The following is a 114,364-nucleotide window of genomic DNA, read 5'->3' as shown; positions in this document are numbered from 1 at the left end:
GTTGCTATACGAGTTCATCACTATTGACTAATTCTTACAAATTTAATTATTAAAAGTATGCAAGGTTCACGGCATAAACATACAATCGTTTTGTTGCTGTTTACTTTTGACACGTTCGTTAATGTACACTGGTCTGTTACTGCGCCGATCATTTTCGCAAATAACTGCGCAGTTACTTGGCCAAATGTTGGTCTCTCTTTATTATAGTGTGTGTGTAAACACAAAAGGCTGTGCAACAAGCTGCCTTAAAATTTTAAGTTAAGTCAACTTTAATTTTTTACAGTGTAATGGGACTCGTCTTTATAATTCCTACGTGCGATTTAGGGCAGTGAATCATAAAGAGGCACAGGTAGACAGTTATAAGAGTACAGTAGAATACACAGGATTTTATTTAGGTTATATCTTTGCTCCTCCTTGAGCACTACACAGCATGTACTGTGTAGAGTTGGGACAGTCACAAGCACCATGAAATGAATCACATCACACTTTGGTGACTTTATACTTTTCATCATGCAGCTGCTCAAGTCCTGATAAGACGCGTTTGTCCTCTGTCACTCGCCGCCAGCTGTGCCGTGATCCATTTCTTGGCCTTGGGTTTTATGTTCAGGTGTTGATCGCGTGGCCACTGTCCATGGTGCTGAATGATTTCCTTTGCTGAAGAGATAAATAGAAGCAAATGTAGTTCTTGCTTTATACGCTGCATCGCTCGGTGACGAAAATGTATTGCCATGTCTTACAAGCAACTGAGAGAAGCGTACCTATAATCTGCATGATAAAATGAGACAAAAGGATTTAGACTTCTCAATGAATGTCAAACTGAAAATTTACTTCATTAAATGTAGTAACATTTCCCAAAAATGAAAAGTCTGTCATGAATTATAAACTCTCTAGTTGTTCCAAACATTTAACAATTTCTTTGTTCTGTTGAACACAGAGATATTTTGGAATAATGTTAGCAACCAACAGTTCTGAAGCACCATTAATGCCATAGTATGAAAACATGTTTAGTATGAAAAGAAAAAGAACTGCTTCAGAACTGTTGGTTACTAACATTATTCCAAAACATCTCTCTTTGTGTTCAACCAAACAAAGAAATTGTTACATGTTGGAACAACTGGAGGGTGAGTAATTCATGTCAGAATTTTCATTTTTGGAACTACTGCTCTTACAGATGAAAATGTCCTGTTGTCCCATAACTAAGCCGTTTCTTGTGTTTAATATACAAATAACAGTGTGGATTAAAGTGAATGTAACCTATATATAAAATCATTGGCGCAAGATGAAAACAAGTCAAACATAAAATAAATGTATTATAAACTAAATATTATAATGCATGAAAATGTGTTAGATTAGAAATTAAAGTACTTACTTGTCCGTATTTTATTGGTTGACGTTGTAAATTGGTTTTGTTCACACGTGACTAGTGGCCACACCAAATGGAAACACATTAGTATTGTTTTATCAGCAGCGCAGAGATGTTTTCCATAATATTCACTAAGAATTTGTTTTGCTCTAGGCTCTAATATGGCATCATGCGCTAGTTCATGGGCTAATGTCCTCTCTTCTCTTCCATTTTGAAAAGTGCTGCGAGTCACTGACAGATCAAAACAACAGTATGAGCCAAATATGCAGGCTAATGGGAAAAGGCAGAGAAACACAAGAAATTTTTTCTTCAGCTAAACGTGAGTTATGGTTCAGTGTTTTGGTTAGATCGACTGGCATCATTATTCAAGCACAGCCCCAAATCCTTGCTCAAATCCCCAAAATATGAGAAATAAAATTAGACCATAAATAATTTTCAGCATCGGTTATTGTAGCATAAAGTGGCATTTGTAGAAATGGAAAAAGCGGCATTACAATTTTATCTTTACAATAACCTTTTCAAAACATTGCACAAATCTGGGGTGGCGAAATATAGCAGAAACGCTTTTCTGTCATGCACAGCCACGTGCTTTAGTATGCAAAATGCATTCATTTGTCTAGAATTTTCAAGATATCAAACAATAGTTTCCCTAATGATCAATCAAAGCGCGTCTCCCCACCGCATTGTTAATTGCTCCTACAATGAAACGGGGCAAAAAAGGATTTTACACCAAATCGTAATGAATTCGGAGCAGTCGGCATGTTCGAATGAGAAAATCGCTTTGATGTTTCAGTTGAATGAATCAAAAGAGAAATTTAAAAAGAACATAAGGTTGTGTTTGGCATCTTGGGGAAATGAAAATGGCATCGGATCTGTCATTGTGTGCTCTTAAACTCACAGCATTCAGTTTATCAGAGCAGATTGCACCTAGAGGTGTGCCGTTTATATTTTTCAGAGGAAATCTGATTGACAGTCTTTGTTATTTCTGGGGATCGGAAACAGCAAAAAATAGGCATATTTTATTACTCGAATGCCGCACAGCCTTACCCATGGCAACATTGATTCAGTTATTGAATATTTCAAATAATACCAGAAAAATGCATTGCTTAATACAACATCTCGTGGGAATTCGTAACTTTCAATCATGCATTTCAGTACGATTTGCTTTCGTGCCAGTGATGTTAGGTTTAGGGATGGGCTTCAGTATTGAATCGTATGATGTTCAATTCACATTCATACGAACTAGCCACCTCAAAATACGTAAGCATTCTTGTGAGATTAGGTTGACCGTACTGTTTAAATATAAAGTTTATCTTCTTCACTATAAGTTAAGTTTCCTATATTTTTGTACCACCGCCCCTGGCTTACAGATCTCGAATGCTTTTCAATCGAGTGAAATAAATCGATTCCAACTAAAATTCAACAAAATATGTCACCCAAAGTGATTTTAATGACAAACTGAGGCAATTTTGAGCCGATTTCTCACGCGTGAGGTAAGAAATATTCCTACAGGCTAAAATACTCTACAGGCTAAGCCCACTGCGGTACTCTGTCTAGCTGTTTTTAATGCAAGAACGTGTCCGGTGTGAACAGCCCCTAATATCTGACCATCATTTCTTTTTGGGTAAGCTGCTGCATTAAGGACATTCAGCTAAATTAAAGACATTAAGTATCTTGTTTTAATCTTAAACTCTTCCACAAGCAGTGAAAAACTGCATATTGAAAACGTGCCGGATGAACTGTAGTAAAACTAATAGCTTACTCTGCATGTTGTTAATGTGTTATAAATGGAAACGTTTCACACCGAGTTTATCTTTCACAAGCTCTATTACTTTTATCAGATCCTCATTCTGTATTATAATTTCTCTGTATTGTGATTTTAAAAAGATGTTTGCTGAGAGGGCCACGTTGCGATTGTAAATATGCGCCAGTGCACAAACCTAGAAAGTCTGAAAATAAAATAAGTATAGCCTCACCGTTGACTAAGGTGGAAAGTGTGCCGCTTAAACGGATTAAACGAAAATTCTTTCATCATTTACTCACCCTCACATCATTACCTGTAGGACTTCATTATTCTACTGAACACAAAAGAGGATATTTTGAAATGTTGGTAACCAAACAAAACCGGACCCTGTTGACTTCCATTGACACAAAACCACTGAGACGTTTCTCGAAATATCTTATTTTGTTCTCCACAGAAGAAACAATCCAGTTTTGAAAGACATGAATGAGAGTAAATAATGACAAAGCAAAAAATTACAGTTTTAGGGGCAGGGTTACTAGATATGTATTGCACGGTAGAAACCGACATGATGTAAATGTAATTACTTGCAAGGCACTCTCTCTGAAAGATTGTAGTAAAAACACGATACGATAGCTGTAATTATGTAGAGCCTCCGAGTACAGTACATTAACTTACCAAACAGACACCGGTGGCCCGTGGGTGTGCCAGCGCAGACCAGAAACGGTTTATAGATTTCCTGTGTAAATTGCCCGTGTGGGCAGCCTTCCTTTTGAAGATGGGAGCGGATATGGAATTAGCATTGTGATCGATATCTAATTACCTTTATCAAAAGGCTCAGGCCTGAGGTTTAATAGTAGATTCATTAGGGTGAGAGACGCTCATTAACATTTAACAGTCGAAACCTCACATGCTGGGCCTGCTTCCTTATTAGATCCGGATATAGTCCAAAACTTGCAGAGCTAAGTAGGCTACTGCCTTCTAAGAGTAACTTAAAATAGAATGCATTAAGAGATCGATTTGGAGCGTTCTACAGCAACTATGTTGCACCGTAACAACAACCGTAGTAAACAACTGTACAAAGAACGATTTGTGAAACAGAAATGTTAAAACATTGTTAAAGGTTCTTTAAGGAACCAAAATGGTTATTCTATGGCAAAGAAACATTTTTACATTTGAAGAATGTGGGTGTGCGGGATAGGTTGTTTTACAGAATGTTACAATCGTTTTTTATTTATCTATTAATTTATACATTTTTACCCCTTTTTTATAAATTTTACTTTTTAAATGATCAGAATGTTAATTTTAGTTTTATTTTGAGCAATTTTGTTAGCTTTTGTTATTTTATTATTTGTTTTCTTTTTGTTGTAATATACAGGTGCTGGTCATATAATTAGAATATTATGGAATATTTTCTTAGTGAAAATTAAAAGAAATAAACATTTTGAAGTAATGAATTCATATAATATACAAGTTTCACTTTTTTATTGGAATTAGTGAAATAAATCAACTTTTTGATAATATTCTTATTATATGACCAGCACCTATAGGTTTAACTTTACATTTTGTAAAATTATGTTTCAGTTCTAGGGGCTTTTTTTACATTTTTTTTCCAACTTAGTTATTTCTATAACAACCTATTTTGTGATGAGTTAAAAATATAATTGGCAAAAGCACCAATGTCCAATGCAGATAAATGGACAGTCTGTTTTCAGACTGTTTGCTTTGTCCCGAAGCAAGGATTAAACTGTTGAAATGTCCTCCCATAGCCTCTACTAAATGCTAAAAAATCTTCAATTTTAAATATGAATTTGGATCAAAAGGTATACCACCCCCTCCCCTTACTGTAATTGTTTATTTATTTGTTGTATTATGTATAAAACGTAAAAAAAAGCTGTATGGCAAAGAAGAATGTCTCTATTTCTCTACAATCTCTATTTTGAAATAAGTGCTGCTATTCAAGCTAATACACTACAACATAAACATTAGAATAAACTGTTGAAATGGTATCTTTTTCTTTGCTTTCACATGGCTACATTTCAAAGCGGAGCGCAATCTGTTAATATGCATCTGAGGGTAAGCACACATGTTTACTTCCGAGATTCTGCTTCAGAGATCATCCGTCAGGACTTGAAGAAAAAAGACTATGGGAGTCTTTGATATTTTTATGCATTTGGACATCTGCCCTGAAATATGCTTGTTCAACTATAGTCGCCAAAGTATAAACCACAGGTTTCTATACAATGGTTGTCTATCCTTATCCACAGCCTGGCTTGTCGGGTCATATTGCTTTCTCAATAAAAGTAGTTTGATCCGGAGTTATTTTTCAGGCAGATGAGATCCACATCATTCAGAAGATCTCTGTAGGACTTTTATCGCAGATCTGAGACCGATTGGCAAGTATACTGTATGCCAAAACAAATAGAACTATGAAAGAAAATGTTTTACGTTCCATAACGTTCTGAGCTAGGTGTGAAAACATCCAGAAAAACACGCGAGTAACAAAATAGTCACCATTTTGAGTAACCTTACACTAAAAAATTCTTATATTATTGCATCATATCTCAACATAAAACCATCCCAACAAATACACAACGTCGTTTCTTGTCAAGATTCTGTCGCATCATTTCATGTTTCTCTTGGTTTAGTGGTAGGATCATGACAGAATCTAATGTTTTGTGTGGAGAGAGGTTTTTATGGCACTTATGGCCTTCCGGCACTGTGGTTCTGACCTCCGCTCTTACAGGTGTTTTGGGAGACGGTAGATGGAGTTTCACCTCACTGCAGCGGAATCGGTTTGTTGTATCACTGCACTTGTACTTTCTTTCATATTAGTGAAATCCTGATATCTCAATGACCATCTCCTGGTTATTTACTTGAAGATCTTAAACCAAAACACTCAGCGCATTAGCATAGCACAAGCGTGCTAGTGGGCTTTCTGTTTACACTGCTAAATATCATCTCGCCTTCTAGTTTTCTTGTGTGCTAACGGTTTCTCTCTTAAGCGTATATACTAAGAATCACCGAGCAGCCTTGGTAAGTTGGAATTACTCTTCAAACCCGGTGAGTTATGGCTTCTTCTCTTGTTATTGTCACTTGCACCTCAAGTCAAATGTTTAGCTTATCCTTCTCTGTCTCTGCAGGGAAATAGCTAGGCTGACAGAGAAGATCTCAGAATTAGAGTCTCTCATCCAATCTTTATCTGAGGATAGAAAGAATGTAAGGAGCTTAGAAAACACCTTGAATGCGAGCAATATTAGCGCGCACAGTTCGGTTCCGGTTGAACAACCCCCGCAGCTGGGAAGCTTTGTGACTGTGAGACTGTGTAGTCACTGTTGCCAACTCCTCAGTAAGGAAAGTAGCTATTGGCTGTCCTAAAAGTCGCTAGAAGTCGCCAAATGATGTCATCACATGATTTGCATAATTGACCATGTGCATTGTGCATGTTATTTTGATGGACGCTGTAGGAGAGAGGAATAACGTCACTGGAGAGACAAAAGGTGAATAAAAAACACCCTACATATGTTTAGAACCATGAATTAACTTTTTTTGTCGATTATTATTTTATAAATAATTCCAACCCTCCTCCTTTATAATTCCAACCCTCCGGCTTGGGACCGGCAAAATTGACACAAAAGAGACACTCTGGCGGAGTTACTTTGTTTTTTTATTTTTGTTTCTTTTTATATATTTTTTTTCTTATTTTGGTTTGGTTTTTAACCTACAACAAGACATAGTAAAATATGAACATTTTAACCATAACATTTAAGAACTAAATGCATACACAATCTACATTAACAATCTAAATGGACCGAAAAGAGTCCTGTCAATGGCAATCTGAGAAAATGGTAGCTAGTCTAGTCCCAATTCAGGTTAATTCCCCCCCCCTCAAGGCTCTCTATAGCAGGTTCAGCAACTGAGGGAGCTGACTTGAATGAGTAAGCAGCTGATGTGCCAAAAAGCTGCAAAACATTATCAGGCAGTTGATGCTCATAGCAAGCCTCACCAGACAGCTTCAGTCCATAGCGAATGTACAGGATGGAGTTAAGGGTCTGCAAGGACATCTGATTTCTAAGCTTGCTTTTTACCACACTCATCTGGCTGAATACTCTCTCGACTTCAGCATGTGAGTGTGGTAAGGACAACACAGACACAGCAGCCATGGCAAGTTCTTGAAACGGGTTGATTTCAGCTGCATCTCTGAACTTCCAAATCTCACTCCAGAAACCCAGTGTGTTTTTTGTCTCATTCCATTTGCTAAGATGGATGGCACGCCATTGCTGGACAATCTTGTCTATCTCTGCAGGGGAGTAGCCAAGGAGCTTGACAATTTTTTCCAATTCTCCAAGACTCTTATTGTGCTTTAAAGTTTCCTCCACATTAAAAACAGACATGTACTGCAGTGCTTCAATGTTGTATGGCAGTCTCACCCTCAACTCATTAGTGAGAGAGATGGTGAATGGACATTGTTTACATCCTCAGGCACAAGGTGGAGCTCAGTTGCCTTTGACTCAAAAAGGTAACCAAGGTACGGTGTGGGACCGATGTATCCATCTATTGGCCCTTTGAGTACATCAACATTTGCCAGTGGATTTATCACCCTGCTGCTCACAGACTTGATCAGGCTAACCAAGCTGTCAAGTTGCTTAAGAGGATCTACTTGCTCTCCCTCAAAAGCCTTGATGGCCAACTGTACTTCACCCAGCACTGACTTCAAAAAAGTCAGATACAAAATGTTTTGAGGATCACTATACATGGAATATAAAACCTCAGCCATGTAGCAGTGTTCACTGGACTTGGTGACTGAGAAATGCAGCCTAAGCTCCTCCCACTGGTCCAAAATGCGTGAAACTGCAGGTTCAATGGAGAGCCAACGTTGGTTATCTGTAAAGGTTTTTCACCACAGTGGATGGTCTCATATATGGCCCTGTAAGCCTTCCTGCGCTTTGGAGACACTGAGAACCAGTTATAAGTCTCTCGTACCAAGTACTCCACACTACGGGGGATGGTGTCATTGGAAGCATGACTTACAGCAAGCTGCAGAGAGTGGCACACACAGCGAATAAGAACCAGATCTTTGAGGCCATACTCTTCCTTCAGCACTTTATGGACCCCATTGTTAATCCCCGTCATAACAGAGGCATTGTCAGTCCCTATCCCCAGGAGCTTTGCCTTTTGAGTGTGTTTTTGAGTTGTCTTGTGTTTTTTTACATCGCTAAGTTTGGCATTTGAAATCAGCCTTACAATACAGCACGTGTATTATCTCCAATAAACGGCTTTAACCAGCCTTTAAATTCAGGGTTTGATTCCCACTCCTTTCTGTATTTTTGAGTGCACAGTTTAGACTGAGACATGATGAGCTAGCAAACTAGTTTAGCTTGTCACAGAGAGGCACACACACAGTGGACAAGAGTAAAGTGACTGAGGTTGTGTGAGTCAATAAAATGCAGGGATTTATTTTTGTGCAGTGATTTAATTAGTTAAGACAAAGAACATTTTATATCTCATGCTGAATTGTAAGCCCAGGCAGGATCAGCCAGCGGCGGCTTCCTGCACATGCGCGTGATCATTTGCAGTCTGGACGCGGAGGGATGAACATCTGCTCAGACTGCAGCCGGGGGAGGGGCTGCTTCGCGAGGACTGAGCCGCCTGTGAGTGCTTTGGTGCAGGCGGGCGGCTCATGGCAGCACCCGCTGCTCGTTGTGAAGAGTAAGAACGATATGTGCTTTCACGTCAGAAAGTCTCCAAAAGTCTCTAATAACATCAGAAAAAGTCGTTAGATTTGTCGCTAGTCGCTTTTTTGAAAATGTGTCGCTAGAGGGGTCTGAATACTCGCTAAATATAGCGACAAAGGCGCTAAATTGGCAACACTGGGTGTAGTCGAAGGTCAAAACACCACTCAACCGTTCCGACTACAGTCTCGAACTGGTTTGCCCCGCTCAGCGACGCACCGACTGAGAAACCTGCTGAAAGTGCCCTAGTTTTCGGTGATTCTATTGTTCAGAACGTTAACATAGAGGTACCAGCCACCATAGTCAAATGTTTACTGGGAGCCAGAGCGCCTGACATCAAGTCAAATTTAAATGTGCTGGCTAAGGCTAATCATAAATTTAGTAAGATTGTTATTCACGTCGGCACAAATGATGTTCGACTCCGTCAATCGGAGATCACAAAAGATAATATTAAAGAGGTGTGTGAGCTCGCAAGCACGATGTCAGACACTGTAATATTCTCTGGCCCTCTCCCCGCTTATCGTGGTGATGAGATACATAGCAGATTATCATATCTAAATGGCTGGTTGTCTGAGTGGTGCCTGCAGAATGTTATAGTTTTTATAAATAACTGGAAGAATTTTGAGGGCAGACCTGACCTGTTGAAAAGTGATGGTCTCCACACCTCCTGGGCTGGAGTTTTTCTACTGTCTAGAAACATGGCACATAGTCTTAATGCTAAAACTTGACTCACTGGGGCCCAGGTCAGGGAGCAGACAGAATGGCTTAACCAACGGTCTGCTTGCCGTCTCACGTTGCAGAACACACTAAATACACAACATGCGATAATACTTTCTCCCAAACATCATAAAAGAGAGACTGTGTCTGTCTTTTGGATTAGTAAACATAAAATAATGCGTAAACCTCTCAAAGGTAATTTAATTAACGTTAAACTAACTAAACATGAACATAATACAGATAATCAACTGTTACGACTCGGATTGCTAAATATTAGATCTCACTCTAAAAAAGCACTTTTTGTTAACGATATGATAACAGATCATAAAATAGACATGCTCTGTCTAACAGAAACATGGCTAAAGCCAGATGATTATATTGCTTTAAATGAGTCTGTCCCCCAAGATTATTATTATAAACATGAGCCTCGCCTAAAAGGCAGAGGGGGAGGTGTTGCTGCACTTTACCGTAACTCTTTTAGCATTTCTCAGAAGTCTAATCGTCAGAAGTCAATTCTTTTGAAGTCATGCATACTTTTGCAATGCAAGTATTGATGCATTCTTGATGCATCAATAGCTAATACTAAGGACAAAACATCTTTAAAATCTATTCTGGCTATTGTATATAGGCCTCCAGGGCACCACACAGATTTTATTAAAGAATTTGGTGGGTTCTTATCAGAACTAGTACTGGCTGCAGACAGAGTCCTTGTTGTTGGTGACTTTAACATTCATGTAGATAATGATACAGATGCTTTAGGAATGGCTTTTGAAGACACTCTTAACTCCATGGGCGTTAGTCAACATGTGTTGGGACCTACTCACCTTCGTAATCATACTTTAGATTTAATATTGTCTTACGGTATAAACGTGGGCGACGTAAAAATCCTTCAGCAGAGCGAAGACATTTCGGATCATTATCTGGTATCATGCTTGCTTCACTACCCAATGGTGGCAAATCAAACTCCAAGTTACAAATATTGTAGAACAATAGCTTCGACTACAAAAAGTGCGTTTCTTGATAATTTGCCTGAATTGTCTCTAGCATGAGTAATAACGTTGAAGATCTTGACTTTACCATTGAAAATATCAATGCCACCTTCTCGGAAACGCTAGACATAGTTGCTCCTCTGCGCTTAAAGAAGATTAAAAATGACAGACCGACACCGTGGAAAAATGAACTCACTCAGGCTCTAAAGACAGCGGCACGAAAAATGGAGCGCAACTTTAAGAAAACTAAATTAGAGGTATTTCGTACTGCCTGGAAGGATAGTATTAAAAAATACAGGAAAGCCCTAAAAACGTCTAGATCTGCCTACCTTTCATCACTAATAGAAGAAAACCAGCATAACCCTAGGTTTTTATTTGATACAGTGGCTAAATTAACCAAAAATAAATCGTCAGCGACTTCTGATTCTGTATACCAGCATAGCAGTGATGATTTTATGAACTATTTCACAAATAAAATCCAAGATATTAGAGAAAAAATTATAACTATGCAACCAGAAGTGAATCACGCTGAACAAACGACTAACTACAGTGCCTCTAAGGAGAAATTACGTTTATTTTCTACTATAGATCACGATGAACTTTCTAAAATCATTAAATCATCTAAATCAACTTCATGCATGTTAGACCCTATACCTACAAATCTACTGAAAGAGATGCTCCCAGAAATTATAGATCCTCTACTTAGCATTATTAACTCATCTCTGACATTAGGACATGTGCCTAAAGCATATAAGGTGGCTGTTATAAGGCCCCTTGTCAAAAAAAAAACATCTGGACCCTGGAGAACTAGTTAACTACAGACCTATTTCGAATCTACCTTTCTTATCTAAAGTTCTGGAAAAAGTAGTCTCAATTCAAATATGCTCCTTCCTCCAAAAGAATGAGATTAATGAAGATTTCCAGTCTGGATTTAGAGCACATCACAGTACAGAGACTGCCCTGATTAGAGTTACAAATGATCTGCTTATGGCGTCCGACCGAGGTTGTATCTCCTTATTGGTGCTGCTAGATCTTAGTGCTGCATTCGACACCATTGACCACAGCATGCTCCTACATAGACTCGAAAATGATGTCGGTATTAAGGAAATAGCTTTGAAATGGCTTAGATCTTATATATGCGACTGTTTTCAATATGTAGCAATAAACAATAAGGTATCACGCAAATCGCAAGTCCAGTACGGTGTACCACAGGGCTCAGTCTTAGGACCTATGCTCTTCGCATTATACATGCTACCTCTAGGAGATATAATAAAGCGACACGGAGTAAGCTTTCACTGTTATGCTGATGATACGCAACTTTATATTTCCTCGAAGCCTCATGAAACACCGCAATTCCATCGAATAGTGGAATGCATATTCGATATAAAAAAGTGGATGAGTAGCAATTTTTTATTACTGAACTCGGACAAAACTGAAGTGTTACTTATCGGACCGAAAACCGCCCTACGTAACAACCAAGAATACTGCTTAACTATTGATGGATCTTCCATAAAACCCTCATCTTCAGCTAAGAATATTGGCTTTATATTCGATAGTACTCTGTCATTTGAGAACCAGGTCGCCAACACCTGTAAAATTGCGCTTTTCCATCTTAAAAATATATCTAAACTACGTCATATGCTGTCACCATCAGATGCAGAGAAGCTTATACATGCCTTTATGACATCAAGACTAGATTACTGTAATGCACTATTAGGTGGTTGCCCTGCAGGCCTATTACAAAAACTCCAACTGGTCCAAAATGCGGCAGCTCGAGTTCTTACGCGTACAAAAAAATATGAGCATATTTGCCCGGTTCTGTCAACCTTGCACTGGTTACCTATAAAGCATCGCATAAACTTTAAAATCTTGCTTATTACCTATAAAGCCTTGCATGGTTTAGCTCCTCACAACTTGAGAGAACCTTCTAACGTATTATAGTCCATCACGTGCACTACGCTCTCAGGTGTCAGGTCAGTTGGTAATACCTAGAATTTCAAAATCAAGTGCAGGCGGCAGATCCTTTTCCTATCTAGTGCCTAAACTTTGGAACAGTCTTCCCTGCACTGTCCGGGAGGCAGACACACTCTGTCAGTTTAAATCTAGACTAAAGACGCATCTTTTTAATCTTGCATACACTACACTATCATAATATATATATTTCAAAGATCTAGGCTGCACTAGTTAGATCAACCGGAACCAGGGACACTTCCAATAATAACTGATGCATTTGTTGCATCAAAGAGTGCAGAACAGTACTCTACTCTCAGCCAGTCTTGTGTCATTGTGCCAAGGTTACTAGAGCAGGCAGGGCGCAATCCATTCCCAGACCTGACAAATGCTGGACGAAGGACGTGGCGACTCTACAAAACTTCATTAGATTATTAATGATAATTTTAAATCAAACTTTTTTTATTTTGCCTTGTTGTGCAAGCACTGTCGAGCGGCAGTAATTTTTGCCAGAGGGGAACTGGAATCCCCTGGTTAGACCTGGTTTCCCTCTGAGTTTTTTTTCTCCTCCAATGGAGTTTTGGGTTCCTCGCCACCGTTTGCATATTGTTTTGCACTGTTTGCCTGGCCTGGGGGGCTGCTAGAATTTGATAGTCTTATTTAATTAACACTGCATATAGGAATTTATTGTGTGTCTGATATTTGACCTGTGTTTTGACTTCCATAACCTTTTATGTTTTACTTATAGTCAATGTTTTTTGTACAGCTGCTTTGTAACAATGAAAATTGTAAAAAGCGCTATATAAATAAAGCTGACTTGACTTGTCTTCCATTCACTCTCTCCGGTCTCGTCTCTGTTCCTGCCCTCTCATCTCCTCGTTATTGATTCATGCCCTACACCTGTTCCCCTGTTTATTTGGTCCCTTATTTAATGCCCTTGTGTCTCCTGTCTTTTGCTGGTTCATTGTGGTTGTTGGGTGAGTCTTGTTAGTTTAGTGTAGGTTGTGTTAAAAGTTCATTTTAGTTTATTATTCCATGTTGCTGTGTCCATGTCATGTTTTGTTTTGTTATCTTACCCCCACGTGGGTTTTTGTTTTGTATTTATTTATTAAAGTGTGTTAACCTCTTACCCGCTGTCTGCACCTGGGTCCTCTGTCTGTGTCCTCTGTCTGTGTCAGTTTCTAACACAGCCAACCTTCTAAGCACGTTGTAAAATCGTGATCAAAGGTTGGTGTTTTTACGTGTGTTGTGAGTCACTACGCTGTCACAATGTTTTTTAACCCACCTTAAGAGCCTTAGGTTGTGAATATGTTGTATGGACAACCAGCAGATGACATTTACACGTCACTGTACTGAAGTGTGAATATAAGTCTTTTAAAGTGGCCATAACTCAGACAGTTTCTGCATATCTCATCTTCATCTTGAGTTCATCTTAGAGAATAGTATCACACTCTTCAAATATCCCCTGAGTCTTAAATTTGATCACATTTATCACATTGATCACAAAAAGACAGATACAGCTGTACGATTATTTCCGAAAACATACAATAAGGAGCAGCATCCAGCTTTACATCCAACGTTTACATAACATCCATCACTAAAATGCCATGAACAAACAAACACACCTCTCATTATCTCAAGAGTAACGAGCTGCAGCTGCGGGACCACAGCACAGCCAATCTTGATGTAAAGTGGCACTCACTCGTCAATTAACCCGTGGGGGGGCTATATCTTTCGCCTTGCCGAGAATTGCATAATAATTGACTAAGAGCTTGGAAATACTACATCATACGTACAACTCGTTTTTTGACAAGTTGACTATGTCAAGCGTGAGAAGACTGCACGTTTAAAATTTTAAAGAAGTCAGAATGCATGAAACACCGTTGCAGGGCCGTTTTAAATGTTAACCGCAAGTTGGGCTGTCGTTCAGAGGAGGGTTCGTTTTAATTCACCAGATAAATGTGAGAGTTGCTTTTTGATTCTGTTAGAAAAATAGATGAAAAATACAGAATTCATTCAATTAACAAGTTACTGATGACAGAATAAAAAATGGGTTTTAGGAGTTCTGTATAATTTATTTTTGTGTGACTCCATTTCAGCTCAAATACGCTGCTATACCAATGTGACGGATCTCTTTTCTAATGTCCAGTCAACTCAAAACCTTGAGTTTTGAGATGCCGGTATGGTTGTTTACGGTTATTGTGAAGCTGATAGAAGAGCAACTTTGACTGAAATATCCACTCGTTACAACCAAGGTATGCAGAAAGCATTTGTGAAGCCACAACACGCACAACCTTGAGGCGGATGGGCTACAACAGCAGAAGACCCCACCGGGTACCACTCATCTCCACTACGAATTGGAAAAAGAGGCTACAATTTGCACGAGCTCACCAAAATTGGACAGTTGAAGACTGGATGAGTCTCGATTTCTGTTGAGACATTCAGATGGTAGAGTCAGTATTTGGCGTAAACAGAATGAGAACATGGATCCATCATGCCTTGTAACCACTGTGCAGGCTGGTGGTGTAATGGTGTGGGTGATGTTTTCTTGGCACACTTTAGGCCCCTTAGTGCCAATTGGGCATCGTTTAAATGCCACGGCATACCTTAGTATTGTTTCTGACCATGTCCATCCCTTTATGACCACCATGTACCCATCCTCTGATGGCTACTTCCAGCAGGATAATGTCACAAAGCTCGAATCATTTCAAATTGGTTTCTTGAACATGACAATGAGTTCACTGTACTAAAATGGCCCCCACAGTCACCAGATCTCAACCCAATAGAGCATCTTTGGGATGTGGTGGGACAGGAGCATCGTGCCCTGGATGTGCATTACACAAATTTCCATCAACTGCAAGATGCCATCCTATCAATATGGGCCAACACTTCTATGCTTTGAATGCTTTCAGCACCTTGTCAATGCCACGTAGAATTAAGGCAGTTCTGAAGGCGAAAGAGGGTAAAACACAGTATTAGTATGGTGTTCCTAATAATCCTTTAGGTGAGTGTATAAATTAGCATGTATTTGCATGTGCGTTTTTATAATAAAGTTAGGTTACATAATGCTGTATTTCATTGTCATTCTTTAGTTTACACAGGTTTGTGTTATTCATATTTTTACACATTATAGAACAGCATCAATTATTACTTATATTTATTTTGTAGCAACATAACAACAGCATGTAGAGCAAATTGTTAATACACAGAAATGATAGTGGTTTGAATGTCGTAATTATGCAGCACAATGTTGCTACAGCCCTCTATCATCTTACATTTCTAAGTTGTCAGCACGTAAGTAGCAACGTTGCCAGAGGAAAAATGGAACGTGGCGCCAATGTTGCCACAACGTAAATACCTTCACTGGGATATTCCCGGTATTTTGAGTTTTCTTTGAAAGAAATGGAAGACTTTTTAATCCACTTTTGATTTATATAGATCTTATTTTGGCTTTAGCATGGTAGCATGCATACGGAAAACTCTAATATGCTTAAGTTGATTACTACGACTCTAAAATATATTACCTTTTTAGAGTACACGTGCATTGTCGCGGTTTAATTCTCTTGAATTTGCGTGGCTCTGTATCTCAGAAGCCAGCGTAATTATGCCGCCTACCTTTTGGAGCAGTCAGCTTTTAAGTCAAAAGTGACGCCTTTAAACGCCTACAAAAGCCGCTTGCCAGGTTTTGGAACCGGGCCTAGAGTTATCTCGCAGCTATTTCAGATAGCGTAAAGTCCTCGCAAACACTTTGAGAAGCACTCGGAGACCTGACACGACAGAGAGAAAGACAGCGGGAAAAAAACGTTGAACTCGCTTAACGTTCTGGTTGATTCATTATACTTTCTTTCCCCGCCGTCTGCTTTCTTACAATTTATTCCATTTCGTTGACAATTTTTGTCTCCCCCTTTCACTGGCACATTAGGCCTATCTGTCTCAGGCTGCGTGCACCATACTTCAATGCTTCTTTTCCTCTTTCAACCGGGCTTTGTTCCAACAGATCTCTTATTTTCTCCCTCGCCGTCAGCAAAGAAGATTACTGTCAGTTGTATACGGATTACAGCGAGCTATCGACGAGGGTTATATCATGTATATCACCATCCGGCGCCTTTCTGACCTCTGATCAATACTCGCTCTGCTCTAGAGTCTCATCATCACCCTGTAGATGTATGAGAGCGATCGAAGGTCTGCCCGAGGACGTTCAGACAACGTATCTCATGCCATCCGAGAACGCCTAGCGTGGCCGGTGCCGCTGACAGCCATCCATCTCGATCGTATACATTGTTCCAGGGGGAGAGGGGAGAAACGACAATAGGTTTCTCTGGATTTTCCTCTTTAACCATGCATACGTTTAGCTCTGTTTTGCCAAACAGCAGGCAAATGTTTTCCTATGTCTCGCCGTGTAGATAAATCGTATTATCCAGATAAGACTGGTCTAACTGGCCAACATAGCCATTCATGCTGGCCTCAGAGCATGGGCAAATATATGGCCAATTGTTTTGCAATTCTGGCCAGTTGAAAAGTGCCAAAAACTTCTCTATAGCAAGCAGACCAGCTCGACTAGGCTAAGAGACCAGCTAAGACACACACACCAAGGGTTCCTCCTTTACTGACAATGCCAGATTACATTGTTTTTTAGCAATCCATATGTCAAAGCACACGTGTGGCTCGGATATATTTGCTGGTTTAAATACACAGGAAAGGTTTCAGCTTTAAAAACGTTTTTTCTGTTGTCTGTGTTCATATTCCTCATTAAGTTAAATTGGTTAAATTATATTATTGTTGATGTCCATTGTTGTGTATTCTCGCTTGAGGTTTGTGCATTTTAATTCACAGAAAGTGGGTTGTGTCTCTTGTTTGGTTATGTTTAGTATTCTGCAGTGTTACCTATAGTGAATTGATAAACCGTATCAAATACTGACGTATAGGTTCATATTTGAAAAACATTGGGATCTAACTAGTTGTACTACGGTTTAATGTGTACTACCGTATTTTTCACGTGTTACAGTAGAACACAAACAATGTTGTATGCACGTAGTTGACAAATAAACTACACGCGAACATAGTTTATCCTCTAACAATGAAAATGATGCTGTTCTGTATTGTGTATATATAAATATCAATCATATGAAATAAGTTTTGTTTCAAAATGTTTAATGTCACACCACAGGACACAGTGGTATGTTTGTCAACTACAGTTGTCATTAAAGTTTGTTTTATTTTAGACTATTTACCCCACCCCATATTTACAGTAGCTGCCATAAGCGACGTACAGTGTTTGCTTTAATGACCCCTCGAACTGATTCGTATGGTACAAACTGTAGAAAATGCTATATTTGTTTATTGAACAAAATGATTTGGCCATTTCCCAAGTTTTTTGTAAATTGCAGCATATCTGGTAAAGTGGGTTTTGTTGTAATATACAGAACAGTAGAAAATACAAAGCTCACAGGGAATATAGCGTACAGTGATGACTAGGGCTGTGTATTGGCAAGGGCCTCACGATACGATACATATCACGATAGATGGGTCCCGATACAATATATCACAATACATTCGATATATTGCAATAATTTGTTTTAAATAAATAAAAATTAAGAGTGAGCTAAAAATACATGTTGGTGTGTACAATCTATGGTATTCTGGTATGTTCATCACATTATAGTGATGACTCTGCAGACACAAAAGATTCCATTCGATTTTATTAACAAAGCTATTTATAAGAGGTATTTGTCATCTTGCTTACACAGTGTTACTGAACAGCGAACATATACGGAAATGTTTAAAGTGCATATTTAGTCAGTAAACACTTAAAAGCAAATGCCACAAAAAACATATTTTTTCAGTATGTTGTAAATAAAAAACAAAGTACATTAAAATTCATTCATAAAACTGAAATTGTCAGTATGCCTCTCTTTTATGTCCCACTCCACCAGTGCAGTTTTCAGTAACTCCGGTAATGCCAGTATGGCTCTTATGCATTGCGCGTGTCTGTGATGTAATCCTAACATACGACTCAGTAACTCGAGAGGTCCATGCATTGCAAGTCAGGGCCACTCGCTCTGGATTATTTGACCCTTGTTTTTACCTCTTCGTAAATCCGTTATGTCCCTGCGAGTCGGAATCACATAACACAGCTAGTGTTTACCATATTATGCCGGCAGCCGGGGTTTTCAACCACACTGTCGTAAATCCTTATAAATAAAATACACCACCGACTCTGTTATTTTCTTTGCACGAGTTAAGCTATACGGAAGCTTGTTGGTCATATAGGAATTAATCTACTTTACGACATTTGCTTTCTCGCACCCGCTTACTTTTGAGACATTGGCCTTATGACAGCGAATCACAGCGACATCAACAGGAACGGAAAAATGGTTATGTGATGAAACGTCATTTTGAATCCATTCAAAACATGACTTATTTAAGGTATCGATACTATAGGTTGGACTATCGATACACTATCGTGAAAAAAGTATCGCAATAGTTAGCTGTATCGCTAATTTTGCACAGCCCTTGTGATGAGGTTGGGCTAAGTTAGAAATGTTTCGTCTGTTCCCTTGCTTTTGATTATAAAACATTCAGTAACATTCTTCAACTTTCCAAAGCCTAACTTGAGTTGTACGCTCAAGTACAATTTTGCGAATGCAAAATGTTGAACAATAATGTTTGTATAGTATTTATATTGTAACAGGTGATTTTACAATGTGGGCGAGTCGATGTCAATTCTCATAAGCTGTGAATCGATTTTTTTTCTTTCATATTTCCTGCAAGCACTGAACATTCGTTAACGTGAATGTTAGTGCTACTACTATCCACTAGATGTCACTTTACTTTTTACAACAGGGAATCACATTTTTCAATTAACATGGCAGATGCGGGTGTTGTCGAATTTAACATCACCTTTATATGACTGCAGCCCCTTTTTTACAGCTAATTTTGTTTGTTATACTGTATCTTAAAGGTAAAATAACCTGTTCTGTTTCAATTTACCCAAGTGTGTTTAAAGTTGAATATACAGGTTTGTGTCTTTACATAAAATTATTCACCATTGTAATGTGATATTTACTGATCTTTTTTATAAATAGTTAAAAAAAACGTTTAAAAGTTAAATCATCTTCAACTAGTGTAAAGTACACTTGGTAGGCTACCTGATTTTCAGCAGTGGTCCACGTTTTGCCTTTTGTTTCAGTCTTGGAAAATGTTATATTAATATTTAGTATATATCGATTACCGGATATCGGTCGAAATTGACATATCGGTGCATTCCTTCTTTTATTCCGGGTGCGTTTAATCGTTTGTCAGCCCTAAATTAGTCCCTGTCAATAAAAAAACGATCGGTAGTTGGCAGACAAGTGGGCTTTCCTTCTCTTAACTGTAATGTCCGTTATCCATAGTTGCATACCAGTGAAATTTAGGTTGAATAATTCACACTAGTATAAAGCGAAGTATAAAATGCAAAGAATATGCTATTGAGTAGCCCTGTGTTAGCAGTCTTGTTTTAAAACATTTCGGGTGTTCAAACTCGGACAGATGAACAAAATAATTAGCTTTATACAGAAATATTATTATAAAAACCAGTTTGCTTGTTTTTGAAAATCAAACTGCATTGTTTATCTTCAATCTTTTATTTAAAAGCTTTCAAAAACCTTACCTTTGATTAAAGGATATGAATTTCACACATGTCATTATGAAATGTTTTGCTTGTAATAATCATGCTCTTTTATTTAATACTTCTTGCAATTTTCTTTTGTCAAGATAAGAGCTCTGAATATCCTCATAAGGGCATCGCCTATAATGCCTGATGAGTTTAGAGAACACCTGACCAAACTGTCTCTGATTTTTTTATCCTCAGATGTCGGTGCTTCTCTTCAGTTTCCCCATTCATTCTCTATAGGGTTCAGGTCTGGGACGACAATTTGATTTTGTGATATTCTTAGTCTGTGACAACGTATTTACATAGTCGATAAAACATGTAAACTAGAACTAGAGAACTAAAGATGAGTGCGTTCTGCAAATTCATTGTGCCATTATAGGTGTTTTTGCAGAAGTTCTCTACATGGCTTTCTTGGATCTATCCGGCTGCACGGAAGGTATGGAGTGACCTGAGGTTGGTTTTTTTTATTGCTAGTTTGTCAAATGACAAAGTTTACTCTGACAGAATAATTGTTTCGTGTTCCTGTCTTACATGTTATAGAACATAGATCGATCTATTGTCACACAATTATGTTGCAATGCTCTCTTCAGCACTGTCACAAAATGTGGTGTAACTCCCACACAACGTTAACACTTTTTGATAATGTGACTACGCACAACTCGAATTAAGACATGTGCAGTACTACTATTTTAGAGTTTGGCTTTTCCAGCTTTTAAATGTTATTTTCCTAACTAGAGTATTTGTGTGCTATCTTTTGATGAAGGTAAGGCAGAGCATGTTTTTATGGTTAAAATTCGGTAATCATTCACTCACACTCAAACCTGTACACATTTCTTTGTTCTGCAAAACACAGGAAGTTATTTAGAAGAATGTCTGTGATTGTATGGGGATTACAAATATCCTCTATGTGTGGCAGAACAAAGAAATGTATACAGGGCTGAAACAGTCTGAGGGTGAACTATTACTTTCAAGGTAAGTGACATAAGACACAAGTGTCTTTTATGATTGTGCAGAATGAGACTGTGATAATGACCATGTTAACATGCCCCTTTTTTGCAGGTGACCTTGCAGCAAGACTTCAATAATCGCAGTAACATGTGCACTATCCCTTCTGACCAAAGTGTGAAGGTGTCCATAAGGGGATAGTTCACCCAAAAGTGAAAACCCTGTCATTATTTCACCCCGTTCTTTTCTTCTGTAGAATGATGTTGGTAAACATTCACATCTATATCATTGTTTGGTTACCAACATTCTTCTACACAAGAAAAGTCAGGGTGAATGCCAGCAAAACAGAACTATCCCCTTATGGACACCTTCACACAGAAGGGAAGGGATAGTGTAAAACTGACATGCACATATTATTGGTATTATTGAAGTGTTTCTGCAAGGTCAACTGCTAAAAAGGGGCATGTAAGCATGGTCATTATGGTTGCAGTGATTTTGCTTACTGCAACCATAATGACCAAAATACTATACTCAAGGTGACAAACACATGCTGGTCAGAGTGGAAGAGTTGTGTCTTATGTATATAATCAAGTGTATGTTAGAAAAACAACAACACAGCTGTAATAACAGAATGTTTTATTAACCAAAGTTATACAAGGAAAGTAGGCCCTGCGAGGTGTATGGCTCATCCCAGGACTCCACGATGACGACGCCTCATCATCTAATGTTGTTCAGGTTCTCATAAGCGTGTCAAGTCCTACACATTTGTTTAGGACTGCCTTTCCAAACTGTGTTCCATGGTCTGAGACGACCTGGCACAATGTCGTGTTAATCATCTCTACTTCTACTATAGCTTTCATTTTAAAAGTATATAGTAAAGTGTCCTTTCATAAACACATATGTAATAGGAGTTTGTTTGCCTATCTTGGGCTGCTGGACTCAGACTTTTTTTTAAAATAACTTTATTATGGGGATCTAACAAAAAATGGTTCCGGGAAATTGTTGGTGCATCTATACTGGAAAAAAAATGCGGCAGATTGGTTAAGCTTTACATTGTATAGTAAACTTCTCATTCGCAGTGTCGGACAGTACTACTGTTTTTACATAGGAAAAATGTTACTTCATTATTTATAATGTATGATACTTTTTTACCATACTTAGGTAAACACATTTCATTTAAAGTAGTACTTTCTTACCAATAAAAATACTTGAGTAAATGTATGTTATAATTTACTATTTATAATGTATTTATGAAATGTGTTGTAAACATTTTCCTAAAACAAATACCATATATATATATATATATATATAGGCCGGTCGCTTTGGTATTTTACTCTTATATACTGACCATTTACCAGAATTTTGATACACTAAATTATAAACATGTTTTGACAAAGTTAACCATAAAGAATGTTCTAACAGGCAAGTTTTGTTCCTTATGTAACCTGAAGAAAGTTAAATTGCAAAAAAAAATTCTAACAACAATAATTGGATCTCACTCATATGCAGCTGGGTAAAACACCTCCCTCATGCTTAGCACCAGCTCTCCAAGGCCGTTTAGATGACAGCACAAATACAGTAACCTGAGGTTCTGCTGGTAACTGCATTATTAGATCAAATGGCATTAAATACAATGAGCTAGAAACTGGAAAAAAATCAGTAGGAAACTTCATAAGTTCTTCAACAACCGACCTGACCTCATGTGTAACCTCTTCTATACAACACCTAAAAAGTAAAGTACATGATTTCACACATTGCATCTCACAAGCAATTGCTAAGTTTTTACAGTATTATAATCTTGTCTGGCAGTTTGTATGTAATCGCAAATTGTTGTTTCAGATTTTCATTTGAATGTGAATTTAAATAATAGATTACCTTACAATTTTCCACATTCTTTATACTTTTATTAGTGACTAAATGTATATTTGCTAGAATATGATAGAAAAAAGGCAGTTGCCTGTAAAAAGTATAAATGTAACAAAATATAGATTTGAGCCCCAAATCATTAATTCTGTCGCAGGAAAGCACCTTTTATTAGCAGCCAATAACAACACTGCTGGTTTCTAAATCACAAAGGGGTAGAAATTGTAAAAGTAATGTTTTATGTTAAACCTGTGCACTGTTACGTCTGTGAACAAATAAACTTGGAGTTTTGTTTAACCGCAGGGCTGATCAGTTTGGCACTTTTATTAAAATAAGCATCATATACAGAAGTAAACCATTTGACAAAATCGAAATAAGTTTTGGTTGGTTAGTTCAATAGGAATATTTCTCTAAACTATGCGGGGAGGCTTTGCAGTTTTGTAAAGCTTGAGTTTTTTGTGCCCTTTTGATTCAAGTAAATTTCAAGGTCAATGCCAACCGAGAGTAATTTTTTCCTCTAATGATTATTTATCGCGACAAGCCCGTTTCACACATACTCTACTTGCCGTACATGTGCGCTACGACACGTTTCCTACCTTTCCAAGTCTAATCTAGTACATGCAGCACTGTAAAAACCAAACCACGTCACATGGTTTGGGGTCAAAATGAACACGAAAATCTATAAAGGGTATAATACAACTACCATTTTTTACTGTGATCTGATTACTTTAGCCTTTTTCTTTATTCCGGTATTAAACACTTACCCAGAGCTTCAAAAATGACTACAAATCAATAACTTCTTTAAATTGAATGGTACAGTATATTATGTGAAATATACAACACGGTATGTGTGGGAGGGGTCTTTTCATAGAAAGTGACGTTAAAATTTGTGGCTCTCAGGCCTGTGAAAGCGCAGCGGTAGGTAATATAATATACGTACAATGCACGCAGAGTATGTGTGAAACTGGCGTTAATGCTCACTACACATTTTCACAAATAATGAGCCGTTTCTTTGTTTAAAGAAACAATAAGCAGCCGTCCATTGGCGACCCAACGTTGACACTCCCATCTCTAAATTGTACCTGAAAACATCAACGCTGAGTCTGAAGAAAAGTCTAATGTAAAACCAGAAACGTCTATTCAAGGACATTTCCTTTGAAAGCGGATAAAGCTTAACGTGACTAAGTCGGGCACCGTTTGGTTACGCTATCGTCGAGTCCGCTCCGTTTATGGCTTAGAGAGAAAAAGGCTACGTGATTATTTTCACATGCTTTGTCCTTTTAACCAGACGATCTTTGTGCTTTGTCAAAATGTGCCTGCTAGAGAAAAAAATCCTTTGTGCTGCAGTCTGACCTTGAAAGATGAGTCATGCAAAACAAGGTAAAATGGATATAAAAATGATCCATCTCTCGTATGCAGACGTGCGAGACGCAAAGTTCCCTGTCTTCCGGCCTAATCCTCTGTGGTGCCGTCAGTCTCGTTCATGGCCCGGTCGCTTAAAAAAACGGCAAAGAAATAAAGCTCAATTTTGCAGATTCTCGTGGTCCAAGTTGTTCTTCCGACTTGGCCTTTGTGCTCCTAACGAAGCTTGTATGTCGTTCCGTTCCGCGGTGTCCCCTTAACCGTCGGGCGCTTTCCGCAACCAACGGTAGAACTGTTGCTCAAACTGGGTGTGCCATTTTACACTAGCCTGAACGATCTCGACCGCACGAGCGAATGCGGGTGCCGCGGCTCCGCCACTCGTGAGGGTGAACTCTTTCAGCTGAGGAGAAAAAACAGGAATGATGACAAAATCAACTTGCTTAGAAGTCTGGTGTTATTGCTATTGAAACATCATTTAGAAATAAAATGACATGCTGTTTGGATATTTAAATGCTTACTCTTAAATAAGGTATGTCATTTCATCAGTGTTGATAATCTGAAACTCCCATCAGGGTGTATACGCTCAGACTCACCTCATTTAACTCTTCCTCTGTGTTGAGAAACTCTGTCACACCGCTGATTAATTTTGAGTTCATGAATAAAGCTTCTCCGTACCTGCAAACCAGAGATGCAGTTATTGACAATACATTTTAAAAAAGTCACTTACAGAGATGTAAATCAAGGTGTTCTGTCTGATATACTCACCTGGAATTCAATATATCCCACTTCTGTCTGAAATATCTCCACGCTAAATGTCTTCCGAGCGGATTACGGCCCACGTGTATGATGACGTCAATAACGTCCTGATCCGGCACCAGGTCGGAAGCGAGGGAAAGGTTCAAGAGCCTGCGGACAACAAAAAATAAAAGTTATTCATTCCATACTGAAGAATCCAACAGCCCTGTTATAAACGTGAAGTAAACTGCGCACTTTGTTGTTTACTGGTATAAACCCCAACAAATGGGTTAAGATACACAAGATATTAATTACCGCTATGTAACATACAACATTCAGACTTTTTCAAGTCTGTTCCTTTTACCCTTTTTGGAAAAATCCTGCTAATAGTTATACGCTCATTTAAAGCTTGGGGTAATCTGAAATTATTAAAACCTAATTTTTCTAAGCATAGTCAGCAAAGACGGACACTGACAGGAACGATGAAACAATTATTCAAAAGACGCTTGCGATACTGCGAGTCAGCGTTTAAAAAAAACTAATTAAGGCCTTTCGCTTTAAATTGGTGCAAAATGTCAAGTAGACAAAAAAGGAAATGAAATGTTCCAAAAGGACGGCGCCACGGTGCGCAGGTTTTCAATTTGTTAATTGCACGCGGGGTAATTGCCTCGCTCTGGTTCTGGAATGATTGCGCTTGACCTTCTGTTTCTAAATTATTAAGGCATGCATTGATCGCTACAGACTGAAACACATCATTAGTTATCCGTTCATAGTACAGGTAAAGTTGAATTCTTACAGCCAGAACTAAATACGGTGAATATGTAAAATAACTATTTCATATAGTTTTTTTTTCGAAGTACAAGAAAAACAAATCTGCAGCTGAACGTACAACATTTGTCTAGCACAGAAACACAGGCTTCAAAGCTTGGGAAATGGACGCAACTTTTCAACGAGAGGAACACCAGTTAACACACCTGTTAAGCAGGTAGATGTTGTCACTGCAGGTCAAGGCCTCCAGAAGAATCTTCTTCTCCGAGACTGCAGTGGACGAGTGAAACTTCATCCAGATGAACTCCCACACGTCCTCATCCATCAGAGACACACCTGTGCAGTACACGATGTCCCGCACGTTGGGTGGAATCCTATAGGACAGAACAATGAATCAAATAGTCATTGATACAATACAGCACAATTACTTAGAGCCAAAAACCAACCAATCATTTGTTTTTGAGGTAGAATGTTTATTTCGTATAAACCAAGGTTTCTCAAGCTTTATGCAATCTGGTGTGTTGACAGCTCCAGTCTGGTTGCACAAACCACATTTTAGGTTTAGAGTAATCTAATAAAGAATATTTTGTCACTGCAAAAGGTTATTACACGACAAACCCTGTCCTCGCAAACAAACAATAACAGTCGAACTTCAACAGCAAAGCTCTAAGCCATATAAAGAGAGTTGAAGCATGTAATATTCCTACAAGAAATAACATTAAACCCCCGGAGGAGACGTATTGTTGCGGTGACTGAACTTATGATTTCCTCAAACAAAGTGCAATAATAAGATTCTGGAGGTTTTGGATAACAGATGCAGAGAATAATAAACGAGAGATTAAAATGGCTTCCTCTGTAAAGGTGACGCTGGGTTATAAACTGCAGCTGAAACAAAAAATTTGCATCGGAAACATATTACATATTCCACGACATGATGTTTGGAGAACTCAATTTTATGAGGCAATTTTCACAATTCATTAATACGCTGGGAACAAAAATAAAGACAGACAAAACAAATCTAATTCTTTTGACGACTTATTGTGTGACACCAATAGATTTATAATACGAGTCTATTACAAAATGTGATTTCATAAATTCTGTACGAGATGAATTTTCTTGAAACAGTACAAACTCTAACATTGTGTGAAGCAATTGTTTTAAATGGAGTAAAACTAAATTCATTGAAACTCCATTTATTTTTCACTCTCCGAGTCATAAATGCTGCATCTCTGTTAAGTTGCAGACATAAAGGTCAGACTCATTTCTCTGTTATGATACAATTGTCCTTGAATATCAAACGGAACGGTTCTTTCACTGAAACTACTGTGGGTTGTTTTTTAAAGTAATGACACCGGAGGACACTTCAGGTGGCCCACAACCTCTGCTGCCAGGTTCACGGCCCTGTTTTCAAGCATTTCCAGGCTTAAGGCTAAAGTGCCCAACATCGACTGGTAAACCAAACTAAAGAACAACTATGCAATATTTTATCAGGTGAATAAAATGTGTTTGTTTGGCCACAGACTTATCAAGCGTTAAAAGGCACAACAGAATGAGGAGGGGAAAGCATGCTTGGTCGTAATCGCCACCTTATAACACAGATTATTTAAATTTGAAGGAAGATATATATCCTATTGTAGATTTTCTGTATTCTGTATTATTTAACAGAATGGTGTATATTACACCACAGTGTCAGGATTTCAAACAGTGTCATCTGAAATACACCTCAGTCATAACTGTGGGCTCGGACGGTATGTCTCTTTTTGGTGAAGTAAGCGAGGGCACATGATTATTATTTTATGGCATCCAGTCATACTGTAAATTCAAGTCCACAACTGTAGTGAGAGGTCACATGAAGTGGTAAAGGAAACATTGGGCTACCCTAAAAAAAGCTAATGCATAGATGACACTATAGTCTGTCACTCTTTTTAAATGTCCTCACTTGTTCTTGTTGCTGGAAATCCAGTCTGAAATGAGAGACACGGCTTGGCGGTGACAGTGTTTGTTTCCAAAGCTACAGGCCAGCATGATCACCTCTCTCTGTAACTCTCTGAGGACAAAAGATGAAGGATACAATGACAAATGTAGAAGTGGAGGTAGAAAATGTCTGGCTTACAATCTGTAAAGTCTGTGTCCTCAGGCTACATTTTAAAGTTATAAACTGTTACATAATTCAAGATGGACACGGAAGTTAAGCTAAACTCACTGGCTGTGATAAGCAGCCTGCATGAAGGAGCCGTCGGAGAAAGTGGTCGGCCAGCCCATCTTGTGATACTTCGGTGCCACTTGTTTCAGCACATAATCCTGACGAGAGAAGACCACAATAGGAAAACAAAACAAAGAAATAAGCAGGGGGTCCCGTGAACACAGAAAAAGAGACAGCATTACAGCAAATTTACAGCATCAGTCTTTGTTCTGAAAATAAAAGAGGTTGGACTGTGTGGACAAACTGACAGCTGACAAAAACATGGGTATTGAATTGAGTTGTCAAGCTGCTTCCACTCCAATTATACCGGTCAGCGCTCACGTAAATGCTCTGCGACAGGCGAGACATCTGGTCTTATGATTGTAGGACATTTGACTAATCTGCTCCTGCGGTTTCTTCATTACACTACTAAACATCTGTTGCGTCTACAGTAAACACAATGAGGGAGAAAAAACGTTAGGACTCTATTTACATCATCAGCCATTCACTTCGGATACTAAAGGCCATCTATTACAAAGAAGGGACAGAAATGACTCATCTGCACCGAGAGGGACTGCGAGAAGGTGTGTGTACGTGCGCGTTATCCTTTGAATGAATAAGTGAGAAAATGAATCACACAAGCAAGCACAAAGGTAACGCAAGTCTCACAAAACCTTCAGAAAGGTACACGCCGTAAATTACATAAAAATATTATATGAATTATATGACTACACGCAATGAAATGCATACGATATCCGTTTTGCTCTTTACTGTGTCTACCCTTCAGAAACAATTCATCTGCAGTCCTGTGAGCTTCAAGTCCAGAGGCTTAAATTGATCTGAGATGAGGATTAAAGACTCACACTAAAGAGGCTGTGGTCTTCAGTGCGGTCCAGGAGTTTGTCCAGCTGGTAAAGAGATCGACTAGCAGCGTGCCAGGGCAGAAACTCACTCTCCTGAGACAAATATGAGATGATCTGCAGAGGGATGTTTTGAGGCAGATAGCCCGCTCTAGAGAGAAAAGAGATAAAAAGTTTATCATTAGCAAAGTATTTAAAGCACAATCAATTCAATAAATAAACTAAAAATAACCAGGCCAGATATAAACTAGGGCTGTTAAACGATTAATCACATCCAGAATAAAAGTTTGTGCTTACATTATACGTGTCTGTTAACTGTGCATATTAATTTTATATTTATAAAAACATCCATATATTTCAGAAAAATATAAAAATACTTAAACTCATGGATATCATTTCAATTATTGGTAAACATAAATAATTATTAAATATATCCCAAATAATTTCCAATATTTAGGAATATTATGTATGTACATAATATTCCTAAATACACACATCTTTAATATAGTATGTGTTCATAATTAATATGCACACAGATATTTGTTTCATATTATGTAAACACAGATTTTTTTTTCTGGATGCGATTTATCGTTTGACAGCCCTAAAATATTCTGTGCAAAAATACTGGACTGTATTAAAGGTTTAAGTCATTTTTTTAACAAATGTAACAAGTGTAATAAAACATTGTCTTAACCTCGCCAATACTGTTGTTTACTTATTTACCCAATTTGTTTATATTACACTTGTTTACTAACGAACTAAAATTAAACTTTACAAGTCTAAACAGTAGGCCCATGGTCTTAAGAAAAGCTTGTAATTTTTCGTGTAACAGCCACGACAATGCTGATCCATGAGAAAGACAACAGAGCTCAGAAGAAACTGAAGAAAAAGAAAGAATGATACTTCATAAAACGGGCCTGCTTTTGCAACAGAATGCATAATATATGCACTGATCTCTTTCGAATAGAGACAACCTACCTCCACTAGATTGCACTGTAAAGCATTCTGGGAACCAGAAATCCACATTTACATTTAGTAATGTTTTAGTAATTTGATCATTTTCAGTTTTTTTCTCATTTTTGTTCCCAGAAGGCTTTGCATGAGGCTGTTATTTTATAGTTTTTTTCTGTAAGGATAAAGACTTGTTAATGTTTAATGATCATATATCTTTGAACAAACTGCCAGTAAATTACATTCATGTAAATCTACAGTAAGTTGGCGTTCAAGTAAATTGTCCATCTCACACAAACATGAAAATGTATGATGCTTAAAATCCCATAAAACAATCAAACATTCTATATTAATATTACGCAGAAAAGTGTATGTGCAACAATAACATGCATAATAATGCTAATGTAATGTCTTAATATAATAGTGCTGTGACAATGAGGCAATGTCTATTTAAATTGCTACATAAATTCCTGCTACATGCATCTCTCGTCTAAGGGGCCCTTGCCCCGAAAAACCTTGAAGACCACTGCTTTAGTCGCTCTCCTGAAGTTCTCTTTTTACCAATGCCTCCTCTCACAAAGTCAAACAAAAGTAAAGAGGATGTATGCTGTACAAGGGGACTATAATTCACATTTACCTTTAGGGCACAAGACAGATTGAAGCGGTATTTTAATATAATGGTATCAGAGCTTCAAATGTTAAAAGTTGTACTATTCTTCTTTAGGAGGCCACTTTATGCACATTTCCCCTTTGGTAGAAATATCATTAGCATTTTGTTACAAATGGCTCATTTTGTTCGTCATTATTCTTTTAGAATAACTGCCAGACGTTCTGTTCTGTTCTGCGTGGGGAGTCATAATGTGCTGAAAAAACTAAAACAGCTTCTCTTGTACAACTGCATTTGAATTACGCTTTGCATGAATCCATAAAAACTCTGAAAATACAGACACGGGGAGCACTATCAGCACAGATCAAAGCCATTGAGAGCAGCACATTAATTCTTAGATGAAATATTTCAGGATGACCTTGGCCAATGGTCAAATGAGACCGATTCCAGACCATAATTATCATCATCCCAACAGTATTTCAAATGCACTTTGTCATCTGCTCCTCCGTACATTTTCATTCCACGCTTTACATTTTTCCCTGCAGTCTTTTTACAAACTTCTACACTACTAGTATTTATAAATAAAAAACCGCCAGGAGGCTTAAGCAAAAACACAAGACAGTCTTGAAACCAAATGGTTTCATTAAGTGGTGTGGTGCTTTCCCAAAGAAAGGATCTTCCGCCTAGATTACGGTTTCTCAACAGTAGCAAAAGTGTGACACGCTATAACCTTTCTAAGCGATCGTATCGAAGGTGTTCATCTGGCAAAAAAGCCATGACGTATACAGAAACGGACGATTGGCTCTTAGTCATAACAACCACAAAGAAGCAAATAGTGGTGGCAAGATCTGTATGAGCTTATGCAACACACAGTTCCTGGTAAATGTATAACATTTCTTAATTTGAGTAAGAGCTCTGACAAAGTGTTCTTGTGTGTTTTCAGTGGAGTCTCAACTTTGTCTCAAAAATCAGCACCTATACGTAACACTACGTTCCACAATTCTGCTGAGGCTCATAATGCACAAAATGAATCTATTTTAGGCAGTGTGCATGAACATTATGCATCACAGTTCGGGCAAATACGTAATGGAGCAGTCTTGGAAGCACACTCCGTGAAATGTGTTGATGATATCAGGCAAAGTTCAACGAATACCCTCTTACTGAAGAAAAGCTGTTAGTCTAAACAAGTTTGTGCCTTATTTTAGATCAGATCATGGACTCTCTTTTAAACAGACTAGATCCTTAGTAGAGATGCATTAATATGCATTCATATTAAAACGATCCATTCTTTTCTGGGCTTTAAAGTCTTATTCCACTTTGAAACTCAGTTACATGTGCTGTGACAACTTCTCAACAGTATTTAGAATGAATTGAGAATATTTCCATTTAAATACATTTCAGATGATACGAGCATATGCCTTTAATATGGGCAGATTACGATAACTTGAAGTCTTGGAATGAAATATTAATACAAGATTTTCCTCTATCACCAATTGACGGTACTGTATGAAAAGTCTTCAAAGAGTTAACATAGAACAGATTTGTATTTCTTTCTCTTTTATGGAGGGATAATAGTGGAATTAAAAGCTCTTATCCACAACTGAAGTCAATTTATTTAGCGACACTACTATTAACCCATTTCCACAGCAGTGACTGGGGGCCATTCGGTTTCTACTTTTTCCAAAAAGTTTCTGCTTCCCATTATTTGTGAAACATTCAGCTTTCTGACTGAAGGGAACAGTTCATTAAAAAATAAAAGAACACGTTACCATAAAATGAGGCATTGCGGTTTTCATTGCTGTTTGCACAAAGCAATGAACGAGCCGATTACTCGCACAGGAACATACGCACACAAAGACTTATGTTTACAACACATGAAGATCATTTATCATTCATACGAACACCATACAGGCTATATAAGATGAGTGTCTTGTTATAGTGAAAGTGACATGTTTGATTTTTGGATCGAGATGAACAGATAGTGTTTACTTTTCAGTAAAAGCTGCATCATGGAACTTTGGCCTTTATCTGAGTTGTTAACATTATGTGTGTTTTGGCATTGCCGTTCTGCGCAGTAGGAGGTATACAGAGATTTGAAGTTACAGGACATCCCCGTCTCACTAGCTTCAGGACACAGTCATACCTTTTAATAATAATGTACATTTAGAAATAACTTCAGATAAGCATCTTGTATCTTTATACTGTAGACTATTTCTGCAAAAAGGGCATGGTTTTCTTAATCCAACTGATCAATTGAGATCTTATAGATAGATATTTATTTACTATGAATAACAAACATTAGGCTGTTTGTAATGTAAAATATTAAATTATTATCCTTTAAAGTTTGGCTTCATCCAATTTTTTTATAATACATGATCACAGCAGGGATGCCAGATTTGTGTAACAAAACCAGCCCAACCGCCAATCAAAACTAGCCCAAAGATCCGGGACCAAATCCAAAATTTGTCTCTTCTATACCATAAAAACCTTTTACAGTCACATGTTAAGCATTATTTCCAGTTAGTAATCATAATGACGGTCTGTTCCATATGTTCGTTTCACCCTAAAAATGACTCGACCTTCTAACTTCAACCAACAGAATGAAAACTGCCCAGCACTACTTGAAATGAAAAATCTTTTTTTGGGGTTATATGACAGATTTGTTGACTGGTATTGTTCCACACACAAAACATCCTCTGTCATCATCCTATGGCAACAATCTGCTTCACAGCAGTGATGCTGAAATTCAGTTAGGAAGAGATATCTATAAAACTTCTAAACACTGTCGCGACAAGTAGTTGATGATTAAAATAATGACCACAAGCTGTGAACAGCAACTGTTAGTTGCCATTCGCTTGGTTTTTTAACAGAACATTTGCAAATATTCAACACAAGATAAGCTGCTTTTTAAAAATCAATAGCAAAAAATGAGAAAAACAGCACCTTTGCTACTCTATTGACCTAGCGATTCATATCGTTCAGGTAAAGGCTGAGCTTTGTGAGGCAGTTGCATTGAGCTGTGCGTGTAATTCCAATGCCTCATATTAAGCTAGCATCACTTAAGTCAACGACCAAACGAAACCACGGCAATTCTGTCTCCATACTGATTTAAATGCTTGTTATCCTCTCTTTAAACTGTACAGAAACGAGACGTTTTCACCTTGTGATTAATGAGGATGCTGTTTTTAATATGCAGGATGGCATTTTCGCCTCTTTAGTAAATAAGAGCCAATAACCACCGCTACAGATTTGAGCCCCGAGGTTTAATAAGACAGCCTGTTGACATCCACCTTGTTACTTTATCTTGTGGTTTGCTTGCCTAAGCAGCTCCTTAAGGAAGAGTTGTACATGGAATTAAAAATATTTATCAAGCTAAGTGTCAGATTTTTGTTCATTACATAATTAAGTGGCTCATGAGGAAGTAAGGATTTGGCTGATATAATAACCGATATTCTTTGGCTGCTGTGTAAAAAAATGAACTGCAGTGTTCACAATGCATATTATCGATCTGCAATGTAAGTGGTGTTAGCTTCAAAGGCATAGTCTTTAGGTCCTCGTGTCAAATCCCAGATATCCTTCCGAAACTTCAGATCTCCAATGGAAATGGAGACCTCTACTGTACTTTAAAACGATTAAATACTGTGCTGTAACAGAGGTACAAACCCTTTTTAACACTTTTTTTGGTTACATATTTGCAAAACCCAGTGACAAACATAAAGGGTGACTAATAAAAATTATCATTAAAAATGACAGAAAGACAGCATCGATATGACTCTCTTATCTTGTCTTTCCCCCATGCTGGTTTTGTTTGGAAGCATGATGGCTATCAAATAAAAAACAGATCAAGAGATAAGATGATTTCCCAAGTTTTTGGGAATGTTTTCCCAACTTTTTCATTTGATTGTAAGCTATTGTAATAATCAATAAATCAAACTCTTTGTAAGTCGCTTTGGATAAAAGCGTCTGCTAAATGACTAAATGTAAAACAGTTGACTCACCATCAATATTAAAACTGTATATAAAATTGTGAAAAATAATGTGACCTGCTTTTCATTTTGGCCCCACAAATAAAAACTGGTGTAAAATGCTGCGGAAATATAAATGAATGCGTACGTGGCCATCAAAACCTACGCTGAATAACGCAACTACAATAAGAGTTACAGAAGGTAGGCTACCTAGTTATGTTTATATAATTATTTTTGATTGGTTATTGGTAGGGATGCACCGATATGTAAATTTAGGCCGATAACTCATAATTAGTTAAGATTAAAGTCGAGAACCGATGTTTGGACCAATATACAGTCTCTAAATATTTCTATACAATTCCCCAAGACTGAAACAAAAGGCAAAAAAGTGGACAACTGCTTTTATTTTATGAAGAAGTTTAACTAGAGGAAATTATTTATCGGCTATAATATATCGGCCTAAATTGTACCGATATGGACGATCATTTGTTGTTCTTGCTTGGTTTTCAGGATATCCTTCTAATTCTGACCAACAAAAGGAAAGAATCAATTAAAACCAGACTAAACAAAACCTAGGAACAACAAGGTCTGTATTCCTGTTAGGTTAAAGACTTTAAGCTACGGTACACAAGGTCTGGCTAAACAATTTATGAACAACACAGAATAAACAGGTTCAAGGCTAACCCAACAGCAATAAGTGCAACTTTGACTGCGGATTTGTCATCCCTTGAATAGATCATCATTCTCAGTAAACAGTTGTGGCCATGTAGCACCCATTAAAACACAATTGTTGCACAAAAAAAGCTGTTGTCTACAAGACTAACCGACTGAACATAAGCAACACAGTGCTGAAAGATAAAGTGTAATGAACGGGGTGCTAATGCTAGCAGAGCAGAAAGACTGAGAACATCTGGCAGCTTCCTCACTCTCTCCTAGCATTAAAATCACTGTCCGCAATTAATAAATTGTGCAATCTGTACAAAGCAGAGCCAAGCAGTCAAAATGGTTCTGTTGGACAGGTGGTACCAAGATAACACATCGTCGTAAACAATTACATTTTAGCAAGATCTGTCAGTAATCCCTTAAAGTGCTAAATATTAAAATCACTATAACGTCTCGTTTATCAAGTCGTGGTTTGTTAAATGGACAGTTCACCGCAAAATTCTGTCACCATTTACTCTGCCTCAAGTTGTTTCATACATGTATACATTTCTTTGTTCTGTTGATCCAAGAGAAAGATATTCGGAAGAATGAAAGCAATTTTCAGTTCTAGAACATCATTCCCAACAATAGTAGAAAAACATATTGCATATGATTTTGTTCTGTTGAACACATAATGAGATATTTTGAAGAATTTAGGAAAGCAAACCGTGCCTACACAGGCACCTACCGTTTGAAATGTTCTACCATGGTAGTCAATGATGTCCCAGACTTGAAAATTCTTACAAATTCTTACAAATATCTTCCCTAAATATTATCAGTCAATGATGACAGAATTTTTGTATTTGGGTGAAGCATCATTTTAAGACCGATAGACTCTTTAAAGCAAAATGACTGAGAATATCTGCAGGGGTATTAAACAAACAAGACCAGGACAAAGCAAAGGTTATACAGACTTGGTCACCTTTAGGCTCAGCAAACCAAAATTCTCTTACACTATCACATTGTCACATTGTCCATCTGCTTTAACCAACTGGAAACTAAATAAAGATTTAATGCGCAAAAAGATGTCAAAAGCACATACATAATCACAATAAACACAAAACATTTACACAACCAAAAACATTTGAAACTCAACAGCTTGCAACCGTAATAAATGAAATTCAATTGTCCATATCAAAGAAAGTTCATCAAGCCCAATAAAAGTTTAAAGTCACATGTGAATGAAAGTTTATGCAATAACGTGAATGCATATAAAAAAGAAACTTTATCAGACCTTAACTGTTTCCAAGTGTCCACCTTGTAGGCCCCAAAAAGGCAAGTTTTTTCAGGTTTTTTGCCAGCACACTCCACAAACAGCGTGTTAACATTATTCCATTAATACATAATGGTTTTATGTAGGTTGTGACGTCTCTGTCCGAAGATAATTTCAACATCTAAGCCATCTTTTTTCCTTGCTTGCTCACCTCAAAACAAAATGGCTGACCACCACTTCCTTTAAATTGGCCTTCATAATAAGAGTCTTCAAGGCCTAATCCACATAAATAAAATGAACAAAAAATAAGTGACTGAAAGGAAATAGATTTTCATACAACTTTTTAACACGGCCTACGAATAATCTGGTAAACATCTTTTTTTATGGCAGGTTATAGGAAATACTTTTTAGTCTTTTCGAAAACCTGTATTTATTTACTTAGGATTTTTTTCCTTTTCTACAATAAAGCATATATCGTGCTGTCTACTCCACTACATTTAATAAACAGATATTGATTTTACATTAAATAGATGAATTTAATAGACTTTTTTTACATTTAATACTTACAATTTTACTAAAGGCAAGTAAAAAGGCAAGTAAAAATTATTTATAAAATATTTTGGAGAAAACTGTTCAAAATATACTTTATAATTTAATCTAATTTTTTTTTCAAATGATATATGGATAAATTGTTCCTGAGTAGGGTAAAATTACTCAAATACTTTCCATTTCTTATTGTGGCAGTGTCGCACAACGTAGGCCAAATGTTGAAACATAATCAAATCATTTGCCATACTGAAAATGCACAAGTGTACCCATATGCAGACTACACCCAAATCTATCTAACCCAGGAACTCTCACAGTACTGCTTTAGAAATGACTCTCTCTCGATCTGTTGAGAATGTTCTCTCAATCTCATCATTGTCAGTATTCACTATCCTTCCTTTCCTCCTCTATCATCCTCCCTGTCCCTCCTCTCACATTAGCAGTGAACCTTTGTGACATTTCAGCTAATGATAAAGCTCTGCAGGACACATTCAACGAAGGAACAGAAAGAGTTTTGGAAGTAAATGAACGGCTTTCTTAATGTCCGCCAGCAGAGAAAAGGCAGGATAGTCTTGCCACAGGTCTCAACAAATGATTTATTCCACATTATGACAGTGTATCAATGATGACAAGGTCTGAAGTTAAATACATCTGACGGTTCTGTCTTCTATTGTGATGAATCGCTTTATAAACCTAGGCTGAAAATGGGTGTCTCTTAAGGTTTGCGTTAAGGTGTTAAGATGCAAGTTCTTCCTTTAATATTCAACGTTTCATTCATCTAAATTATACAAGGGCAGATTTTTTTGATTTGTGAATCCCTAAAGTTTATACACCTGAGTAGTTCAATGTTTGAAAGAGTCAAACCTTTTACCTTATTGCATTACAAAAACACTGTACAATGCCCAAATTATCCCATTCTAACATTCTTTACCCCTTTGATGAACTATCGAACAGTTATCAAAAAGCCATTTTCTGGCTTATCCATGGATTTCGATGGCATAGTTACACGTCATCCACAACAGGGATCACTTGTGTAACATCTTAATCACTGTCACCTCTTCAGATCCAATCAAAGTGAAAAGAATGTGTGAGAAGTTGAACATATTATGTTTCATAGCCCAAGATGAATAAAAACACAAGAAACTATCATAACCACCATATCTCTTGCATGACAGGTTCCGTGCATGGGCTGCGAGAAGTCCCATTCTGAATATAAAACATTACCACATGACTCAATTTTTTTAAATAATATTTTTAACAGGTCAGGACTCATTTTAGGCTTAATTGTTTGCCCAATTTGACAGAAATCTACTTGTACAGACAATGAGTTGTAACTTCGCACGAATACAGCCACCAGTCCATTAGCTTGGAAATCCTTTTTTCCGTAACAAATTCACAAGCCTTCACACTACATGTGTCTTTCATTTTGTACTTTCAAACGGTTAAGTCGTACACCCCGAAATATTGCTTTGGGAAATAAACAATAAAACGACAATAAATAGACGGTTTCGAAGCAACAACATAAACACACTTCACTTCAATTGCGTGCTTTTGTGGCCTTTTTAATGTCCGGTATATATCCGAGTTCCTGTAGATTATTTCTGATAACAAGGAAAATAAATAACAAGTAAATTACTTCAGCTGGCATGTTAAAAGTACGTCTAAACAGTTATCTTGGGTTACCAGAAGAAGAACCATTACTTTGCTAAAATTAAATGAAACAAAGTTAGACGACCTATTCAACAAATTATTTTACAGTAAAATATGAATGTTAATAAAAATTAACATAAATTAAGTTTTGTTATTTTTTATACACTTGATCATATTATCAACATCGACTGGAAGTTGATCTCCGGGCCTGGCGTGTGCGTCTGATGATACCATCTATAAAGCTGAAAAATGAAGCCGGGGGAGGCCCTAAATGCATCAGAAGTTATCTCCTAAAAGTCTGGAAATAGTTTTTGGGCTCTGAATGGGTTACTTATCCACAAAGGGAACGTAACGATAAGAACCCACCTTGCCAGGTTAAAGACATCATCTATCAGACCCGCTCTGTTGCCCACGGAGATGATCTGCAGAGGAGATATTAAAAAATCAATATACAGAATAAAGGAAATTAACAAAAACTTATGACAATGCAGTTTCAATAAATAAACATAAAATGTACCGTTGGGTTGGTCATGAGTTGTTGAATCAGAAGTCTCCAGTTGTACAGGTCATAATTCACTCTGAAGTAGCCTGTTTGATTGATGTTACCCAGTAGCCACGTCTCTCCATTCATGTGACCGACTCTGTGCAACTCTGTAAATAAACGGTAAAAATAAATACAAATGTTTAGCGACTGTGGCTAGCAGGGTGGGACGAGAGCCGTGAGTGATAATGAGCGTCAGCTGTGCGTGTACTGCTCTCGTCCTGCCCTGCTCGGCACAGCGACACTTTCATTTAAATAAATCTAACATTTATACCATCAGTAATATTGATAATTCTTCACAAAAGCAATCCTATGCATGAAAATTTACATGAAGAATTTATACAGTTGCCATTTAGTGATGCATACTGTTCTATCTTTATGCTAATGTGTTTTCATCTTTGTGTTGTAATGTTACAGCCAGATCTTGTGGTTTTTCATGGCCAACAAATGCAACAGTAAGTGCTTTAGAGCTCTCAGCCGACACAAATGATATAAATGTATGGTGATCCATATGCTTTCTCCAAACATCTGTAGCTGGATCGCAAGAGCCTGACCTCTGAGATAATTTGTATAAATGGAGCACAACATCCTCTGCTTGCTGTAAGAGTCATTGATTCCAGTTCACTCTTGAACACACTCTGCATTGTAGCCCTGATGAGAGCTGTTTTCAGGTAAGGTGAGCAGCAAATGGAGGCTGATGAATGGTTTAACAATGATGACAGTTCATAGTTCAGATTGACGCAGAGCAAAGCGGAATTTGACTCACTGTGGCTCCATCAACAGAACATTGTCCCACAAATTCTCGAGAACCCCAAAGGTATTAAACATAGAGGTTACAATGATAAAGTGAGTAGTCCGCTCGCCGTGTGATCACACATTACTGTAGATTTCTTTAGGGATTCAACTTTTTCATTAAAAATAAAATGCACAAATCTTACCTGTTCGATTGGAGACCCAAATAGTTGTTTCTCCTGATATGTGACTGGAGTTTCCCACTGTGAGCGTCAGGGGGATTTGCCACTGGAAGCTGTAATGACACAAAGTGCGAAATAAGAAATGCAATGCTCAGCTCACACTTTCTCTCAGGGGTTTTAATGTCACTAAAACAGATACGCGTGACATAAACCGTATGATTTGATACATCCAACTACGAATATGGCTCGCAGATCTTATTGATCAAAAATTTTAGTCCAAGTTTCACTAGATCTCTCCCCATCAGGAACTTATTAAATCTGAAAATATCCTAAACTACGTTATGAGTTAATACTTTAAATCAACCACCAGGTAGATACAGGGACGAAGGAAAGAACGGTAGGCAGGAGACGAAGTGATGTTGAACAAGATGAAAGATGGTTTATTGAATGAGCTCGGTTGTGCTTCAATGCCCAGTCTAGCTCTGTCCAATTTCGCCTGACTAGAAACAGATTAAAAAGGTATCGAAACATTGTACAGTGACCTTATTATGAACCTTTAGATAGAGACCATTGGAGACTCATATCAGCATAAAGACAATACGACACCCAAAAGAAGATTAAACAATATTAAAAATAAGGACAGAATGTAAAAAAAATAATTAAAGTGAATAATAAAAGTATCACATAAAAGAATGAATGTGATAAATGTATATACGGTAAATGAAATATAACAAATACATTTATAACGGAAAAAATAAATAAAAAAGAAGTATAAAATAAAATAAGAAACAAATGTATGTTTCTACTCTCTACACAAAATACAACTTAACAAAGGGTATTTTATCCATCCGGAATCGAGCATGTCATATGACTTTCGCCAATGTCAAAGAGATATGCACCCTTCCCAGAACTGTTTTCTTTCTCAGTTTCTCTCTGTCACGCACACACCTTCTTATCACACAGTTTCTCACAGATATCTGTCATGTTCCATGCAGACACCTCAAGTTGATGTGTGCTTTCATTGTGTGTATGTGTGTGGTTATGACTGTGCCTAGGTATGAGTACACATCTGGTAAAACATGTCTGACAGCTGTCACACTGAATGTCTTCCTCTTTCAGCCAAGCCGAAAAGTAGTTGTGGCTATGAAGTGGATGAGGTCTGTGTGTACGGCAGCCTGAATTATCTCATTGTATCAACATGATAGAATAACCGACCAAAACCTGACAGTAATGCCAGTTAGCTTAACTCCAGAGTCCATTTAAACGACTAACAACTGGTTTCATCACATGGAAAGACGGATCACGCTCCACACGTTCAGACTGGTGGGTACTTGCTTGTTAAAAGAATTTCCTCAGATGGATTTTAATATTAAACAATATTTTAAAGCTTTTAAAATGTCTAACAGTAGTGTAACAGTAGACGCTAAAGAACTCCAGATTGGATGCAAGTTCAAAGAAAGTCTCCACAAACATATTGCGAAAGACATCACGGATATCATTAAAAGGAGTCATATGGCGCGAATACGCGTTTTTCTGTGTGTTTGATGTGTTATAAGTTGCCAATGCATGTATTAGACATTATTTGTCGGAACAAAATATGCATTCCATATAAAAGCGAATGCTCAACCAGACCTGCCTGAAACGCCTCATGTAACCGCATCCCCACAAATGTACGTCATTTCGTGGTATGATTTGGCTAAAACCGCCCAAATACATACGCAAGTAAGGTGGGCCGACTTGTAAATCTCATTGTATCGTCACCGCAGCCATATCCTGGAGACACTGTGTGTTTCGTTGCGAAAATAAATCATCTTTGTTTGCCCTTCCAGAAGATGAGACAATTAAAAACGAATTGTTACATTTTATTAACAATACTCTTAATGAACAGTACAATCTGAATATTCAAGTGTGTGCAGCGCATTTCACAGATGACAGCTTCACGAACCTAGGAGAGATCAAGGCCGGCTGTGCACAAAAGCTTTAGTTAAAAACCATTTCAACTTCGCAAGGACAGTCTAGACAGATTCGGAGCCTGTAAGTATATTTTCATTGTAAAACACTTTGTTATGCACTATCGCAAGTTAAGTTTGTCATGTTGTTTCTTTGTGTGATCTGCAAATGCAGACACGCGCGTAACGTGAATAAAGACAACATAAGTATTAAATAATCAGTAATTATGTTCCAACAAATGTCGTGTTTATAATTGGGTTTGTTGTCTTTGTTGAGTCGCGACGAGACGTTGCTTAGCACTGGTTGATCAAGAAGGGCATTATTTTATTACATTACCATTCTCGGCTGTAATGCAAGCTTGTTTCTCTCTCACACAAACTGTGTATGATGTATATGATTTTTTTATAGTCTGTATAAAGTCGTATATAAAAGGTAAAACAGTTAGATATGGGTTTTAACTATTTAACAAAATGTGTTTTTAATAAAACCTTACCAATCCCTTACATCCTGCTCAAGTCGCGCTGGCAAAGTAGATGTATCGGCTTGATCATCTTCATTTTCCAGATCAGATTCGTGCTCGAATTGATAAAAGGAAGTACCGATGACATTTAATCACGTGTCAGTACATTTGCTTTGGAACCTGATGTTCCGAATATGGTAACAGGTGTTACATTTCCGTCACACGCTTGAAGTATTCGACCGATCACTACGCACTGGTTAATTGGCCAATCTTAGCACACCTCGCTTATCAGAGCGATGATCTCTGTGAAAAATCTGCTTGTTTAAGAGAGTCGGGGCAAAGAGGAGATACAAACACGGACGGTATTTGGAAAATACATTGTTTTTAACCTTAATTCGTGTACACGCGTTGCATTACATCTATAACTAACCATAATATTCGTTTTAGCCGTGTCATATGACTCCTTTAAATCTTACGAATCCTACTGGAAAATTTAAAACAATGCATTTTTAAGGAGTCTATAGAGAGAGATGCTGTATATGAGCATGTGTGAATTCACAATGCTTATGAATTCTTATAATAACAGAAACATCTGTGTGTGTTGAGATAAAGTCACACACAGATTCATTTACATAAATCTGTGTTCAAGAAGAACACAAAGAAAATAAAGTTTGGTGAAAAGTTTATGTTTATGTTCATTTATAAAAGCGTCTGTTTATTTACATCCCTCAGGAACTTTGCCTAATGGATCAGAGTTTTAGAAAAACAACAGCAGTTGAATGTGCACTAAAGATGTATTTTTTATTTTTACACATTTTTATCCTGTCCCATAGTAGGAAAAATTACTTTATTCTTTTTTTTGTTCTGTTGAACACAAAAGAAGACATTTTGAAGAATGTAGCAGCAAACACTTCTAGGGCACTTTTGACAACCATTGTAAGTTTGACAGCAGTAACTGCGTGTCCAAATTACAACCAGCAATGAGAAAATCAATTTGTGTCACAAAAACCTTTTTTATATGCACTATAACATCCACTCAACACAAAATCTGTGCTGTGAAAATAAAAATGGAAGCCTGTGACAAAGTGTTAAGTTGTTAATGAAGTGAATGTTGACAGTTGAAATGAACTGTCCACGGATAACGCTTGTGCAGATAAACGCAAGATCTGCAAACTGACTGTGTTAAACTTTGATGAATTCAAATGAGGCGCAATGAAGTTGTTGAGCGTCTCCAATGCTTCAGTATAAACATCACTTCACATCATCTTGGTCACTCTCCAACGACTTCAAGGAACATGCTGTCCCATGCAAATTAAAGTTTAACATGCTAAATCAAAACAAATAAAATTGTAAACTTTGTAATGATACGCAGCATCATGGAATTCACTAAATTTTCTGTGGTATCTCCAATGTCTTCCTATTGTCTAGAAGATTTTGGACCTCTTCAGCTAGACAGCAAGTACTCTACGAACTAGACCATTCAATCATATTGCAGTGTGCATGAAACATCCAAAAGTAGATTGAAAGCCACCTTATCCATGAAATGTTTGCCGTGACCAATGTTTCTGTCAGCACATTTTTATAGGCTGTCTCAAAGCCTTATGTGAGGTGTTACACAGAATGTCCAGTGGTGCAAAATCTCCCTGTGTTCTTGCTGTTTGCCTGGTTCCAGGCTTAAAATCCGCGGGGGTGAAACAGGAGAAATCCCTGAATGGTTACATAGCATTGCTATTATTTTTTATGGCGTCACCGCTTCAAATGCCTCTGCAAAACACCACAGCTCTCAGACGAGTAGGAGGACAGGTTTAAGATGAAGGTGACATTGTCTCCGAGAAACAAATGAAACAATGGAAATAGGCATTTCATTTGTATCCATGTTTCATTTTTTTTATGTCAAATGGGCAGATCGGGGGGTTTTGAGTGTCACATACAAAAGTGATAGTTCACCCAAAAAGGACTCGCCCTCTTGTCATTTCAAACCTGCAAATACTTTATTTCTTCTGCAGAACACAAAAGAAGATATTGGTAACCGAATAGCACTGGCCCCATTAACTTCTATTGTATGGACACAAAACCAATGCAAGTGAATGGGGGCCAGCTAACAACATTCTTCAAAATATCTTCTTTTGTGTTCTGCAGAAGAAAGTCAGAGAGGTTTGAAAAGACAAGAGGGTGAGTAAATGATGACTGAATATTTATTATTCGGTTGAACTATCGCTTTAAGTGAAGGAACGTGTCTGATGATAAATCGGATGGTCCCTATGGACACAATGATTGCTTTACTCTCAACAAGCAACAAGCAAGGGGATTGCAGATACCTATGTAAAATGCATAGGATAATGCAAGTTTTGGATAAAATCGTCTGCCAAATGCCTAAATGTAAATGTATATCACTCTAAGTAAACTTATCTATCTGCCAGAAACAGATGCAGTTTTGAACGGCAATGGTCTGGAAGTGAAGGGTTAGCATTGTTCACAAAAAAAGTTGCTTTATTTTGTGTAAATGTGATGGGAGATCTTATTTCTAGTAAAGGTTTGTTATAAACTACTGCCCCTGCTGATAAAACAACCCAAGATGGTTTGGTGGTACTGACTGTTTAAAGGGACAGTTTCTCCAAAAATTAAGGTTAAAACTGTTTTGTTTAGCAAGGTTAGGAAAGGCAAAGAAATGAAAGATCTGTTAAACATTAAACAGTCATCCCTTCAATAAACCAACAAACCTTAAATCTTTTGTGGTGGTTGACTAGTTTATAACAGGTAGTATTGGTTGTCAATCTAATCTCACTTTTAACTGTTTATCCTATTTCTTCCTCCGTCTGTACTGAAACTGTACTGTCTTTGTCTTTCGAGGCGGTAACATCACTGACTGTGTGGTGATTTGTTGGGTTTTTGCTGCTGGCATCACACCTCCACCATTTAGATGGCATTATTACATGGTGGATTTCTTTCAAGATTTTCCAACATAAAATATTTGTTCTCCCTCCACATCATAACTCGTGTCAGTGGACTACCTTTTGTTGAACAGCTCAGGATCTCTGATCTTGGCATCTGTGTCATACACAAAGTGCTCCTGGGAGATGGTGACAGTGTTGACAAGACTGTCATTCTTGCTGATGGTGACGACAGGGTAACCCATCTGCAGGGTCCAACGGTCCATGACCTCTGTGATGTTGATGACCTTCCCCTCCCTCTGCATGGCCTACGACACAAAACATCAAACTCATTATAATATCAAACGAAATATCTTATTTGAATTAAATATTTAATTAAGCATTTTAACAGATTCTCACTGCCTTACAAGTCACGAGTCAATAAGCTGCTAGAAAATCTAAAAAGTAAAAAACAATAGTTTGACCTTTAATTAAAAACTCTTCTAAACAGCACATCTTCGAACAACTCAGACCGTCTACTTTTAGTTCTCTAAAATCTCTATATGTGATTTGTAAAGGAGTACAATTGGATTCATTGAGTGAGTCTGATGAAAGATGATCCTGCTATTTTAAAGAATTAAAACAGAATTGGATCTCACGGCTCATTTTGTGACTCACCCTTGTCCCGAAAGAAAACATTTCACACAATGTTGCTTCTTCTTTAAAAGTGCTGTTGTCTAGAAAGCTTATTGGGAGCTCTCCATGATGCTGGAAGTCACGTCTAAGCAGCCTATTGAGCCTTCGGAGAGCGCCTTTTGAAATCTATTGTCTCTCAAGAAAGCAATTATCCTGGCACTGGCATCAGCCAAACGTGTCAGGGATTTGCATGCTCTGTCTGTGGTGCACTGTATTATTCCATACGGATATGGTTTTTCACAGTCCAAATCCAGCTATTCTGCCTTAACGCTTCTGGACTTTCATTTGGGAGGTGTTGAAGCGGCCAATTCTTACTGCATTTGTCCTCTGTGGAGGAGCTTCTCCAGGGCCCTAAAAGACCCCCCAGAGGTAATCTATGTCCTCTGTGTTTCAAATACATACATAGGCATTACCAGAGACTTTTTATGAGAACAAGCAAACAACTCTTTTTTTTCTTGGGCTTCCCATTTCTAAAAAATACCTCTCATCGATTGATTGAAGCAATAATTTTGGCATATGACATTAATGGGTCGCAGCCTCCATCCTGCAAAATAAGCGGAAATTGTACTTTATTTGTACTTGAGTACAATTAAAAATGAATACTTTTACATAATTACATTTTTAAAGAAAAAGTACAATTTTATTTATACTCAAAATTTACTCATTATACTCAGTACTCATCTTATCTAACTACTAATGAACAACTGAATTGCGCTGATAACCAGTTTAATTTAAATGATATTAATTCAGCCAATGAGATTCGTTTTAACATTCAATGAAATTGGCCAGACATGTTCATTGGCTACGAAGTGGCGTCATGTCACATCAATTACCACAATGCACAGCGCCTTGCTTGACTCGGACCTGAAATAAATAATCAGTGGAAGATAATGGAGGAACACGTTTCGGCTGCTAACACAGTTCAAAATCCGCCACAGGATCAAGAGCACCCGTGACCTTCTTGTAGTGGAATGAATAATGATTCGTATGAGATGAAGTGTGTTCTTGTCTCCCACTCACCAAATATCTTGACTCTTGAAAATGAGCTTCTGCTGAAGTTAAACCAGAGGTTTTACAACCTTGACTGGCATGTTGCATATCAGAATCGGCATAGTTTGATAAAACTGCAAGAGCTAAATACAATTAAGTACAATCAGTTCTAAAGCAGTATAAAACAATGCATGTGGTTCTTTCACTTCATATTGTGAAAGATTAAATGCTTAAACAAGAATCTCTATAGTTTTATTGTTACTTGTTTTATTTACTTTTACTCAAGTACAATTTTAATGTGGAACCTTTTTACTTTTACTCGAGTATGTTTCTGGCCAGATATTGTACTTTTACTTGAGTAAAGATTTCACTCAGTATTTGTACTTTCACTTGAGTAACATTTTTGAGTACTTTTTACACCTCTGCGTCTGAGGAGTTTTACTGTTCTGCTTCTTCCGTCTACCTTTAAAAATCATTGTTAGCCTGATAGCACCCCGACTCGGTAGTGTACTCTGTACCGCAGGTATTGAAAGTTCACATTATTGTCATTATCACACCCTCTCCTACTTTTTCAGCCTAGGCCCTTTATTTCTCTGTTACGAGTTTAATTTGACACTTGTTTCATGGTCATTGCTCTAGGCTTATACAGTATATTATAGTTATAGGATATGTCAGGCAGGGATATGTATTAGGATACAGGGATTCGTGTTAAGTATGCCCAGTAGTACCGTATGCAGAAATAAATACAGAAAAAACATGGATTCATGGCTTTTTAGAATCTATAAAATAATTTTTTTTTGTCCAACTCTAGTTAACAGCCCATGCTTGAAGTGGATAGTAAGACCGTTTTGGACAGTTATTTTATATAATTTTAAGTATTTTTAAACACTGATTTTGGCATAAAAATGTTATAGACTGCTGGAGCTCTAAAGTATTTCTGCCTCACGGGAATCAGTAACTGTGGAGACCAGTGGGATCGGACGGATGGTGTGGGCCAGTGCAAAGTGCTCTGTCAGGCTCTCTTACATTCTGCAAACATCAGCTTGCCCGGACCAATTGAGCATGTGACACATCTCTTCTCCACTGTAACTGGGAAACTCGCTCTAAGATAGCTTGGAAAAAAATCTGCCTGGCCTTCATGAATATTTACAGTATATTTGACCAGGTTCTTACAGTATAAGATGATTGATGAGCAAATATCTATTCATTGTTGCTTCAGGAAATTATACAGAAATGTACAAGTGAATTTGATAACTTCCCACATCTTTGATCAGGATGGTACATCTACAATATTCCAACATTTCTTTAGAGAAAAACAAATTGAAGTGGGGGGAATATCACATTATGATTCTTTTTACTCTAATACACCATGGTCACAAGTATTGGCACCCTTAGAAATTCTTATGAGTAAAATATCTCCCAAGTATGTCCCATTGAGTTTTACATTTTCTTAGCACACTAATATGACTAGAAACATAATGTTGTCAAAAGCATGTTTATTTACATTTTAAAAATAGAAAATTTGTTCATAGACTGAGATTTTTTTATGTTTAGTCTCTATCAACAAGAGTTTAGTCAAATATAAACAGATGGTTCAATATATTCGTAACAAATGCCACGTCCATAACGCAAAATGTCACGTCCATAACATTGGAATTGCCCTCATGAAATCTTGTTGCACAGGAGAATAAATATTGGTAACACAAAGCCCAAACCCACTTAATCATTCATCACACTGGATAAAACCAAAGAATATAGTTCTGTTGAGCTACACAAAAAACAAAATGGAAATAGTTAAAACAATATAACATCTAATTTCCAACATCAGGGCAATGATCAAGAAGTTTTAATGGACTGGAGATGTTGAAAATCTGCTTGAAACTGGATGTGTGTCTATATTGTCTCAATGCACAGCGAGGAGAAGAATTTGAGTGGCCAAAGATTCTTCAAAGATCACAGATGGAGAATTGAAGTAATCCATTGAATTTTGGGGTCAGAAAGCATTAAATAAAAATATAAAGGACAACTCCATCACGACAAGTTGTTTGGGACACACGAGAAACAAATCATCTGCTCTCATGCAAAAACAAACTCCACCATATTAATCTGCCATATTGGAACTTCAAGCAGGACTGGGGTCTATGGCCATATGAAATGAAAAATAGTTTTTTGGCAGCAATAACACAAGATCGGTTTGGTGCACACAGGGGTAAAAGAAAAGACTTGTGCACATGGAGGTTGCAGAAGGTTTTGAATAAAAGGTGCCAATTATTGTGACCAGGGTTTATTACAGTTTTTTCATAATGTGATATTCTTCAAATAGTTGTAGTTTAATGAAATGTTGGAATATTGCAGATTTAGTTAATAAAATTTAAAATGGAGAAACAATGCAGATTAATTTTTACAGCCTTCTTTGCTCATATTTACTAAAATTATGACCGACACAGCCATTATATTTAAGAGTTTCTCCTAAATCGGCAAGTTAGGAGCTACTTTTAGCCTTAAGCCTTTTGTGAATACGGGCCTTGTTTTTTAATGCCAGGGGCTGCACAGTATTGGGACATTTTGGCCAACTGCGAGTGATGCGAGGAGACCGTTTCATGTACGGACGCATCTGTTTTCAGGGTTTTTCTGTACCCTAGTCCTGGCCTAAATAGGTTAAAAAGGTTAAAGCCGCTTCAGCGATGGGTCGTGTGCTTGACAAAGGACTTTGTGGGTGCTCAACACTGCCAGATTATTGTAGCAAATTAGATTTCATGAATAGCTAATGAACAGAGCACATATCAGTATTCATTAGATGATGGCCTGTCACAGACTGTTACTTTCCTGCACATTCAGAGTCCTTCTCATGAATTTACCTTTAAATCTTTTGGCATCCAAAAAAAGGAAACAAAGAAACAAACAAATCTGAATGACAAAACGTTTCATACCTGCTAAATGCCCTGCTGTCGTATATTACAAAGTATAATAAGTTCGAGATGGTGATTGAAAGCAGTCTCATTAAAGACATGACACTTTGTGAGATGAGCACTAAGACTTTAAAAAGAGCAACTCTGTGCTGTGAGCTGATGCTTTCATTGTTTTTCAGACGAATGTTTTCCACAGTTTTAATGTCTGAGACAGAGAAACAGACACGGCCAAATCAACAGCCAACCTCACAAATGATTATTTGTATTGGAGCAGAAGTTGAAACCACTGAAACCACTCAGCAAAACATGAAATGCGATTAACAGTTTTACATGATTACGGTAATGAGGATTTTCAAGGCCCCTTTCTTAAATTTTTTTGTTAAATTGACAGTAAATTGTATTAATTATTTTAAACATGTCATGCCTTGTTTTTAACTAATAAAAAGAAAATGTGTTGATGCGAGTGTTTTTAAGAAAATCATGTTTGACATCTTCAAATCAAGGTTTTTGTGAGAAGCCCCCATACACAACTTCATTTAACAGATCAAAGCGAAGCTCCACAGGGATAGTCTTCCTGGTGACTGCAGTATGCTGTCGAAATTGTGAAGGTTTCAGCTAGTTGCACAAAAGTAATCACTCTTAGAATTGTTCTTGAGTTATTCTTAGCTACACCAGATGTGACAGAAAAACACTGCCGGTTTTACCACAGACACTCATCAATTTTTCAGCAATTACGTTACACTTCACCAACCACTTATAAAGAAACCTCGTGTGATATTTAAAGCGCATCGAATTGCCAGAATCAGCATATTCAGCAGCTTTATAGATTAAATGTGATCATACTTCTAAACCAGTATCTTAACATCACAAGTACAGTAGGAAAACATCATCTTTCAAAAGCAAATTATACAGTGAATCTTCAGAAATCGAAATCAACCCAGATTCTTAAACTGCTTCCGGCTTTTTCTTTAAAACCTTGATGTGAGTAGGTGGTTTCACTCAGCATAAATTGATGTCTATAAGCAATGCGGTTTATGAATCTCAAATAAATGTATGAAGTCGGCTAGACACATTTTACTCGTCACTTAGAGCTCGCTGACCCCAGTTATGACGCCAGAGAGAGGTCTTCCATGCGGAAGCTAGGACGCACAACAAGACCAGAATGTGTATCTTACCTCAGAGAATTTGTTCCACAAGTCATCTCTCGCCGCGTTCCCGTACATGTGCGTCATTAAGTAATCCTGCAAACAGACAAGAGAAACACGCAGATCAACAAATGAAGCAAAAAATCATTTTATTAAACAGTGAACGCAGGTGGCCAAATACTGTACATTCCAACAATAACAATGATAATCCTCAAAAGTCTCATATATGCAGATTAGTACCAGCTGTTTGGGTGTGATTGGCTGTCAGTTCAAGGAGGACCATAAGGAGGCCAATTAGAGGCAAATTGTGTTGCTCGGCTCGATGCTGCATCAGCGTGTCACAGCGTGATAAAGACACTGTGCAAACACATATCTTTCAGAATTCAAGACGTTCGGTAATATTAACAACATGAAACAAAACTTCACTTCTACAAAAGGATAAAGTTGTATTTTACCGAACTTTGAACGCAAACACCCCCCACAAATAGCACTGTGATAGGACAGAATGTGGGAGTTCTGTAATGTTGTGAGCTGATAAATCTCTATCACCCGTGGGCACTCGGGTTAAAGACGTAACCTCGCAGACAAACGCTACATTATCAGCGTCTCTGTTCTGCCCTTCAGTAGCAGTATTACAGGGGGTAGACTGCATGAAAAAGAGTCTGATCCTTGACTGCGCATTTATCCATCATCTGATAAAAATATCTGGAGCAAACGTCGTTTCCCTGCTGTATTACACAAGTCGAGTGACTGCAAGCGATAAACCCATGAACTGTGATCCGCTCCCTGTTGCTGGAGTCAGGAGACCCTGCTGAATAAATAAATACAACTCAGACCACAGTGATCCAACGGAGACTACAGAAACAAAGATGTTTCCTCTTATTAGCTTAAGACGCAGTGAAAATTCCATGTTTAGTAAATAGTACATATTTTCAAAAGAATAAAACTTCTCAAATCAACGATTGTATGATTTGTGTCAGAGATGATTGGTCAAACCTTTGGGAATCAGGTGACCTAAAATATCTCATCTTATTTTCCATAAGGATTGTGCTGACACTGGACGTGAGCAACGCAACAACGTAGGAACCAAACCTGATGCTGTTTATACAGGATGCACAAGAGGTGAATTTCAAAGGGGGACAGAGCGGCCTCAAAACACTACGAACATTTCATAAAAATATAAGGTGCCACTTTCTGCATAGTTTAAAGAAAAAGACCATCTACAGGACAAGCCAGATTTTGATCTTTACGTCCACAGTAATAATCTTTTACATTGTATTCATTTTTGGAAAATATTTGGCATTATTGCGTGTCCCTCTGTGTGTAGTAAGCAGAATGTTCCTGATTTTTCCAAAAAAAATATTGCACAGTTGCGCAGTCTATTTTCAGTTCCTCAAATAGCATTGCGCCAACAATTTGCCTGAGCACACCCCTTTTTAGACCAACATGCCCACGGGTGCACAAATGAGCGCAAATGCATTTTCTATTTAACCAACGCGGCACAGGACAGGAAAATTAGATCTGCGTCTGGCTGAAACTAGCAAAAACACTTGCGCCGAGTTAACGATAGGTCCCAGAGAGGGACAAAATAAGAATACATACTAAAACTCAGAGACCTTTCTGAGCTGTGAACGTTTACAAAATACTTAATTTTAAATGATCGAAATTGGCAAAACCTTCACTTCCAACAGTTACAGACCCCAAAGAGTTTGACTTTTGCGCTAATCTAAGGTGCTATGCAAACACTTTATCATAACGAATACCACACAGCATAAACTATGTATAAGACTATGTAAAGTATTGGTCGAAAATAGTACATTTTATAAATAACAACTTTTTCTGGTTTTGAAACCTTAGTGTTATAGTTTTAATAAACGTTTATCTTGCTTTAATCAGTTCATTTTGAAGAAGGACAGAACCAGACACCGAGTATAAAACAACAGATATAACAACCCCATTTGTATTCAGTTCTTGATGCTGCACATCTAAACGGCTTATGAAGTGAACCGAAAGATTGATCGCTTTCGCTACGCAAGTCCCTCAGAGCTAAATCTCAAGTTTTCGGCAAACATCTTCATCACAACAGCCAAAGCAGATCATAAATAATTCATTATTCATCATCCTAAATGAGTTGCCTCAGAAGCGATGTGGAAATATGTGGACAATTTTCCTGCATATAAGAGCAATTTTGAGGCAATGGAGGTGGATTGTTTGGTGAGGTGTTGCTCTTTTTCCCCATCAATCATTGTGTAAGAAAGACAGACAGAAGAATCGCGAGACAGAAGACAGCAGCTAAACACAGTGTGGATGAGAGGAGAAAAAGAGCTGACGGAGGAGACGGCTGGGAGATCAGAAGATGGAAAGGAAAATGGAAGAAATGGATCTTGCACAAACTCTTCCTGTCTTTCAGTCGGCAATTGAATGGAGGGCAATCTGGGCATTTCATGTTTAGAATAAATTGTGGGCTCCCAATACCTGCTGGGATCTCATGGGCTGTCATGAACCCTCAGAGCACTGACAAACAGGACAATGGACCATCAAATCAATGAAAAAAGCTTCCTGCTGTTTCAAATCAAATGCCACAGTTTTAAAGCACACTTGTCCAGTACCCTATTTATAAGTCAGCCATTTCCTATTACCTGCATTCTTATTACATGAAATATCTGAAATTTTGGTTTAAAGCAATGCACTCTCTTATAGAAAGAAGATGGGCCGAGAACAGCTTCTAAACGTCAATGTTATACAAATGCCTATGTTTGTTTGCACGCACAGAGAGAGGCCTTTCACATTTCACGTCGGCGCCAAATCGAGATGAAAATATCTAAACTTTTCAGAATGCCGTACGCGCATCGCAGGTCATGTGATAAGAACCAACCAACTAAAATAGACAAGTTCTGTGAACAGTGTTTCACAGCGCATTTGTGGACTGCAGTTAACTTCCGGTAACCATTCAAACAATGGAGTGCCTGTAGATTATTTCTGATAACAAGCAAAAGAAACCGAGAAGAACTGTACACCTGCAATAAGTCTCTGCAATATTTTAAATTTAGACTGCGATACCAAGATCAACCGCTAGATGTCAAGGTACCATACGGTTTCTTTAAATGCGTCAAAACTACAGGACCCATTCAACAAAATCGTTTATTTAATAAAATGAACAAACAACAAAATTAACAAATCGTTTATAATAATTGTATTAAATTCAGTAAAATAATAATGTAAATTAATATTAAGGCACATGTCCGACGAAACAGTCTATAATCTATAAAACTTTGGTTTATACCTCCGTCTCAACGGCTACCGTGGCCCTTGTTTGCTTAGCAACGGCAGACGCCAGGAGAGCGCAATAATAGGAGAAAGGCGGCTCACGTTTTAGACACGAAATGTGAATCTACAAAACTACAAAACTAACTTTTGTGTTTTTGATACCGTCACTTGTATCATTTTAGAATAGGAAATACTGCACAAAGCTTAAAACAATATAGCTTACAGACAACATGACCTGATCGTGGCATCATCAGTCACCAATTGCAACATCAACCCCTTTCAAAAAATAGCCCAGAAAACCAACAGCATCTCAACCATAAAAAGCAGTCACTTGAAGAGATTCATCCGTCTGTTGAAGGTGAAAAAGTTGTATTCACAGCAGGCATCTTAATCCTCTAGGTTGTGTGAACTTGAAGAATGATGTGTAACTTCAACAAACAGAGAAGAAAACAATGCTCTATTTATTCATCACCACATCAGCTAGGTTAATGGAACTAGTTTTTGCAACGTTCATTCAACGTCACTACCAAATCATCCTGAATCAATGCACCAGAGCACAATGATGATGACTCACGACTATGCGGGGACTCTGTTTGTGCCGAACGATGACAGTCTCAACAGATGAGAGCACCTATAGACAAAGCTGCTTTTAGAACAGCCTGACAAAACCATCAGCATAAGAAGAAGGTTACTAGAGAAATGGTTATGATCATGATCATAGATATGAAATTTTACAAATTTTACAGCTCAATCGGGCACTTAACACGGTAACAAGATGTTACAGCTCTAAGGATAAGAAATGCACGTAAACTGAGAAGCGAGTGTAATTATCCAAATGCTCGTAGCAAAACCTCATGTGACACTCAGAAGAATCTGAGTATGCTTGTGAATTTAACACTTGTTGAGATCATTATGTTTGAAGCATTGAGGTTGTAAAGCCGGCTACATAAATTTTATGGTCATTTTTTATTGTTAATTGTCAGATTGTACGATAAAATAAGTGTATCTAACCGTCAACTATAGGTGCAAAGATATATGGAAGTATCACATATCGCAATATGAAAAATGTACGATATGTATAGTAGAGCTATGGCGCTTTTTTTTTACGATACGACGTCCGTTCAATCTATATTGGTTTAACTGCTTTTGGGTTCTCTCTGAGGGTTTTCTTCTTCTTTAATTCTTTTCATTTTAATAACAAAAAAAAAGGATTTTATTCATTTACATAGAGATGTATTTTAAGAATCTTTAACAAAATACGAAATGTTCTAAAATCGGTTATATTCTTGCAATAAATCTCCTAGTTTCATTTTTTACATTCTGTTCAGAATAGCATAATGCAATCATAAATGTGAATCCACTATTTTCGATTCGAAGATTTTTCCTCGAATGAAAATGTTGTGGCCGGAATCATAAAAAATAACCTTGACATTCGTCATCCATGAAAATGTTTATTTCAGGGTTAAATGAGGACAGAGCTTTTGAAAAGAACTTTAAGCAAGAAACTAAATAAAAATATTTTGAACATATAACAGCACAATCTGTTTAAAGGGTACAATCATTATAATGTATAATTCATACACAGAGCCTTATACGCATATTCATAAGGTAACAATCCTTCCTAAGATGGGAGAAAAATGTCTGCAGTGTGAAAGCATCCGTGTGACAATAAAGAGAAATGGAAAAAAAAAAGCAGAGCGAGAAGAGAGCAACCGACTTACATTGAGTCCTCTTTGGAATACCGGCTGGCCCATGACATTAGCCAGCATACGGATCAGAGCGGCTCCCTGCAGACACACAATAAACACGCATTCAATAAAAGATTCTCATTTATACCTGCTGTACTCTGTTTCTCCCAGTGGTCTACGGTTTCCGTTCACTTACAGACTCCCACTGCTGTCATTTCAACAGAAGACAATAAATGCATTAAATTATCTTTGGAGTAAATTAGAAAATGAAGCACTTTAAAGAAAATCAATGACATTCATTTTAACCGCAGAACCACGGTAACATTTTACAATAAGGTTCTATTATTATACGGCTCGTTGGAATACCTGATTCTGATTGGCCATTCACGACATGTGCGATTCGTTATTACCAGATAGTAACCTCTCAAAACTAGTAACCCGGATGCAGCAAATCATTTTGATCGTTTTTTTGGGACAAATTAAATGTAAAATATATCTTTTAATAACATATATGACATTATATTTACAAAAGATTTAACCAAATTTTCTGTTCGTGACATCTGAATGTCGTTTCTTACCTTAAACTGGAAGTAAACGGTAAAAATGAGCTAATACAATATTTCAAGATCACATTCCATGTCCTGTTTTCATCACATTTGGTAAGTAGCTGTGTTATAAGTGGGATAATGAACAAGCAGCCAGCTGTTATCACGAAATAAGCCCTTCAGTGTGATACAAGACCCTACGCTTCAAGCCTGGTCCTGATCTGCGATAACAACCAGATGCCAGTACATTATCCCTCACTCAACAAATGCTGAAAAACTTAATTTGTATTCGTTATCTAATGTTAGCAAATGCATTTACTAATGTTAACTAATAGCACCTCATTGTAAAGTTTTACCAAAATGTTTGTTCGAAATATTTATCTTATTATGCAAAAACGAAACATTTATTGTGACGAGTATTGTGTGTATTGTATAATGCAATTTTTAAAACATAAGTGATAAAACTTCTCTACGGTAAAAAGCAACAATGTTATCAGTCCAGCTTAAATTGCATCTGGAAAGTTGCATTTAGCGCTGGAATGTGCTTGATTTACTTTCAACTTTGATTTACTTTAATAATGCAATATGCATGCATGTGCTTTCTGGAGCTTTAACAAGTTACTTATACATGTATATAAAATGAAGAAAAGAGCACTGTAAAAAAAGGAAAAGAAAAAGAAGTTAGACAGTTTCCAATTAAGTATCCCCATCTCTTAACATTCCACCTTTCCTGTTACAGTAGCTTGTGAAGTGTTATGATATTTCAGTGTGTTTAAAGTGGAAGGAGGTTATCTGCCGAATGTCAGGATCACAACACTGTGACTGACAAGAGTTCATAACACTTTCTAAGCAGACCTGATGACATGGACAAAAATCTCTAGTCTGAATGAGGGAACTGAGCAGAGTCTACAGAGCATCGTAGATTCCAGGAATGGGATGTTTTGGCTTAGACTATTAAGAAACAATAAAAAAAATAAAAAGATTATCCTACCAACCATAAGCAAAGCTGAAGAAAGTTTGACTTCACTTAAATAAAATAAGATACATAAGAACATTAGATTTAAAGAGGTGCATATACCTTCTTATACGCAATCCAGTCAAACACCCGGTCGATGTCTGTGGCTTCATACACTTCTTGAGAGATTGGATGAGAACTAGCCAAACCGTCCAATAACATCACCTCATGTAGAACATCAGTCAGAAATCTCTGGTTCTCCTGTGGATAAGAGAAAAGGAGTTTCAGTTGGATTTCCTTTTTTTACAGCTTAACAAACTGTATAGTTATTTAAAGCTTATTGACGGATTTTCCCTGCAAGTGATGGAAAACTCTGAAGGCTGTCCTTCACTTTGACGGATTACAACAAGGGCAATTTCGAACTCCCCGTTTTGTCATTGCTCTTCATTAGAGCGTGATCGTAGGCTAATACACCGCCCAGAACACGATCGCGAAGGGACGTGTGTTTCCCATTCATTAGCGTGGATAAATGTCTCTCTTGGAATCTTCACTGTTGAGTGAGCGGCAGAACATTCATGACCGTACATGAGTGAGTACAAAACACCATTTACAAGCACCTGTCATTGTTTCTGACTAGACATATGAGCATTTGTCTGTAATTATAATTTTATGTCTGACAACAAAACGTGAAATATATAAATGAATATAAACAACAAAGGCTTTATTGGGCATTCAGTTGTGTTAAAATACAGCAAGTTCCGAGAGTAAACGCAAGTACAGCGTGATGACGTCCCGAACATGCTAATAAGCACGACAGGTGATAATAGCTTATGACAGATTATTTACGAGCCTGTCTGTCAAACAAAAAAAAATAGCACAACCTCTGGATAACTATGTCTTCAGAAGTGTACAAAGGCCTTACATAGTGAAGCGTTATCTTTTACCTTAGAATGAGCTATTTCTATCTACATCGCCCTTACATGCAATTTGACATGTTGTTTCTACAGTAGCCCTAAACGGACAAACTGCTCTACTGTACGCGTTTCGTAAATAAGTGATCTCCCCCGGCAAATAAGCGAAAATGTGACGACATCTTAGCCTATTGTACATGGTTATTATGGTATTCAGCAAATAAACTGTAGAATAACTGAAGATATCAGGTTAGCTAAACTAGAATTAGCATAGCATTAATACAACACCACAATAGCATATCATTCTGCAAATTGTGTTTGCCAGTTACTGTAAATGAGAATGGATTAAATGTGAATCATATGAATTATAAATGAAAGCATTACACTGCAGGTTCATATTCAGAACATCTTCCTAATGGGCCCACCAGCACAATATCTGTGTTGACTGATCACAGTCACAATGACAGTTTAAATAAAAACTACATTAAGATTGTATTATTTTATTACTTGATATGGTGTTATATACAGACGTGAGACCGCACGAAAACAATCCTGTGTTATAAAGAATAAGTTTATACTCTGAGCCATTCTGATTCTAATTCATGCTCATTAAAGCTTTGACAGCTTGATTAAAAATCCTATTGAGAACATTTATCCAACAGAGCAGCGTATTTTAATAAAGGGTCTTCGTCTTGAACAAAAAACAAATCCAAAAATAAATGTTAATCGAAACCATTTTATGTTACTAAAACTATAGTAAACTAAGTAAAAACAATTGAAAGTAGCAGCATTTGTATGAACCCGTTTTACCATTTACATTTACGCATTTGGCAGACGCTTTAATCCAAAGCGATTTACATAGCATTACCTTATACATTTGTTTCTAAATATGTGCAATCCCCTGGGATTGCCCACAACCTTGGCGCCACACTCGTACCACTGAGCAACAGGAAAGCTTAAAACACTCCGTTTTAATATTCTACTGTTTGAACAACAATACAAAGTGAAACCTGATTACTCATTTTTACCGTCATCCTTTTCCGTCTCACATTCTGAAGTTCTGATAAAAGCAGGTTAATGAAATTACACGACGTGCAATAGACCATTAAAAGTATGATAAAAGAGAGTAGTGCTTAGAAATCAATAACAGAGACGTGAGAGTAAACATACTAAAATTGATCTGTGGTTGTTGGGTGGCTTTTTGTTTTGCTTCTAGAAGAAAGTTTCTCTTGGATGGCACTGGAATGAATGAGCTCTTTCTTGACATCCATCCTCTTTCTGTTACTAAAGGCTGCAGTTAATGAAGGGTGACATTCCTTACAATGGTATTTCATCTTAGGTACGATAACGTGTAGATACATCACATAAAAAGGAAACTTGCATTGCATAATGGACTGTTACAATAATTCTTCATTCATATTTAATATCAGAAAATGCAATTTGGAGGAAGTAGCTTAATGATCATTTAAGTTTTAGATATCTAATGGTGATCGGGTCTTGTAAAACACTTTGTGACGCATCTTATTCCATTTCCTGTCGGACAGTTACTTTTTAAACCAGACTAAATTATTCTCACAGGTTAATATTTGGGCAAATCCAGCGTTATGGATGTGACATACACTATGAAGGCTCAGAGAATGTACAGTATGTGTTACCAATATGTTGAATCTGTTTATATTGTACTAAACCCTTGTTAAAAGAGTCTAAACATAAACAATATCAGTCTATGCGCAGGTTTCTTAATTTTAAAAAGAGAAATAAACGTGTGTAATGGATGTGACATTTTGCTTAATGGATGTGACATACACTATGAACGCTCAGAGAATGTACAGTATGTGTTACCTATATATTGAACCATCTGTTTATATTGTACTAAACTCTTGTTAATAGATTGTAAACATAAAAAATATCAGTCTATGCACAAGTTTTTTTATTTTAAAAAGAGAAATAAATGTGTGTATTGGATGTGAGATTTTGCCTCATGGATGTGACATACAGTATGAACGCTCAGAGAATGTATGTGTTACCAATATATTGAACCATCTGTTTATATCGTACTAAACCCTTGTTAAAAATATCAGTCTGTGCATATGTTTTTTATTTAAAAATTGTAAATAAACGTTTGTAATGGATGTGACACTTTGCCTCATGGATGTGACATACAGTATGAACGTTCAGAGAATTTATGTGTTACCAATATATTAAACCATCTGTTTATATCGTACTAAACCCTTGTTAAACACAAGTATTTTTTATTTTAAAAAGGGAAAAAAAGGTGTGTTATGGATGTGACATTTTGCGTTATGGATGTGACATACAGTACAGTATGAACGCTCATAGAAAGTATGTTACCAATATTAAAACATCTGTTTATATTGTGTTAATCGAGTCTAACCATCAGGACACCATTTTTGAGAGACGACATACTTTGTAGGATTACCGTGAATTAAAATGCACAAACCGGAAGCAATAATAGAGAGATGACTCTTCGTAGAACAAGTAATAGTTTCTTTATTTTAATTTCGATGTGCCTATTTATGGAGAATATGTACAGTTATGGATGTGATCATTCTGAAAGCGAAACTAGCTTGACTATGAAAATAAATGCACTAAAAATAAAAAAATATCTTTAAAAACTTTAATAGAGACCTCGCAAAATATTGACATTTGTACTACCAGAATTGTGCAAACCTTTTGCATGGAATTGTCCATGCCCCATGTCACATTTATTTTTGTTTTGCTGCATTGAATTAGATACAAATTCAACACATACAAACAAAGCTTTTCTTAAAATGAACAAAACAATGTGCTGTATGTGAATACAGTGTGGCAGAGAACGTGGAAGAGACAGAAAGTGAGAGAAAGCCATCCAACAGCTGGTGAGGTAGAGTTGAATTTATGGGAGTCACATAATGTGGACTCTCAAATCAGTGGATGAGAAGAGCCTCCATCTGCTCTATATATGCACTCAACAAGGTGTTTACATTCAATGATACTTAGATCTGCTTATCATCATCATAATATCATCCGTTCCTGTCAACGCTCCCTAAAAATGCCACAGTACTAAACTGATCAGTAGTATTGGAGCAATGTCGGATACATGATGAACATGACAAAGAGGAAGCAGTTCAGATGTTACGAGCAGCTGAAGGACCTTTAACCCATTTTAATGACCTCTTAAACAGCTTTCCATATCATATTCCAGTCCTAGTTTAGACTACCTGCTCAAGTGTGAAATATACATATTGTGGTAGGAAAATGATTATAGTCCCATCAGCAGCTGCTGAAGTGTTTCTATCAGAGGTCATTAGATGTGAAAGATCCAATCGCTCTCTGAAATGACGTTTCTAAATGATGTTCCATGCTTGGCTGATGCCCCATGACCAAGGTGGCTTGGTGCAGGAAATATAGAAATACTAAGACGGATGGAACGGGATGGTCGATGTGTGCATGTGTATATGAGCATACCAACCCGATCTCGAGTGCATTTGTACATATTTTACGATGTGGCTAATTCGCATGCATTTGTATGATGTAAATCATACGAAAACATATGACTGTTAGAAAAAAGCAACACTGAATCCGCAGCCCTAACACCACCCCTAAACCTTAGGTCACTGGCGGAAAAGCAAATCATACTTAAACATATGGATAACGAATTTATAGGAATTAGCCACCTCGTAAAATAGTTATGAAGTCTAGTGAAATTGTGTTGAAGCGTACAGTATACGAGTTGTATCTGTAATGAGAACTTTGAGGAACTTTATTCATGTTTATCTAATTAAAAATCAAGTTTATACATGCATAACTGGAAAAAATTCTTTAGTAAATTGGATTCAACCGCTAAGCTATGGGCTAGCAAACTGTCTTAAATGGATAGTTCACACAAAAATGAGAATTCTGTCATGAATTGCTCACTCTCTAGTTGTTCCAAATCTGTATAAATGTCTGTGTTTGGTTAACCACAGAGAAAGATATTTGTATGATTGCTTGTAGCCAAACAGTTCTTGGACCCATTGACTACCATAGTAGGAGACATTACAATGGTAGTCAAAAGTGCCCCAGAACTGTTTGCAGTCACACACTTCAAAATATAATATTTTGTGTCCAACAGAACAATGTAAATTATAAAGTAATTTTTCCTACTATGGCAGTCAACAGGCTCCAGGACTGTTTGGTTACAAGCATTCTTCCAAATATCTTTCTCTGTGTTCATAAGAACAAAGAAATGTATACATATACAGAACAATGCGAAGGTGAGTAAATGACAGAATTTTTGTTTTTGGGTGAACTAACCCTTTAAAGTCATTGAACGACTGCATTATCAAAGCACATTGTCCTTAATAATAATAATAATAATAATACGTTTTATTTATATAGCGCCTTTCCAGAGCTCAAGGACACTTTACAATAAACAAACAACAAAAAAGGCGGTTGACAAAGACAGCAGACAAAACAACAGTAGATAAGAATTAGGTGAATGGGCAGCACATAAAAAAAAAAATGGAAATAAAAATAATAATTATGAATTGTGACATTCTGAAAAAAGGTGAGTTTTGAGCATGGATTTGAATTCAGAGATAGTGTTAACAGAACAGAGAGATCGGGGGAGAGAGTTCCACATTTTGGGTGTAACAACACTAAATGATCGGCCCCCCCATTGAAGCAAGGCGATGCCGAGGGACAACGAGAAGGCAAGAGTCAGAGGATCGTATAGTGCGAGTCGGGGTGTAGGGGAGGAGCAGGTTAAAGGGATAAGGAGGAGCCAAGCCATGCAGAGATATAAAAGTGAGAAGGAGAATTTTAAATTTAATACGGTAAGCCACCGGGAGCCAGTGAAGATCATGCAGAATTGGGGTGATATGTGCAGAACGCTTGGTGTGGGTTAGTATTCTAGCAGCAGAGTTTTGGATATATTGCAATTTGGAAATGGAGCTGACAGATAAGCCAATGAAAAGTGCATTGCAGTAATCAAGGCGTGATGTGACAAAAGCATGGATGATAGTTTCAGCATCTTAGGTACTAATGAAGGGACGGAGGTGAGCGATACGGCGTAGATGAAAGAATGCTGATTTAGTGATAGAATTAATGTGAGAGTGGAAAGATAGAGACGAGTCAAAGATTACACTGAGATTTTTAACAGTACTAGATGGTTTGATATGAGAGCCAGCGATCACACAGGTGAAATTGGTAGGAATGTTCTTAGTGACTGACGGAGGTCCGGTGAAAATAATCTCAGTTTTGTCCATGTTAAGTTTTAGAAAATTTAAAGGTAGCCAACCTTTTAATTTCATGCACACAAGTAGAAATTAATGTACACTGCTGTCTTTAATAGAATGTATTTAAGTCATGACAACAGGTCCAACGTAATGTACATGCTACTGAAGCTCACAGTAGCTCACTTAGTTACTGACTCATGTTCACAAGCAGAAGACACAAACATAATTCAATAAGCATGACTCCAGCAGTAAAAAGCGTCAGAGAACGGTGTCGTGATTTGCTACGGATAATTTACATACTTATTCAATTTCATCAGCAGAGCTTTGAGTGTATCACTCTTCAACACAGCTGCATTACAGGCCACTCAAGCAAAATAGCATTATGCTAATAGCTAGCACCATTACGCTTAGACAAAAGCAGCGAGAACCATTTGTCATTGAATCGTTTCATAACATACTCAGAGGTGGATTTTACTGAAAATATAAGCGATACGTAGACACTGAGCCGTTAGAAATAAAGATAAAAGCATTTATCATTAACATATGCTGTTACCGTATGCAGTCTGTTATGGTAATGAAGCTAAATACACTAACAGAGATCACCATTAATAGATTCATATATTTCTTTATATGAAGTCAAGCTTGAAACCAATTTGTTCTTTAAAAATTTATCTAATCCAGAAAAAAAAATTGCGGCACTGGCAACAAAACCAGTCTTAAGGGTAAATTTCGACATTTTCGATTTCGATTTTCACATTACCTGAAAGCTGAATTTACTGTATAAACTATCCATTGATGTGTGTTTTGTTAGGATAGGACAATATGGCCGAGATACAGCTATCTGAAAATCTGGAATCTGAGGGTGCAAAAAAATCTAAATACTGAGAAAATCGCCTTGCAAGTTGTCCAAATGAAGTTCTTAGCATAGCACATTACTCTCAGAAAGAAAGTTTTTTTATATATTTACGGTAGAACATTTACAAAATATATTTATGGAACATAGTCTTTACTTAATATTCAAATGATTTTGGGCATTAAAAAAAGATCTATTATATTGACCCATACAATGTATTACTAAAAATGTCCCCGTGGTACTTATGAATGATCACATTTTTGTTTATTTTGCTAATGCTCTATCGAAAGAATGATTAACTTGTTGTATTAATGTTGTCATTTTTGTGCTTTTACTTTATTTCCACTTTTGTGCAGTTATTTTAAACTCTGTACCATCTACAAAGTGCCAGTGAGATTTTCTCAGACACAGTTAAACTCTAGTTTACAATCTGATTACATTTTCCATTCAGTGGATAATTCACGAAACATTATTAATGAATCACAGTGTCAATTTAAATTAGTAGAAATTGCTAAACATCTTACCATGTTCCACTTTGGAAAGAGGAAGTCTGTCCCGATGTACTCAAAGAAATGAGCAAATCCCTCCTTTAGCCAAACGTCCTCCCACCAAACGGGTGTTACTAGATCCCCAAACCACTAGACAAGGGAAAACTTGAACAATCAATCACCAACAGAGAACAAGAGTGACCATTATAGAGATATAGTGTTATGTGGACTGGCAAAATAAAAGAGAGAAGGCACAAGAAATAGTAAATTTAAAGCCGACTAAATGAACAATTTTACAACAATTGCCTGTTTGACAATTCAAATAATGAAAGGCTACCCAGTAAACCATATACTATTGCACTGCATAATGTATGACAAGATGGACTAAATCTGGACTAAAGTGTAACATGTAAACATACTCTATAACTGTCACGTTAGAGATATGACAAAGGATTGGCACCTTGTAAAGCAGAAGTACAGACATCTTACAAAAACTGTACTTTTCTCCAAATAAGAAAAAATGCTCACAAAAGGCTTCACAGAACATTGAGAAGCAGGCAGAGCTTCTAAAGTATGATTAATAGAAGCCCAAACAATCAATAACCTTTAGCTGTGAAATTAGAGAACATTTTTCTTATATCACACAGTGTTCATGCCCCGGCTCTCTGCCAAGGACACTGTAAAATGAACAGTCAGAACCGGAGGAAAAATGTTTTTCGATTATGGAACGCCCCATCTGGAAGTTAGAAAGTGTCCGAACTCTTGAACTCCTGCCATCGTGTGCAGATGACAGTGGGTTAAGCAGGGTTATGGGTATTTTAAAACAAATTCAGTTCTAGTGGGAGCTGGATCTCTGTAGCAGTCAGCACTCTTTCATCTGATAGCAACATCTCAAACAGTCTAATGGGATATTCATACGTTATTCAGAAACATTAAGGCAATTTACATGCACTTCAGTTTGCTTTTAATCAGACCAAACCAGATGACTCCAGTGTGATAGTAAATGTCTTCAAAAGCATGTTAGTACCGAAATGAATACGGGGACACAAGGATAATTTGGGACAAATCTTTGAGTTCATTTAAAGCCATTCACATCTTGATGGTTCAACAAACTCATATACATCTTGTACAGCTTAAGAATTAGCCTATGACGTTTTAGTTCTTTTAGGTGAACTATTGCAAGTTATACAACTTTCCAAAGCAGTTGAGAATTGTCATAAAAATATGAATTCTGTCATCATTAACTCACCCTCGAGTTGTTCCAAATCTGCATTTGTTCTTTGGAAGAATGCTTGTAACCAAACCATTCTTGGCCACCATAGAAGAAAAAATCCAACAGTAGTCAAAAGTGCCCTAGAACTGTTTGCTTTCCTACATTCTTCAAAATCTCTTTTGTGTTCAACGGAACAAAGAAATTTAGGAAGCAATTTTTCCTAATATGGTAGTCAATGGTGGCCAAGAACTGTTTCAATGAAGTTGAAGTCAACTAAAATAACCTTGGTCTACAGTTATATGATATTAAAATGACGCAGAATGGAGACAATGGAGAGAGAGGTGGACTCATGCCCCAGAAAGAATGATGAATAAACCATACAATAACACTACAGAGTAACCAACACGCCTGCCACTTATCAATTCTCTGTAGGTACAAACGTGATTATTGGTTTTAAGGCAGACCTTTTAATATATAGTAGAATAAGACCTGGATGTGTGCTGATCTATTGCATTCTCAATCTAGGAGCCAATCAATTTGTCAGATGAATTTAAGCCCCGCCCACTCTGATGTTCTGATCAACAGTGCACAGCACAAAGCTTCACTGATCAAGCTTTAAGATATTCTTGAATGCCAAATAATATTTACAAACAGCTCTTTACAATTATCACAGCTGTGCAACACTAGACATACCGCAGCACAGCTCTGCACATTTTCAGTTTTCTGTAAACAGTGTCAGTGGTCAATATTATTTTTCCTACCACCTACTTTCAATTATTTTTTATCATAAAACAGAGGTTTAGTATTCTGCGAACAGCATGATCTCAATTGTCCCCAGAAATTGCAGCATTAAAGATGCACCTTATTACTGTGTCGCAAACAATATGTTTGTTTTATGGCTCCCCGTGAAAGCGTTTTACTGTATACTGCTGCTGGAAGCTGTATTATCTGGGAGAGCTGGTGATTTTTCATCCATACAAAAGAGAAAACAATACAAATAGAAAGAGTGAGGAAAGCTGTGTTGGTGGGCCGCTTATCTGTTTCACTCATTGAACTCCGTATCAAAGCAACAACAGCACCTATGAACACAATGCAGAGCTGAAATTTCGCAACATCTCCAACAGGCTCATACACAATCCACCATAACAAAAGACTTTAAAATTCAAGCTTTCAGCAACATGGGGGTTGCAAACAAAAGCTGGTGAAAAATGAGCAAGCTGCATGCATGGTCAGTTATCCAATGGTTCCTTTACAATTCATGCAGATGATGAATGTGTGGGATTAAAGTCTGTTTGATGACCATCCTTTTAGAGTGAACAAACATGGAGTCCTGACTACTTCATCCATAGATTCTCTCACAGCCTAAGCACATGTACATTTAAATCTTAAAGATAAATTAACATTAAAACAGGGCTGTAGACTAACATTTCACAGAGGTGGCACTGCTGTTATATTGGTGGCACCAGGCCAAAGTTTGGTAGTCTTGGGGCAAGGCAAGAAAAAATAAACATTAAAACTATGTCTAAACATGTTTAGAACATTAGTAAATCAATTGCAAATTAATGAAAATAATTGTTTAAGATATTAAGATTATTGAATTTATTGCTTATACATAAACACTCCTTCAACACTCTTTCAAGTGTGAACTTGAACATCTTTTTATTCTGTAAAGTGTATTTAAAGCACATCTTTAACAGCTAAATTATTGTATGCTACTTTTTTCTTTATCTTAACAAGTCATATAAGGAAAACACAAATTCCTTTAATACCAGTGAGGGTTTTGGGCCCGTCCTTTGTTGTTTGATGAACATTATAAAAAGAGATCTTTATATGCTGATGCCCCTTTAAGAGCAAGTATATGGATATACGGATCTAATACTGTGACACATGCGTTTCCAAACTGTTAACGTTCATGAAACGGACTGTTTTGTAAAAATGATTGAATTCTGCAGGCAAAACCTATTTATTTACTTTATAAATGAACCGTCCTTCCTCTTCATAACCAATAGCTTTAAATGCATCTACACTGGCTGTACACCCACGCATATTATGTATTTGGGGGGCATGGGCACTCATAGATAAGCAAATGGCTGAAGGAGGGACGAAATGAAGCGACTGGATATGCCACTTGCGCAATATAACATTTCTGTGCAATACAACATTTCTGCTCGAAATATAACATTTCTGCGCAATACATTTATAACGTTATATGATTATCAGTTTGGCAGTCGCACCATTTGGTTGTTATCTTTATTAAAAAACATATAATAGCATTACAGTTCAAAACACTAAATTTCTAAATGCAGTCCAACGCAAAGCATGCTGGGAACTGGAAATTGCCGTCAAGTAGTGTAAGCTACCGTACTTAAGATTTAACATACCATATCAATTCTAAAAACGTATTCAAATAGATTTCTACTTAATATTCAGGGTTAACACAATATATATATATATATATATATATTTTTTTTTTTACATTAAGTAAAATGACCTTATTTACATTTAGTGAATTTCACTATTAGGCTTTACAGTGCAGGGAAAGATATTTGGAATACTGTTAGCACCTGAGATTTCTGGGTCACCATTGACTACCCTTAAAATGGTTGTCAAATGTCCACCTGAAATGTTTGTTATCCTAAATTATTTTCCTAAATTTTGTTTTCACAGTAATAAAAAAACGATTACAATAATTATTTCTACTGGTAGTCAATGGTGCCCCGGAAACCTCAGTTGCAAACATTCATCCAAATACCTTTCTTCGTGTTTAACCAAACAAAGAAATAAATACAGGTTTGGCACGATTTGAGAGTGAGTAGTTCAGGACAGAATTGTTGGGTGTACTATCGCTTTATTCCAGAATCATGAGATGAAAAAAGTCTGATCTAATCATGACTTAAAATAATGTGTAACTACACCTCAGAATAAATTGTTCGGAGTAGGGTTATAATGTGTGTTTTACCTGGTGGCAGATCTCATGCACCACCACCATGGTGAGCTCCATCTGATAGGAGAAGGAAGAGACATCAGGATCCAACAAGATCTTCTGCTCCACAAACACACTGAGACCCCAGTTCTCCATGGCTGCATACGGATGCTTGGGAACTGCAAGCAGATCTGCACACAGCAAGGAAGGTTGGATGTCAATGATGAGGACCCAGGATTGATAAGAAAAAAAATATTAACATGAAGAGGAATGAGAGGGGGGTTATCTAATAATAGTCATTTAATAGGGCCAAGGCATGAGACAAACAGAGAAATGCATTGCACAGAGATTCTAAAAAGTCCATGTGCCTTAAGAAGCAATTCCGCTTGGAACATAGGTCCCAGAACTCTAACCACAGGGCAAAACAATGCCCAAACACAAGTAGAGAAAGACATCAAACTTCAAAGACACCACAAGATGAAAAGTTGACAGATGCTCTCAGAGACGCACAACCAGGAGCATAGGTGTTCAGATCCCAACAGCGGGAACGAAAAGGGAACAGAGGTGTCATGATCCAAACACTATGTTTTGACACAAAACACCAGGGTGACACAATCCTGTCACAGAAACTATATGCAACCTCACAGAGGTGACAGACAAGTGTATTCAAATCGAACTGTTTCTAATTTGAAGCAGTGAGAAGAAAAACCGAAAACAAAGTGATAAAACACACTCCGGTATTCATAATTCCCTCCGAACATATTTAAAATGGCTCCTTTACAAAAGTCAACGCATCAATAAATCAGTTGTCTGAACGTCTCCATCAGCTCTGTGTCAGGAAGTATCCATACGTCAATGAGAACAGAAGTAGGTAAACCTCTGGTGCCGTTAAATCCAGATCTCATAATCAAGCCGAAGAGGAAGAGGAACAGTTTAAAGCTGTAACACGATGTGTGTGTCTTTTTTACGCGTTTCTCTCAGATCGTCTGAAAACAGCTGTGGAGTTTGTGAAGGAAAGATGCAATTTTCGTGACCTATGATACGGTGTGTTGTAAAACGTGAACAGATGTCAGACACCTTCACTGAAAATGAGCCTCCATTAGGGCACACACCCACGGACGGTTAATGCTCCACCTTATTAATTCAAAAAACAAACAGTAATATAGAATAAAGATGAAAGAGACGCTCTATTAAACAACTTTAGAAAGTAAAACCGAATCAAACAGTGCAGGTTTAATTACCATTGGTAATGTGCTTTATGACTGAGGGACTTGATGCTTTTTTAATTGACTTTTTGTTAAGCCTCATACGGCAATTACACAACCAGAACTTTGCGAGAGAGAGAGAGAGAGAGAGAGAGAGAGAGAGAGACTTGCCAAACAACCCCATAATTGCATCACGAGAGATGACCTTTAACTCAACCCCTGAATTCTAAATGATTTATCCGTGCACATCATTATTTTTTTTATTAATTTGCACTTGTAATGTTTAATCTAAAAAGTGTACCTCCTGGAATGGTGCGAGGGGAGGGGCAGCAAAGACTGACAGATTGCAAACTTTCACCTTTTAACGATGCAATCAATTGTCGATGGATGAAATCAAGTCCCGCCCCACATTTTTTTCTCATTTCAGAAGTCTTGTCACTCGGGTATACGTCAAGATATGGGTAAAAAGACAATCGCTACTTCCGTTTCATGCAGACTTTGACCAAGACTAGAACCCTTACACCGTGTCTACACCAGACGCGATGCAACAAAAGACAATAGATAGCATAAGAACCCATTATAATTAAAAATTCTATCCACACCGGTCGCGTCCGTTGTAAACACGGTATTAAAGAAACATTATAAAACGGTCAGTTCTGGTCCTTGATTCTGATTGGCTGTGGTGAGATCTGAGCCTTTATAAAATACCCCGATTTACAACGGCTGACTGCATTGCTTAGCCTAAATATCATTGAATTGACTTTATTTTATGAGACCTTGCTACGCATATGGAATTAACATTTTATTAAAGCAATAAGCCCCGCAAAGCAGTGGGTTACAGTCCATTTTATAACAGCTAATGGCTTTATTTCACCTTAAAGATTTAATTTGTCTATAGGCTCAACGTATCTCATGCTTTGAATATCATTGGTTCTAGTAGTAAGACACGCGACAACCAATGAGATTCAAACTTCTGATTCTTAACGCTGTGAAACAGCAATGTTCTCAATGATTGGTTCTCGAGGTCATAGGATGAAAAATGTATTGTTTTATTTCAGTATCCCTGGACATGAAACGCTGACTTATACAAATTTGGGGGCTTTTTGGAGCTTCGAAAACAGGTGACAGGATAATTATTCAATATATATTCGATCGTGATCCACTAAAAGAAGAGAGTCATATAGACTTGGGACGGTTTGAGGGCGAGTAAAAAACAGGCTAACTGTATTTTTGGCCAAACCCCAGGCTGGTTAAATAATAAACATGTTTTCTAGATCGAGGCCAGCCATTATAATTAACTTGAAATCCAGAATTCACCTTTGTTTGTCGTATAGTGATTGTATATTAGCCTTTCAATATCATGCAATTCATGTGATACCTGTTGTTTGAGGTAACTAGATGCAGGTGGATGAACGATAGCACTTATTGCCCTAAAGTGAGCACCAATAAAACCTGCTAGAACTTCAGTAAAGCCCAAATTACTAAATAAACTGAATCAACCAGCAGGCATGTTACAAACATGGATGAATTCTGATCCTGATCCAGTTTTGCTACAATGACATACACTACTGTCCAAAAGTTTTGCAATCACAAAGGCATTTTTGCTTTTATATAAACCGATCTTTCTATTCACCACTGTAGTGTAACCTTGAAGAAATGACGTTAAAAATGAGAAAGAGATAGAGATACAGCCATGAGAGCTGCTGGAATAGCACGATCACCGCAAACAGCTTTGTCGAGCAGAACCTCAATAAGTCAACTGTTATTCATTAGTTTTTCCCATTTCTGTGTTTCTAAAACAAATACACAAGAGCCTGAGGTGAAGTGTTGAACACTCAGGTATATCTGGAGGTCTGTATTAATTCCTCAGGTGCTCTTTGAGGTTGTTTTTGGGCGAGCGGTCCTGGGGCGACTCCAGGTAGGGAAGCAGAAGGAAATGTGAGGATGTGAATCTAAAGCTTTGCTCACAGCAGGGATCAGTCTGTCAGATCACACCTGCTCCCGTTCAGCACAGAGATGGCGTATTTTCACTTCATAACACTCACACGCATAAAGCCTAGTATGTGTGTCAATATATGCAGTGCCACAATAAACGCATCTCTAGATTTGTTAATTATTAAAAAGCAAGCAAAGATGTTTGTTCAAGCACAATATTCACTTTATGACGAGAAAACTGAATGTATGTTCATGTAAAAGGATTCCAAATCCTGATTCTGTTACTGTTTCGCCAAGCTGGTTTCATTCGGAGAGGCGAGTTCAGCAGAATCTATTAACCGGCCTGTCATTAAAATCAATATTAATCGCAGTGTTCGCATTACCGGCCAGCTGGCTCCACGGTGGCTGAATTCAATCTGTAAGTGTTGAGCCCTGAGCCTCACAGGCATCGGCTGCAAACACACGCTTTCATTTTACTTAAACAATAACAGTATTCATCCCTGTGAAAGCCCAATATAGAGCGTCGCAGAGAACTGCAATACATTTCTACGCCTGAAAAATGAGCCAGCGATCCACAGCTTGTTAAACAGTATTTGGTGTAATGTGGCCAGCAAATAAGAAGCAGCTTTGGCGGCGAGCCTAATACCGTGTCCTAAGCAAATGTGACAAAACGTCCCGGTTACGTATGTAACCTCTGTTCCCTGATGGAGGGAACAAGACGTTGTGTCGAAGCCGACAGATGGGGTTCGCCCTTGAGAACCAATCGTCTCTGACTATTTTGAAAAGGCCAATGAAATTGGCGAATGAAATTTGCATGCCGGGCTCCGCCCCCGGATATCCGGGTATAAAAGGGGAGCCGGCGTGCTCATTCATTCACCTTTTGTGCTGAGGAGCCTGAGAGCATCTCGTGACTGCTGCAGCGGACGGCTATTGTCGTGGCAAGAAGGACACAACGTCTTGTTCCCTCCATCAGGGAACAGAGGTTACATACGTAACCGGGACGTTCCCTTTCTGTCGGTCTCTCGACGTTGTGTCGAAGCCGACAGATGGGGTTCCTATGGAAAACGCCACGGCACTAGCCGCGTCACAATCTCTAGCGAAGCGACGTTGACCGGCCTGGGCGAGCCACACGTGAGCGCTATCGCGAAATTTGTAACCTTCCAGTGGGCAGGCAGGGGCTCCCAGAGCTTTTGGCAAAGATGAGTAGCCCCTGCCCTCTGCCAACTCAGACGGCCCCATTGGCGAGGGCCATCCAGTCGTAGGGCTACTGGGTAAGCGCTGTTCCTTCAATGAGGACGTGCGCTACGGAGACCACTTCCCACCCTAGGGGGGAATACAGTGGAGACACCAACATGGTCTCACCAAATAGGGGAGAACTCATGGGAGGTATGTGCGGAATGCCGCAAGGTGGATGTCCACCTGGGGAGGTCATGGGTTGCCACGCGGGGAACCATCTCATGACGACATCTCAGACGGAACCACCCTAGTGGGGGGTTACTACGTGTGGGGCACTAGGTCCGGTTAGAGCTATATGTAATAACTCAGCTTGATACCCGGCCATAGGCGGCAGGGCTGCTCCGCCGAGCCCGCCGCCCTGAGTGCTATTGATGGATGGACGGACTGCCTATTCTTCACCCTTGGGGAAAGAAGGGAGGCAGCCCATAGCGCACTGGTCCACCTCAGAAGGGGAATGGCGCTATGCGCAGGCGTACGCCCCACGACTGCTGGTCTCACCTGCTGGCAAGACTCGAGCTGCCGACTCCCCACGGAGGTTGTAAGCCTCTGCGAGGTATAGCGTAGCCCAACCCGCAGCTCTACAGATGTCTGCCAGAGAGGCGCACTAAGCCGATGCCCACGAGGAGGTCACACCCCGAGCGGAGTGTACCGTCACTCAAATGGGCACGGGCTAGGATCGGCACGCCGTAGTGACGGCGTGTGCGACCCAGCGCTACAACTCTCCTCGGATACAGCACTCCCGTTGCTGACCTCCATAACAGACAAGAGCTGCTCAGGGCCTTGAAGCCCTCAGTGTGGTTCGAGTAGAGGCGCAATGCGCTTACTGGACACCCCACGTACAGGTTGGGTCTTTCTCCCGGTGTGGGAGCGCCTGCAAGTTCACCACCTAGTCCCAAAGGGGGGCGGCGGAACTTTGGGCACGTAAGTCGGCCGGGGTCTCAGGATCACGTGAGAGTCACCGGGCCTGAAATTTGGCAATCGGTGGACACGGAATGCTTGCAGGTGCCTCACCCTCTGGATGGACTCGAGCCCCAGCAGGAGAGCCAACCCCCCTCGCAGAACGAGGAAGGGGCTCTCGGCAGGGCCCGAAAAAAGGGGACCCAAAGGTCCACCTTAAGGTCCCAAGAGGGTACGGGGCGCGGACGAGGCCTTAGCCCCTCGCGCCCTAGAGGAACCTAATAATCAGGTCATGCCGCCCCAGAGGCTCACCAGCAACTGGTACGTGATAACCGCGACAGCGGGTACCCACGTTCCAATGTGGAAGGGGAGATTACTCCCCAGCCTCTCCTGCAATAGGACAGCACGTTCCTGAGCGAGCAATTCCGCGGGTCTTCTCCTCGAGAAGAGCACCAGGACGAGAAGGGGCGCCACTTAAAGGCATCCAGCCTTGTGGGCATGGCCCTTGCCTGAGTGACAGTCTCCACCACTGAGGGGGGTAGGTCATCCAGGAACTCCTCGTCCCATCCAGGAGCCAGACCCAGAGGTCTGGCTCGAACGCCACAACGTGTCCATCCCCTGCGAGTAGGCCCTTCGCCAGGGGATTTTGGCCAGGGGGAGTTGTCGTCAGGAGTATTAGCTCCGAGGACCAAGTGTAGTTGGGCCCGTAAGGCGCAACTAGCAGCACTTGATACTCCCTTCCCAGACCTTGCACAGGACCTGCGCAATGAAGCTCACTGGGGGGAAGCGTAGTTCCGCTTGTCCCGCGGCCAGCTGCGCGCTAGGGCCTCCGTGTCGAGGGGGGAGCCTCGACCAGGGAGTGCCCAGCGGCACTGGGGGGTGTTCAGGGAGGCAACAGGTCCACCTGTGCCCGCCCAAGCCACACCCAAGCCGGCCGCAGTGGTGGAGTCGTCACTTCCCACGAGGCGTCAACTGACGAGAGAGCGCTTGGCTGTCTGGTTCAGGACATCCGGTGGTCATGTGACCTGCAGGGGCTTTGCCACCTGCTGTCTCCACTGGAGGCTGCACGCTAGGGCCTCCGTGTCGAGGGGGTCCTCGTCCAAGGAATGCCCAGCGGTACTGGGTGGTGTTCAGGGAGGCGACAGGTCCCCCTGTGCCCGCCCAAACCACACCCAGGCCAGCCCGCAGGGGTGGAGTCATCACTTCCCACGGGGTGTCAACTGACGAGAGAGCGCTTGGCTGTCTGGTTCAGGACGCCCGGTGGGCATGTGACCTGCAGGGGCTTTGCCACCTGCCGTCTCCACGGGAGGAGGCGTTTTGGGCGAGTTGCGATGACTGCAGCGAGCGAGTGCCACCCTGAGGTTTAGTACACTACGCCGGTCGTGCTGTCCGGGCCAGTATGCTGGCTCTGCACGAGAGGCCGGAGCCTCATCAGTGCAAGCAGGACAGCTAGCAACTTGAAGGCAGTGATCTGCCAACGCAGGCGGGGGCCCGTCCAGCGACCCGACACTGCGCGCCCATTGCACACCGCACCCGCACCCCGTAGGGAGGCGTCTGTCGTTCCACGACCGGCCTCAAGACCTGCTCGGGGTTAGGATGCGACGGCAGCAGGTGTAATGACGATACGCCTACTGCCGGTGCGCCACGCTCTCCAGGGAACTCATCTCTGTAGTCAGTGCTGTCGCGGTCCCATGTGCGTCAACCCGAGGGGGACAGGCCACCCCCGAGGACACCATGCCCAGGAGCCTCTGAAACTGATTTCAGGGGACCGCTGGCTGCTGCCTGAAAGTTCAAGCAGCTCAGCACTGACTGTGCGTGCTCGTGAGCGAGCACGCCGTCATGGAGACAGTGTTGAGTTCTCTACCAGGAAAAGGGGGAGCTCCGCGCCAGGGAGAGCTGCTCTCTTTTTCCCGGCTGACCCGTTTACTGACATGCCAGCCCCTCGACAGTGCCGAGGGAACTGTACATGAGAGTATGCGGTCAGTTGTCATGAACCACTCCTGGCGTCTGACAGACACCAGGACGCGCTTCTGCGCCTCCCGAACGGCACCCTTGCAAGGTGCTGCTCAAGGTATGCAGCGACCCCTGGTTTTGGGGATGATGAAGTGCGGCTGTCGAAGCCACTGGACATCTCGGCCGAGGGGACGGTTCGATCGCCTTCGCCAGAGGGGTGGCAGCCCCGGCCTGGAGCACAGGAACATCCCTGCCTCTGCTGAGGTAAGAGGATGCCTGAAGTCCGGCGGAGGTCTGGCGAGCTGGATCGAATGCCGAGACGGACCACACTCCCAGCCACCGTGATGGTTTGAAATGCTAACCAAGCACCCAGAGACCTCACAGGGGGGGCTGCGATCTACTTCATCAACCCGCGGGGGTTGGTTCAATGACTAGCAGTGCTGTTCTCCCCGGGGGGAACGGCTCCGCTAAATCACCTGCCAGGCGATGGCGCAGCTCGACGCACCGTCGAAGCGAGAGTGCTGAGGGCTGCTTTATACTCGTCATTGCGTGCCGCCACGACGCAACGTCGAGTTGCCGAACACCATCTTTCAGAGGGTGAGAGCGGCTGCAAGTGGGACCCAGAGAGAGACCTCTCCTTGTGAGAAGGCGGGCACTAGGCCCCCGAAGGGGCCCAGAAGGTGTTTGGGACGCGGCAGGGACCGCCCCAGTCCGACCATCCAGCAACCCAGGCTGGATCGGGCCCGATGGTTCAATCTCTCTAGGTGGTCCTTCTCTTGACGTCCTCCTCCGGGGGGCCACCTGCGGGGGCACCAGAACCGGAGTCGACGCTGGAGAAGGCCAGGGCTGCTGGGGGCAGACCACGTGCGAGACCTCGACGGCCGAAAGGCGGCCGGGTCACAGCAGGCCGGTCTGTTTCTACACTGTCAAAAGGCTGCTGGAGCAGTCCTTGACAGCGCCACCAATCAGCCGACCTTGCGAGAGGGGAGTCGGGAAAGTGGCCTCTCTCGACATCGCCCCCCTGCGCAAGATTGGGTCCGAGGCATCTTTCCGGGCCACTGATGTGGACATCGTCCGACCCAGCCTGCGCTGCCACCGCGGTCCCCGGAGGGCCAGTCGGCGGCGGCACTACTTGGGTCGGTCTTACCCCGTGGGGCTCTCTTTAGCGCCCTGGCCTGCAGGAAGGCCATGCGTAAGAGTGGAGGCAGCTTGGTCCACGGCACTGCCAGCCCCAACACCAGAGATGTTGAGACCTTACATGCCCTGGACGGTGAGTCTAGGTCAAGCCCCCCAGGTGGCCGCCGTCTGCGGATACCCGCGACTGCATGCTCCACCCAGGGTGCACTGACATAGTCCCTAGCTGCCTCCCCGCCCCGAGGGAAGAGAGGGCGATAGAGTCAGCTAAACGGAAGCGCGCCGAAAGGGACGCTCCAGGTCTTACTGAACTCCTTATGCAGCTCGGTAAAACTTGGCACTTGAGCCGGGCCCAATGTGCGAGTACCCAGCCGCGAGCACCAGGGCTGCACCGCAACCCGACGCTCACGGCGGTCCGAGCGAGCATGGCTGACATCTTGACGTCTGCTCTCACCTGTGCTCGACCTCCCGAGGGAGGGAGCTTCAGGGAATCGCCAGAGTCTGATGCCAGCAGGTCGCGCTCCGATGTTGCAAGAGACACCTCATCTCCACGGCTCGTGTCCGAGCGCGTGGCTGAGGAATAAGATGGCTTAGGACCATCCTTGGGGACCTGCTAAACAAGCGAGACGGGGCGCGAGCGGTCCGCGAGCCGACCGGCTGACGGATTAACGCTCACGATAATCCCCACATCACCCTCGCTGCTCGCCGCCGCTGACGGCAGGGCCGTAGCCGCTGCGGTCACAGGACGGGAAGCAAACGAGGTGGTGGCTTGCTCTTGACAGAACGTAGCCAACGTGACGCAACGTCTGAATAGCCGTCCGCCCGCAGTGACGCAACGTCTGACTAGCCATCCGCGCGCAGTGACGCAACGTCTGAATAGCCATCCGCGCGCCGTGCGGGCAGGACGAATCCACGAGGCTGCCACAGTGATCGGACCCCCGAACACTTGCGGCAACCACCGTGTCCGTCCCCGTCCTCGATGAGTGTACTGCACCCAAGAGATCAGCGGGCAATGCCACGCTGAGGAAATTGCTCTTTTAGAAAAATACCTCAGGAACTGCCAGGACGCCCAGGGGAATCTCCGCTGCACCGCGTCGTAGAAATCGGCAATTCGAAGAATGTCATCAGATGCGAAGGCTCCGAAGAACAAAAGGTGAATGAATGAGCACGCCGGCTCCCCTTTTATACCCGGATATCCGGGAGCGGAGCCCGGCATGCAAATTTCATTCGCCAATTTCATTGGCCTTTTCAAAATAGTCAGAGACGATTGGTTCTCAAGGGCGAACCCCATCTGTCGGCTTCGACACAACGTCGAGAGACCGACAGAAAGGGAACAACGTTTAGAAACCGTTTCCAAATGCGGTGTGTTGCGTTTGGTTGAGACAGCACATGTGCTGCAGAAGTGAACGCTCTGTGCATTGTGTCTCTTTATCAAGTTAAATCAAGAGCACAGATCTCCCCACAGGTCAAACACACATTCATTTGTAATTCTGTTACTGGACACCACAGATTCAAATGTTATTATAACTCTGTCATGTCATTGTATTTGTCTCATAGGAAACCAAGCTCGGAGAGGAATAAGCTCACTCCAAACTTTCTTCATTAGATTACAACACTTAATGACCAGTGAGACTTCTGTGTTTGAAGTGAAGCTTTTTATGAACATAAGCAAGACTACAGTACTTTCTTTTGATGCAGAGCTGTGATAGGGTTGTATGGGGGCCGCTGCCTAGACTAGTCTTACAAGATAGTCGTCTAAAAACTGGTCATAACTTCTTCAAGTCAGGTAAATAAAAAGGTAGATTGGTCTAATTGAAATATGAAAAGTAAGAACGGTTAGTCCTGATATTAATTGTGAGTCTTAATATTAATAGAATCTTAACTTAGCAGCTGTGTTTATGCAACTGGCCCCTGATGTAATGCATATTCCTCAACTTAAACCAAGTTTATTCTCTGTATATGACCAATACAATAATGAACTTTGCAGTACTGTTTATGAGTGTCACCCTTAGCTGACTCTGCCATGTGATGAACTGACATTGTTGGCACAGACAGAATAGCGGATCTTGAACTAATGTGGTCCTAAAATAAAACAAATTGGTTAATGTTCAATGCATTAAGGTCAATAAGTTCAATTAAATTGTTAATGACAAATGATGTCATTGTGACATTAACATCCATGACATCTGTTCCACAGGTATTTGACTCACCATTTTAACGGATGCCAGAGGAAACGTGAAGATGGTTTAATGGGTCTGAATAGTTTTATTTGTTTACCTTTGTTTCATCTGTTGTTTTTATAAATGATAAAATATTTTAATTCAAACGCTGCATAAAAGTGTTTTTGTGAAATGCTTTCCAGTGTTTTTGATGTTAAGATACAGTTTACTTAATACATTAGTACTAATACCTCATTTATGGTTTTAGGTAATATTCTAAAAAATAGAAAAGAAAAGATTAGTGAGAAAAAGATAACTCTTGTAAAGAAATATTAAGTACATTTACTGTATATGCATTACTTCAATAACATTTACAAACAAGGGATGAGTAATAATTGACTTGAACCCGTACTTTGGAATTTCTTGTTAAAACTACTAATACTTGTGTTTAACCTTTACTTGGACAGTTCTGATACATTTACTGACCTTTTCTAGCTTTTTTTCAATTAATTTTCACACTTTCTTTCTTTTTTCAGTGTTTCTTATTTTTCTTTGCTTTAAACTAAACACATAACTTACATAACATTCTCTGAAATAATCACATGTGAAACTCTGGTAATGAAGTGTCGAGCCTTACTACTGGATTATGATGAGCAGCACACGTGAAGTCCAAGATTTTAGAACATGCTTTTGTTTCACACTGCAGAAAACATATGGAAATTATTAAAACAAATGTGAGATTCAACCAGCCAAATAGGCTTGGCACGTGTTACCTTAAGATGTTTCTTTCACATACAGCTAATAGTGTTGAGAATAAAACTAAATATCTTGAAATAGTAAGAGTTCCATTAAGCTGACTGCAGTGTCGTTATAGTGTGACTGTGTTCATCATGATTTGACTCCAGCAGTGTTGATGATGGTTTATAAAGGCGACTGACAGAGAATCTGATAACTTCAGCACACAATCTGTCATTTACACATTTACTTTCACATCTAGTTACACCTTCTCATATTCACAGTCAACATGGCTCTACTGTGTTACAGTACTGACTAAAGTTTCATGAATATAAAAGAATCAATGGGGGTGCACTTGGTATACTATATATATATAGAGGATGTAGCTACGGCATTTTGTTCTCACTGATCCCTTATTCTTACTATCAAGGACATTTGTTTTTGACTCTTCATTCCATCTGAGGTTGCCAAATGTGTGCTTAATCATGATTGGTTTCCATCTAGTAAAAAATAGTAAGGTTAAAGATACTTTTTTATTTGGTAAATAATGGTTATTGTTTCAAGCATGTCCTGACGAAACTGTGACACACTAAAACAAAGATTCTTACTGCCCAATTTGCATTGAATGTCATTTCTCTAGGAGTGTCTCCGTCCTAATTGGTGCCGTTTTGTTGGCTAATTGGCATCACATTCACATTCCTGTCAAACTCAATTTGAACTCTCACTGCAGCACAAGTCACGGTGGCAAGCTAATCTTTGCAAGAACCCGTAGACCTTGCTTTAATAAAAAATGAAATTTTTGAGGACCACTTTCACAACGTTAGCGTTTAAACCGTAACAATTTTAACAGTATCCCTCCTCCCCCCTTCTCCACATTATATTGAGCTCAAAATCAGGGAAGGGTTTTGAAATTCTACCATAATGAAGATCAAGATGGGTCAGTGCCAACCTTTCTCTGCCTCATAACAGCATAAAGATAAATCTGAGATGAGGAAATGTTTTTGTTTGTGCGTGTGTGTGTGTGTAAGCAGAACAAATGAAAATGAACAAATTAATATGAACCACAACATACAATGGCATCGTATGCCTACACACACGCACACAGACTCGTTCTCGGTCGACAGCACCTCCAGACACCCTGCCGTCTGCTCCCACATGTGAGCTCTTAACACAGGCAGTGGGGCAGAAGAGAGCAGCTCTTCACGGAGCTGTAGTGATGCCTGCGGAGAAAAGCCTCTAGAGAGGGTCAAACAGATGCTCTCACAGCTCACACAGTTCACTTCACCTCCACAGAAAGCTCTGTCATCTCATTTTACCATATTGTATCCAATTCTGTGGTCCGGAGAAAAGAAAGCGAGCTTGGAGCCTCAGAAGATAGGAACTGAACGTTGTGTACCATGAGGTTTGTTAAGACTGGATGGGCCAATTCACCTGTGAATTATTGTCACACAATGTAGATTATATCGGCGATGTTAACACTTGATAATACCATGCGCATCTTGAAAGAAAATGCAGAGGAAAAAAACGTTGTTACAAGATCCTAACATTGTTTTTGTGTGTTTTGCTGGTAGTTGGACAGTCAATGACACATTCCAAGCCTCTCTCCGAGCAATCCACAACCTTAACCTGTTAACACACTCCATATCAGTTTCAGTCATTCTGATACTGCTATTAGATCTCCAGCTGGTCTCAGCTTTATAATGATGTCTGCTCTATGAGCTCTGACTGTCCATTCTTATCATCCACAATTCACAGTTTACAGGAGGCAGCTAAAATGGAGAAAAGTCTTTAGAGGCAATAACAGTGATCAAGTTCAGGGGCCTCATTGCGTATGCAATGTTGCGTAGAAACTTTGCGAACATTGATTTTAGGATAATTTCTCAAAATGCGTATGTGAGATTTATAGAATGAACGTACGAACAGTAAACACGTGTTCGACTCTCTATTAGATGTGAAATCTATAAAACGCAAATGATAGTGAAATTGCACGCAGCTAAACAGTTTCAGATTTTCGCCTTTTAATGATGTCCTAAAATGTCATTGATATATGAAAGAGCACCTCATCGTCCAATTCCGATACAAACGGCAAGAATGACTTATATTTCCCAAAACCTGCAGCACTCGGACAAGCAAACGTGCGTACTGTACTTCTGTTCAGATGGCTTAAACTTTTTTTCCATAAACCATAAACATTGGTCACCCTTCATGTTTGCCTGTATAGATATTATACCTCAAATGACGATGTCACCGATCACTATCTTGTAACATGTACACTGCGCACTGCAGGAATCAGCAGTTTAACTCACTATCGACAGGGTAAAACAATTACCTCGACTACTAAAGATAGTCTAAGAAAAAGCTTGCCAGATCTGACTCCTTCAATAACCACACTAATAAATACAGAATCGCTCGATGACCATCAAATTGGGCACTTTTTTCTCTAATACATTAGAAGCTGTCGCAACTATGAGGTCAAAAAAGGATTAATGAGAAAAACATAGCACCATGGTACAATAGCACCATTCGCGCCCTTAAAAGAGAAACGTGTAAACTGGAGCGCAATTGCGTGGAAAGAGAGTGCAAACTGTTATAAAAAGGCACTTAAAGTAAATTTACGCTAAATGAACAAATAAACAGATATCATCTGACCAGGATATCCCGCCGCACCTTGGTAGCAATGAATTCATGAAATTATTTACAGAGAAAATCGAAAACATACGAGACAAAATAGTAAAAACTCAATCGCTAAAGTCTGTCCTATGAATTTGTACCAACCATCCCTCCAAAAGAAAAGCTCCAGTGTTTTTCACCTATTAAATAGGAACATTTAATTAAACTTATTGCAACATCTAAACCTTCAACTTGCTTATTAGACCCAATACCAACTAAATTATTAAGAGAGTTACTACCTGTTGCAATTGAGCCCATTTATAACATTATCAACTCATCAATTAATCTAGGCCTTGTCCCAGGACCCTTTAAGATTAAGCCTCTAATCAAGAAACCAAACTTAGAAATTTAGAATCACTTATAAAGCCTTAAAGGGTTAAGCCCCTACCTACATAACAGAGCTTCTATCACACTACAACCCATCACGCTCTGTAAGATATCAAAACTCCGGACTTTTGATAACACCTAGAATTACTAAATCCACCAAAAGGGGTCGAGCGTTCTCATACGTAGCACCTAAACTCTGGAATAGCCTTCCTGTCACTTTTCGAGGACCAGACACACTCGCCCAATTTAAATCTAGATTAAAGACACATCTTTTCAGCCAAGCATTCATTTAATGCAAAATATGCTAAATAAACCACCGGGAGACTGCATTTATTAGATATTATTTACTAGAATAATTTAACTTTTTATATAAACACCATGTAATGTGTTTTAGGTGTGTGATTTTCAGTTTTTCTTATTTTCCCCTGTAAAGCCTTTTTGGAACAATGAACATTGTGAAAAGCGCTATATAAATAAAATTGAATTGAATTGCCATGTGGCTTTTGCTAATATTTAGGCGACACAGTGTTTAATTTCCTGCAAAGGCTGTCAAACCACTTCAGCTGGTTCAAAACATAGCAGCACGCCTTGTCTTCCAACAGCCCAAAAGGGCTCATAGTGACACAACCTTTTCATCTCTCTCCACTGGCTACCGGTTGAACCCCGGATCAGATTTAAGTCACTGATGTTTGCCTAGAGGACTATCACTGGATCTGCACAGGCATACTTTTACACCCTAATACACTTCTACACCCCATCAAGAACCCTGCATTCAGCAAACCAGCGGCGCATTGTAATGCCTTCTCATGAGGGCATTAAATCACTTTCCCGCTCATTCTCCTTCACAACTCCTTCCTGGTGGAACATTCTTCCTAACGCGGTCCGGTCAACCACATCTCTCACAACCTTTAAAAAACTACTTAAAGCCCATCTCTTCTGTGAATACTTGACAGACTAATGAAAAAAACTTCTCTCAACAGGTAGTGGTCTAGCTTTTGTTGAAACTAGTAACGTTGTATTGCTCTTTTATACCATATGGCTTATTGCTCCCTGAACTCTTTGTAAGTAGCTTTGGAAAAAAGCGTCTGCTAAATGACTAAATGTAAATATAATAAACAAAAAAAAAATCCTATTAAGTGGCAGATTCAGATATACAAGCTTTCAGTCCGACAGCGACGCATTACACATTTTAATCGTATTCTAAAACACTGACCACAGCCAAGCTGTAAGCTATTCAGATGTTAGGAAATAGCATATTAGTCCATAGCTGATTTAAACTCCTTTATTCTGACAAATACATTTTCACCGCAAAGTTCTTCTTTGCTCTTAAATATACAGTATTTGTCTTGGTGGAACTACATCTGTTTTGTGTAGAGCAAGTATAATGTTGTGTTCACACCAAATCCAAATCAAACAATTTGCGTTAGTGGATAACATAAAAAGTCAATGCAGAGATGTGTATGCGTCTCAATCGCGTTTCACGCAAAAGTTAAAAAATTCAAAGAAATTCACGCAAAGAGCTCTTTGACTATCTGGACATGTGTGTTTCACGTTACTTGTGCAATTATAATGAACTAATCTTGCAAGTGACAAAGAGCAAGCTTAGACAAGTGGAGCTGGGGATGGAGGAGGGTGATTGTGAAAGCTCTGATAGCATGGTGCGCCATACTAACAGCATGCTGAAAGGAGATAGAAAAAGTATGTTTCATAAATTGGCTATGAATTACCTCAAATGTCAATCAATTTGATCCACACTGATGTGAAAGCTGATTGGCTGAATTACAAGAACTAGTAGTTTGCGCCACTACTGTTTAAACTAGGTCATTAACATTTTTCATGGCATTAGAAAATAATCTACCGATCACAAATATCTACCGATTATTTACCCTTAATCTAAACTACCATTAAATATAAATGTCTTAGATGAATGTGTTTGACCTGCATCGTGCTGTCATGGCTCAGTGCTGAATGAGATGATCTCTGTGGCCTGAAACACAAGCAGACTCATTTGGACAGAGGCAGCACAGTCAGCAGAGGATTTGCAGCACAATGAGACTGAAGCGACTCCCTGAATACTGATCAGCTTTCATCTTCAAGAGTCACACACACACTGCTCTGAGATCAGCCGGAGGAGACTTCACGATGCTTTGGTCTGAAAGAACTCTCAAGGTGGAGCTGGACGGGAGATGAGAATTGGTTTTATAGCACAGGTGGATTTTGACAGTGTGAACTGCATGAATTATGCATCTGAAGAGAATGCCATGTGTGGAAGTTGATAGTTTCCTATATATGGTGGTTTGTCATATAGTTTACAATCATATCGTTTACTATATATGATTGTTGTTTTCTTTCTTCTTGATTCTCTCATTGGCTGTTTATCTCTGAGTGGAGGTTCCGATAAGTTTTCGGTCTGGGTGGATGTCCGATAACACAGTGTAAGTGATTCTTGAAAAATTCTTTGGTGCTGATTATTATGGTAAAGGTTATTCTCATGTAACTCATGTAGTTTTAGTCTATATTTAAAAAAATTTGAGCTTATGTCATTAATTTCAGATATATCGGTATATTATAATAAACTAAAACTGTAAAAAACTTCTGAAACCTGTTACATTTTTTAGAAATTTCATTGTCACTGTCAGAAAATTGTAGAATTGTAGCACAGGGAAGGTGGGATGAAGCGATGATGGGTGACTAGATCTGAAACTTGGTTTGTAAGGACAGTATTAGTCATAAAAGAAAAAAACGAACAAATACACACTTCTCACGTTTTGATAAATGGTTGTTGTCATTTCTGTGTACGAGTGATAATAACGAAATGTATGTGTGAAAATATTTTTGGTTTTTTTGAGCACCTTCGATGGAATTTCTTTCCGTGATTTTCGTACTCAGCAATTGTTAAACCTCATAAAGAAACAGTAAAAATTTGAGCGAAAAACAACTTTTATAAAAAAATACATTGTGTAATTGAAAGAGATGTGATGAGGATTTTATGGTTACCTGCTGCTCCCTCGATTTCTGCTTTGCCTTAGAAGTGCACAGTGTTTAGGATGTTTTTACATTACAGGGTTCAAACCAAACGGGAAAAACTTGTAAGCCAAAAGCAAAAGATGAAAACCGCTTTGATTATACACTGTTATCCAAGTGAGGCTGTGACAGATTGAGAAACAGCGGAGTTTGTTCATTCTATCTCAAGCTGTGAGTCTGAAACTGGATGCGTCATTCTGTCATTGACAGAAATCTGTTTGTTTTTACTGACACGTTGAAACAGCTCCACACTGACATCACATTGACAGGAGGGGATCAATCTACAGAGTTAGTCTACAGCAAACCCACCAATGCTTTGACAAAGACACACTATCACCATTTACAACTTCAACTGTGTTTGTGAAGAATCAAAAAGAATTTGCAATTCTCGCCGCAAGGCCACAAAACATAGATGTGTTTCTAGCCGAGTCAAGTGAGGATACATATTTATGAGAATGTTTTATAATCATTCGCTTTTTAATAAATACAGCATATTTGAAATACTTCGGACACTGTCTCACTAAAACAAAAACAGGAGAGGGAAAGTTATACAAGGGAAAAAAGGTGGAAAGAATGATGAAATAATTGGATGGATGGATTCATCTCAGAGCACCTGTGCACTCTTCATGTGTTTGAGCACTGAAGTCTTCAGGCCGTGAGGGATTGTTGGGTCGGAAGACTGCTGACAGAGTGAACATGAAGTGAAATGGAGCAAGAGTGTGGAAGAAGCAAAAATAAATACTTAAGAATGGAAGATAGTAGGGGGTAAAAGAAAGGAAAAACTGCCACTTTAGTGTAAGTCAAGTTGGTTCGACCCTTAAGGCTCTTTGTTAAAAGGGAGACTCTAACTGTGCGTTCACACCAGACGGGAATGAAGCTTCAAGCGTGAGTGATTAACATGTTAAGTCAATGCAAAGATATTCTGCGACAGACATTCTGTGGCACGATTGACTATGTAAACATATATAAAATAACATTTGTCAGGACAATACTAGATTTAAAAACAAACTCAAATGAACCAAATGACACTTATTTTTCTTGATTCTGCAAGGTGTATGTAAACTTTTGACCACAACTGTACATCACTCTACTTATCTTATCATATATAAATATACTGTATTATATTAATATTAAAAAACTCTCAATGAGGTTTAAAGGCTTTAATGATATTGTCATTATTTGTCCATCAATTTGAAACAATTGCTCTCTCAGGTCAACATCCAATCAGATGAGACCATATAAACCACCTAAAACTGCCTAAAAACATGCAAACAAGAGAAGGTGGTATGGGGTCTAGTTATATTGAAAGAACAAGAAAATTCAATTAAACAAGGCAAACCAGTGTCTGTTTTCAATCTTAACATCATACACAATAATTAAGTACACGCTTAAAAATATGACCTGGATAAATACCCAGTTTGATCTGGCAGACAGTGTACGGTAGTGTCTTGTTAGTTTAATCTTCACGAGAACGCTCAGATGACTCGGCACACAAATTAACAAGAGAAATTAAACATCTCAGAAGCAAATGATGACTATTTGCTTAAGCTCCCGAGACAAACACAGAAAAGGAAGGGAGGAAGGAAACAGACAGAAGCCTGTTTTCAGTGGACATATCCCAGAATCCCCTAGAGTGAAGAGCGATCAAGAGAGCTCTCTTATTGTTGAGGAGAGGTGAACAAACAACAACACTTCACCATGGAAAGAGCCAGGCAGCACAGACACATGAAGGACAGGACTTATCAGTGGCTTTGTCTTAGTTTCAAGTGTGAGGCAAAGACAGCACTCGAGATCTCTTTTCGCGTCTACACTAAACGTAGCAGAGCCGTCCAAAGCCACAAGAGCAGGACAAGATGACCTAGTCGACGCCAGTTGCCATAACACTGACTTAACAACCATTTAGTTAACTTAGTAACTCATTAGTCACTCTTCAGAGAAAAGACAAGAGGACCTGAAAAGGGGGATGAAGATAAAAAAATAAAATCATGAAGAAAAGAGTCAAGGAGGGAGAAGAGCAGCACTCAGAAAAACAAGAATGCTTGAGATAACATGCAGATATGGAGACTGAGGCACAGGAGAACCAGACAGTGAAGGAAAAATAATGCCACTGGGGTACGACTGAAGCACAGTCCAACATTCAGTAAGGGTTGGAATGTGTAGACACCTCAGAAACCAATGAGATCCAATTCATATGTTAAAGTTTAAAAAAATATTGCAAGTTTGATAAAGAGAGAGCCATGCCGTGGTAAACACAACAAAAAATTTTATTTCATTGTTTTTTTGCACAATAAAATCTTCATATTGAATCCAGCTGCCTTGTTTCTGCTATTCTGATTGGCAGACAGCATACACACACGTGACAGCTGCTAATTGATCCGTCATGATTTGATTTTAATGATAAAGGTCAGTGAGGTCTCCAAAAGTTCACATCGCTCACAGAAACTGCCAAAACAAAACCAGCAATTAACTCTGAGTCTTCTTTGAGACAGACAAAGAAAAAGAGGGTGGGATGGATATAAAGCCTGGTCAGATTAGAATTATAAAGCGAGACACTTCAATTCTGATCTATCTGAGAGAATCCTAATATGCTAAGCAAACATGAAATCATTCGTAAAGCGAAAACAAAAAATCCCCAATGTGAACTGACCAGCACACCAAGAGCTGATGGCTGAGACAAGCACTTCAGAGGTCAAATCTGAATCTATACAATGAAAGAATACAGTTTGTAAAGGAAAGAAAATGTTTAACAGCCAGTATAACATCAGATGAAGCCAAATATCTGACAATCAATAGACAAATAAAAGATGATAAACAGACAATTAAATGTTGTGAATAGTGTTTTCTAAAATATCTAAAATCTGTCTTGTTCAATTTAACTTTTAATAAAATAAATGTTATGGTAGTTTTTTCCCTGTGGTATCGAAAATGATATAGAATATCGATATTGTTCAAGGTATCGTATCGAAGTTAGAAATCCCAGTATCGTTCCAACACAAGTGGTGAATATTGCCATTGCCACAGACTACACATATTGTTTGTCCTACACTTTGGAAAAAAAGTGGTTACTTACATTACTTACTACATAAGTGAACAAAACATATAACTCTGTGCTAGTGTTTTCTGAAGATTTTAGTAAGGCCTGTTAAAACTCGCGATTAATCGCATCTAGAATAAAAGTTTGTGTTTACATAATATACAGTTTGTCCGTGTACGGTACATATAATTTATAAAAACACACACATTCACGCATATATTTAAGAAAAATGTAAAATAATAAAATGATTTAACATTTATATATAATTAAATTTATTGGCGAATATAAGTAAATATATATAAATACAGTACTTCCGAAATATGGAGAGTTTGGATCCAAAATGAGAAAAATCATGTTTTTTTATTGTGCATTCCAATTTATATCAATCAAACAGCAGTTGGTTAGTTTTGATTTAAGCCGTAATAACTGAAACAATTCAGCTGATTTACACAATAAAACCCATTGAAAACACGATAATAAAAACATGATTTTTGAAAAAATGTAACATAAATATCTTATTTTGGAACCAAACTCTTCATATATAATACAACATGAATATGCACATAACAGAGACATTCTGTATATTATGTAAACGCAATCTTTTATTCTGGATGCGAATATTAAACGATTAATCGTTTGACAGCCCTCATCTTAATGCAAAAATCTTAATGTAAAAAAATAATTTTGTGCCTGTAATATAATATATTTCAGTATTCCTTGGTGTTGCTGTTGCTCAGCTGCTAGATTCACTGCACATGGATAAACAAATGCATACGGCATATTGCCTGAATGTATTGCTTTGTATAAGAGCATCTGCTAAATGTGTCACTTGAAAAAGAAAAGATAAATATAATTATTCTGCGTCCAATTTTGTGCCGAAATGTCTACCAGTCTGATCAAATAGTGCGCTAAGATGTTAAACTGTGTAGTATGTGCTTCCTGTATCACCCTGTAAATAAATGGTCATCGATCAACGAAAAGATAAGCAGATGAGAGGTGTGAGCACCAGGGAGGACATTAACATTAATTTACAGTTTTTAGCAGACGCTTTATTATCCAAAGCAACTTACAAATAAGCCTTAAAGCCTAAAGGAAAGAATATCCCTGTACTCTCCTATTCTTTCCTCAGACATCAGTGTGTGTCTTGTGCTTTTTATAGTGGTGTGTTATAGATTCAGCCGTTGTAGCTGCAGGTCACAGGCTGACAGAGTGCTGTCAGTGATTGGACCCTCCAGTCCGCCGGTCCAGACGATTAAAAACAACGGCAGTCTGCCTGAGACTCTCACTGGACCGGACTCTCCTTTTCCAGCTCTCTGTCTCTTTCTCAGTCCCTCCAGCATTCCTGATCATTACCCTTTATCAAACGCTACAGGTCTGGCACTATAATCTCTCTCCCAGGATACTGTTACATCAGCACAAAGCACAGAGCCACATATAGGCCACATATAGGGCCTCGACAACTGATTCTTGAACCTTAAAGTCCCCTTGACCCGGAATTTGCGATCATTGTTGCTTCCGTATTTTGAAGCATTTCCAAGTGAAATGGAATTTATAATGAGAAAAATAGTGGCCGTGGCTTTCGTCTTTCTCTGCAATTTGATTGGCTGCATAAAAACAGCTGTTGCATTCTGAAATGGTACTGACAGCAGACTGACAGTTGAGGGGATGGAGTCAATGGATGCTCCGCCCAAGCAGTCTAACATACGTCATATAAGATGGATAGTCATTACAGGAAGGAAGTTCATTTTCAGATTTTAACTAAAGATTATCAAGGCAAATTAATTGTAGAAAGAGAATGACCCATATTGACAAACTATTTATAATAAACACTACAATATTTCATTTAAAAAATAGAGCAAGTATGAATACCGATATTTATTCTGGTGTACCTTTATTCTGCATGTACATTTTCACAAAACAGTGAGACTAATACAAATAGAATAGCTTCATAATTAGAAACAACTCCACCGTAACAGATTATGAAAAAAAAATCTTTTTTCACAAGTCACAAACTTTCAAAGCAAATTTCACATCAAATTTCAGTCGGTCATTGGTATCAATGCCTTTGTACGAGTACAAGTACATGAGCTTAGTATTAGGGCCGATACTGACACTGGTATCGGTGCATCCCTAAAAAATAGGCATTGCAATTTCTTATTTCACTGGCACTTTAATATCCATGCTTGTGACCTCATAAGATATTTGCACATCCCAGTTCTCATCCAGCACAACAGTGTCACTCATAATGCCCTTCAGCATAAAACACTGTGATGTTATCATCAAGCCATCGATCAAGCAAACCAAATTCAAAGTTTAGCCAAGACTTAAGTCTTAAAGTATTTTTGACTTTCGACTAAGGCACATACAAACACTCACAAACCCCACAAGAGCAGAAAGTGTCAGACCAATAAAACTAGTGTTGGTGATGCATGCATATACTAGCACAATTTCACATAAAAGAGAGAAAGTATCAACACTGAAAGGAATCGATCCAACAGACCCTGAGGAAAAGCCCAAGGAACAATTTTCTGCAACAAAATCATTTAAACATAAAAAGTCCTGTGTACAGAATAGCCTCCCGCTAAATGCTATTTAAATAGCACTTTTCCACTAAAGTACTGTTTGAAGAACATTAGCTTTAATAAGGTTTTAATTAGTGACCTAACAAAACAAGCCCAGACAAGAGACGGCGATTATGTTTTTTCTCAAAGTGTTTTTTGGTTAAACTTCAATGATACTTAATTCGCTAAGCCCCCTTGAGACACATAAACACATTTCAATTTAACTCGAATCAACTTCAGCATCAACAACCATCATCATGTCTTAAACTCTAAACCTTGAAAATACATACAGTATAACGCATTGAGATTGGCTGTGTTCCTACAGTCTGAATGAATGAGGCATTTATATAGCGCTTTATTGTGTATTGCTGTACACCCAAAGCGCTTTACAATCATGTGAGGGGGGTCTCTCCTCACCCGCCACCAGTGTGCAGCCTCCACTTAGATAATGCGACGGCAGACACGGTGCAATGGCGCCAGTGCGCTCACCACACACAACCTATAAGTGGAGAGGAGAGAGATGTATAGGGCCAATTCAGAGGGTGAGGATTATAAGAAGCCCATGATTGTCAAGGGCCAGTGGAGGGAATCTGGGCAGGACACCGGGGTTACACCCCTACTCTTTACGAGAAGTGCCATGGGATCTTTAATGACCACAGGGAGTCAAGACCTAGGTTTAACGTCTCATCTGAAGAACTGCTGCGACCAGTTTTTCCACGTTCTCCTACGATAAGAAAAAATAAATTGCTTGTTTCGTATAAATACGAGCAAATGATGGATTTTAAACAGATCAGATCTCACTACCTCATTGGGTCTGGACTCTTTATAGTGCATTCCTAATGTTTAATCTGCACGAGGTGTCAGGCGTCTCACAGGTGATGAATGAAGCTGAACTCACTGACAGTGTTACTTTCACAGACAAATGACTCTGATCCACAGCACAAACTGAGACTGAATTAATGTATTTAATAACAGCAGCGATCGGTGGATGTGACACTACAAATCAAACATCAAAGCGACTGAAACTTCTACAGCCAATAAAGGAGTAGTTCACTATAAAATTTAAACTTCATGATAATTCACTCACCCACATCTCATACAAGACCCATTTCTTCTGTCAAATTTCCAGGGTTTTTCTCCAAATTATTCACTTAAATAGGGGGCTGTTGGTTAAGTTTCAAATATTAGTTTCATCGCAGCATCAAAAGCCTCTAAACGACAACAGCCGATGAATAAGGGTTTTGTATTTATCATGTATTTATGTATAAAAAGTAGGTAATTTTTTTGTTTTCTTGGAAAATGGTTTCACTGAACAACGCCCTTATTCATCCACTGGTTAAGAGGCTTTTGAAGCTGCGATGATACTGAAATTTGGACCTTAACCAACCCCGTGTAAGTGCATTAAATGGATAAGAACCCTGGTAATCTTTCTTTAAAAGCCTCAATTTGTTTTCGACAGAAGAAATAAACTTACATGACATGTGGTTGAGTGAATTATCATGACATTTTAATTCTATAGTGAACTACTCCTTTAAACTGCTAACTCATTCAACAGCACCACACAGACACTTACCACAGAGGTAGTACTGTGTCTACAGTAATGCTAGTACCACTATGTTCAACACTAACAGTAACACACTCAGTAGGGCGTTTGCCATTTAGTGTGCATGCATTAGTCCTAAACTAAACTATATTTACTCATTTCATCCCTAAAGTACTGGCAGTATCATGGTACAGTGATTATATCTGGCAAGTTAATAGATCAGAATAAACCTTTCCTCCTACCGTAGAAATTCATGCTGGTTTGAGCTGGTCATTTTAACACCTTGATCTTACAGGTGCTAAGATTATTGTCAACAGACATGTTGCATGTTCAAAATACATCAGTCTGAGTTCTAGCTAAAGCAAAATATTATAGAGGACACCAAACACATCCAACATCTCAAGCAGCTGCTGGATATATCACAGACATGTTTGTGGTATTCCTTATGATGTATAATCGGATGTCTGGATTCTCCCAACACTGATTTTAGAGTAAACGGGAGTTTAAAAAGATGGTTGAGTTGATGAGGACAGCTCACTGTGGATTTTATAAAAACAGGATAGATGAAGAGATATGAGGTTTGTGACATCATCATCTTCAGGATTCAGGCCAGACCTCAACCTCTTCTCTGCCCACACACACCTCGACTTTCATCGCACCTCGACCAAATCAGACATGCAGCTGTGATTAAACACACTAAAGGTCACTGTGTTTTACTTTAATACAGCCACACTGCTGGTGCTAAACGCTTTGAATGCGGAAAATGAACAATATCAGTAAGAATATCAATATAACATGAAATTGTATTGTTCATTGTTGAAGTTTTAAGTTATTTTTTATTATCATGCTAATGTCAAGTGGATTGATGTCTGTTGTCACATCTGTCTAGCAACACTCTACACATTGAGGGTAAATTTGCTCTCAAAATGTCCCTCATTCAACCCTGATGAAAAGCTAGGTGTTGAACGACCTATGATTTTTTTGAACTCGACTAATATGTGATAAAAGTCATGTCGCCTAGTTGATGACGTCATGTTGAATGTTTTGCAACAAGATTTGATGGGTGTTTGATGGGGAAGACACTCTTGTGTGTACGCGCTGCCGCAAAATAGCCGCAAAATAGCCGCAAAATAGCCTCTAAATACTGTATATAGAATCCAAATACAAATAAACTTTTGTTCATCTATTACACAAGAGCAACAACTAAACTCAACAACTAAACTAAGCAGTTGGATTTCTACAGCAGCCTTACTAAAACTTCCCTTGCATTTACAAGTCAACTGAAAGCGCCCTAAATAAATGAAACAACAGAAAAAAATTATTAGGACTTTAGAACAATGTCAATACATTTTATTAGCCTAATGCAGCAGACGCTTTATCATAGCGGAATTACAATTGCAGCACTCCGTGACACAGCAGCCTATATGATACACATTTTTATTCATTCTGTTTCTTTCAGGTTTTATTAAATGGGGAACAAGTACAAAAAAAGATCCACGTGAAGAAGCACGGTGCACTGAAATCTATATGACCCTAGGTTCGTGAATGTTGCGGACGAAAACAGGACAAATTGTAAATGATGCGTAAGCAGGACAATATAACATCGCAACATAGTCGACTAGAACGTGCAATCACTATGAAAAACTACAATAAATTCTACACGCGATTACCGCTATCCTTGGGAATTTGCTTTAAAGTCCTATCAACCTATCAGATTCAGACAGAGTGGTAGACATTGGTATTAATTCAGACAGTAAGGGGCCGTTTACACAAGACCGTTTTCAAGTGAAAGCGCAAAACAATTTATGCGAATTGGCTGTCCGTTACCACGGAAACGGCGTTTTAGGGGACTGATAACGCAAACTTTTGAAAACGGGTTTCAAAGTGCAAGTTTTTGAAAACCACAGCGTTCTCATTTCCGTGTAAACCCCGAAGTACGCAAGAATAAGAAAACGACATTGTGCGCATGCGTATTAGGTGTGGGAGTGTGGTATGCGCGTGTACACCCAAACACAACGGAGAAGAAGAAAAAAATACAACAATGGCGGATTACATGGGAATTTTTGTTCTGGGTTTGTTAACACTTCTCCAGCAAAGTGTCGATTTACTACACCAGTGCTAGAACCACCAGCGGAGACAAATTATTTATATACAGCAAAATCTTAACACTCATTCATGGCAACGAAGGGTTTTTAAACGGCACTTTTGGATCAGACGCGGGAGGACGAGCAGATGAAAGGAAAACTTTCGAATGTCCAAACTTTTCGCCATCTTGTTTGTTTGTTTGTATATGTGCGCACCCTTGTCTTCACTATGAATGAGGAGAAATGCAGCGCTATGTAATGTATGGTCTCTTTAGCAACGGAAGTCCGCCTTTCAATAAACCGTCAATCAATCAATCGACTACTGGCGTGTGCGTAATAAACTGTTTTAGTCATTTTTGCGGATCTGTGTAAATACGGATTGTTTTGATAACGTTGTCGTGTGTACGTGAAACTTTTCAAAAGCGTTTTTCATCGTGTAAACGTGGCCTAAGTCACAGACGAAAAATGCTGGTTTGTTTTAAAAAAAGCTACAGCCGATGAGTTAAATAAATCCAGAAAATGTTCATAGTTGACCCAACGAAAGCTAAAACCAACCACCCAGATGAAGGAGAAATGTATTTATAATAAATAATGACAGGCAGGATAGAGCCAGATGGGTGACTTTGTAGAGTCCTATAACTGTATGAAAGAATAACACTCAATGTCTGAATTTCTTTCTATATTGTATCAATCCTGAACGTGTATCTGCTGTCCCTGAGCATCAGATGTTCTGAGGTATATCTTTCAGTCTGTAAAGTCTGTTACTCATATTCACACATACTGTTCGATGAACTCACAAGACTGCACAGTGAAAAAAAAAGCCTGCACAAAAAATCTTTCCCCTAGCTTTTCCTAATTGATTCAAGTAGTTTACCTAACTCGACAACAAAATCACTTTACTTGACAAGACCCTTACTGTAAGTCCACACAACTTAAAATATTAAGTTTTAATATTATTCCTATTTTACGTTATTTCGATGTCATATGCAGTACATCATTCTTAGTGTTGAACTCTACTTACAAGACCAAAACATCGGTTAACCATAAACCGTAATGCATGCTGGGAACTTTCAAACCCAACTGTTTTCGCCCATTTGGGAAAACATGGACATTAACAGAAGACAAAACGTATTCATTCGACACTCCTATTGAAGAAAATGTTTCTCCTTTTTAAAGGAACCTTTTGACATTTGGAAGTTGTAGTTTTTCACAGTTTGCTCGACTAAAGTTTCAACAAGACTGACGAAATCTCCTCGTATAATACAGCTGTCCCAAAAGAGACCATTATAAACACCATTCTTAGTTTTATCATCCAGTAAAGTCAACATTAATCTTAAGCACAAATACATGCACTTGAACTCTTGTGCAAATAAAACCATCTGATTTTATTTCAGGATTGTAGTGTCCTGTCTGTGAGAATGTGTTGTGGCTCTTTCTCTCTCATTAGTCACAGTAGATACGGCTTTGATGAAGCTGCTCTAATTGGACTCTGCTTAAGATTCAGTGGGTAACAAGGAGCCACTTTGATCAATGAGGCGTGTTGTAGTTTGTGTCGTCTTTTCTCTAAATGAGAAAAATCATTATGCCATTAAAGACTGATTGCATGCCAACAGCCATCTCTGGCTTAAGGAAATTACAAAGCAAATGGCTTAAAACCTGTCAGACTGAAGAACTTTAAGTGCAACAGTGTTTTCGAATGCTTTTAAGTTTGAGTTTTTAGATGCATTCAAGAGATCACTTGAGTTTCTTTTAAGTTGTATGTCTTAAATAGAAATTTACCGGTCTTAAACTTGAAGAACTAGGCAAAAAATGGCAATTGTCAACAAACGATTTTTTGAAAAATATGTGTTTAAATCTTTCAAATGCAAGGAAGGAGGTTCTAAAAGAAAAGGGATCCATTTAACTATATAAACTATTCCGCACAAATGTTATATTCATGACAGATGCCGTGTTGATGCTTTTGTGTTGAAGCACAAAATTTTTTTTAGAAAATATAATTCAATCCGTTTAAAAGGGAAAAAACGTGATTACAGCAATAAACAAGTTATTACACATTCCAATAAATAATATAACACACAGACGAATTGGTTTAGAAACATCTTCCTTCAAAATGAAGCTTTGTAAAAATATGCAGCCTTGGACCAGACCCAACATGATCTGTGCCTTGCTTGCTCGCACGATTTGCTTCCATTCCTCTGTTCTAATTTCTCTTTTTTCTTTTTCGCATGACAGCATGTCCCTGTTCAGAGACCTGAGGGGCTGCAACTGCTCCCACACTCCACACACAGATGGTGCCTTTACATAACAGCGACGTTCATTACGTCCACATCGTTTCTCAGATAAGACCGGACTTCCCACTGAAACCATCTCAACCCTGAATTCATCTGCATCGCCTGCTCATTTTCTGTAACTTAAGAGTTTATCTTCACAAGCTGCGTCCATGAAGAGAGACTTTAACAGTTATCAGGTGACATTCGGGCTCAGAGAGAAATGAAGGTGGTAAAAGTCATTGGCCTCATTAAAGCATTTGACCTGTTAGTAAAGATTCAGTGAAACAATCCTTCAGGACATAAATCAATACAACGTCCGTAATGAAAAACACTCATTAGAAGAACAAGAGATTGTTCAGAGGTTTAAGAAGATGCCAATGCTGCTCTGATCACATGATATAATGCAGTCTGTCAGAGAGTTATTGATCATCCTTTAACCTGCACAGCATCACCAGTCATTACGCACGAGTCTATTGAGCAAACACAAATGCTGACAACAGCACTGGTGCACTGTTTTCATTTACCTTGAATTATAAAATTACAACAAAACCGGAATGGGTGAAATTTCATTTGCGTGCCAGAAGGTCTTAACCTCACAGGCAAACAAAGCAACACTTTTAAAACTGTGTTTAAAGAACACTTGGATTACACGTGCACATATGCAAACATGTTCGCAAGGAAAGCGAGCAGGCGGTAAGCAGAGCGACAGACAGAAGCCCAGAGAGATTGATGGCTATATTTAAATGAACACATCAAACTGACAGTAAACCAATGGAGCGAGACACATAGACAGTCTGATGTAAGCCGGTTCGGCACGGCCACACACACGCACTTAACAAACAAAAACCTACATACAGTACCCACACATGTCAATACACATGCAGCACTTTAACTTCGCACGTATGGTGTGTGACACCAAGACCAAACAATAACTAAAATGACTTTAGGATCAATAAGACTTGCTAGCGAAGTTGCTTACGCAAGACAATGTTTTTATATTTTGACCACCTTACCTAGTTTAGGAAGGGAATATTTGACTTTGAAGTAATCCTGGTAGAACTGCAGAAGTCTCTTGGTGATGTGCAGAGCGTAGTCTCCCGATCCGCTCTCGATGGCGTCAGGTCTGGCGTACAGCCGAATCTACAACAGGGGAATAGCTGTAAATAAAGCGCTGTAAAATGAGGGCAACGGTTCAGCTTCGGGCTCATCCCCAACATAAATTCTTCCATTAATAACTGTTTTGATTTGAAAAAATTCTGTTTAGGGAGTTTACAACGAATTTCGCCACTGTCCTTGTACTTTTCTTCAGCTCTCATCCAGATTGCAAGGCAGTAAAAACATTACTGTCACATACAAAGCACAAGAGTATGAGCCTGGGGGTATAAATCCCCTAAATCCCTGGAAGTAAAACGCTGCTTAGAGAAACACATTTTTTTACTTATAAAGTCTACAAAGTCTTTGTAGGCAGACCTACCATACGCTCTGACTGTTAAACAATGAGATTCTGTGCAATTTGGTCGCTTTCCAAAAGCAACCCGTTTTTGTGTAGCCTACGGTCATTTAAAAAATGTATATAAATCAAATAATTTAAAGAACGTTAAATTGTCCTAAATACAAAATATGGTAATTTATCAGGTTTTCAATTTCTTGTGATTATAAAAAAGGGATTTTTCTTTAGTTCACTCTTAAAAAGTGTTTTAATCCCTACAGAACATGCAAACGTTATTAAAAAATTCTTGTGACATTTGAACCGGAGCGTCTGGGCTTGTGTTGAGGAAACCTGGGCTTGACAGATAAAGCCGCGATTCGAAGCTTGCGGTTAACGTAGAAATCATGTGACCACTTTACAAACGAAGCTTCACTTTTCACTTCATTGCTTCGTGTGTCAGACTGTTCAAAACCCCAGATCTTTTTTTTATTTGCCTTCTTCACATTCAAGTCCCACATTATACTAAAAAAGACCGCAAAGATAGTATTGTGTGTACATGATAAATGCGTGTGTGCGTGAATATTGTTCTGCACACCAGTATTGAATCATACTAACAATTACAATACTGTAATTTATTGCCATTGGTATATAATAATTTATTATATTGACGATTCTCACACACACTTGGTACTTTATTTGTGCACATAACATTAAAAGAATCCAAATTTTATCTGGTGATTGCTTTGTTCGATGGAGATTATTCCCGAAGCGACCTGCTGTGTTTTTTATTGACCAATAGATTTTGTTTATTTGTTCAGTTTTCGAATCTTGAATCTTTTCTCGAAACAGTCAGAGGAAAGCCTGCACAGTAGGTGCAATTTGAGGCTTCATTTTCCCGTCACGTTTGGAATCTAAGTAACTGAGACAGAGCGGGAAATGTTGCTCAATTGGCTTGATGGATGTTGTTCATCAAGACTTAAAAAGGAATGCATTTTTTTCATTGTTGACGACATAAATTCAACCATAACACAATGACGAAAAATTCAAAGGATCTGTCCTTTAGCGTGAATCGGCGACATTTGAGACATTTAGTCATTTAGCAGACGCTTTTATCCAAAGGGACGTACAAAGAATTCAGGAAGCAATAAGCGATATGTCATACAAAACATATGCCTGCAAATCAAGTATTGTGTAAGTGTTTGTGTAAACCAAAGTATTTTCTAGTGCCTGTACTGAAAATATACCTAAAATAGTGATTCAACAAGTAGAAAACTACAGATTAGCATGGGGCAATTTAGAGATTAGCATTTTCACAAAGTCTCAGAGAGAAAAAAGATTGGAAAAAAGTCATAATCCTAAACTACTTACATGAACACACCGGCAACTAAGACCCAAAAAGTCATAAAAACAAGAGGACTAGACAAACACAAGACTCACTGTGGCAATGAGGCCAACAGGAAAGGCCTGAGAACAACAAATGCAGGGTTGCCAGATCCTGTGTTACAAAACCAGCCCATTTACCACTCAAAAACTTTCTCAATGGCACCATCCCAAACATGTGCAAATATACCAAATTATTTGCTAATACTACATGTAAAATAAATATTTTACATTCATCTTTTTAATGCTTTCAACTTTAAACTGCAGGAAAAAGCTTTAAACCAGCTCAATTCTAGAGAAACGCAATGGAGTTGGCAACACTGAATCAAAGAAAAAAGAAAACCAAGGAAAATGATAGACATTTCAAAAGACATGACATGTGAATAAAAATCGTTTGTATGTACTAAATGGTAACATTAAGCTTAATTGCTATTTGACCGTAGCAGTTAAAAATCAACTTTTTCACAAATAAACAATACATTAATCATTTCCATGAACTCCAAACCTGTAGCTCAATATGTTTTGGACCTTTGTCTTAGAAACAAATCCTTTCTTATCCAATAAAATGTCCTCACAAATACTGCATTACAGAATTAAATGGCATACAGTGTGACGTGTTGCTTTGTGGGAAACATATTCCTACACATACAATGATCTGCGGCATGGCCCAACTTATCAGTGAGTATCCATCTAGTACGAATGAATGGCCATGTTCATTCAGCCAAACAGAGTTACAGTGCAAAACAAACAGGAGGACAGACATTTTTCAGATGGTGCCAGCAATGCACATTGAATGATGTGTTGTTTACCTCACGTGATGCTGATGTATCGATCGACTCTACGCCTAATATAAAAATAAATGGAGGACACTGAGGGGTGTTGAAATGCTTAAATCAAATCAATAGGACTTTAAAGCACCCTGTAATTAGACAAAGCGCTCAAGCTTCATTATTAAGTCATTCTACAGGCGGTTCAATCTGATGCTGCTGCTATCTGCTTCATTTGTTTGTGTTTGGTTGTTTGTTTGGTTTTGTTGAAGGCAGCTTGACAGAGGACTTAAACGGGGTTAATTGTATTTTAAAACTCTCTGCGAGAGTCTGCTCAGAATTTAACACACTAACAAGACTCCTGTTGCAAACGTGTGAAGTTCTCTGAATCTTTAGTAAAGCCGCGCAAAAGAAGAGGAGAACATAGCAAATTGTATTTCAAAGTGAAGAAAATTTATTTTTTTCACACAAGTTCATGGAATATAAATATAACTGTGAATTTATTTTCTCATTGTAACAAAGTTGTCAGTCGGAATAGCCAAGTTATATTCTAAGCTGTGCTTTTCAGCATGGCTAATTTGAGATTTATACTATGAGGTTTTAGATGTATTTGTACTCTACTGCATAAGCCATCATTTTGTTCATTAAAAGCAAATAAACATCTTTTTGATCAGGCTAGGAATTCTATGAATATATAATGAGCATATTTAGTATGGTGGAGAATATTGATTGGGATATTACAAGACCATTTGGCATTTTTAATGATATAAACGATAAGCGACTAGAGCTTGAGCGTGCGCAAAATTCAGATTGGAATCTGCTCATTAATGTCAATCTATTATAAGACAACCAGTTAAAATGACCACAGGGAATTGGCAGAAAGCTAGTATTTGTTTATGTGAGAAGAAAACATGAGTATGTTGGTGCTTTAGGGCCAAATTTGTAGTAGGTAATATATAATGCACTAGAGAGGGAACATTGATCAATACGGGTATGGCAAAGTCCACATTCACCAAAACAGAGCTGTGTGATGATAAAGATTCAGCATTAGTCACACGCAGTCTGACTAAACCCTGTAGCCGAAGCCAGCTGAAACAAATGATCCAAACTCAGACTTTAAAATCATTTTTAGCAGTGTGGACACCCTCTTTTGAAATGTGAAATGTTTCAGATTTTGTAAAACAAACCCTTCCAGAGTTTGCAGAATATATAGTCATATTTGAAATACATTTGCTAAAACTAAAGTAATAGAAGAACATAAAAGTCCTTGTGAACCTGAAGTTGCGAGTTTTTACTTCCGTACTTTTACGCATTTCCGAGTGAAATCGAATTTTGAATGAGAAAAATAGTGGGCGTGGCATTTGCCTTTCTCTGCGATTTGATAAGATGTACTCGACTGTAGACTGAGAGTTGGAGGGGAGGAGTTAACGGATGCTCGGCCCGTGACATCTAACACACGATGTATAGTCATCACAGGGAGGAAGTGCATTTTCAGATTTAAACGAAAGATTATGAGGGCAAAGGATTTTAATAAAGAGAACGACCCACATTGATAAACTATTTCCAACAAACGCTGCAATATTTGAAATAAATAGGCATTGTCATTTTTTTATCTCACTGGGACTTTAAAATGCTAACATTGAAGTGAATCCACAAACTTAGAGACAAGTCAAACGATTTGGTGAGGGATTACTAACAAATATAATACACTAAATAAGGTGGTCTCTAAGCCATTTACGTTCTCAGCTAAGTAAACTGAATGCAAATTATGTACTAATCAAGAAACAACAACATGTGGAGAATTAGGCCATACAGGTGTTTCTCAATTTTTTGTAAAATAGCTGCTTCCTAAAACTGTGTGAATTACACAATGTCACATTGAAACTCTGCATGAGGGCAGAAGACTCTATTGTTGATATTAATTTTCCCTGCCCAGGTGGCAAAAAGGAAAGGCGGTGAAAGTCATTACTGAAAATTCCCTTTTCTGATGAAAGATTATAACCACAATCTCCTACGGTTCACTGATGAATAGCGCACAATAAGTCCAGGAACATTCATTTTGATTAGGATCAATTTGGATTTTATGTTGGCATTACTAGACGTGCTTTCGAAAAAACTGAATTCATAATGCCAGAAACCGTAAGACAAATCACAACATTTATGAAACTACTGATGTCTGACAGAATTTGTTGTTGAGTTCACATTTTGCTGACGCGAAATACTGACAAACATCTTTCGAATCCTTCTCAACCAGCTATTTAACCGCAGGGACTGAAGAGATGTTTTATGCATGTGTTTGGTAGAAAAGTGTTTCACCATAAAACCAGAGTAATAACTTCAGTAACTCTTCTCTCCACAGTTCCTCTGCCACAATCACTCGCTACACACAGCCAATCACACCCAATAATCTTTATGATAGATGGCGTTGAGGAGACTACCCTGCCGCTTTAATGTGATTGATGGAGGAGGCTGGCGAGCGGCTAACCTCTACAACCCACGGTGTGGGTAAACGCTCTAGATAGAAGAAACACTCCAGTCAGCATGGAGGAGGTGATTAGATATAAAGGAGTGAGATTCATTACACTAATATGAGGAGGAGGCCGGTCAAGGTCGCACAGTAGGAGCCAATGATGAAGCATCACGAAGTGTCTAATATGGCAAAAGGATGAGTTTGTCAATGCTTTCGAGCATACTGGATATTACATTATTACATGTGCAGTTTTGAATGCATATCCATTTAAAATGTATACTTTTTACCAGTTTAGTAAATATACAGCGACTCACCACAACTCCATTATCTGCTACGGCTTCTCTGTAGGTGAAGTTGCACACCGCCCAGGCCAGGTAGTACGTGGACATACGGGGCGTCCTGGAGAAATGGTTGGTCACCCATCCGTCCTCATCAGATGTGGACGTCTCCACTGGCATGTTGGACAGCGACTGATACGAGCTCTCGTGTCTCAGACTCACTCTGAATGTGGCTTTATAAATGGGCTCGTCGAAACACGGGAAGGCCTTTCTGGCGTGAGTGGGAGAGAACTGCGTCACAGCCAGAAACCTGCAGAATCATCAAAGAGGATGAAAGAAAAAGAAAGAAAGAAAGAAAGAAAGAAAGAGAGAGAGAGAGAGAGAGAGAGATATAAATAAAGACAGGGATGCGACATTAAAGTCATCTAGGTCTTTAAAAACCAAAAACAGTAAAATACTTCTCGACAAATTAGACAAGATGATATCAAACAAAGAAATACCAAACTGCTGTTACATCATCAACCAGTTTTGTAGTATTGTGTACATGTAGTCACACATAAGACTACAGGTGATACGATCTCCGTCTTTCTGCCCCCAACGAATACCACACTGAATATATGAATATGATGTGTGCGCTAGGCATAACATGTCATAATTTAGTTGCCCGTGAATAAACTTTTTTTGATATTAGATAGAAAGTCAGATTGCAGAAAGACTTGAGAGATTTTGGAGGGAAGAGAGTAAGCCATTGGCTTTGAAGAGATTACTGTTTGCAGAATCAGTAATAGCAATGCTGTTCAACATCACAAGTTCATTTCCAGGAAGCTGCATTAATGCAAATCAAAGCTCAACTTAAATCTCAGAGGGGGATTCTGCCTCCACTACCCACAGCATGAAAACTCTCTCTCTTCATAATTCTTTTTGAAACCCAGTTTACCACTGACAGAGACCGTCTTAAATATTGTTACACTATTTAAAGGTCTTAGTTAAGCTGCAAGCAGAAGAGGTTAGTGACTCATCAGAAATGAACTGTTTGTGTTAAAAAACGATCGATAAGGGGTGGGAGGATATCAGAGAGAAAATCCCTGCGGTGATACACATGGAGGTGTTTCAGTTTGTTAGGGATGCTGTGTGCTGCTGTTTTAGGGCTGTACGTGCGTTAGAAGACCATTATAAAAGAGTTGCAGGGAAGTGTAAAAAAATTGTAATATATTAATAAATATGAAAAAAACATATTCAACTTGGCATAAAGAGAACTGAGCACATCAGTAAAACAGACATTAGTTAAGTGTTGATCACAAATATAAGAGCTGCCATACATTACACTAAACACGATCATCTTCATAACCTGTGGAGAGCTACTTCAGTGACATCTGCTTAACAGGCTGAAGATAAGCTTACTCTGCCATTCTAGATAGATATGATAATAAACAGATCCTAAAATCTATACACACAAACAGCACTGTCAATGTACTGCTGTAATCATTCAATTTTGGCAGAAACTTCTATACAGAAATATGCGTATAAGTTTAAAGAGGACATATAGCAATACTTTATCAAGAAGACAGAAAGAGTCCAAGACTGCTGTACCTTCTTTCGCCATACAGCATGTATGAACTGCGGAAAAATCCCAAGAGTTCATTTTCAATCTGCGCTTCAAACGTGATGTTGATCTTATATGTTCTGAGGGGCTTCATCTCTCTGTGCAGCGCGATCACATACACCTGGTTGGGTTGGTGGTAAAAGCGTCGGTGGATCCTCATGACGCCTGTTTTCTTACTGTCTGAATACACCAGCACTTTATTCACCTCCAGTCTGTCTGTGTGCAACACGATGAACTTAGTGGAGTTAACGCATTCAAACTCAATGTTCACCTCACCGGAGAACGTGAAGTTATCCATGTACACGGACAGTCTGAGGTCGTAGTGGCGAGGGCGCAGGGTGGCCGGTAAGCGCAGATGTCTCCAGGGCTGCTGGCCATCCTCTGATACTCTATGACTGATGCTTCTGTCCCGGGACTGACTCGACTTGTTACTGGAGCCGTTACCGGCCAGAGTCCCGCTGCTCTCCGCGGCGCATCTCTCGAAGCTGACGCTGAGCGCGATGGCGATGACAGTGACGATGATGAGGGTGAGGATGGAGATGGCGAAGCCCAGCACCAGTCTCTTGTGCACCGTGATGTGCTGTTCGGTAGTCCGGGGTCGGACCACCACGCTGTCGGCCCACTGATCGGACAAAGCCCGTCCGTTCCTCATGTTCATGTCCTCAAACCCCATCGGCACGAACGTTCACTGCATTAAAACGAGTTTAAGATTAAAAAGATTGCCTTTAAAAGAATAATCGTTATCTTTTAACAGGATTTCTATTTTCTCACGCCACGTCGAAACTCCAGAGGATGAACGCGGACTTATTTAATGTCGATAAATCATCATGCAAGTTTTACAGTTTAAGTGTAAAATTATATAAAAGACACCAAGTATTCAAAATCGAAATGTGTGCGCAATGCTGTCGACAAACTGTGGTTAGGACACAATATGTATAATGTAAATTTATGCAAATCAAAACTTGATTCGCAATCTGAAATCGTGCGTACAGTCAGATGCAGGAGCTCATACAGTAAAATGGAAATCCTACCGCACATCCCCGCAAATCCACGACTTCTCCTCCGACATGAGTCTGATGTGTATTACGTTCCGGCACAACTGCTTCATGATAAATCAGAAGTGCTGTGAATTTTTGTTCTTCTGTTTCCCTGTCGCCATCCTCATCGCTGTTTCTCTGTATAATGCGTCCTCTCACTCGCCCAGTGGTACGCTCTCTCTCTCCATCTCTCTCTCTCTCTCTCTCTCTCTCTCTCTCTCTCTCTCTCTCTCGTGCTCATACAGATATGCAGTCCACTAATTCCATCTATATGTCCCCCGCTTGTTCAATTGAGCTGCCTCTAATTAAATAGTGAAACAAACATAGTCGGTAATATCCTCCCTCACAAATCAAAAGTGTGAAATCTACCAAACAATGAAACCAAGACAACTATATTCAATAGAAAATGGGACATGACTTGAAGACATGTACCTGTCGAGTGTAATAAATGAGCTGTGCCACTACTTTCAACACGGTGATTATTATTACATGGCACAACCAAAGCAATCCAGTGGATGTCTAATGACTAATCTGTACTGAGATCCTTTATTGTTGGAAGCCAAAGAGCCCACCTCGTTTTGTATACATGCAGTCGTCTAGGGGTCATCAGTACAAGGAAGGAATTTAGTGTTGTGAAATAATATCATTCATAAAGTGCTGCAACTACAAATTGAAGGTTGCTGTCCATGGTGCTGAAACAAAGAACATAATTTCATCATTAATATCATTTCAATATAAAAAAATTTGGCTGCAGTAGACAACTTCCATATTTTCTTATAGTTTTTACTATTCAGTTTAGTTTTTCTTAAACCATTCAAACGGCTCCTGTCACCTTAACCCTGGACATTTCACATCTCTTCAAAACACACTTTATATTCAGTCTATTTTAAAAAGATAGACCTTTTGAAATTACATTACGGCTTCAAATAATACCTTCAAATAATACCTTCAATTTGCTGATGATGGCATGGCTGGTTTAACAGCAGTAAACATTCTATCAACAGACCATTGATAGAAATGTGAGAGAGAAGGCGAAGTGTAGAAATGATGTGGGACGATGTGAAAAGGATAAAGGTGCTTCTAGTTGAACTGTTTTTATTACAAATATGAAACTCTGAACTTTAGTAGGCAGGAAATGCATTTGGTTTTCCGTCCTATTAATATCCACATCACCCTTTCACTCCTGTGGAGTTTAAAGCTATGCTTATACAATAATGGGGCAAAACGGCAATGCCCTGGAGTCATTGTGAAATCTTTGAATCAAGTAAATGGAGGCATTTAATTTAAAAATAAAATATTGCCATGTGACTCCTGTTGAGGTACAAAAATAAAGTAAACATAGAACACAAGATCGGCTTTGAGGGAGTTCAAAAAGTTTAATTGAATAAAAAATTGGCAATACGTCCTTGAGGGCAGCTGTGACTGCCACCACAAAAGAGACTTGTTTCTGCCTAGAGCTAAAAGAGGGAGAGTAAACATTTCGTATTTAATTGGGTACTTCAAGCAGAGCAGAAACACATCCCCCCCTACAGTCCAAAAAGAGTATTGCACAAATTATTTATGAAATTTAGAAAGGATCACGTGACTTTTGGCTGAATAATAGAAGATGAGTGAAGTAAAGTGCAGTAGGATAACATTTTTGTAAGTGTGTAAGAAATGACACATTTAACCTTTAAGGATTTCTAGAAGAATAAAGGACTATACAAAATGTAACTATTAAGGTGAAAAGTCAACTTATGCATCTACCAATCAAACTTTTAATTCAGCAGTAAAATAATCATGCAATTCAGGGACATTTCTGGAGATCATATGACCGAATCTCAGCCATGAATTGATATATAATGACACCTTCTCATGTGTTATTGCTTTAATACACAACAATAAGGTCACATGTTCAAATTAGATTGGTCTTACCTCACTGCCACTCTAATTTCACTCAACATATTCATGTTTGCCAACTGGGTTCCTTAGTTGAGTCTATGAACAGTTCAGCGTAAAAATGAATCTATATATAGATACATGTAGACTTTCCCAAGTGTCCTCATTCAGTAGCAGTATTGACTGAGGGTAGAATTCTCGAGTTTCTCATGCAGACTTGAGAAGTTCAGACAGCTTTCTCCGCTGTCCTCACCACTCAGTGCCTTGCATCCTGGGTGGTGGGTACTTCTAAACCAGGCAGTTATGCTTAATGTGTCTACACAGTCTGAGGATAGACAGTCCTTAGCACCCTGTGAGAGAACTTGAAACCTTGTCAGGCAAAACATATGCTTTGGAGGGATGCTGAAACAGCCACCAAGCTGTTTGTGTGATTTTGTAGAGAGGTCTCTTGTGAGCTAAACCACCAAGTATTTGAAGCTGCTCAATCGTCACTTGACTGTGGTCATTTTGGCAACTTCAGGTTCGCACCTGCATTGCTCCACAGTCATAATCCATATGAGGGACGCTTTAATCCAAAGTCATCAATAATAATAATAAACATTACCTTGCTAACATTCAGGGAGAAGAAGACTTCCACTTCCTCTAGTTAGTAGTTAGTACTTGTTGGAGACCACTCAAGCCACAGAGTCATGGGTGTAGTTAGTAGGAGAAAAGCAGCGGGCCTAATACACAGCCCTGGGTAGATCCAGTGTTGAAAGTGCATAGATTTGTCCAGTAAAGAAGTCCAGGGGCAGATGGAAGAGTAATAGGAATAGTCCAGGGAGTTATATTACAAAAGATTTGAATTTACTATCGGTACATGTATTTATGCGCCATGCACTTTAAACCATGCGCTTGGATCGTGAAAATAGGGCCTTTATCTATGATCCCAGATCATGATTGAAATGTTATGAACCATTCCCATTTCTGATTCTGTTACCTATTGACGTTTACATAATTCATAAAACAATAATAACATTATACACAATTTTTTATATTACAAGCAAAATGCAACATCAGAGGTGAAAAGTGCTTTATGACTGGGACACTAAATTCACGCCAGAGTTGCTCCTCAGACACTCTGCCCTTCTTTCACAGTAACTCAAACACGTTTCCTCGTGACAGTCTGATGATCGAGCTTCTGTTCAGTAGACTTCCTCTCACCATCGTGACAAACAGTCTTGATTTTCCTGAATCAAACAACAGTTAGCAGGATGACAGGATGAATAATGATTGTTCAGCCTCCAGTGGCTTCGAGTTCTTCTGTGTATTTCAGCCATATTCACACCGATATAGAATACGGTTTCAAAGCAAAGGCTTTTATGGGATGGTTATTTATATAGTCCCACTGAGTTTCATATGTGGGAATTCATCAGTGAAGCTGATGCCATTTCCTTGGATGAAAGTGTCCATCACCATTTACAGTATACTGTACGAAACTTTGGGAAGATCATACTGTACATGGTGAATTGTAACTTGCTCTCTGAAGATGGTGCTTGTACTCTTAGTAAATAAGCAAAAAAGGTGTATGTTATAGAAAAGGGGATTTCAATTTAATAAACAAACTGAACCATAAACAGATATGAGATTACATGAAATGCTAAATAATAAAAAAATCTGGAAAGATTTGCCACAACATTAAAGGAGTTTAGTTTTACTAAACTTAGAGACACTGCAAACAGGGATAATCTATAAACTGTTTGGGCAGAGGGTTTTCCTGTCACGCTCTTCGTAAATTAATTACCATGATTTTCTCCTCTGGTTGTCAAGGCGACAGCAGGTTTACGCATTCAACTGTGTTTGTGCTGCTGACAGTGTGTAATTAAATCCAAGCAGTTGCTATTAGTAATACATTGTTATCATAAGCATGTATTTGCTCCCTGCGGTTTACCAGACTGCTAGAGAGGGTACTGTCAACCTGATACCAAGTTCTTGGAGATCAAAAGTTTTTTTTGAAGTCATTTAGTTAAACTGTTTCTAACAGAAACAATCATTAGAGTTTATCAAAGTAAAAGCATATGCAATAGCAAGCTGTCAAAGTAATGTTCATGTAGGTTACAGTTTCCCAGACAGAAAAAGAAAATGAGAGAATGTGAAATAATGAGTGAATGAGTGAAAAAACTACAGTACATGTTCATGTAGCTACATTGAAGTAAAACATTGATGCAAATTTAAACTATGAAGGCAATTTGTTTTTTCAAAAGGAATCATTTCTGTCTGTCTTCCACTATTTTATCTTCACGTTCTCTCTTTCATTTGTTGTCAGTGCATTTGTATCATAAGGACTACAGTAAACTATGTGAAATGTGTGAGATTTAAGATAAAGATCTGAATTGATCTTTCTGCCAGCATATGGCAATGGTTCCTTTTCTGGATTATTTAGAAATGCACAACAGTCTGGTGAACATGCAGGGCCAAAGTGTTTGTGGCTCAGTTTAAGGCATCTAAGACAAAAACTTGTAAGACATCGGCAGCTAAGTATTGTTGTCTATGACACCTAGAGTACATTAAACTTAACATCTATCACTGGGCACCTTGTCACGACAATAAATGTTTAAAATAAAATCTGCTATCACAGCATTATGTAATATTTAATTATATTTATGCAGCATATTTAATTAGAGAAAAAAACAAAAGTATTTCTTCCGAGACCCTCTCCCTCTGTTCTCAAATACAAGCATTGTTTTAGCCTCAGGTCCAATTCCTTCAACAGCTCTTCTTCAATTACAGATGATATCTTTTAACCACCCATGGCAGCAAAGAAGACTGCTCGATATATTAAACGCAATACAACCTTTGCTCAAAACGCAAAACTGCAGGTTCAAAGTCAGACCAAAAATGGCATTGGTATTTGAAAATGAGAACCGATGCATTATGCATGCCATTTTTACATGAATTTCACCAACAGTGCCACATGACAGGCATAGTATGCCTTCACTCCTCACAATAAGCGGCTAATAGAACACTGTACACTGTGTGCCATCTTAATGTCCCACATCAAGTCACAGCACAAAGACGCCGCCACAGATCCTACGGAAACGTGTTTTATTTTAAATCCTCCACTCTCTGCTGAGCAGATTCAAATAGCTTCCCACCATTTTGTCCTTCAAAGACTGGCTTACAAACACCAGTACAGTATCCAAGACACCCACAAGCTTGTTTCCATAGTGTTTGGTGGAAGAGATTTATAATCTGGTTTATTATTGTGAACAATATGCACATGGATAATGAAAAACAAGGACTTTGTTAGTCCAGATGGAAAGCTTTGTATGCAACAACACATAGAAAAACAAAGAGATTTTTGTTTGTGTAGGCTATACATCCACTGATGAAAGATATAACATCTTATACAATGTACTGTAAAACATTTTGCTGCCTTTAGATTATACAAACAATCAAATTATGATTGTATTAAAATTACAATATTTCAAATGTCTTGTAAAACCAATTTGATTGTACTTCAATATTAAAGGCAGCCAAAATAGGGTGGATAACCAGAAACAACAGCAGATTTTCACATTTTAGTAGATGAAGGCCAATGTAATGGTGTTTTAATGGACATTATTTCTTTTTTCTGCAGAACTCAAAAGGAGATTTTTTGAAGAATATTGTTAACTGGACCCCATTCAGTTGCATTGGTTTTGTGTCCATACAATAGAAGTGAATGGGCCAAGTGCTGTTCGGTTACCAACATTCTTCAAAATATCTTTTGTGTTCTTCAGAAAAAAGAAAGTCATACAGGTTCGGAATGACAAGAGGGTTAGAAAATGATGACAGAATTAAAATTTTTGGGCAAACTTATCACTTTAATACAATACAGACATATTATAAAATCTTTACTTACAATACACCAAAACTCTTGTTTTGTTGAGTCATTTAATGCTTCGGTTAAACCACTAACTCTATATCCTTGTTAGAGTACTTACATTTATGTTTCCATCTTGTCTCCTTGCGTTCCTTGGTGGTCCCCTGTCTCTCCTCGTTCTGTGCTCTGGTTTCCATTGTCATTCACATCATCATCTGCAATGATAAGACTGTTACTACCTTACTGCATCTGCCATCAGCTTCATTTATATTTACCGGTCCATCTGTGTGTTCTCTCACCATCTGTGCAATAAACCCCCAGTGTTGAGTTCATCCTCTGTCCATTAGTGTATCTATTAGATTGCTCTTAGTTTTTTTCCCACAGTTGGATTTTTCTTAAAGACAGGTCAACCAATGATTCTTGAAATAATAAAGGCTATTATACGTCAATATAATCAATGGTGCACTTAAAGGAACATTATTACTGTAGTATATCCACAGAAGAATTTTTTTTCTGCAACAATATCCAGATATGAGATTCCCAGAAAGGCATCATATGAAGAAAATGTGCTGAGTAGTTTAAATTCTGAATCTGGTCAAGAAGAGTTGAGACCACAAGCATTGAGAGCAGTTGAATCATGGGATACTAAAGCACCTATGGCTTCCATCAGTTACCAGAAATGTGATGAATTATTGTGTTTTGGGAGGATATTTGAGTTTGTGCTAAGGTAAACTTAGACATACGGTTATAAATAAAATCAATTGTAGCCAAATTCAATGCTCGATAACCCAACCTTAGTCCTGAAAATCATCAAAGAACAAAAATGTTTTTTGTAATTGACCGATCTTGTGGCTAGTCTATCTTTTTTCTGAGAAGCACTGAATCTTCAATGAGTGACACTTTTTAAAACAAACTTTCTGTTTTCTAATGTGCATTCATGAGAACTGTGCATCTCCCTCTGGGGTCGATGCTTGAAACTCAAGGGCAGATATCAAACTGAAGGAAGCAAAACAATGTGGTTGGCAATGCCTGAGTCAAACCTGTTATCAGCTGTGTCACTAACAAAACGCTTTCAGATATTTGTCCACATGAACTCGGGCACCAGCGAATCCAATACAGTTCATCTGAGTGAAAATAGGTTTGCTTGCACCCTCGTCACGTTTAACCTTGGACAAAAGCTTCTTAACCTCTCAAAGATTTTCTGTTTCATTTTTCATTGCCTTTGGCCTCCGTCCACTTTGATATTTTCTCCTGCTTTCATGTTTATGTTATATAGAGCTGGTTTTTAAGAAATCACATGTGATTTAAATGTTTCTTCATTCGTCGTATCTTCAGGCGGTGCGTGGGACTCGTATAAACCTCTGCATTTTCCCTTTAGAGACCGTATCCTCCCCAGCATCCCACTTGAAGATTTCACACGCAGATATTTATTTTTATAGTCAAACCATTACTTGCTGTACATTTCCAAGATCATACTAAGTTTAGCAACTACACATTAACTACGTAACAGTCTGATTCAGAGACCCACCACACAAACCTGTTGCACCTTATAGTGAAAAATCACTTTATCTGTTCTTTAACACATAAGAACCAGGAGCTTTTATCTATGTGCTTTTCAGTCATTTCGGATTTGCTTTAAGAGCACTAAAGCTCAAAGGTTCAAGAGAACAGAGAATATGAATAAACCCAAAGCTCTCAGTGAAGACAGCTGTTAACTATATTATGTGAGTCAGTTCTTGTGTTTTGTAAGGACCAAAAGGGCTCTTGCTAATTCTTGAGAGAATACAGAACCAAGTAAGTGGCAAAAGTTGTCTGTAGTTTTATATTCTTAGAGTTGTTCTAGAGTTGGAGCCTTGAACGTATGGTCTTGATCTTCAGA

At 38.7% G+C, this 114,364-nt stretch overlaps 1 protein-coding gene across 2 annotated transcripts; it reads right to left on the bottom strand.

Annotated features, from left to right (window-relative positions):
• Nucleotides 1-23,102: 23,102 nt before the first annotated feature.
• Nucleotides 23,103-106,936, bottom strand: LOC306892831 (thyrotropin-releasing hormone-degrading ectoenzyme-like). 2 transcript variants are annotated; one of them, XM_079454147.1, is made up of 20 exons: nucleotides 106,758-106,936; nucleotides 105,714-106,414; nucleotides 104,160-104,433; nucleotides 98,813-98,939; nucleotides 69,069-69,223; nucleotides 64,933-65,046; nucleotides 57,549-57,686; nucleotides 55,959-56,024; nucleotides 51,001-51,066; nucleotides 45,372-45,559; nucleotides 39,975-40,063; nucleotides 39,013-39,146; nucleotides 38,862-38,917; nucleotides 28,865-29,012; nucleotides 28,023-28,120; nucleotides 27,759-27,866; nucleotides 26,026-26,193; nucleotides 25,082-25,222; nucleotides 24,910-24,991; nucleotides 23,103-24,716 (listed from the first exon to the last, which is right to left on the bottom strand). In XM_079454147.1, the coding sequence occupies exons 2-20, from the start codon at nucleotides 106,397-106,399 to the stop codon at nucleotides 24,573-24,575; spliced, it is 2,982 nt and encodes a 993-aa protein (XP_079310273.1). In that variant the 5' UTR covers nucleotides 106,400-106,414; nucleotides 106,758-106,936; the 3' UTR covers nucleotides 23,103-24,572. The 2 variants fall into 2 exon arrangements, with proteins under 2 accessions (XP_079310273.1, XP_079310274.1); XM_079454148.1 differs by lacking the exon at nucleotides 64,933-65,046 and having other exon boundaries at nucleotides 106,758-106,907.
• Between the last annotated feature and the right edge of the window lie 7,428 nt (nucleotides 106,937-114,364).

Source organism: Barbatula barbatula (assembly GCF_947034865.1).
Source record: "Barbatula barbatula genome assembly, chromosome: 4".
Classification (NCBI taxonomy): domain Eukaryota; kingdom Metazoa; phylum Chordata; class Actinopteri; order Cypriniformes; family Nemacheilidae; genus Barbatula; species Barbatula barbatula.
The sequence above is the reverse complement of the archived record's forward strand: the minus strand, read 5'-3'. Positions and strand labels throughout refer to the sequence as shown.

What these genes read in the sequence shown, in the direction of transcription:
- LOC306892831 (XM_079454147.1), bottom strand. Translation starts at nt 106,399, where the DNA reads ATGGGGTTTGAGGACATGAACATGAGGAACGGACGGGCTTTGTCCGAT. An exon ending in ATATTCCCTTCCTAAACTAG is followed by an intron (nt 69,224 to 98,812) that starts GTAAGGTGGTCA and finishes TGCTGTGTGCAG; the next exon opens with ATCTGCTTGCAGTTCCCAAG. An exon ending in TGGGATATATTGAATTCCAG is followed by an intron (nt 24,992 to 25,081) that starts GTGAGTATATCA and finishes TCTGGTTTGCAG; the next exon opens with GTACGGAGAAGCTTTATTCA.